Consider the following 117,124-nt stretch of genomic DNA (forward strand, 5'->3'; position numbering starts at 1 on the left):
AATTTTTAAAATTTGTGAATAAAACTCTACTTTCAACTTTTACATTCAAAGTTCACATAACACATTCTGTGTGCACATGTCCAACGCTTAGCAGCCTATACTTCGGTGGTTGTCATTTGGTTTATTTCAGTCGTATTTGTTTTTTTCGTTAAATGTATTATTTTTTGTATAAATTAGGCCGTATCAATTGCTCTACACTTTCCATGTCGAGGGCTTCTATAGATGACTATACAGTTTGGTTTTTTCTCATTGTTGAAGACCATACGGAGCCTATAATTGCTTTCATTGTCAAGGGTTGAATTCTTATAGATAGCTGTATGGTTGGCAATCACACCACATCTCCTTATTTTCCATACACAAGTGTGTTTTATTATTGTTAGTGGTTATGTCTAACAAATTTTTCAGATCCATCCTGTGCATAAATTGTTAATTTGTTCAATTCATAAAAATGAAATATTTGTCGCTGGACGATAAGGCAAAGTATTTAAGTAATTTAGCGTATTACATTTTATCTTATTTTTTATTTTGCATTTTTTAAGAACTCCATGTTATATTTATGTGTGTTTTTAATAAATCTTCGTTTCGTTTAATTTTAAGTGGTGTATACATAATTTTCCGATAGTTAGGTTCAGTTCAACAAGCTCTATTTTTTTTTTAAATCATATACTTATTTCAAATACCACCCAATTAAGGACACATGCCTTCGGGAGACAAAAAAACATTCATTCATTCATATTATCGAACAAGAGCACAGTCTATATTCAATTGTACAAATAGAAATCCCGAGTTTTGGTAGGACATTTTGAATTTCTGTCAACTAAAAATAACGTTTAGTGATAAGATTACTATTTGAAAAGGTGAAAATCAACTATATAGTATAAACAACATATCTTATCGGGGCCTTTTATAGCTGACTATGCGTTATGGGCTTTGCTCATTGTTGAAGGCCGTACGGTGCACTATAGTTGTTAATGTCTGTGTCATTTTGGTCTCTTGTGGATAGTTGCCTCATTGGCAATTATACCACATCTTCATTTTTATAACATGTATTTCAACATGGATAAATGAGTCCCCCAAAAATATGAACATGTTCTATTAAACATCGTACTATAATCCAAAGTAGGATCATTCAACCAAATTTAAACGTTTGCTCAAAAATGTAATTTGACAATTTTTTTATTTATCAAAATGAATTAACGTGATATTCATGATCAAAACAAACATTGTAAATTAAGTTATCTATTGTCTGTTAGAAACACATATTAGTTATGGTTATCCGAATTTTTTAAATTGCAAAATTGGTCCAAAACTGTATCAAAAACAAATAAAGAGCCGAATATCATACAATGTATTTGTTTTGTTATTGCGATTAAAATAATAGTGGATTTATTTCCCATTTTCAGAACTATTAAAACATGTTTAATTCCACTAAAATCGCAAATAGCATAACAGAAAAATGTGTTCTTAATTCATAATCGCATTGCAATTGTCGTACCACGACTTCATTAGACTTAAAAGATAATGTAATTATAAAATGTATTTATTCATCTCATTTCAGACTAAAGCACTTGTATTGGTCCTGGTTATTGCCATTGCAATGGTGTCAACAGTGACGGCTAGTAAAGAATGCAAGATGATCTGTAACGACGAGGTCAGAGTCTGCAAGCTGGAGTTTTGTCTAAGTCACAGCGACAAATCTTGCAAAAAGAAGTGCAACAACATTAAGAAGGACTGTATGGCGATTTGCAAATTTAACAAGAAACGTAACGTGCATGTACCATCTGAGGTTGAAGAAGATCTCGAGGAAGGAGATTTCGAAGAATAGAAAGTTCTTTTAAACTTTCATGGATACATCTTTTTCAATTATATTAAAATTTAAATAAATCATTCTGTAAATCATAGCTTGTTTTAATTGCTTTATGTTCTACCTCAGGTGTATATTACCTTAGCTGTATTTGGTCAAATATTTAGGAATTTTGGTCCTCAATGCTCTTCAACTTCGTACTTTATTTGGCCTTTTTAATTTTGTTGGATTCGAGCGTCACTGATGAGTCTTTTGTAGACGAAACGCGCGTCTAGCGTATATATAAAATTTAGTACTTGTATATGTGATGCTATAAAAAAGAAGATGTGGTATGATTGCCAACGAGACAACTATCTACAAAAGACCAAAATGACACAAACATTAACAACTATAGGTAACCGTGCGGCCTTCAACAATTAGCAAAGCCCATACCGCATAGTCAGCTATAAAAGGCCCGATAAAACAATGTAAAATAATTCAAACGAGAAAACTAACGGCCTTATTTATGTAAAAAAATGAACGAAACACAAATATGAAACACATACACAAACGACAACCACTGAATTGCAGGCTTCTGACTTGGGACAGGCACATACATAAATAATGTGGCGGGGTAAAACATGTTAGCGGCATCCCAAACAGTTTATTTGCAAAGCACATGAGAAGGCCTCAAGTTTACAGTTATGTTTGTGTTTCTCATTGTTTTTGTTATGTTTGTGTACTGTTGTTTGTCTGTTTGTCATTTTGTTTTTCGGCTTATGTGTTTGAATGGCACTTTGGTTTTCCTCGCCTCTTTAATTTTGTTTCTGCTTTGATTGTCCTTACTTCGATGTCTTGAATTTAGACGAGAACATACATATACTTATGCGTTTGTTAGAAATAAGTCAAGTGAGACAGCAATCCAACGGAAAAAAAAAGCCAAACATCGTTTACACATTCTGCCTTCAACTGAAGATACAACATACATGTATCATAACTCAAAACCAGAATTTGAGACCGAAGGATGCAAAGTCTGAGTCTGTTTGAACTTTGTGTTTGAAGTTATATTTTAAGAAGTGAGAAGACCTGAATGGATTATACATTTCTTACATATCTCCTAGGTTACGAAGTTTCTTTTAATCTGACCTTGACTTTATGGTTCATTGTTTAATTATTAGGATTTGTGTTCCGATTTGTTTCTCATTTGATATCAGGTGTTTTGTTTTTAAAATGAGTAACAACTACGCCAACTAAAGACTAAGCAACACGAACCACACTAAAAGACCTATCAAAAACTTGAGATGATCTCAGGTGCTCCTGAAGGGTTAGAAGAGCCAGTTCCACATGTGTTAGTTGTCTCGCAAAATTAGGTTAACAGGGAATATGTAAATATTGTTGGCAGATCAGAACAGTGTATATGTTCCAGACCGTATATATGAGTATTTTGACAGTACGCGAACGGTCTGGGCGTATGCGTTCTTTTTAAAAATACGCATACAGTCGGACTGATATTGAAGTTGGTCAAGTTTATTAGATACAAATGTATATAACAGATCAACATAACTTATATCTCCAATTAATATAAAAAGTTCAACAGCATTTGACATAAAAACGTAAGATTTTAACTATTTAAAAAGATCACGCTTATTTAATCTGTTAATCTCCTGTATACAAAAATGTATATAACAGATCAACATAACTTATATCTCCAATTAATATAAAAAGTTGTGTTAGTTGTCTCGCGAAATTAGGTTAACAGGGAATATGTAAATATTGTTGGCAGATCAGAACAGTGTATATGTTCCAGACCGTATATATAAGTATTTGGACCGTACGCGAACGGTCTAGACCGTATGCGTTCTTTTTAAAAATACGCATACAGTCGGACTGATATTGAAGTTGGTCAAGTTTATTAGATACAAATGTATATAACAGATCAACATAACTTATATCTCCAATTAATATAAAAAGTTCAACAGCATTTGACATAAAAACGTAAGATTTTAACTATTTAAAAAGATCACGCTTATTTAATCTGTTAATCTCCTGTATTTTGAAGGCCAGTATAATAATTCTGTGTGGGGGTACGAGAGGCAAAATATTAGGAGCTCCTAAAATTACATTCTTTAAAAACACTTGCAAAACGAAAAAGAGACAGTACCTGTGATTACAATTACATACATGTGAGTTCGTGGTCTAGTGGTTAAGACCTGTGGCTACAGTGCTGAAGGTCCCGAGTTCGATTCTCACTCGGGGTGCTAAAAATATCAGTACATTAGAAGGGTAATTTTCACCCTCTCACACACATCTCTGGTACCCAGACCGGAGTTTAAACTAGAATGGGTACGTTGAGGGCCTCGGTTGGTCAAAGTGTCCCTACTTTGACCTGGAGATCAATCTTCTGATATCTCTCTGGTTTGTCTGTTTCCACCGAGTGGCCCGGTGGTTCTCTCCGAGTACTTCGGCTTCCTCCACCACAATAACAGACTTCAAGTTCCGGAGTCCTAGCACTCCCTTTGTGTTGGTTGGGGATTGATTGTCCTTGTAAAAATGATTGTCGTATATAGTGACATATCTCCATTAATCCCGTTAGGGAGTGTACATGGATGCCACTGTACCCTCGCAGCTTTTGAGGGGTTCTTTGGATATCGGAGGCATTTACCAGTACATACATATACATACATGTCCATAACAAAATCGTATACGGACTGAACAGTATTTCCGGAAACGCAGATTCAACCTCCTGTATATACATGTATTACATCCCCCCGACAAAAGAAAAATAAAAATTTTCTCCGGGTTGAATTCGCTTTACAATATATATGCACCAACTCGTATACCATCTCAAAACACAGCATGAAAATGACAAATATCTGACGTTGCGAAATCTCAACTTTTGAAAGTAAGTAGTTAAATATATTTTTACAGATCCGAAATTGTTTCGTGATACATGTATCATTGAGTAATAAATTCAACGGAGCCCCGAACTCTTACAATATTGTGAGATCACATTTCATAAGTTGCAAGTTTCAAAAAAATATATCAACTCGTTTCAAAAAAAAATATATCAATTATCTCTCTCAGAATCAAACCCATTTACGCACACACACTCTCATAAAAATATAAAATTGCTAACAGATAAAACATATCAGAAAGATACAATTCACGGGGTTTATTTTTGAAATTATCTCGATATCACTTACATAGATTACACTCCTCATAAAAGTTCCAAAAGGACGTTAACTACAGATTTCCGTCTTTATACCATGCAAAAAAAAAACCCCATTTACGTTCACTGTCTGTCGCCGTTAAAAGGCACTACAAGAAAGAATGTAAAACACTTTAAACGAAATATACTACAGCCCCACCTATGTAAAAACAAAGAACGAAAAACAAATATAATATAAAGCACACATCCACTGACTCACTGTCTCCTAACTTGGGACATACATATATATGTTGCGGTGTCAAACAAGTTTGCGGTTGCCAAACCCTTCCCCTCAACGTGGACAGTGGTGCATGAAAAAAAGTTGAAACATCGGTAGCTAAGGCATAAAAGACGATATAAATATCAGAATTTGGTAGTTTTCACTTTCCATGAAACTTTTTTCAGAATCGTAAAGGGGAACTCTTTACAATGAATCCATACAAGTATTGGAGATTAATGGCAGCAACCATTTGATTTTCGGGGGGGGGGGGGGGGGGGGGGGGGGGGGCTATGTTTTTTTTTTTCTGGACAAACTTTTTTTTCGCCTGCGGCGTAAAACAATCTATTTTTTTCGCGACAAGTCGAAAACAATTTTTTTCTTTCAGTTTTAGCATTTCATTAAGTGGCAGCTGAGAGTGAAACAAACAATTTTTTTTTCTCAGAATCAAAAACAAATATTTTTTTTTCTCCAAAAACTGGAAACAAACTTTTTTTCCAAAAAAACCATGGCCTCCCCAGAAAATCAAAATTTTTAATGGTTGCTGCCTAAGTTTCATATCAATTTTTCACTTGAAGTTATAAAATATCTTCAATAATTTTGTGCTCCACGTTATAAGTTCCCCGATATAATAATATTTGTTCGCGCCATATACAAACCGACTAACCACCTGTCCGTTTTATCTGTTTAGTTTACATACCCGTATGTTGTAAAAGGAATTCAAATACACAACATGTGTCTAGCGAATAAATGAATTATCTTTTATCTTTATTGGTTAATTATTTCTGTAAGCTATTTTAGTTATAGTATAAATATTCAAATATAATCTATTGGTGCATTCAATTCAAATTTGCGATTTGTTTAATTCACAACACAGAAATCATGCAGGTAAGCTTTTGAATAGTTTAAATATTGATTTCACATTTTTTTATCAAGGAGTATTTCAAAACTCGAAACTGCAATACTAGATGCTTATACTAAGAGAATAATCAACAATAAAAAAGAAAAGAGAAAAGGCATAAAAATTTAGAAATACAGAAACAGGTCCATAACATTAGTGTGTTTCTTTTCACTAAAATTTGATTTGCACTATTGTGCACTCGATATATTTATTCTGTTCGAAAATCTTTCGAAACAATCTTCGTATTTTTTTTTATTACGAATCTATGTCTGTGTCTCTAGGATTTTCTAAATATTCTAAATTTTAAAACATCAAAATTGAAGTTATAAGCTGCACCTTTTCATTGTTTTCATTATGTATTCAAATATTCGGAAGCATGCCATCATATGCTGAAATTGCACACACGAAGTATTGATATTAAGAATTACGTACGATTTTTTTGTATAGCCATGATGTTAAATATTTTTTTGACATTTGGCCCTATCAATATAATTTAACTCTTAATAGGCAAAGTAATTTTTAAAATTTGTGAACAAAACTCTTCTTTCTACTTTATCATTCAAAGTTCACATAACACATTCTGTGTGCACATGTCCAACGCTCAGTAGCCTATAATTCTGTGGTTGTCATTGGTTCATTTCAGTCGTATTTGCTTTTTCGTTAACTGCATTTATTGGATAAATTATGCTGTATTAATTGATACATTTTTCATGTCGAGGATTCTATAGAAGACCAAACGGGTTTTTTCCTCATTGTTGAAGACCATACGGATAGCTATATGCAGGGTTGGCAATCACATCACATCTCCTTATTTACAAACACAAGTGTGTGTCTTTTCGATGTATAGTTTAAGTGGTTGTGTCTAACAATATTTTATAAAATTGAGAAAGGAAATGGGGAATGTGTCAAAACGGCAACAACCCGACCCTAGAGCAGACAACAGCCGAATGCCACCAATGGGTCTTCAATGTAGCCAGAAACTCCCGCACCGGTAAATGTCCTTTAGCTGGCCCCTTAAAAATATGTATAATAGTACAGTGATAATGGACGTCATACTAAACTCCGAATTATGCACAAGAAACTAAAATTAAAAAGCATACAAGACTAACAAAAGTCAGAGGCTCCTGACATTGGACAGGCGCAAAGTTGCGGCGGGGTTAAACATTTTTATGATAGCTCAACCATTCACTTATACACCTAGCCAATGTAAGAAGGTAAATGCATAACAATACGCACATTAAAATTAGCCCCAACCGTACCAGTACTTGATGATTGTTAATCGAGCGTTTATGCTATTGAGCAAATAAGATGTAGCATACTGTTACTTAATCCAAAGAAATGACTTCATAATGAGTTAAGCAATGAGCTCATTTTAATATTTTCCTTCTGTCAGTAATCATATTAAGAGTGCGTTACGTTCTTTTTTAGTATGCATAAACGCGCGTCCAAATATTTTGGGACTTTTAATCTGATGATTTGCAAAACAAAAAGAGAAATCACGCTTCATGCACGTTTAAATTTCTTTCAAATTCTGTTTAAGCGATCCATAAGTGGCATGTACATTTTTCAGAGCCATCCTGTGCATAAGTTATTAATTTGTTCAATTCATATTAATGAAAAAATTGTCGCTGGACGAGAAGGCAAAGTATTTACGTAATTTAGCATTTTATTTTTTATTGCGCATATTTCTAGAACTCTATGTTACTTTTATGTGTGATTTTAATAAACCCTCGTTTCTTTTGATTGTAAGTGGTGCATACATAATTTGTTCGATAGTTAGGTGCAGTTCAACAAGCTCTAAATGTTTTAAAAATCATATACTTATTCCAAATACCACACACTTAGGTATACTAGGCGTCGGCAGACAAAAATCATTCATTCATTCGTATTTTCAAACAAGAGCACAGTCTACATTTAATTTGTACAAATATAAACACCCGAGTTTTGGTAGGACATTTTGAATTTCTTTCAAGTAAAAAAAAGTTATTGAAAGGGGCACAGTTGTCGAATTCATGATCACCGATTTAAATCAAATTATCATATTCTATTTGAAACAAAATGTAAAACTTTCATCCAAACTATTAAACGTCTAAAATAAATAATAATCATGGCACGAGAATGACAATGCGTAGCTTCGTTTCGTGTGTATTTTATTAGTCCATGCGCCTTCTAAACAATTATCGAGGTGACCTCTAAAGTCATACAATGACCATATAAGCGATGTGAACATAAATAACTAAAAAAAGATATAAATAGATTAAGCAAAGTCGTGCTTTGGATTATTCTAGGTCTATTTAATTTCATATTATGAATAAAAAATACATGTTTATCATCGTTTTTATCTGAGTGAATAATTCATAATTAATGGGTTTTTTATAGTTAAGTTTATGTCCTCCTCAAATATGAACATGTACTATTTACATCGTACTGAAATTCAAAGTAGGACCATACAACCAAATTTAAAAGTTTTCTCAAAAATGTAATTTGACAAATTTTCGCATTTATCAAAATGAATAAATTGATCAATTTTTTTTTTAATAAAAACAAACATTGTAAATTAAGTTATATATTGACTGTCCTTTTGGTATCTTTCGTCCCTCCTTTGTCTGATAGAAACACATAAAATTCTCTCATAAACAAATAAAGATCCGAAAATCATACAATTTAAATGCGATTAAAATAATGGTGGACATATTTCTCATTTTCAGAACTCTTAGAATAAGTTTATTTATAATAATTCCAATAAAACCGCAAATAGCATAACAGAAAAAAATGTGTTCTTAATTTATAACCATATTGCAATGTTCGTACCACAACTCCATTAGACTCAAAAGATAATGTAATTATAAAATGTATTTATTCATCTCATTTCAGACTAAAGCACTGGTATTGGTCCTGGTTATTGCCATTATAATGGTGTCGACGGTGATGGGTAGTAAAGAATGTAAGATGATCTGTAACGACGAGGTCAGAGTCTGCAAGCTGGAATTTTGTCTAAGTCACAGCGACAAATCTTGCAAAAAGAAGTGCAACAACATTAAGAAGGACTGTATGGCGATTTGCAAATTTAACAAGAAACGTAACGTGCATGTACCATCTGAGGTTGAAGAAGATCTCGAGGAAGGAGATTTCGAAGAATAGAAAGTTCTTTTAAACTTTCATGGATACACCTTTTTCAATTATATTAAAATTTAAATAAATCATTCTGTAAATCGTAGCTTGTTTTCATTGCTTTATGTTCTACCTCAGGTGTATATTACCTTAGCTGTATTTGGTCAAATATTTAGGAATTTTGGTCCTCAATGCTCTTCAACTTCGTACTTTATTTGGCCTTTTTAACTTTGTTGGATTCGAGCGTCACTGATGAGTCTTTTTGTAGACGAAACGCGCGTCTAGCGTATATATAAATTTAGTACTGGTATATGTGATGCTATAAAAAAAGAAGATGTGGTATGATTGCCAATGAGACAACTATCTACAAAAGACCAAAATGACACAAACATTAACAACTATAGGAAACCGTGCGGCCTTCAACAATGAGCAAAGCCCATACCGCATAGTCAGCTATAAAAGGCCCCGATAAAACAATATAAAATAATTCAAACGAGAAAACTAACGGCCTTATTTATGTAAAAAAATGAACGAAACAAAAATATGAAACACATACACAAACGACAACCACTGAATTACAGGCTTCTGACTTGGGACAGGCACATACATAAATAATGTGGCGGGGTTAAACATGTTAGCGGCATCCCAAACAGTTTATTTGCAAAGCCTCTGAGATGGGCCCAAGTTTACAGTTTTGTTTGTGTTGCTCATTGTTTTTGTTATGTTTGTGTACTGTCGTTTGTCTGTTCGTCTTTTATATTTGTAAGCATGACTTTGTCAGGTTTTTTTTTCGGCTTATGTTTTTGAATGGCACTTTGGTTTCCCTCGCCTCTCTTTTATATTGTTTCTGCTTTGATTGTCCTTACTTCGATTTCTTGAATTTAGACGAGAATATCCATATAACTATGCGTTTGTTAGAAATAAGTCGAATGAGAAAGCAATCCAACGAAAACAATATAAAGATCGTCTATATCGGAGGGAAACATTCTGCCTTCAGCTCAATATACATGTACAGAATACATGTCATACACTATAAATCAGAATGCGAGACCAAAGGATGCAAAGTCTGAGTCGGTTTAAAATTTGTGTTTTAAGTTTCCATATTAGGTTAGAAGGGAGGCGGGGCTTATTTCATACAAGTTTAGTAGTGCTGTTAAGTCTCTTCATAAAAACAAAACGATACTTAGAAAAAATCTTAACAACAGACGTAGAAATTGATGATTCAGATTGAAATGAATTCATAAAACACTAACAAGTTGTTGTTGTTGGCATCTCGTTTTGTAGGATCAATGGATATACTTTCTTAATTCTAACAACATTGAAAATTGAATACTTGCTCATTGTGATAGATGGGTCACTGGTCTAAATTTTACACGTTACGATAGTCGGTAAGATAAATGTGTTACATAGTGTGCTAGTGATGTAATACGGTATAAATGGGGTCAGTAAATCCATATTGGGACTCGAGCTTTGCTCTTACACCATATGGAATTTACTGACCCATATATACCGTATTAGGTCACTAGCACACTATGTAACTAATATTTTATTTTAGTTGGCATATCCAAACAGTTTGCATATGTTACGATTCGTCCATTACCGTGCATCTGCTACCAGATATGTTATGCAATTTCTTGGGAAAATGACGAGAAAATATTTTCTCGTCACTTTTACCAGGAATTAAATAATCCATTTGGCAGCAAAGAACGAATTAACGAACTGACAATGTGATGGCATACCTATTAAACTCCTAAAGTGGGTGTTTAAAAACGGATCAAACCGACAACAGCGAGTAACAAGTGTCACTGACATTACAATATCACATGGCCTATTAAAAAATAATTATGTTTAATGATGGAGTTCTAATTAGATAAGTATCCATAAATGTGACTTTGATATTGTATTCGTAGGTGTGAACTCACATTATTAAATTTAGCTTTAAAGCTCGACTTACTAATTTCTTTTTATCTGTATCATTTTAAAATAATGAGATTTGATTTTATCCTATTTTCATGGTTCTTTTGAGAGAGGCGTAAACGTAGGCATACATGCATGTCTTTGTATTTAATAACAGTGGATATTTTCAAATTGATATATAAACTGCCTTCCTCCTTGTTGCCATCAAAATATCTTATATAGAGGTCAGAGGAGAGATCAATACAAGAATAGCAAAAATGAAGGTAAGATAGTTTATCACTTAAAATCTTTCATGTACGTGGTGTATACAACAATAATGGAACGCTTTCATGTAGATACATGTGGCTAAGCAAAACATCAAGACAATTAAAATAAAAAATCAGAATTACAATAGAAAGACACTTACGTGTATGTACATGTATTATAAAGTCAAGAAGGAAAACTAAGCTTTCTTTCATTTTGAAAAGTACTTTAGAAAATTCCGTTCGAAATGTCTAGAATATATATTTTCATTACATTCTTGCAATACAAGGACATCCTAACCTCGAAATCGTGGTCAAATTGAATTTAGTACAAAGAACAATCATTTACAGCGTTTTTATGAAGAATTTGATTCACAGCAACATTAAAACACAACTTGTTTGTTATCTCTTATAATCTAGTGGGACTTTGAATCATGAACGAGTTGAAATGTATATATTTGGTACACGTCCTTGACAATATTTAAATAAAACCAGCTGTGGTATGATTGCTAAAGATATGACAACTATCGACTAAAGTTCGAATACGGTGGATGTTTAAAGTAAAATCGCAAAAATACTGAACTTCGAAGAAAATTCAAATATCAAATCAAACGACAAATTCTAAAGCTCAAACACATCAAACGAATGAACAACAACTATCACATTCCTGTCTTGGTGCAGGCATTTTCTTATGTAGAAAATGATGGATTAGACCTGGTTTTATAGCAAGCAAAACCTCCCACTTGTATGACAGTCGCATCAAATTCCATTATATTCACAAGGATATTTGAACAAAACAGATATAAAAGGTAAACATGTCAAAATAGGGGTACATCAGTCAACATTGTGTTTTCATCTTAATCAATATATAAACAAACAAATACATAGCAAAGAGGCACAACAAGGCATGTAGACAAAGCACATTAGCAACAATGAAAGACAAGAATACAAAAAATTACAAAAACAATGACATAATGACGTAGTGTGTGTAAGTATAGAGCCACGTCATATGTATCAGAGTAACACAAAAATGCATATAGAAAAAAAAAACACATTATAAAAAATGAAAAACAAGAACACAAAAATTATCCTACAATGTAGAACAATAACACAATGTCAGAATGTATAAGAACAGAGCTACGTCATATCATAAAAAAAAAACATAACAAGGTATAAAGACAAAGCACATGGAAAGTTAGATGTCACCATGCCGCTTTCAACAGTGAGAGAACCCCAAACCGTATAGTTGGCTAAACAAGTTATGATATGAAAAATGTGAAACATTTCAGAGGGAACGATAACAGTTTAATTTATAACAATTTACGAAAAATAAATATGACAGTCACATGAGTCACGAACCTACTACGACTAGTTAACTACAGGCTTCCGACTTTGGACAGGGACATAAAAAGTGTGACAGAACTTAACATGTTTGTGAACGCCCAATCATCCAATGATGCAGAACAGTAGTGTAATAGCAAAACATATAAGAACAAGAAAACACAAGCGTTGTAGAGCAGACGAATGTAGACTTGTAGACTTATCATATATCAGAATGAGCAAAACACGAAGGACAAAACACAAAGTATCTGCATATATATACAATTCGGTATGTTGAAAAAAAAGCACACGTTTTAAATCATTGAACACGTTTCATTCTAAGTATAGCCATTTAATTAAGATGACCATGTTTTTATTATTTGCTACTGACGTTAAGCAACCAACAACTTATCAATACATTATTTTATTTCTTTATCATCAAAATATTCCCTAATTGTGCCTGATTACTTATGAGATTTTATCTATTTTATGATTTTAAATATCTAGCTGTGATTACAGAGATATCACACAGAAAACACCCATACAACGGACTTGATCAAAATGATATTTGTTTACTTACACAAAATATTGTGCTTGGTGTTTCTATCATTTGCCCGAGTAAATTCTGTTCTTTATTTCTAACACCAGAAAATTATAAAGAGAACCTATCTTTTTTTTTCAAACGGTTGGTGCTGTTTTTATTTTATTCCCTGCATATAAACTACGACCTTCAACAATGAGTAAAGTAAAGAAATACAACCGAGATTCCAATTATCGGTATTAACATGATTAAAAACGGTTTTATTACTCCCTAAAACGATTTTTTTTTCTACACGGCAAAGCATAGTAAAAAGGCAACAGTACTACAATGTATATTATATTTTTATTGTACTTCCAGGCAAACGGTTTTGCACTGCTAATCATAGCAACAATGATGTTCTCAGTTATATTGGCGTATGGCACTAATTGTCTGGATGTGTGCAAGGAATCTCGCTGGGAATGTGAAAGCTACTGTAAAGGATTTCTCGACAAACCATGTAGAAAACATTGTAAAGGAAATGAAGAACGCTGTGAAAATTATTGTAATGGCAAACGAAATACTGTATAATTGGTACTAAATGAAGAATGGTCAATGACAATTTCGCGATTTTAACACTCTATTTATAACAATCTTTACCTTTTTTGTTAAGTGAAAGTTAAATCACAAAAATACTGAACTTAGAGGGGTTTAAAGCGATAATCCTCTCACGTTGTTGACAGTCTCATCAAATTCCGTTATTTTTACATCGAACGCCTGTCTGGAGCCTCTGGTCTTTGTTAGTCTTGTATGTTGTTTTTTTTAAATTTCAGGTCAAATCTATGTTTTGAAGTTCAGTGTGACGTCCATTTTAACTGAACTAGTAGATAATTTTATTTCGAGGCCAGCTTAGGACCTCCTCTAGGTACGATATTTTCTCGCTGGGTTCAGGAGCCATTTATGGCCTTCGGCTGTTGTTTGCTCTTAGGTCGGGTTGTTGTCTCTTTGACATATTCTCTATTTTCTATCTCAATTTTATTCAAAATAATTGTATACGTGAATAAAAACCTCCTACATTTGTATTAGCATTTTGATTATATGTGTTTCTGTGAAAAGTTTCAAACTTCATGCAGCAGACATATTCTATTAAAGATTACACAATTTTGTACCTTTGTATCAATGTCGTAGAATTCACACAAACAAAAGACAAAATAAAAAAAATTAAATAAAGATTTCTAAACAGATATATCATGTTAAGGAGGGGTATTAGAGAAAAATATCAGTCGAGAGAATGTTAAATTTCGCGAGCCAAAAGGCGAGGGAAATTCATTCTGAAAACTGGTATTTTTGCAAATACCCATCAAGAACATGTTATATCTAATGTTCAAAAACGGATTGATGATCGTGACGTTACAAGCGTCCAGTCGGAAAGAGTAGTTTTGGCAAATACCACGACAGAGAGGCTAAAAAAAAAGGCAAATACTTTTTGCAAATACCCCGGCGGCGTCTAAAAATGAACGATATTCATTTGATAACGGTAAATCGGTGAAAAATACACTGGCTACCAACCAATCAAAACCCAGGATTCGTACATAGGGTGTAATTGATATTTAAATTTCTATATAGTTTGTTCGACTTGTGAGTTTGTATACACCTTTGTTATCGCCAGCCACTTTTTTCCATCAACCAGTAATGTCAGAAAGGTAAATATGTAAAAGGAGACCAAGGTGCAAATGGAATGTTACACCTTGAAAATTAAAATTTGAACAACGCAAGTTCACTTATTTGTTAAATAATTCCCTTTAACAGATATTGCAAAGGCAGAGTCAATGAGTTGTTAAGAGAAAAGACATAAAAAAGGTATGAACGAAAAAAAGAGATATTTTACGTTCATATTTGAAGACTCACATAAGGCTTGTTCTTGATTTAATATGACTTCTTTTAAATCTAAATGTATTGCAGTCTTAGAAAATTGGTTGTTTGAAACAGTGTTCCTTTGATTGTTTGTAATAAAAATAAGTTCGCCAAGAGATCATGTTGTTCGTCAATGTTTGACCTCAGACCTGTCTGTTGTCGCAGCAAGACAACTCATAACCTGAAAATAATTGCGAATCATTGAAAACTTTTTGAAAATGTTAATCCCAATTATTTTTAAATCGATAATTTTGTAAGATTATAAGCTGTAATGTATTTATATATCTAGATCTATATCTAGTGCTATTTTCATATTGAGTTATGAGGGCCTGGACAGGGTATTGGGAGCATGGGACGGGAGAAAGGAGAGAAGGTGTGGGAGGAACGAGAAAAGGGGCAGGAGAAAGGAGAAAAGAGTACAAAAGGAGACAAAAATGTGTATTAAAATTATTAAAATTTAGCAGGAAAACAATTATTAAATTAATGATTGAATCAAAAGATTCAAGAAAGTGGTAATAAAAAGTAAAAAAAAAATACAAAAAAACCCGACTCCACGAAATCTTAAAACAGACAGTCCTTAATTTAACTGCAAAATCAAACAAATGAATAACAACTGCACCCGGCCACGTTCACTTGTATTTTTGTCTATCTGATGAGTTAAGCCTTTTTTACCTATTTTTCATAGTTCGTTCTTATGTTGTACTGTTATACCACTGTCCCAGGTTACACAGGCAAAATTTGATCACATGAATTTCACATGAATCTCACATGAATCTCACATGATTTTCACATGAAAATTTTCACGTGAGTTTCATGTATAAGCTCGATTGAGGTGAATTTCACGTGAAATTTTTCATGTGAATTTCACGTGAATTGAGATGCACATGAATCTGATGTGAAATTTTTCGCATGAATTTCATGTGAAATTTACAACAATTTTTTTTAATATTTTTCATGATTTTAATTCAATTTGAAAATTAAGATGTTATTTGAAATACTCTTTTTTAAAAATTCATGTGAATTTCAAATGAATTTTTTTACGTGATTAATATGTGAAATTCACATGAGTTTCACATCAGATTCGCATGAAACTCACAAACACTGATTTCACCTGAATTTCACGTATAAGCTCGTTTGAGGTGAAATTCACGTGAATTTCACGTGAGATTCACATGAATTTAAATTCACGTGAAATTGATGTGAGTGAAATTTGCCTGTGTAGGGGAGGGTTGGGATATCGCAAACATGTTTAACCCCGCCACATTATGTATGTATGTGCCTGTCCCAAGTCAGGAGCTTGTAATTCAGTGGTTCTCACATACGTTTGATTATGTGTTACATATTTGTTTTTCGTAATTTTTTTTACATAAATAAGGCCGTTAGTTTTCTCGTTTGAATTATTTTACATTGTCCTATCGGGGCTTTTTATAGCTGACTATGCGGTATGAGCTTTGCTCATTGTTGAAGGCCGTACGCTGACCTATAGTTGTTAACGTTTGTGTCATTTTGGTATTTTGTGGATAGTTGTCTCATTGGCAATCATACCACATCTTCTTTTTTTTAATATGAAGACAGAAAATCCAATTTATGAGTCATAGGCAATATAAACGGTATACATTTATTAATACTGGTTCAATAGAAATAAAGGGATGTGGTAGACTAGTAGCCAATTAATGAGACGAGTTGAACTCTTAATCCAGGTTTCACAATGTGTTAAAAGTAAACAATTATTGCAGGTCAAACTGAGTACGGCATTCAGCAAGCTATCAGTTGTCATGCATAGTCTTGGACAGATGACCTGATAAGTACAATAATTAGTTAAGGTCTTACCAGCGTACATAATGTGTATTATGACAATTTACGTTTGCTAATTTTTGGGAGGGTCTACCAAATTACTTTAATCTCTTAAGACTTTGATGTCGGTAGAAGACAAACAACAGTACACAAAACAACATAGAAAACCAATACGAACCAACAAACAATTGGTTTGAACGTAGGTTTTTTGGAAGGTCGAGTAGATCCTACTACAACATGTGACACATCTGTGTTGCTTATGTAAGTAAATAAACGGTGACACGTCTAATTCGGTATGTCACTCGGGGAAAAGGGGTCGAGATTGTTGTTATTACAATTAGAACGTATTCGTCGTTAAACAATCAAAACTATTAAAGAGTTATGTCTGAGACAGATGAAACCCTTCGCAATTTAATATCTATTTGACAGATCTCAAAAATAGAACACCATATAAGGAATTTACGAAAGAGGGACAAAAGATTCCGAAGGGACAGTCAAACTCACATATCGAAAATAAACTGACAACAACATGGCCACAAATGAAAAAGACAAACAGACAAACAATAGCACACATGAAACAACATACAAAACTAAAGAATAATCAACACGAACCCCAGAAGAAGATAGTAATGCAAGCCGAGTAGAAAATACAACTTTTTTTCTGGGAGGATTATTACCAACTGTCATGATTGGTGAGCCTGAAGTAAATAATCAAACAGATATAAATAATTAAAAAGGAAGTTGGCGTTATATTCAACAACCGATTTTTTTTCTATCATTTATGATAATTTAGCAGAGATAATTACATGGGCGTTTTCTGACAACTCGTATACTACTGTGTAACATCCACGAATTCAGACTTAACTGCATAAACTACTGTTATCTTCTCAAAATGGTCGAGTGTGTCCAAGCATACAGACTGGGATCGGATTAGTGTGTCCTAGTATTATCGCTGTATTCCCAAAGGAAGGAATATCATAGGATAGTAACGAATCCGAAAATGCCAGCGATTCGAATGGTATGGTGTGCCCTAGATTTATTTCGTTCCATACTAATGTGCTTCCAAATCTATTACGACGTAAATTCAGATCACCAACCATCGGATCATTGATTATATGTGTAACATATACATAACCACGTGATTCGGAGATGTGGACGTCGATTGGGTACTCGTTTTGGGGGAAATTTCTTAATTTGGAAGCAGCGTGATAAAATGATTGCCCATTTTCATAATCTTTTTGCGAATAAATGAATTCAACACGACGTGAACCTTTCCCATTGTAAGGAACGCTGTTACTTTCATTTTTCCGACAGGTATGCATGCATCCAATGCTATCTTCTTTTCTGTTTTTTTGTATTTCTTGTTTTTTCTTTTTCTTAATTTGTCTTCTTTTTAGGAGATGACGATTCTTCTTTGCTATCCATTGTTGGTTTATTTTTGAAAACTTCCTGTTCTTTTCATTTTTAGCCTTAAAAAGGAAGGAAAAGAACTATTAAATATATATAAATAAAGTTTTTATTGGTATACTATAATGATACATTTTATATACTATCCGTTTCATATTTGACAACGGATATGTTCCAGTTATCGAAATTACCACCCCATCCCCTTTTGATCGATATTGACCGACCGAATTGGTCTTATAACCGGGTTTGAAATAATATGAAATATACGACGAGTGCACAACGTAGAGCAGTATTTGCGTACCCTTCCGAAGCACATAAAAATTCCTGTTTGGTTTAGTTCGTATTGCTGAGTTTTTAGTTTTATATGTTGGGTTTTATGTTCTGTTGTACGTCTGCTTGTTGTTTTGACATGGCGTTGTCAATTTATTTTCGACTAATGACTTTCAATGTCTCGTTGGTATCTCTTGCCTCTCTTTTACGTTAAGATACGAGACAACGTCCATATCGTTTGTGATTTTTGTTTTTACTTACAAAGTAACATTGTGGTTGTGGCAAATGTATTTGGACAGTAACTGTTCATCTTCCTGAGTCTTTTTGTTTTGCAATTGATGCGTTCTTGATATCATACACAAAACATATGTGAATGCTATTCATAAACGTGCTCAATATCAAAACAACATGTCGTATGACGACACTATATTATCAATAGATATAAGAAGATGTGGTATGAGTGCCAATGAGACTCCATCCAAGTCCTTTGTAAAAGACAAACCATTATAGGTCAACGTACGGTTTTCAACACGGAGCCTGGCTCACACCGAAAGTTAAGCTATGCAGTGCCCCTATAAATGACTAGTGTAGAACCAATCAAACGGGAAAACCAACGGTTTGATCTATACTTTTTAATGAGAAGACCTCATTTTGTGTGTCTCTTCTCTTCTTTCCACAACAAATTAATCATCATGCCTCTGTGTCCTATAGGTAGCTTGCATAGTCGCATTCGTCATCCTGCTTATATTTATTCTGTATGGGATATTTTGGCGTCCGGATACTGTTTCCGTCATTGGGCAGGATTTAAGTCAAACTAGGCTTCAGGTTGCGTTTTTCTGTATTCTTTTAATATACATGTACTATGAATAAAGTGTATTAGCTTTCTGCTATAGTTTTCAGGTTTACTATCCACGGCAGTCACAGGGTTTATTAAATAAAGCGGGTATTAATGAAATATCAATTACTGCCATGCATCATTTAGTAGACTGAGAATTGATGGTAAAAAAACAAATACACTTTATTTATAGTATTGAATGCTCATAATATACTTAATGTTTGTTCCCAATAAAATTAATATGTAACAAAAAAAAAAAGAGGGGAGGTAGAAAACAATTGTAATGTCAACAAGAACATATGACTTTTCTTTCCATTTAAATGAATTTTGATACATTTTCTGAAATTCTCAAGACGTAAAATCTTTTACAAAAATTCTTCTTATAACACTTAACATACTTTCAATCATGCTATGAATGCCCACAGTTTCGTGGGTGTGTTCTAGTCTCTATTGAGGTAGATGGGGTGTCTAAATTATAATCCATAGAATTTTTTAATACAAAATGTAGTTTATTTAATGCTTTATAAAAAATCATAATAAAAAGAATGGGTCACCGGGCATATTTTCACGCTACACGGTGTTCAACATTGACTAATTCTGGTTAGATTATGCATGGAAAACCCAATTTTCTGCAATAAAGCATCAACTATACCATATACTTATGAGATAATATACGAGAAGATGGCTTTAATGGTATGCTTTCAGTTTAGAAAAAGCAAAATGGGGTCACCAGACCCGTTTTCTTGCTTCATTATAAAATAGGTAAATTCCTAACACATTCTATAGTAAAAGTACCTTAATCTGAATTTACTAGAACATACTCGCGTAATCGCAGGCATTTAGAGCTTGAGTGAAATTATGTAAACTGTTGTAGGGAGAAGTTTTGTAAAAGTTTTTATGTCTAGAGAATTTCAGAAAACGTTTCAAAATGCATAGTTACTGGAAAATGGGACAAATTTGTTAAGATCCCTCTCTCTTTTTCCAAAGCCCGTTATGTTTTGTTTTCTGTTTAATTTCATTAAATTTAAGCGGTTCTAAAAACTATAAACATACGTATATTAAAGTGTATTTGATATTAAATTTCAATTCCAAGTACCTTCTCCACGGCAACCACTGATGTATTTTATAGAGAGTCTCTATCAACGCCAAAATTATTATCATGTCTCCGAGTGCTCTTATGAAAATTATGTGCAAGTTTGAAACCGAAGGCTTGTACAGATAAAATATTAGTCTGATGACGAAAACAATATCCAGACGCCTTTATTTTCGTTTTTCTCTTAAAATAACCCGAACTGAATAATAATAAGAAGAAATGACAAATGCGACTATGCATTGAACACAGATGCATGATGATTTTTTTATGGAAGGAAATGCTTTTATTTTGGAATGGGACCTGCATGTCGTGAGTAAAGGTTAGAAATAGAAAAGAGAAGGAAGGACCAATTGTTTATCTATAATGAAATTTAAAAGAAAAAAAATCAAGGACATTTAAACTGAAAATTTAATAAGAAAAAAAACCGACAACCCCCCCCCCCCCCCCCTCCCCCACCCCAAAAAAAAAAATAAAGAAAAATAAATATTTTTTTTCCAAAAATAGCGTTCATCTCAGTCGCTTTGGAAAGGATATTGAATCGGTTGTCAATCAAGAAACCAAGCATCTTGCATTGGAAAATCTACTTTCAGATATATTTTGTATTAATAAGAGTGATTTAATTTTACAAAGTACGATTTGACTCTCCCTAAGACAAGATTTGTATCTACGTCTGCCATTTTTTAAATGTTTTCATTTTGGAATGATACCTACTTGTCGTAAGTAAAGGTTAGAAATAAAAAAAAAAGAGAGAAGGAAGGGCCAATTGGTAATCTATAATGAAATTGCAAAGAAAAACATTATAGAACATTTAAACGCATATATTCAAAAACAAACCGACAACGCAAAATAAGCTAAAATAATACGACAAACACCGGTGTAGAAATCTGAACGTCGTGTGACGACTGTAAATGTGCATCAAGACCCCCTCGGAAGGTGGTGTTTGTGGGAAAGAGACAGGGTTGCTGTCACGAGAATTTGGAACATATTCCGCCGTATTTAAGCAACTGTCATCTAAATTTACAGTTTATGTCATTTATGTATTCCTTCGTTTGTTTGTGTATTACATATTGGGTTTTCATTTATTGTTTTGAACTCAATCAGGATAACTATTTTTCCTCGTTTGAATTGTTTTACATTGTGATTTTGCTGTATGAGTTATGCTCATTGATGAGGATATTTGTTGAATTTTACATCGTTTCGTCTCATATAGATAGTTATTTCATTGGCAATCATACCAAGTTTTCTTATATTAATATCTGATATGATTTTTTTATTCTATAAAAATATGATTCTACCATTACGATGAAAATCACAATATTGTGATATTACAATTGATTTACGCATATGTAGTATTAAAGTCTATAAAGTCATCAAAACGAAAATAAACCTGATCAGATCGGACTTGCCTTACTTAAATTCAATAACCAAATACAAAAGGTATCAATGTTGACATTACACTCTACAGTCCAAGACAGTATTCACTGACTAGGTAAAGTTCCATAAAACTTTCATGTGTATCAACTCTTCGGGTTCTATTGTTAAATTGCTCTGCAAAAGGCTGAATGTTTGAAAAGAGGTTACCTTAATTTTTAGCTGTTTTCGTCCATTCACTGAAAATTGTTTTGTGTAATATTGAAGTCCAGTACTTTTTCTCTTCGTTTTCTCTTTAGTTGATGGTACATCTTCAGATGGAGTAGCCTATGGAGAGCCAGAATTTATTTTAACATTAGTTACGTTAGTTGTCATGTATTTTTGTATTTGAATATTTTTTGTTTTTCTACTACAGTATAGGCATAAAGGTATAATAAAACGGGTACCCATATGGTAATAAAACTTATTTAAACAACCATAATATAGGTATACGGAAAGGTCTGTATCGTTGTCCAAAATTACATTGATGTGCATCTCCCTTAACTAAAATTTACTCATACAGATCCCTTTGATGATGGGTACATCGTTACTTTTCATTTGACAATAGAAATTGACATTTAAAAGTGTCCTGTACCAAGTCAGGAAGATGGCCATTGTTAAATTATTGTTCGTTTATGTGTGTGTTGTATTTTAACGTTGAGTCGTTTGTGTTTTCTCTTATTTTTGAGATAAGACGTGGCACGGTACTTGTCTATCCCAAATTCATGTATTTTGTTTTCATGTTATATTTGTTATTCTCGTGGTGTTTTGTCTGATGCTTGGTCCGTTTCTGTGTGTGTTACGTTTCGGTGTTATGTCGTTGTTCTCCTCTTATATTTAATGCGTTTCCCTCGGTTTTAGTTTGATACCCCGATTTTGTTTTTTGTTCATGGATTTATGAGTTTTGAACAGCGGTATACTACTGTTGCCTTTATTTAATGAAGTGATTTTTTACTCGAAGAAACAAACAAAAAATCTACATTCACTCAATCTCTGAAATTTTTGAAATTATAGCTCCGGTAAAAAGAGTCAAGTCAGTTGAACTGATGTATGGGTTATACGTCAATGAACCAAAATATAAACCAAGTAAATACCTCATAACGTTTTTGTAGCACCGATAATGTAGGTGTTTGTGACGTTTATTAAACCTATAATTATTCCTGTTAATTAGCTTGCATCTTGCTCCCTGATGGTATCTTCAGCCCAATAGTAATCACTTCGGTGTTGAGATGAATATCAACTATATGGTAATTTTTGTGAATTTTCCTCGGAGTTCATTATTTTTGTGAATTTTCCTCGGAGTTCATTATTTTTGGGATCTAATTTTTTTTTGTACTGGTTTTGCTTTAGAACTATTTTGATCAGAATGCCACTGATAAGTTTTATGTAAACAAAACGAGTCTTGCATATTAAATTTGAAGCATTTGATAACTATGTATACACTATGTATACACATATTGAATAATAAATCCCACCCGATAATGAATCATATATGGGAAAGAGGCATATAAGAGGGCATTATTGAATATCGCTTGTACAAAATTGGATTACTCTTCCCTTATCATAATCAAAATGTAGATGCAAAATTTGTAATCCTTCAACTTGACCGGACTTTAAAGTGTAAACAGGCATACAACTGCTGGTAGGAACACTAAGCTCTAAAATTATTAAGTGTATTCACATTTCACTATAGTATAAGAAATTTATATACATATGAAAGTTAGATAAATTTCGCCGCTTGATACTTAAAAAAAAGCTGTATCATGTTGGTTAAGTAACCGTGATAATGCACAAACATTGACAATGTGACTGGGATTTAATGGGTTAACAAAAAGAACTTTGTAACCTGCATTTTAAATCCTTTTTTGTGTAAATCAATACCTAAGTAAGTATATATGGTAAATAAAGTATTCTATTACGGGTATATACGTAAACGATTATTGTGTTTGAGTTGGTTAGATATATCTAACACATTTAAATACCCATTTCATATTTCATATTTTACTGCGCATGAAGGTAAGCATTTATATTTTGATAGGAAAACTAATATCAGAATTTTTTTTAATTTAAAATTGTATTACTTGAGACAAAACAAAATATATGTTTTATGCTTTTTAGTCATGGTATGACGGATTCAATTTATCATTCAACTGATGATAATAAAAGTGAAAGTAAAAGAAAAACTTTAACGACTTTTAAGTAACTCTGATATTGCGGATTTGGATTCATTATAAAAATGTATTACTAATACAAGATAAGGGAATCATTATCTAGTTTACAAGTACATTATCTGAAATAATGAATTAATATTTTTTCATTAACATCTGTTAATGAATAATGTTTAAAAGATATCTATTCTCTAATATACTAAGAGTTTTGAATTTTAAGATAAGTATTGATGCTGTTCGTAATGTATGATTTCAAACGAAAAATGTTGTTAGTCTCCCTCTCTCACTTCTACCTTATCCTACCTTTAGAAAAAGAATGAAACAAAACAGGTATTAATTTAAGACGTTAAAAAAAATCAAACGTATAGAAAAAGATAAAAATAATTTTACTGTCGGTAATAGTTTGTTCAAGTTTTGTGACAAAGGAGTAGCAGAAACCTCTAATTTAAAGGATCGTTTGTTGTGAACAGAATAATTTTTTTTCTGGGTTTTCGGAAATATACAGGTTGATTCATACGTATATACTTGGAACTTTTCCAAAATATTCACCTTTTCGTCAAGGACTACGTCATTATCTTTTAAAAAATAAAATATTTAAATGCGGCATGACTTTGTATAAAAATAAGTCAACATTGATAGACGATATGATTATTTATTTTGATGTGCTGAATGTTTATATATATGAATATACCTATGTATACCATGGTTACATAAGTTTTAATAATAACATAAAATAAAGTTCAATCTATTCATAAAAAATCAGTTTCATAGAAAACTATAGTAACGTACTCAATTACTGAAAACATATCACTTCAATACTTTAGTTAGTGTTATAAAGATTACATTGAGTGCAGAAACAAAACACTTCGACGTATGTACCTTTGAAAAATAAAAATAAAATAATTCGAGCACTGCGCATGTACCTTCCGATTTCTAACGAAACAAACCGAAACTAGTGTTGCCCATATCTGCTTTTTAAATATAAAAGATATCTTCCATGTTGATTGTTTTTCACATATATTGAGTAAGTATATAAAAAATATGAAAATAAAAATATCCTTCTCGGAGCTTTAAGAATTCATAATGTATTGTTCTCTTCCTTTTTATAATGATATCGAAAGAAATAAAAATACAAAACAAACATCAACACGTCACAAATTAAATTGAAAGATATAAAACATACGATGAATATCAAGCTACATATTCTCCAGTACACTAACTGATTATAGATCAACTTTTTTGACTGTTTTTTTATTGAATTATTTGTCAAAAAATGGCGACCACTTTTTATTTCTAATAATATAACTACTTTCGAAATGATCACCACAAGTTTCGTAAGGATTTTATTTCAGAAAATGTCACAATGTTTAACACATTTTGCAAATTTATATTGACTTTTGTGTTTACCACTTTTGCACACTTACCATTGCTAAGTTTGTCACAATCAGAAATTCAACGTGTATAGGCTATTTCTGGTCATCGGTTGTCATCCGAATAAGATAGTTCCTTTGTTCAAGGGGTGTATATTACTGTTCCTCTCAGAATAAATTGGTATTTATATTCACACTTATCAACTGACTGTCAATCTATTCACTTGTACCACCAAAAACTATATTAGAATTCTTTTCATATAGTTATCTAAAGAGTAACATTGGTAATGTATTACTACGCATCTTTTTCACTCAATAGATTAAATGAGATAATGATATAACAAGGAAAATGAATTAAACATGTTCAAATCAATATCTTTATTTTAGATACATTTTTTAACAAATGCAAATACTTTAAACTATTTCACATTTAAATTGTGTTTTTAAAACAGTTAGAAAATATGGATGTTGGCTAGGCGCTATACCTTCTCCTTGTAGAAAGAGAATATGAAGTCATTTATAAAGATGAGGAATTACATTTTATGATTATGAACATTTCGAAGTTTACTATAAGGCTGCTTGAATATTGTTAATCATAATATTTCCACATGATCTTACTTGAAAAAATAAAAACAGCAATGTCTTGTTCATATTAAATTTATTCATTGAAGAATCAAACTGAGTTTACGTTTTGCAAGTACGAAATTAATTGAATAATGCCTTATAAAAGGAATATAAGTGTTTTTTTAAAGAAGACATCGATATTGATGTGTTTTGATTTAATCAGTCTATCTAAAAAGTAATATCACAAAAATACTGAACTTAGAGGAAAATCAACAGGGAAAGTCCATAATCAAATGGCAAAATCAAATAAAACATTCACACATGATATGGCATGTTCAAAAATCAAGACACTTTAATACATGACGTTCTCCGTAACGTTAACCCTGGAATAAAAGTATGTATTCAGTTTTCCACACTTAACATATCCAAAATGTTTACTATCACGTATTTGAGTATGTGTTTTGAAATAAAAAAAGAAATCAAAATATGTCAACAATATTACTTCAGAAAACAGAAAATGTGAATTTGATAGCAAAGTGAACTAATTACATATCATGTCCACAATATATGCAAATGTTGGTACTTACTGTAAAGTTTATAATGCATTCGAGTAAAACTTAACATTCAAAACAGCAAATTTAATGCATCAAAAGGAATACTGAAGGTGCTTCATATTGTTAACTTTTATTTTCATGACTAACCGCTTCATGTTATTATTTTAATGCACATTGAATTATCCATATATTTAAATATGTCATTTAAAAAAGGTTTGAAAGTTTTCTGCCAGATACAACTTGAGGGTTATAATAATTTCGAACGGTTTTGTCATCTAAAAACATAAATAAAAATGGTAACAAAACAATTGAGATAATATAAGTTAAGCATGTGAAGGCCTTCATGATTTGTTTTATTTCGAACTCATAATTCATTTTCAGTTTTTATTTGTGTTTAAGCTTTAACTTTTACTTTTCTATTTGAGATCAATGATTGTTTTCAAATTATGTTAATACAGTTATATAACATGTGGTTCTGGTATAAGGTCCATCTGTGGCTTGCACATCAGCATTTGGTCATGTACTAGAGATGAATGATTGTTTACCATGCACTGTTTTTGCCATGGTAAGATGTACTGCAAATATGTTTTATTTTCTCTTCATTTCTTTTGTTTTGTTTAAACTTTAATATCAATTTTCAAAAGCTTTATCAATATAATAAAGACCTACATTTTAATAGCCTTTTACGTAAACATAAAAACTTAAATCGTTTTGCATTTCTATAGTATGACAGAACCTAATTAAGTTACATTTGGGCTTTTGATTCGGGTATTGTTATGTGTATAATTAAGTACTGCCTTACCCTCTTACTATACATAAATAGATAAATAGATGAATAATCTTTAATTCAAGAGGATGATCCAATTAGTGAAAACTAATCTTCCTGAGAGTCCTAAAAATAATAATAACATATTTATAAGTACATAGAGTGTTATAAAATTATAGTATACACAAAATACAATTGTATTTAAATAATAATGAAAAAGCATATTAATTTGCACAATTGATGAAATTTTTTTAACATTTTGTTTTAAAAGTTTAACTCATTTTTATTGCATTCGATAAACTGTTCCATATTTGGTTTTGGTTTTGGAAGATTTAATAGTTTTTTATCAGCTGAACGTAAGTTATAATTTTGATTATCAGTAAAACGAAAATTTGTTTGTAAATAGTTAGGAACCATATCATTTAATGATTTAAAAACAAGTATTTGATATAAGCATTAAAAAGATAATACGAATATGCAAAGGTAAATATTTTTTTTAATCTTTTGTAATAAATTGATTCTGTTTGATATAGTACGTGACATTTTATCTATCTGCTGTTTCCAATTTAGGTTTTTGTCTATATATAAACAAAGAAGTTTTTCACAATTTACATTTTCTATTTGTTTATTTGAAATATTGATATCTAAACTGTTTCCAGTTGAACAAAGTAAATTATTACAATCTAATGTAGAAACACCTGCATACAAATCTATTAATGAATGCTCTATATTAAATGGTAAATCATTGATATATAAAATAAATAACAGAGGGCCCAGGATATATGACTAGTTAGAAATAAGAATGAGCGTTAGTTTGGTTTGTTAAACCCACATTTGAAAAGATAGGCATACGTTAAGCAGTTCATTGTCATTGTGTAAAAAATGTTATTAAAGCAACTTCATTTTTGTTTCTTATGTTTGAAACTATAAAATTGAAAACATTAGTCTTATAATATTGTACATTCGACACATGAAATTTATCAAGTTTTGTTTTTGTCAATTTCTTCACAAAAAAATATATTTTATAAAATTTTAATGTTTGATACCTTAATTCAATTTAACACAAATCTTGACAGGTCACGTGAAATGGTGTGATCACACAGAAATCAAGTCATACATACCTTTTTCATGACATGATTTTCTTTTATATACATTACTTTTGACAAACATTAATATTACATAGTACAAAACCAGATTAAAATTGTATAACAATTGCTCTTACTGAATCAATACAAAATTCATCAGTTGAAGTAAAACCATGCAAATTCAGTATCGTAAGTCCTATATGTTAAACCACTTTGGTGGAACTCACATTTACTTTTATCATTGTAACGACTGTATTATTTAAAAAAATCATCAGATGATACCATGCAATTTTAATTTGAGTTTCCTTGAAACTTTATAATCGTGATGTGTAATTATTCAATTGTCCGTGTTCAGAGTAAGTATGAGTTCCATCAAACTAGTGTAACATAGAGGACTTTCTTTACGATATTGACATTGGTACTGTAAAAAAGCAAAAAAAATCCACAAACAACATGACGATCAGATTGTTATTTTTTATTAAGCAGGCACTTTGATTTTGTTTAGGTGTTGTCGCGGAGTCTATATGCTATTACTATTGTTATTTATCATTTTTATTTTCAAAAATATGTAACTAGCCTTCGGTCTACCTAATTTTGCTTTTCGGAATATTTCTAAATTACAAACTTATGTATCTAAGGTAACCTGTTAATGTTTCGCCTATTTGATTTTTGGTCTATGAAAAGTGATCTAAATATGTTCCACAACCAATGTTGAAAGTGTTTACATTTTATTTGGTTTTAGCTTTTAGTTTTTCGCCCAAGAAAGCAGTACCTTTTTGGTCACTATTTATGGGTTGCGTCAAATATGATTTGCAACACTAATTAGTAACTGAACAGGTTGAACAAAATACTTCTCGAGAAACAGAAGGACGACATGTTGTATCAACACTAGCCTAACAGTACTGGTTGTAAATGGAAACTTTTGTCTTAGATCGGAATAGTAAGGTGAGCTTAAATAATGATTAATACTGCGGATAAAACATTGCTGTTAAAATTTCTACACACTTAAAACAAAATCGATAAAAGAACAGAACGAACTTTGAAGAATTGAACCAGTCTATCGTTGCATGAACCAAAAAAGCAATGTAACGCATGATTTTGTGTATGAAAAGGAAATTAGATCTTTACTTGGTGTACTCGCGCATGTCAACAACGAACTGTCCAAATATTTTATTCATCACGATCATTTCAATGATACTGACACTATCCGGGTGTACACATCAAAAGAAAAATGTATAAAATACATGAGGACACAGTACTTATTATTAAGTCAAAATTAAGGATCCAATTCTAATCATATTGTTTTGACCTTATTTTCAAGATAGAAAATATTTGTATCTTCATTCACGAACATTTCAAACGACTTTTGGGTTGTTCATAATTTTACAATTATAAAACAAACAAATCGTTTTGAGTTAAGTGACAAATTATTAAAGGTATGCATCGACTTTACGGTATCAATATGTTATAATTTCATAAGTCAAAGAAAACAAGTAAACATTGCCATTTATAGATAAATGTATTGAAAATAATGCTAGTTAAACAGAAAGAGCACCTGTTTTAAAATCAATTATATATAGCTTGCTGTTCGTTGTGAGCCGAGGATCCATGTTGAACAACGTACTGCATCTTTATTGTGACGTATAATTGTTTACTTTTTACAAATTTGGACTTGCATGGAGAGTTGTCTCATTGCCACCTAAATCTTCTTAGTTCTATGAAATTATAAATCATTTCTTAAGTTGCTCATGGAAGTGCCTAATATTGATTCAGAATTATACTCTTTGTGATGTTACATTGTAAAATATCATACAGTACATGTAGTATCTGTACCTTTGTGTTTGAAGGCTGAATTGTTTGTATTGCTTTCCGGAAAATTACGAGAGGCAATGTGGACTTTTCAGGAAAATGTTTTGAACTGGAAGATGTATCTGATTAATTTTGTAAGTAAATATAACTATGTCAGTATGGTCATTTTTATTGTCAACTATTTGTTATTATTAGTCTTTTCGTGTAAATACTTTGTATCCATAGCAAACATTCGATGTTGTGTATAACACAATATGTAATAGTTAAATTCAGTGGTTGTCGTTTGTTTATGTGTTAAATGTTTGTTTGTCGTTCATTTTTTTACATAAATAAGGCCTTTAGTTTTCTCGTTTGAATTGTTTTACATTCATATCGGGGCCTTTTATAGCTGACTATGTTGAAGGCTGTACGGTGACCTATAGTTGTTAATGTTTATATCATTTTGGTCTTTTGTGGATATTTGTCTCATTGGCAATCATACCACATCTTCTTTTTAGTAGTTGTTTCGTTTATAATCATTTAACAAAGAAACAAACACAACATTACTCAAAACAAGACAGAGGCTGATTTCATAGAACATGCTCTGAATATATGTAAAATGAGAATTTTCGTATTCGCCAATCTAGCAACACCACACTTTCGTGTCTGTGTATAATTTCGGAAACGCTTTACCACCCTGAGTCCCAAAATAGAAAGACGTGTAGAACAATCTATCAAGTATCTGCCATTAAAACCCCTAAATGAAAGACGCTTGATGATATCACAGAATAGAGCCTATAACAATTGTCATGACGAACATGTGCATACAATGTACAATAATATAAACTGACTGTTATAAAATGAACATTTAATGGTAGAAAATAAGAATATATAAGCTAAAGGATCACTTATTATTCTCTGTGACCTTTTGGTTGTCTTAATTTTATGTCCCTCGTTTTCAATGCTTTATAAGTTTGTACGTATCCTAAATGTATACTATATGTGTCGATTTTTATTTGCAAACTGGTTAAACGAATGTGCTTTTCTATTTGCAAACACTTTTATGTTAATATTATGTATCCAATTATCTAAAGGTATTATCTACCTTTGAAGACGAATTTTGTTTTCCATTGTACCATGCTGCTAAACCAGTGGTTTTAACTCTCGCAAAGCTTAAACAAATATTTTTCAAATGTGTTTTTTTTTAATTCAAAGGTTACAGAAGAAATCTATGTCATGAAACCATTTTGTTTCAAGCTATTGTTAGGAACAGACAGAGAAAATCTAAATCATAATAAGTTGCAATAATGTTTTCGGGTCAAACAATGGAGAGGAACAGCGGAAAGTTCAATGAAATAGACACAAAGCAGATGAGAAAGCATTCATAATAAGTTGCAATGATGTTTTCGGTTCAAACAATGGAGAGGAACAGCGGAAAGTTCAATGAAATAGACACAAAGCAGATGAGAAATCATAAGACAGAATGTTTAAGACATAGCTAGTGTAAACATCAAGGTAGGAAAAGAAATAGTTCAATAGCTTAAGTTTGTAAGTTAGTTACTCTAGATCAAACAATACAGAATTTTGTTTTTCTTTTATAACATACGTCATGTTGTAGTTTAAAATATGTAGCAAGTCTTGCAAACTATGTTGTTGGAAGGAATATATCAGTACTTTTCCAGGTCCACTCTTTTTCTTATGTTTATGCTTTGTGTCGATCTGAATGATTTGACAGTTTGTTCAAATGTTGTACTGAAACACCACTGTTTTAGATTAGGGAATGATTGGTATCCAACCAACGGTTTTGTAATTCGAAGTATTATTGTTGATTTGTTTCCATAAAGACAAGGTGTTATAATAAAGTTTGCACATTTGTTATGCAGAAAGGATACATATTTAACAAAAAGAAGGCGTAAACTGTTTTTTTTAAGCAACAAAATTATGGCCAGGATATAGGGTTTTGTTTAACAAGTACGCCTCTAAGCTTATTCACAAACAAGTTTTGTTGGTAAGAGTTGTGCAAATTTTAATATTTAGTAATTTTTATAAAACACTACCAAATCAATAAATCCAGAAACATAGTTTGTGTTTGAGGTCAGCTTCGTCTAAATCAATTCATCTAAAAAAAAAAAGCAGATTAACACAACATATTATTAATTAAATAGACATTGGTTGATCAGTGTCGGACTACTTTAGATTAGCATGTACAATAAAAATACAAAGTGTATTGTGAAGAAGAAGACAAGTATTACTATGTCACATATGACATAAATTTCTTTTCGTTATAAGGCTTAACGAATACCGTTATGCGTAGTATTTGCACGGGTGGATTCACCCGTGCATACCTAAGCGGGAATTAAATCATTCGACGGTTTGCATTCAATCAGTCTACACGTTTAATTCAATTGCTGTTAAGGTCTGTTTGACTTTTTCTGCTTCATGTCTGACGAGGAAATCCAAAGTACTCATGAGCGTGCACCTGCAAGAAGTCATCATAGGAGTGAAGATGACAACCTTACTAGCAACCCTACAGCTGATGCTTTCTCGTTGTTTTCCACTGGAAATTGGTCGTCTAACTGTCCCGAAATAAGCGGTCTTACAACACCAGCAGTTGCAAATGAGGTATTATCTTTGATTGACTTTAATTTATGTTTAGACACATATGAGTATGACAATGAGTTAGTACAAGTTTATAATGTAAAAGCTCAATTATAGTATAGCATAATTTTTTGGAAAGAAACACTTTTATTGGCCGAGTTCAGTTTAAAAAAAAATAGTTTTGCATTATACTTGAATCTGGCTATTTTTTGAAAATTACTGATGCACCTACTTCAATCTGTTTTTTTTTTTTTTGTGTATTTTACGGGAGTCGCTAAGGAAGAAAGCACCCCCCTTTTGTTGTTAATCCTTTATCGGTGTTGATTCTTGACAACAGACACGTGCTTCAATACGAAATGTTATTTAAAATTAAATACGAGGTTGTAAAAGAGTCCAAAACGTATGCAGAAAATTAAAAATTTTGCATTTAAGTTTTATTCAAGATATCATCGGGGTACCTTCATATAGATAAGCTTGTTGAATCACAAAAGTTTCTTGTGTTTTCATGGAAAAATGACACTAAAGTTAAATATAACACTTCAGCTTTGTATTTTGTGCTGAGCTCAGCTTGTTCCATTTTCACTAATATGGTACTCCCTCTTGTAAAATATTGGCATAGTAAAGGATTCAATATAATTGTATATCTAGATTATGAACTTGGATTTGAAAATACTGAAACATTTATGTTAAAAGTGTCAAAAGAAGTATTGTCTGATTTATATTGTCAGCTTTTTTTTGGCCAAATTATGGAAAAAGGGTGTGAAAGCCATACAAAAGTAAAGACTAGATTGGTTTTGTGTGGGATTTACATAGGGGTACTTTAAGTGTACCCGAACAGAAAATGTACGAATATTTTGAATAGTATTGTTTTAGCACTTATAAATCTTTGTAATACGACTGCAAGGAAAGTTGCAGCGGATATTGGTAAACTCATTGCATTATCACCCGCATAAGGTAAATTATGTATAATGTTGACAAGACACTTTCATCATTTAGTAAATGATCGATCCTCTTGGGACTCAGGAGTTAAGTTAGATCTCGTGTCTCACTAAAATCTCAAGGTCAACTTTGCGAGAATTTAAGGCAGTGATTTTGATTTGGAAAGCTTTCGGATAATTTTAAAAATAAATTTTAAACTACTCACTGATTAAAAAACGTAGCTAAATTATCTGAAGTTGGCAGTATGAAACTGGATTTGCCCAATCTAGCTATTGAGATTTGTTATTTTTGTATAGAAAATTCGATGTGTTTAAAAATTGAGTGGATACCAAGAATTTTGAATACTACCGTGGATCAGTAAGACAATTTTTGATTTTGACGATTGGTCGTTGTCCGACAGAATTTTCCATTATTTTAATAAAATATTGGGACATTTTAGATTAGATCGGTTTGCTAAAAGTGACAATGCTTAAGTCCCAAGATATAATTCAAAGTTTAGTTTTTTTTATCCTTTAACAAAAGGTATATTTTTATAATTGATGCATTCACGTTTGACTGGTCAATCGATAATAATTTGCTCTTGTCACATGTATCGTTAATAGCTTACACTGTAAAACATATTCAATTATTAGTATATGTAAAGCTAACGGTACATTTGGGTATCCTTTACATGAAATCGACAGTTTTCTGGCCGATACTGGAGTCTGTTGACACCGGCAAGTTTGTTGGTTTAGTGCTAGACTTTGTTGAGTATGAAACCCTTTCTAATTTTTTCAAAGTGATTGTATTAAAACTTGTTGGTAAAGTAAATAAATGAATTTTAAGAAAAAAAAAAAAAAAAAAATCTTTATGCGGACCTTGCCGCTTTTTAATTTTTGATATTGTAACTGTAGATTATACAGTGTACATGTGTGTAATATGCGGACCTGGTCGTGGTGTTCTGTCCTTGAAGGATAGGATTTTGCATTTTTTTTCATTTCTTGTATTGGAACTTGATGCTAAAATTAATGAATGAATTTTGAGTAAAAATATCTTTGTGCGGACCTTGCCGCTTTTTTGTTTTTTGATGTTGTAACTGTAGATTGTACAGTGTACATTTGTTTTATATGCGGACCTGGCCGCTTGTATCACGGACCTGGCCGTGATTTTCTCTCCTTGAAGGATAGGATATTGCATATCTTTCCATGTCTTGTTTTGGAACTTGATGCTAAAATGAATGAATGAATTTTGAGTAAAAATTTCTATATTCGGACCTTGATACTTTTTTGTTTTTTGATATTGTAACTGTAGATTGTACAGTGTACATGTGTTAAAAATGCGGATCTGGCCGCTTGTATCACGGACCTGGCCGTGATTTTCTGTCCTTGAAGGATAGGATATTGCATATCTTTTCATGTCTTGTATTGAAACTTGATGCAAAGATGAATGAATCAATTTTGAGTAAAAATTTCTTTATGTGGACCTTGCCGCTTTATGTTTTTTGGTGTTGTAACTGTAGATTGTACAATGTACATGTGTTTTATATGCGGACCTGGCCGTGATTCTCTGTACTTGATGGATAGGCGAAACCCATACAAAAGAAAGAATTTAACTTTCTATTTAACCTGTATCATGATAATTCTAACCTGTTCAATTGTATGTTACTTTGTATGTTATAATTGGCGTATGCTTGATTTTTTAGACACAAAGAACTCTCGCTTATAATAATGAGTGATATCAGTTTTCATAAAACACACGTTGACACTATATTTCATAATAGCAAGACCGATATTTATTGACAAGGTAGTATAGTTATATCATCTTCATCTTATACTAGAGCCAGATAAGCTTTAAGCGCAATAGGCAGTTAGACAAAAACAATTTAGTTTGTATAGTTTACGAAGAGGAGGCGCTTCTGTTTCTTATACCTTGGCACTCTTTCGACTTTTGTCTCGACTGGATGCTGCAAACCTACATCCCATAGTATATTTGTGTTTTGTGTAATTAAGCCTTGTATAGAAAAGAAATGCTTTATGTTCGGTTGAACCCGTGAAAAAGAACATAAATAAATTTCTTTTCGTTATAAGGCTTAACGAATACCGTTATGCGTAGTAATTTGCCCGGGTGGATTCACCCGTGCATACCTAAGCGGGAATTAAATCATTCGACGGTTTGCATTCAATCAGTCTACACGTTTAATTCAATTGCTGTTAAGGTCTGTTTGACTTTTATTTAAAAAAAAAAGGACTGGTACTGTCTTTTACACGTATATTAAGATTATTATTATAGAATTGTACAATTAAAAAGATGCACATGTATACGTCTGTCCAAAGTTGCAGTATTTAATAATTTTTCTCTTTTCTTTCATTTACATGTAGTTGTGAATTGCTTCTAATTTTTGTAATTATATTTTGTAGATTGTTCAGGCTGTTGATCATACTTCTAGTGAAGATAATGTGATAAGGACTGTCTTTTGGCGTAATACCTGCCATTCTTAATTTTGTTTTTTCACATGTAATTATGTTCCGAATGAAATTATTAAAAGACTGGATGCTGCAAACCTACATCCCATAGTATATTTGTGTTTTGTGTTATTAAGCCTTGTATAGAAAAGAAATGCTTTATGTTCGGTTGAACCCGTGAAAAAGAACATAAATATAAATTTATACATATTTCCCTTATTTAACAAACATACAATTCTCTGATATTTAACCCTGATGACATTAAATTGCAAATCTTTTTTTTTGCCTAGAAAAAATAAGTATATGTCATGCGGTAGTCTGCAAGAATTATTGGGATATCAACACAGGTTTTTCTGTATTTTTAGTTGACTGAATATGTAAAGATGAAACTTCATAATGTGGTTTGTATTTTCATGTATTTCTCCGTCTAAACTTTCCACCTACATACTAATCGATTACACCATTCATGATAGAATATAACTATGCTCACTGAGTTGTAACTTTTAATTTTTGAAGAAAACACGAAATAATACCCAAAACGTAAACAACTCAAACATTTCCACATCGCACGCTACGCTTTTCCGCATTGCATAAATAACAAAGAATGTCCATGCACTTCAATTTTCCATATTTCTACTATTTTCGTCATTTTTCCCTTTTTCTACATAAGAAAAGACCTGTATCATGTTAAGAATGTGACAGTCGTTTTCCTTACGTTCTATGTGTTTGAGCTTTTGATTTTGCCATTTGTTTAGGAACTGTTTTAAATTTCCGTTGGAGTACAGTTTTCTGATTGTATTTTCTAATACTCATTTTCTTAATTTACACTTCCAAATACACCACAACCTTTTTTTCAAAAAGTTGCACTTATAGTTGGATGTTTGGTTTAAAACATCATTTCTGATATTGACCCTTACATCCAATACCTATATACTTACTGTCTACAGTGTTTGCATTGTTTACAAATGTCACAAATGTTAGACTTCTGTAGAACACCAGATTGGTAAAACGTCGTAAACTGGAGCTCTAGATATAAAAATGATGAATCCACATTACTTGAATAAATATTTAACAAGAATACAGATAACGTTGTGATGTAGCTCATATATATGACTTTGTAGACAAATAAATAATGATAACGCAAATATTGAAAGTATCTCTTTACATGCTTTAATCATACCTTGATGTTTCATTCACAAAACTGCTTGTCACACAAACTATTGTCTCGTTTGAATGAAAAGTTTGCATGAAAAAATGCTTATTGTCTAGTGAAAAAGAAAAGTCTGCATTCATGACGTTCAGAGATTAGAAACCTAGTCCACCAACATGATACGAACTAAAAATGTCAACGTTCTAAATGTTCACTAGATGACACAAAAACAAGTCTACTGTAAACATGGTAAATAATTGAAAATTTGGAAAATTTAAAAGTTATTTTCTTGGTGTAAATTATTCTAGAATGTTGATACAAATTTAACTTTGTATACACAGTGAATATTATTCAAAGTAACAATACACTAGATTAACATGCATCAATCAGTTTTTTTTCGGTCAAAAGTTAAAAAAAAAAAAAAGTGCGAGAGAAAAATACCAAAATTCTTTAAAGTTTATTAACCGGATAAGTGATGAACTTGCATTGACATGCCAACCTTTCTGCATCGGCTATAATGTCTCCTCTCATTACTGAAGAGCATATTGATATAATGTTAAAAGTTGAATGATTTATCAGTGTGTTTACGTACCAGGTTTATAGTAGTCGTAAACTCTGACCACAGATGGTTTCGTTTTTGCTACTAATCCTGTACGAACGGCTTTCATTTTGATACAGACTGGATAACCTGATATCTATAAAACAAGGTTATAATGCAATGAATATGTACGTTCTGTTTAATAGTTCGTAAATGGTGGAAACACAGTACTAGTTTTATCTCTTCATAACTTGATATCTATAAAACAAGGCTATAATGCAATGCATATGTATGTTTTGTTAAATAGTTCGTAAACGGTGGAAACACAGTTCTAGTTTTATCTCAGGTCTGGGAGTAACATGAGAACAAATAATAACGAATCATTTATAACATAAGATCTTTTTAAAAATAGTATTTTGGATTGCATTGCAACTACATGTATTTGTTTCATAAAGCGAGTTGAGGGCGCAAACACAATTTGCATTACAATTCGCCTTCTCATGAAAACTATATATGATTGACAGGTCGAATGCATATTATCTAAATGACTGCACTGAATCCCATGCAATGGAGCAATTAACACTTAATAACTCATTAGCTCGCATTGCCAAAAGAAGATTTAAATTATCGAGTAATACTGAGGAAAAAAATGATACAGGCATGTACATATATTAAGAATTAAACTTTAAAAAAAGGTTTTAAAAATACTGTATTGAATTTCGAATACAATTTTGCACAAGCAATCTTAATGAAAACATATGCTTTCTGATTGAAACTTCTCCTTTGGAACATACATGTTTTAGATCTATACTATTAAAAATATTATCGCATGCTTTCTTACTCACTCTCGACGAAAGTTAACTCTTCAAAGGAAATGTCTTTTTGTCATAGTGACAAAAGAGCATAATCCTGATTATTTGTTACCTAAGTGTGCTTCAAATCTCGTATCTATTTTACAAAAGGAGTATGATATTCAACATGGCATTTTAAATTGCACATTTCTAATTAAATGTTCTAATGGTCTTAGAGGATGTCAATCACAGTTTCATTACATGAAAATCCTTATAATTCATCTCGATTGCTTTTCCAACAAGATAACGCACTCAACTTTAAACTGCTCACATCCATCCTTATTTTAACGATTTAAGGTGGTATGGGTGTCTTCCTCCATCTTGGATCGTAAAAAACAGAGAACCAAAGGTCCAGACTTTCCATCAAGTTAGCAAAATTTGATGCAGGTATGCAGATATTAAATGTGTATTTTCATTTATGAGAACCAATTTATAAGAATATAACTTATAAATATTAATATGTTTGCAATTTTATTAATTATTTTTGGTTGTTTTTAGTTTTTTTTAAATTGCATTTTAAGGGGAGTGCATTTTCTGAAGGATTCTACATGGAATTTTCCTATTTTGTATTTTAGCCGGAAAAAACTTACGGTGACCCTATCTTTTCTTATGATATTCTCAAAGCAGTGTCTGAAAGCTATCTTTTCCTGAAGTATTTAACAATTCTATCATTTTGTTTAGTTTCTAATCACAAAATGGTGTTTTTTCCTGTATAATCTATACAAAATGTGTCATTTTGTCCCGTCCTGTAGCTTGAGAAAATGCATGGTGACCTATCATTTTTATTATATTTTTCAATAGATACTACGTTTTGGCAAAGTATGAACAAATTCTATCATTTTTATTTTAGACTCCCATACCACCTTAAAGTAGTGAAACTATAAATTACCTCATCAAAATAGAGTATAAGTTTCCTATTTTCCACTTCAATCTTCTTAAGGGTTGGAACATGAGTAATTTTATCAGGCTTTGCTTGAAATCCAGTCGGAATTCCAATTTCTAAAATAGCCATTCCACTTTTCCCTCGCCTTAGCCATCTGTGAAACATATAATAAAATTCACTGCTTGATGACATAATTACAGATGACCATGAGGTTTTTATTTTGAGTTGCTGTCTCATTAAGGTTAAAGTATACTCTTATATATTCTTTATGTTTTCATTTTAAGATATAAATTTAAAATATTTGAACTGAAATGCAGGTGTGATCCAATATTATCGACATAAAGAAATGCCTCAAACAAGTCAGGAACATGTCAGTTGTTTTCCAATCGTTTGATATGGTTAAGCTTTTGATAATGCCATTTGATAAGGGACTTCCGAGCTTTTGAGTTCAATATGTTTGTTACTTTTTATATGTGTTTTTGGTTTCGTTTTTTAATATTGTTGATTTTGTTTTCTGCGTGTGTTTTTATTTCAACTTATTGTATGAACTATCATTGCTTTGCCATGTCTAGTACGCTTGGTAATATCTTCACTGCTTATACAGAGGATTTAAGGTTATTTGAATATGTTGTGTAATAGTGCTTTTGTTTTAATGCTAGTTATTTTGGCTTATGGATTCGAACAAAAGCTTAATATCGTTATTTTTATTAATTTAATGAATTAAAACAGATTTTTTTAAAGTTGTCCTTTAATAAAACTTGAAAACAATACTATATAACGTCATTCGTTCGAAGCATTTTTTCTAGATTAGCCTTAAACACGAACGCTCAAAGCCAATATATTGAAAGCTAAGGATGTGTTAATTAAAGCCGGAACATTTAAATGTGTACTTGTCGGATAATTATGCACTTGAATGCATGGTTTTACAGTCGGTAAAGAATGGCATTGTTTTTGATTAATTATAAGCAATATTATATTTCATTTAGCATGTTACTATGTCATATTCATGGCAATGCAGATGTTTGTTAATGTACCAAGTAAAGTAAACATTTGAAGTGTGTGCTTGTTTGTTTATTAATGTAACCTTGATACTAAACTTTATCATTTTATTCTATTGCAAACAAAAATAAAATAAAAATTATGGTTACATATGTAGATATTATATAGTTATCAAAAGAACCAAGATTATAATTTAGTACGCCATGTATTAACGTGTTGTTATATTTATACTTTTCTTTAAGTGGTTTAATAAAGAACTGTAATTTCTATTTGAAAACCAATGTTTTTCAAACGATTTATTTGTGTCTATACACATACTTTATATGGTTACATTTTTAGATATTAGCATGTTATTATATCTTTTTAGGCTTTAAGTGGTTTTAGAAAAAACTGTATATTCTATTTATAAGCCAAAGTTTTCTTTTAAACGCATTATTTATATCTATATACATACTTTACACACGTATTTGTTTCCAACACGACAAAAGTTTCCTGGTCAATGTTTACAGATACGTGAAACGCCTGAGTACCATGACTTTGTTCAATGTTGTAAAGAACAGCTACCTGGATATACCAATATACATGTTAGACAGTTTAAACACATGTTAGTGATACACGTATATACATTGTAACCTGCATTATCCGACACGTAAGTTTTCCAACAGTTTCTATCTATGTTTGTTACAGCGGTATCTAAACTACACGATTTTAATATTATTTTGTACACAACTATCAGGTCACACAATACAAAATAGTCCATTATAGATAAATATCATAATTACAATAGCATAACAGCAAAAAAACTGAGTTTTCCGACACTGCCTGGATATACCAATATACATGTTAGACAGTTTAAACACATGTTAGTGATACACGTATATACATTGTAACCTGCATTATCCGACACGTAAGTTTTCCAACAGTTTCTATCTATGTTTGTTTCAGCGGTATCTAAACTACACGATTTTAATATTATTTTGTACACAACTATCAGGTCACACAATACAAAATAGTCTATTATAGATAAATATCATAATTACAATAGCATAACAGCAAAAAAACTGAGTTTTCCGACACTGCTTAATCCGATATTTTGTCTGGTCTCCGAGTGTGTTTGGTTAGATTGAACACTGTAAATTGACATCGACATAACAGATCAGACATGTAATTAGGATTTGTTTTAGTTTTATATCTATCAAACTATTCATTGATAAGAATTCAAGAATCAAATCAATTTCAGTACAATATTTTAAGGAGTATAACTATAATAAATATTACCTCTGCAAGAGCAGTTCCCTCTCCTGTGGCCTCAATCAGTACATTTTGTGGATATGGCTTTGGTAACTAAAGAAATAAAACCACAGTGACTTAACATAATATGTGCTGTAAATATCTACTCAAGAGAAAACAATAATCTATTAAACATTTTAATTATACATAATTGAGTTGTTGTCTGGCGTATGTACAAAATTTAATCCTGGTATCTATGATGACTTTATTTGACAAGTTTCCAGTTTCCATTCTCAATTTTATTTTAAAACGGATCGATTGCTTCTGTAAACAATTTGGTTTGTGTGGTATTTTCAAACTCCTTTTTAAAAGGACATGTTATTGTTGTCTGCTAATATTTACAAAAGTCTTCCTAATTTATTTCGTGGAATTTAATTTTTCAGAGTTTATTCAAATAACCTGTCAATTTTGCATTTAAGTGCTGCGATACAAAACTTATCCTAATTGTGAAGTTTTCCAGCCAGCCGAAAACATCATTGCATTGAAAGTTAAAATATGACTGTCTGAAGCGTACATGTGTGATTGAAAAAAGTAAAATCATAAAAATACTGAGCTCCTAGGAAAATTCAAACCGGAAAGTCCCTAATCAAATGGCAAAATTAACATTATCAAAAGCTCAAACACATGAAATGAAAGTCTTATTTTTGACTTAGAGCAGGCATTTCCTTATGTACAAAATGGTGGCTTGAACCTGGATTGATAGCTATCTGAACCTTTCACTTGTATTACATCAAATTGCATTATATTGACAAAGAGATTAAATATTAACTTCAAGTAGGAATAGAGAAACTGCTTACCTCAATAGTCTGCAAAACGAGAGCATTTGCAGAATCAACCGTAAATTGTTTGGAAAATTTTCCAGCTTCAATTGAAATTAACATGTCTCTATGCTGCGAACCAAACAATCCAAACTCAGTAATGGCCTCTAATGCAACTACTGTATCCTGAAATGATAGAAACAAAGCACACGACAGGTAATACTGAAAATGAAATTTAGACTGGAAATGGGGTATGTGTCAAAGAGACAACATCACGACTAAAGGTCAAAATTGGGTCTTCAAAACAGTTAGACATTATCACACACATAGATTATCTTCTAAATAAAAATGTGTATTAGTTAACCATTTTATTTTTTTAAATTCAAAACGCAAATGCAACGAGGCAAGAAAAATAATTGTTTTTTAACTAAGCGTGTCATTGTTAATTTAACACTGACATAGCTTATCATACTTAGACTTTTATGCTCATTATATTTCTAGAACAGAAAAAAGCTTGTCCAAATATGTGATTTTTAGAGAAAAAAAAATAATGGTATTCCATATCCCCTCTGTGGCTCAAATGCCTTGCAATTAATAAAATATAATTATTTTGTATCTTCTCAAACTGTTTCGAACAAATACCTGTGATGATGCAAATCCACCATTCGAATTTCTTTGTGTTATTATCCATTTCATAACATGATAACCATCTAAAGGTAAATTACGTCCTTTATATGCAAGAAGAGCATACGCTGATGTTTCAATATCAATCGAAGTTGACTGCATGTAAGATGATGACCATGCATTCCCGTTTGATGATGATGAAGAGGCGTAGGTCCAATATTTCATATCATCTACATGAGAATAAATTACTATAATATGTTTTCAAGTGATAAAGATAATAACACAATGTCGAATGCTGTGTCCTGGGTGTTTTTTGACATTTCTACCTGTTGATCTGGGTTTTTTTTGTTCACACATCCTTCTCAATATAATTGAATTGTATACGACAAATTATAGCTTAAATAGCTATAAAATCAGCTTCAATCCACCGTTTTCTACGTAATAAAATGCCTGTACAAAGTCAGGAATATAAAGGTTGTTATTCCTTCGTTTGATGTGTTTGATCCTTTGATTTTGACATTTGCTTAGGGACTTTCCCTTTTGAATATTCCTCGGAGTTCAGTATTTTTTGTGATTTTACATTTTATTTTCCGAAAATAGCAAACAATTAACAAAGTAAGTATTTAATTTTCATGAGTCAATATAAACTTGTCTTTCCCGACAAAATTTAAAAATAAAGACGTCGTAATTGCAACTTATACTTTGTTGATGAGGTAAAAAGGGTAAAATTACATGAACAAAACCAAATAATATCATTATTGATAATTTGATAATGTTTCTGATGTTTAAAATAGAAAAGACAAGCAGTATATGAATATTAAACCATTTTAAATGTCAAGTTTATAACATAAACGAATTGATTTCGATTCATACATGTGTATGGATAAAATATGTGATGTCTAGTTAGGTACATGTGTTTTAAAATAGCGACCCTTTGATAAGAAGTTTGGTTTAGATAGACAAACGTCAAAAATTTCATGTCTTTTAACCTCTTACAACGGCATGTGTTTAAAAAGACCAACGTAATAAACTTCATGTATTCTTACCTCTTAAAACGACATGTGTTCCAAGAAATCGACGTAATGAGCTTCATGTGTTCTTTTACCTTTTACAACGACATGTGTTCCAAGAGACAAATCTAATGAATATCATGTCTTCTTACCTCGTACAACAGCTTGTTTTCCAAGAGACAAACGTAATTATTATATATTTTCTTACCTCTGACAAAAGCATGTGTTCCAAGAGACAAACGTTATGAACCTTATGTCTGCTTTCCTCTTACAACAGCATGTGTTCCAAGAGACAAACGTAATGAATCTCATGTCTTCTTACCTCTTACAACAGCATTTGTTCCAAGAGACAAACGTAATGAATCTCATGTCTTCTTACCTCTTACAACAGCATTTGTTCCAAGAGACAAACGTAATGAATCTCATGTCTTTTTACCTCTTATAACAGCATGTGTTCCAAGCTTGTTAAATACTGCATCAAAAAATGAACTGTTCCGAGACAAACGTAATGAATATCATGTCTTCTTACCTCTTTCAACAGCATTTGTTCCAAGAGTCAAACGTAATGAATATCATGTCTTCTTACCTCTTACAACAATATGTGTTCCCAGATACAAACGTAATGAATCTCATGTCTTCTTACCTCTTACAACAGCATTTGTTCCAAGAGACAAACGTATTGAATCTCATGTCTTCTTACCTCTTACAACAGCATTTGTTCCAAGAGACAAACGTAATGAATCTCATGTCTTCTTACCACTTACAACAGCATTTGTTCCAAGAGACAAACATGATGCATTTCGAGTCTTCTTACCTCTTACAACAGCATGTGTTCCAAGCGTTTTGAAGACTGCATCAAAAGATGAACTGTTCCGTATGGCCAAAGCATAACTAGTAATGGATAGGCAGTAGATGTCGTTTACTGTATATATATTAGTTTCCAGATAATGTTGAGCCTTCGTAACAGCATCAGTAATTGAATGTGTCATCTTATGATACAATGTATAAAAAAGGTAAAATGTTAACAAGTATTAAAGATTTCCAATAAGATGACATAACCCTACATACAAAAACATATATGAACATATCTAGGAATTGCAATTAAGCATTATATTTCTTCACCCATATATCTATTTCTCAAAGGGTGATTTTTTTAACTTCTCAAACGAAATTGAGCGCAAAAATTAAAAGAATGAAATCCTAAGCAAGACTATATTTCTTTTTTTTCTATTTATGAGTTATTCGGTTAACTCAGATATTAAAACGATCGGGAATGTTAAAGGTGTTATATATTTCAAAATTCTTGTATCGGAGGTGGAACTTGAGATATCGTATGCAATTAGTTCATATTAATATTTCATCTTTATAAGGATTTCATCTACAAGTAAAAATATAAGATTACACTTTCCGAAATTTAATCAGTTAATTTTGATTTTACTTTTGTGTGTATTATCTTAATGCATGAGCTCGAGGAAGTGTCTGTACACATGTATGCGTTTAATGTCATTGTTCACAAAGTGCATTTGTAAAATGGTTGACTTATGCAATTTATACGGACATTCATCGAATATGTTATTGCATTATTGACTAGCTTATGATACCAGGGTAATATTATATTTTCTGGAATGTGTGTCCGTCCAATTTTAGAATAAAACCTTTAAGATTATATACCAAATTAGAGTTTGCTCCGGATATAATGGTTTACTTGATGTGATAATATTTAGGGGACGATGTGTTAAGTCAATTCATTTGTGTTTTAAATATTTTGAATAAACTTCTATATGCGAATGTTTATCTTGTATATTCGTTGTCAATTTTATTGACAAAATTTTATTGACAAGGCTTCGTGCGCCCTTTGTTTCTAGCAATAATTTTCAGATCACGCTACTGTGCTGAGAAAGGAATTATCAGTTTGAAAGATTCTTAAAATGGCATTCACATGATTACTTCATATGAGAAAAAGTGGCTCAAGTAAAACATTAAATATAATACATTTTTGTTTTTATTTGAATGTGAATGAAGAAATATCAATGTACATTCACCATAACATGAGAACTTTTATCACATTTTTTTTTATGGTAAGGCTATAAAGCATAAATGTGCAACAAATACATGCTGTGTGTTCATGAATGACAATTACTACTCCCTTTGGTTCCAAGGGGCCGGGTTTTTTTAATCGTTTTTTTGTCTCTCTGACACATTCCCCGTTTTCATTCTCTATTTTACTTTTATATTAATTGACTATAATTACGAAAATGATTTCTGTTTAGTTTCATTTGCGCAGACAACTTAAAAACAAATAATATTCACCATAGCTACTTATTTTTCAACCATTATCAATAGTCAATAGCTATGCAATAATATTTACCCACAGAAGTGTACATTATATGACGAGGTTTAGCTATAAAATAAGATTAAATCCATCCTTTTTTACATAGGAAATGCCTGTACTAAGTCAGGTTTATGACAGTTGTTATCCAATCGTTTGGTGTGTTAGACGTTTTGATCTTCCAGTTTGTTTACGGACTTTCTGTTAAGGAATTTCCTCAGGGTTCGATATTATTTGTATGGTAATTTTTACGTAAAATTATATAGTTTTGAATATTACAGATCTTCTGATAGGCTATCTTTTCATAGACATTCATTTGCCTACTGAAACTGACACTAACATCTTTTTTATGATTAACTCATTAAAAGGAGAATTTAAAATTAAATCATAAGGAATTTGCTTGTCATAATTTTTTAAATGTAGTGCATACTTTTAGATAACCTACTACGAAGACAAAAACTTTCAGTAATCCCTTAAAGGATGTATTTTCATTGGTATTTTTTCTCGCTACAAAGTATCTTCCATTTTATCAAGAAACATTCACTCCTTTTTTTTTGCAACGTCTACAGCTATAATCCACATCGATACATGTTATAGTACTGTTTGATGTATCAGCTAGGTACACACTTGAATAATACTTTAACCATTCCGTAATATGGTGTCTCGAATAACTTACCCCTTGCAAATAAAAATTTTCCTGTAGAGCAATTAACACAAATGCAGTCAAACTTATTTTATTTGCTGTTTTGTCCTATAAAAGAAAATAGTAATAAGAAAACAAAAAAAAAGCAAATTGTAGATACAACGCTTACAATACCATATTAATAACAAAAAAATCTAACACGAGTTTCATAAGTGAATCTCGAATCAAAAATGTTAAATACGGATTTTAAGAGCGAGGAGGAACACCGATCCTTTATATACATTAAAAATTTTAACGTCATGTATGGAAAATAAGATTAATTTCGCAATTGAAATTAATATTACACGAATTTGAACTCTTATCAAATTGTATATAATGAATTATAGAAGTCTTCGTTGCTTGTTTTTGTTTGTTTGTCATTGCAAATGAGCTTGAAGTGAATGGTTAGTCTGGTCTTTTGTACAGTTAAATTACTTGAAATTATTTACGTGTATATTCAGAATACTTTTGTGAACACAATATGTATACAAAAGAGATGAGTGCATCTTTCACTGCAATTTAGAACTTTCTTTAAAGGGTGTTTTGCATACTAATAAGAAAGCTGATTACTAGTTACTGCAGTTATTTTGTTTAATCATGAAAAGGGACTTATCCGTTAAGAAAGTGTAATGAAAACAATTACCTGCATATAGTATGTATACATTGAGCCTGGAAATGACCCATCTGGTAACTGATGTGATATGATCCATTTGACGGATTTGGTAATTACATTATCATCAATAAAAATATGCGTCTTTGCTTTTTGAAAAGTCTTAATGACATAAGCTGATAACCTATAACAGACAGTGAAACACATAGATTTGGATGCGACTGAATTTGATGGTGATACCTATAAACTTAATATTTTTGGAATTTTAATAAAAAGCCTTTATCGTTCAAAAAAAATATATGAAAACGTTTTCTAAGTACAAAAAAAGGAACCAGATAACAAATTAGAAAAAACAACTTAAAATTTTGTTTCATAGTTATTTTGAATTGTTATACCTTTTCATTCTAGTTCCTGTATTTGACAATAAAAATAACGTACCACATATTTCCGTGACTGTCAGAATTACCAAATGCACTAAAAGACCCGTCTGTACGTTGGTATCTTAATTCGTTTTGGTATCCTTCATCATAAAAAGAAAGATTAAGATTCATTGATTATTTAACTTTTTCCCATTTTGTAAAATTCGTTCTAAAATGTATGTTTTGACTCTTGATATATGTTTAGATTGAATGAAATCATGGAAATGTTCACGAATACCTATCTTTTGAAGTTTTTGAGGAGTTATTGTATTACAACCCATATACGATTAAGAGAGTAACAATATACATTTATATAAAGTATGCATTTTTGAATTTAATTTCATAGTATAATTCTTTTTATTTATATAATTTAATTTAATATTAGTAAATGATATTTGCTACTCGATTTTAAAATAACAAGTGTTTTAAAATAATGTTATACATTATTGGTATTTACATAACGGAATGAAACAAAATTATGAGTCCGAATGTTTGTTTTAGAAGTATAAGCAATTGGCACCTTTTTTCATTCAAAAACTAGACAAAACTACAAGTATTTTTATAAGATGTTCAATCATGGCTTTTATGATGTATATCTTATAAAATGGTGAAAAGAAATTTATATATAATTAGCGGTAAGAGTGAAAAATCATTCGATGACATTACATGGAAAAAACCAAAGGATTCCGAATATTTAGCAAAAAAATCAAAAACAAAGAGGAGTGAACATTCGTACGCGTATGTAATTCGCACAGCATGTTAAGATTTACGCTGGATTAATATGACGAAGAGCATTTTTGTTTGGAGAATGAAGAATGCTGTTGAAATTTTCCTGCTTAATATCACGTGATACTATCGACATTTACATGAATTAAGTACCCAATGCGGCTGTTGGTGAAGTTTTAATTCCCCGATGGTTCCACCAGCCGATTAATCAGCACTTCAGTGCTGATATGAACTATTATTGATGTGGTCATTATAAATAATTTGTTCACAAACTTGGAAATTTATGAAATACTAAGGCCTTTTACTTCAGAAAAAGATTACCATAAATTTATTTGGCAAAACATTAAGGAATCTTTGGTCCTAAATGTTCTTCATTTCTTCTTTATTTGGCCTTTTTAATCCCTTTTTTATTCGAGTGTAACTGAGGTCTTTTGTAGACTGAACTCGCGTTTAGAGTAAAAACAAAAAAAATAAGTTATTTTGAATTATCTTGATTGATAATTAAATTTAAAAGGTGTTGACATGAATGTTATCCTGGGCATTGCAAAACAATATGGGTTTAAGACTAACAATATTGATATATTTCGTAATGATTTTTAAAATTGATTTAAAACAAAAGAATTTTAACTGCCAGATCTTTCAAATTTCTTATTGTCAACTCAAGTTTTATAGTTATCATCTAATATTTGATCAGATTTAGTTTGTAACCCAGATTGGTTTTTTTTCCGATCAATTTATGAATTTCGAAAAGCCGTATACTGCTGTTATCTTATTTTGTTCTTGCATAGGAACTATTCTACTTTTTATACAACTAAAAGAAGGACGAAAGATACCAGAGGGACAGTCAAACTCATAAATCGAAAATAAACTGACAATGTCATGGCTGAAAATGAAAAACAACAAACAGACAAATAATAGTACAATTTAAACACCAAAGAAAATTAAAGAATAAGCAACACGAACCCCACCAACTAGGGGTGATCGCAGGTGCTCTGGAAGGGTAAGCAGATCCTGCTTCCAAGACTTCCCATTCTTTCTAAATATATTCTATTATTCTTACATGTACTATAATATCTCAGTTCTTGTTTCAGAATGCTACAAACCTTTTTCCATATACACGGTCAATTTTTCCTTCATTTCTTGAGAAAAGTGATTCGATTTTTTCAAATAGTTCGCCACATAAACGTCAGGAGCAAGTTTGACTATTGTTTGCTCACCACAACCCGTTGGTAACCGAATCAATCGATCCAAATTGTGTAAAGTAGGTACAACAAAATCCCCTTAATAAATAAAAAAAAAGCATTTTAATGCATGTATCGGAAGCTTTTTTGGATTAACCCTAATTTTCATATGCGGATCCAGGGGGCTTTGGCAGGAAAAAATTGGTTGATTCATGAATATAAGGAATCACTGAAGCATGGCTGGGGCGACCTCCATTAGGTAGGTCAGCGCCCAAAACCCCACCCCCTTTATAAAAAGTTTTGGATCCGCCACTAATGATTGCTTGATTGATTGTTGGTTTCTTTACGCCGGATTAGCCCGCCACTAATGATAAATATAGTAAAAAAATAAACAGTCTTTAAATACTTTTCTACATTATTTTAAATATGTTGAGTAATGATTGTGATTGAAAATCAATAATCATAAAATAATATGAGCTAACTGTAAATAGAGAGTAACTTTTACTTTCTTTTTAAACTGTTTTTTAAGGAAATGTGCCATGTTGCTTATTCATTACCTGAATAACGACTTCACCGATACTTATATTATGGAAGCGATCTCTTGACTTATACCCTAAATAGTGCTGTAATTTATACAATACACGAAATACACCAAACAATTCAGTTTTTGTCTCCATTTTTGTGTGATGAAGTACAAAAATGTGCACATTTAATTTTAAAGCCGTTTAATATTAATTTGTCTTTTCATCTGTTTTTGCAAGGAGTAGTGGCGTTTTTCATTGATTAATGAGTTTTAGTTCCCTCTTTCAAATTTTAGTTACTTTTTCATTTTATATTATATATGTGTATAAATCTCACACAATGTTCGTACCCATAATTGATAGCCGAATTCTTTGTGAACCGTCCACAACAGACAATGGCATTGGAACAGAAACATTTCTTTGCACAGGGTGGCTATGATTTAATTGTAATATTACTGGTGTATTATATTCTTGTAAAACTCCTTCAGGCTGTAAGTATTCAAACAAAACAAAACGTATGAACAGGTAGTGTACTGTATTATTTCACGATAGATAATAATATTGTAACATGGCTCATCATCATAATAAATATGCTTTCGATACTATAACTAATAATTGGAATGATCGACATAATGTTGAGTTAAATGAATATTCTATTTCGAATACACCTGCACAGCACAAAGCCTTCAACCCATCGACTTTTTATAGAACCACAATGTTGTGCCCCTATTTTTGAAATGTTTACCTATACTGTGTGTTTGTTTTGTTCACACATAGTTGTCAATATAATGAAATTTTATGCAACAGTCAAACAAAGGCGAGGCAGCTAGATATAAAACCAAGTTTAAGCCATCTTTAATTACATAAGAAAAAAATGTCTATACCAAGGCAAGATTTTAGCAGTTGTTTCCATTCGTTTGGTATGTTTCAGCTTATGATGTTGCCATTTGATTACGGACTTTCCATGAACATTTGTCTATTTTTTTTTGTTATTACCAAATTCCTAAAGTATTCGTACTATACTTGTTTATCATATATATATACCGGTGATGTTTACTATGTTTACAAATATTGTAATGCCTCCAGTAACTTTAAAATATGAAAACTTCAAATGACATTGTTGTTTATATATAGGTTGAACGTTTTATTGATGGACAGTATATTAGACATTTCATATCTTCAACAATCTTTTATTAATATAACTTATTCGCTGAAAACAACAAAACCAGTGTCTAATCAAAAAATTAAAACGTACCTCGACAAGAAGTTCTCGACGAATTCCATCTGAGGCCCCTGAAGACTGCGCTGTAACTTCTATATAAATTGGTCCTAATGACCGTGGTATGATAGGGAAGTAAACTGATGCTGATTCTCCTGCCAACACCTACACGAGAACACCACATTGATAATGAATTGCACAATAAGCATATTCAGAAATAAATAAATTAAATTGAGAATGGAAAGGGGAATGTGTGAACAACCCGACAAAAGAACAGAAAATAGTCTAATGCCACTAATGGGACTTCAACATGGTGAAAAATTCCTGCAACTGGCGATGGGATTCAGCTGATCCCTTAAAAAACGCATAACTGTAATAGTATAGCAAAATTGATGTTACACAAAATTAAGAAAAAATGTAAATGAATCAAAGTAAAACAAAATAAATAAAATTATGCAGTTTACAGTTTATTTGTGTTCAGGTTGGGGTAAATATGCAATAAACGTAATGTACTGCATACTTAATGTATTGCATACAACAACAAAAACGGGGGTAATTTTTGGAAGGTTGGAATTCACAACAGCATAGAATAATAAACAACAGCAAAACGCACAGTAAAGTCCGATTCCGGTGTAAGATAAGGTTACAGAAGACACTAGCAAAATGACAATGATGCATATTGTTATTTTAACATAGGAATATAAGCTACTACCGACATGCCAGCTACAATATGATCATGTCTATGTCATATAAAATTTATTCAAAAATCAAATTCGTAAGGATAAGATATCTTAAGAGTATATACCGTTTAATTTCAATAACTGAGTACATAACTTATTTCCAACGCATAGACCCTATGAGTAGATGTTGTGAATAAATATTTATACTAAAATTGCCATCTTTAATAATTTCATAATAGTAACGTAGCTATATCATATATCCTTCACAATAAGTTTTTATGAACGCTTCCGTAGCCTTTGATGACATGAGATGACATGCATGTGTTTTGTATAGAATACTACAATTAAAGATGTAAGGATTATAGACCTAAACGTAAAAGATTTCTGCACGTTGATGATATTGGTTAGATATGTTGCTTATAACATAACCTTAATCCTGTTCCCTTTTTTCATGAATGTGACCGACCGAATTAAACTATTTACCGGGTGTGTAAAAACATGACCAACACAACAGGTACCACATGTGGAACATGATTACACTTCCAGAGCAGAGTTTTAGTGGGCTCAGAGATGCTCATTCATTAGTTTTATTTTTTGTCTTGGGTAATATTATTTGTTTTGTTTTTTCTTTATCTTTTTTAGCCTTATCTTTGTCTGTTTATTTTCGATCTATGAATTTGAATATCGCTCTGGAATCTTACGCCCCTCTTTTGATTTATATTAACGAATTAATTATCAACATAAAAAAATTTGCATACGAATGTATTTTCTGAGTGAGTTTTTGAGGACATCATCTGCTGCGTTCCATTTACTGTTCTTACAACATTTTGGAAGTCGTCATTCTTCTTCAGAACAATCAAAACCTAAAATATGAAAATTGCATGAATTTTACGAGTGTTTTTTTTATTCTTTTAAAATTTCATAGCTTAACTTGTATCTATCGCCACAAAATATTTGATGGTGATTGGAGACTTTCGAAAGTTATGTTCAATTTAGTAAACAATAACTCGAATCCCTTTTTTAGTGTATCTTCAATAAGATGCAATAGAGAACACAGATATTTCATCCCACCATACATTCTAAATTAAAGAACCTTAGTGAGCACGCTCACATTCCCAACGTCTCCACATTGTCATAAGAGAATTTACATAAGTGTAAGAAACAAAAATTGTATAAGAAAAATTAATTTCCTGCCAATATGCACATCTAAATAGTATGTCCTTATTATCTACAAAATGTCATGAAATTATGTTGTGTGGTTTCAGAGGAGTTGAGATGACAAACTGTTGAAGAAGTACATTGAAGCAAATAAGTTCAAAGGGGTGTAACTCCTAAAAAAATGAATGGTAATGTCCTGTCGATATGCATATCTACATAGTATGTCCTTATTATCTACAAAGTTTCATGAAACTCTGTTGTGTGGTTTGAGACATTTAAGATGACAAACTGTTGAAGTAGTGCCTAAGAGCAAATAAGTTCAAAGAGGTGTAACTCCTAGAAAATAAATGTATTTTCCTGTCAATATGCACACCTACATAGTATGTCCTTATTCTCTTAAAAGGTTTCGTGAAATTCTGTTGTGTGGTTTGAGAGGAGTTGCGATGACAAACTGTTGCAGTAGTACATTGAACCAAATAAGTTCAAAGGGGCGTAACTCCTAGACAAATTTGAATTGTAATTTCCCATCGATATGCACAACTACATAGTATGTCCTTATTATCTGAAAAGGTTTCGTGAAATTCTGTTGTGTGGTTTGAGAGGTTACGATGACAAACTGTTGCAGTACTTCATTAAAGTGAATAAGTTCAAAGGGGCGCAACTCCTAGAAAAACAATTGAATCATAATTTCCTATCGATATACACAACTACATAAACTACATAGTATGTCCTTATTATCTGAAAAGGTTTCGTGAAATTCTGTTGTGTGGTTTGAGAGGAGTTGCGGTGACAAACTGTTGCAGTAGTACATTAAAGTAAATAAGTTCAAAGGGGCGTAACTCCTAGAAAAAAAATAGCATCGCAAATTCCCGTCGATATACACAACTACATAGTATGTACTTATTATCTGAAAAGGTTTCGTGAAATTCTGTTGTGTGGTTTTAGAGGAGTTGCGATGACAAACTGTTGCAGTAGTACATTAAAGTAAATACGTTCAAAGGGGCGTAACTCCTAGAAAAAAATTGAATCGCAATTTCCCGTCGATTTGCACTTCTACATATACATAGTATGTCCTTCTTATCTGAAAAGGTTTCGTGAAATTCTGTTGTGTGGTTTGAGACGAGTGTCGATGACAAGAAACGGGACAGACGAACTGAAGGACGGACGGACGGGTCATAAACATTATACCCTCCGCAACCCGTTGCGTGGGGTATAATAACTATAGGAATATATATATTGTTCCAATGAGACAATTCTCCATCCAAGTAATTTATAAAAGTAAAACATTATAGGCCAAGGTACGACCTTCAACACAGAGCCTTGGCTTAAACAGGACACAAAATGATAAAGGGTCCCACAAATTACTGGTGTAAAACCATTCAAACGGAAAAACCCAACAGTCTAAATTAATAAAAACGAGAAACGAGAAACACGTTTTAACTACATAAATAGACGACAACTACTTAACATAAGATTAAGCACATAATCGTCACCAATTGAGAAATGTAGTTAAAAAGTATATTTAGATCTAATATATATCATCAACATTTAATGTTAATTGTTTTATTTTAACTGATCGAGATTTTAATTTATGTTCATCATTATGTGTAACTAATATTGTGAAAAACAAACAATAATATGCTAATAGAACGCATAGATTAAACGTCACTTTTATGGTTCTTATCAAAAATTCAAATTCCATATATAATCCTTACCGACATATTCGTATTCTGGTAGTTAAACAGATTTACTTGCAAGACGACTTCTTCCCCTCTGATAACAGAATACGGCAAATTGAGACTGATAAAAAAGTCTTTGAATCCCACAATCTAAAATATGAAATAACTTGATGAGTAGAGACTGGGGGAAAATATTTCCACAGTAATAACATGAACATGAAGTGTAAACAGGCAAACAACAAAATGAAACGGAAGTGGTACAAGGGAAAGAAAAGAGGGACGAAAGATACCAAAGGGACAGTCAAACTCATAAATCGAAAATAAACTGACAACGCCATGGAAAAAATGAAAAAGACAAACATACAAACAATAGTACACATGACACAACATAGAAAACTTAAGAATAAACAACACGAACCCCACGCAAAACGTGGATAGATGTGAAGAAAGTAGAAGAAATAGATAATAATATAGCATAAAAAGAAGAAAAAATATAATAAATTAACATTAAATATAGAGACCTCTAATTAACATGATAAACACGATCAGCATCTGCAATTCCTTTGATGACTACAGCTACAACACACATTGTATGTTAATCTAGTGATACATGTTGATGGAAGATGAAAGATTTTAAGTTACTAATTACCGAATAATAGACAATTGGGGGAATTTCTCATTTCAAACATTATAGTGTTATCAGATTTATAATCCAGTAACGCTTCGTGTAATCTAATCCTGACATATACATCATATCGAATTTCAATCGAAAATTAAGTTTACATAGAACAATGACAACAATCATGATGGGTCGACCACTCATAGTGTCACGTACAAATGACGTGTGACACAGACATGAAGTGTATAGTGGGAAATATGAAATCATATTTTTCGTCTAAATATTTACTTATTTAACTGACAATGACTACATGCATGTGTTGGTAAATATAAACGCAAAAATCAGATTGACAAAAAAAGTTTAATTCTAGAAATTGGTGGCTCCTCAGAGGTGTACATCCTAAATGTTTTGCAATATCATTTGTAAGAATGTAATTCGGAAAGAGCAATCACGATATTCATGGAATTTTGAAACCAATCGTAATGATAATGCTACGAATGGACGGAACCCTGCATGTCTGTCGAGAATTGATGCAGATGTACAAATGTATCAACTATCATTCTGTTTCACACTGTTTTGACATAATCTTTTTTAAGGACTCAAATAATATGTAAGTACTTGAACAAACAGCCTTAACTAGGAAAACATTAAACAATAGTAAGTTCCAAAATAATAGATTATTGTTATCAATATGAATTAAATTCAATGCAAGACATAGCTGTCAAATTTCTTTGTCATGAAGTTTGTCTCTTCCGAGAGATGTCTCATTGACAATCATATTTCATATTTTTGTATTATTTAGATTGATATAAACTTTGATTTTTTATTGCAAATATACGTCAAAAATGTTTAAAACGTTTTTGTTCAAAAGGGATACAAATACTATCTTAAAAAAAGATATCCGACGTATTTAAATTTGAGTATATGTTTAAAACTATCATTTCGACAATCTTTAGAAGCACAATGATTTAATTATGCATGACCTCTTGTCTTTCTGTTTACATTCACCAAAACCCCGTGGAAATCGCACATGCGTAGGTGCGTTCTAAAAGTCACGCACGTTCGTACAACAAAGTTTACATTAAAAATTATGTTGTCCCGAATAAAAAGTTGTCATGGATGCAAAAAATAGCTTTTGGAGAAACAATTGTTTTAATAAAAATATAAATCTTTGTTAGATCTAGTTCAAATATTTATAGTTTTTCACTTGCTTTCCATCACGATATTATTAACGAGACTCTTTTTCAGACACAAACAAATAACCCACCATGACAGCATTTTGTCCAATCACAGAAAGGATTTTCGACCATGCGTATTCTGTTGCCATAGTTAAGCGTCCATAAGTTCAAAGGGCACAAACCGAAATTATACCGAATACGTCGGAAAATTTTTATCACTATGACAAAGATGTGGTTACTCATGAAAATAAAATGTAACATAATACCTTTGCAGCAGAGGTACTTAAGCTGAACCCTGTCATTTTGTTTACTACAAAGGCACTGGCCACCCATGCAGTTATAGTATCAGGCAGGACAGCTGTGATATTAAGGTGACCATCAATTCTGAAATAGACACTAACCTGATGTTAAGTGTTTGGTTTTATGTATGGTTCATACGTGTTTTTCTTTTTTTTTTTTATATAGATATATACTCATCATAGATACAAGGATTAAATTTTGTATATACGCCAGACGTGCGTTTCGTCTACAAAAAACTCATCAGTGACGCTCAAATCCAAACAAGTTAAATAGGCCAAATAAAGTACCAACATTCCTAAAAGTTATACCAAATACAGCTTAGGTCATCCATGCCTAAAGTAGAAAAGCCTCAGTTTTTCAAAAATTAAAAATTTTGTAAACAGTTAATTTATTAATATAACCATATCAATGATAATTGATGTCAGCACAAAAAGTGCTGACTACTGGGCTGGTGAGTAGTAAGTCTGTTGGTTTTCCTGTGTATAAGTACTGTGCACAGATTTTATTATACATTTAGTGCTTTACCATCTACACGTTTGGTCTCAATCTTATTTAATCATACTTTTGTTTTTAGAATTACCCAGTTAAGTGAGATGACCATATCCATGTTTCCGGAAATCTTTTCCGCGTTCTTTTAACAGGTTTATAAAATGGATGAGTGTGCCCTGTGAACGATCCACCAGTCGACGTTCCAGTACCTGCTCCAGTCATCGTTTCAGTACCTGTCGCACCTGTCAATATCCCTGACCCCGATCCTGTCTCTGACCAAGTCGGTGGACCTGAAAATAAATCAGTCACATAACAGTTTACAAACATAACAATAATTTAAAGCGATTTTCAATAGAAAACAAAAAAAATGTAACACAGGCATAACGTGAAAAAGTTCACGATTCAAAATATTACTGTTTAAACTCGGGGGCTCATTTACACATCTATCATATCATTTTGATATAGAATAACAGTAAGTAGTATATGCTATTTAGAAAGAAGCTAATTTAGGAATATTGACTGTTTTAACAAAATATGTGATATGATGCATTAGTATAATAAGTGTGTATCGAATGGTATGTGATCAACAATATGACAATGATTTATGTACAAAACATACAGCAGGGCCTGAGTGTCCATTTTGTCTAATCAGTTCTATACTGAGGTAATGAGTTCGAACACTGCTCGTGCAGGTGTAGATGCACTTCACTCCAATCTTAATTGATTATTGTTAGTTTTCCTATCAAAGGTCGGTATAGTTTTCGCCATGCAATCTGGTTTCCTTTCCCAATTAAAACTGGCCGCCACGAAAAAGCCCAAAAAGTGGAGTTTAGATACCAACAATCAACCAATATAACCAGTTTTATTTGCTAATTGAAAATTAAGCGGAATAAAATAATTTAAGACAGCAGAGAAGATAATTCTGTTCAATTGGTTATTACTAACCGACTTAAATAAAAGAGTGAGCTATTATTACTGTAAATGTATAATGTCGCTAGTCTGGTCAAAGGGTCAGAGTGTCCTTCTTAATTAAACGATAAATTGTTGAAATTAGATAACTTGTTTTCACGTGCAGAGAAATTTCTTTTATGTCCAATGCATGACCGGATATCATCTTTCTTATTGGTCAATGGCATTGCGGGTCAGCACGAGTTCACGTGTAAGTGCATTGTGGTCACTTCCTTTTATCATCAGTATTTGATGTGTTAACTTGTGATTCTTATCAAACAATTTGTTCAAAATTATATGTGGATTAATTTTGGACTGGAGTGATTTCATTGTAGCTATTTCCGGTAAAATCGAACTATACTTTTATATTCTATGCTTACATTTTGAACAAACGTAGAGTTATTTTTTTTAACCATCCTTTCATTCGGATAAAACTCACTGTTTAGATTTATGCCAGCAGTTGGTCAAATTCATTTTTTTTGTCAAAGAGATATTGGGTCAATTTGATTTTCCTGTGGGTGGCGACACTATGCGTTTGCGATCAAAATGTAAGTATTTACCATTTATCTGATGATTAACCTGATTGTAATTTTACAAGTTACTGTATCCTTTACAGCATCATAATATTTGCAGAACGTATATCCGCCTTATGTATGTGAAAGATACATCATGAGTTACGAAAATTATTTCTATAGTCTCATATCAATTCGGATCACATCAAAAATAACTGAGAGTTAAAAAAGGTTTACAGTAAATACTTATTTACTAATTTTAATTTGAAAATGTTTACCCCATGGAATTCACCCCGTCATATTATGTATGTATGTGCCTTTCCCAAGTTAGGAGCCTGTAGTTCAGTGGTTGTCGTTTGCTTATGTGTTACATTTAAGTTTTTTGTTCATTTATTTTTTATTTTTTATTTTTTTTATGTAAATAAGGCCGTTAGTTTTCTTGTTTGAATTGTTTTACATGGTAATTTTGGGGTCTTTAATAGCTGACTATGCAATATAAGCTTTGCTCATTGTTAAAGGCCGTGCGATGACCTATAGTCGTTAATTTCCATGTCATTTTGGTCTCTTGTGGTGAACTGTCTCATTGGCATCATACCACATCTTCTTTTTTTTTATATTTATATATTTTCGATTGAAAAATGTCAAGTGTAGTTTGGGAATCCTTTGCTCATGATCCCTTACAGAAATAGTCAGATATAAAACTTCGTATTTAGAAGGATGCAGGGCTTTGTAAAAATATACTTTAGTTTTGTTTGAATTTTTAAAAATTAAAAATATAGTTTCGGTTAATCCCAGTACTTATTGTCTGTACTAAAATAAAAAAGGATTCTAGATTTAAATGTCTGTATGTAAGAAGAAATATGAATTGTGAATCATACTTACATTGTAACTGCGATTCTATTGTAATTTAATTGCTGTGATACTGGTCGGAATAAGATTTACACCTTTAATCATTTTGACCAGTAAAAGATAATTTTAGAGTAATATCTTGGTATATGAAAATAGGAACTTTTAATATTTTTGCTAAATGTGGAAACGTTTTACATAATATAATTGTATTCACGTCGCCAGAGTCCTCGGGTGGGGGATCCACTCTTTTAGCCTTAGAGTGGATTTCACATCCACTCTTTCAGCCAAAGAGTGGATTTGTGGCAGGTTTTTCTCCCCACCTTTGCTATACTTTGTCATTTATTCAATTGACATGATATTAGTTGATGTAATTTCGTAGTAATTATGTATTATTATTTCATATTAAATATGAATTTTTATGTCAAATGTTTTATTTGCAAAATGTATTTTTTGCTTTATGATTTTGAATAAATGACCTTTTTTCGTCAGTTTAGTTTTTATATCATATAGCAAATCAAGCTCAGACTCTGGCTTGTGTATACGTAGTATGTTTATGGTATCTAGCTGTCTGTCTTAAAACCAGTTTTATTTGCAAAATGAAAATTAAGCGGAATAAAATAATTTAAGACAGCAGAGAAGATAATTCTGTTTAATTGGTTATTACTAATCGACTTAAATAAAAGAGTGAGCTATTAATACTGTAAATGTATAATGTCTCTAGTCTGGTCAAATGGTCAGAGTGTCCTACTTAATTAAACGATAAATTGTTGAAATTAGATAACTTGTTTTCACGTGCAGAGAAATTTCTTTTATGTCCAATGCATGACCGGATATCATCTTTCTTATTGGTCAATGGCATTGCGGGTCAGCACGTGTTCACGTGTAAGTGCATTGTGGTCACTTCCTTTTATCATCAGCATTTGATGTGTTAACTTGTGATTCTTATCAAACAATTTGTTCAAAATTCCCACCCACATCCCGCCCTTTATTTTATCTTTTGAAGTAGATATGTATATATATTTATTTATGGGGCAGGTTTTTCTCCCCACCTTTGCTATTCTTTGTCATTTATTCAATTGACATGATATTAGTTGATGTAATTTCGTAGTAATTATGTATTATTATTTCATATTAAATATGAATTTTTATATCAAATGTTTTATTTGCAAAATTTATTTTTTGCATTTTATGATTTTGAATAAATGACCTTTTTTCGTCAGTTTAGTTTTTATATCATATAGCAAATCAAGCTCAGACTCTGGCTTGTGTATACGTAGTATGTTTATGGTATCTAGCTGTCTGTCTTAAAATAAATTGTATACGTTTTAAAAGATTTTTTTTGTATTCAAAGATAAGAGATTACTTATTATACCAATAAAGAAAAGAAATTCATTTTAACGTGATGACGTGCTTCTTATTTTTATTACATTGGTTGAAATTCAATAAAATGTTTATGATGCTGTTTATGTTCAAATAATTACATTTGATGTATGTTTCATTATAATACTTTATTTTGATTGGCTAACTGCACATCACGTGTTATTCTGTAAGCAATTGAATCAAGCAATAAATCTTTTCATTCATGATAACAAGTGGTCCCACAATAAAGTGCACTGGTGAATAAAATCGAAAATTATAAATTCGTATTTTCATGATCATAGCCAAAACATGTAATTATAAGTATTGAATGCTTCTTTTTGTAACTTTATAGGGTTGTAAAAGCGTTGACCGTGCGCACATTTTTAGTATGAAGCGCTTCCGCGCTTCATACAAAATGTACTTCGGTCAACGCTTTTACACCACAATATATTTACAAAAAGAAGCATTCAATTCTTAAATAAAACCATAATTTAGCATGGAACGATATAATTAAATGTTGCCTCTATAACGGCATACATCATTGTTTCTTTTCAAGAAGATGCTTCAAAACGAAATAAGACAGAGAAGAAAGCGTGAAAGAAAAAATAGTTATCAAAGAAATAAAAAAAAAAAAAAATAATAATACATTTTGCGATTACGCTACACCGATTATTCACTCATGCGTTAGAATCTGTGTATAATACAAATTGCGATTGCACAAATGCGATTACTATTGAATCACGCGCTACGGAGATTTTTAAATCTGTCTATTTTCGTGTCTTAATCGTGTTGAATATTGTTTCAATTTTTTTGACTTGAAGCATTTTATTATATGGATGATTTAGCTAGCTATAAACCAGGCTCACTTCACTATTTTCTTCCTAAGAAAGAGCCTGTACCAAGGTTTAATCTGCGAAACCATAAAACTATATACATGTACTGTGACCCCTGAACATCGGACTTTTTTTTATAAATAAATAAGTCATCATTGAAACCCGGATAGAAATTTTGATTTGCGCCAGACGTGCGTTTATGATGAACGATTAGATAGAAATGTGAAATAAGCACTAAACAAACATAATTTAATAATACCACAGCTATGAAATATTTTTAGCAATTTTCCTCTTCTAGCTATTACTTACCGCATAAGTTACAAAATACTGGACAATTGTCCAATGACCACCCGGAGTACATGCCAGTGCATATACGATCTCCATACTCTTTACAATTCGGTCGTTTATCACGACAAAAAGGGTCTGGAATAACAAATTTGGCTTGTGTTTATGTTCTTTATTGCATTGTGTTGTGATTCCATACAAATAGTTTAAAATGATTATTATTTTTTTTAAATGACTAGGTCTGGACTTCAAATTACGACACCTGCTCAGTCTGATGAAAATTGACGTCCTGGCCAGGCAAAACGCTTCTTTGACGACATTTAGTTCGGATAGTGTTAAGTAGTTGTAAGATTCTGAGGTTTATATTCTTTAGACTATTGTTTATCTTATCGTTTTTGACATAGTTTTGTCGGTATATCTTCGAGTTGTTATGTTTGATTGTCTTTCTATTATCTTTTACAAAATGTTTTTAAAGATGGATTTTTCATTTCATTAGTTTTGACTTACTCTCGAGTTAAAATCAAACAAAATGAAAGTATTATCTAGATTGCAGATGAGCCGTTCTATTTTATTATTAGAGATCTTTGTTTACTATGACTAGATTAATTGTCAATTTTCGACTATGACATGTATATGCCCCCTGAATGGAGTCAACAAAATCTTGATAATTTTTTGTATAATTAAAAAAAGAATTTGTGATATGATTGCAAATGAGACAACCCTTCTAAATCAAATGTTGATAGACCAATATGACACTGACATTAACAGGTATACATTAGGTCACTGTATAATTTAGGTTTATTTATTTTTTTGCATTTGTTTGTTTCAGACTTTAGTTTGACGTCAATTTTGCTAAAATAGAATGCATTATTAAGGTAGGCAGCTGAAGCGCGCATCTTGGTGCGTTTATTTCTCTCGCGTAATTAAAAATCGTTTACTAGCTTTGGACTGTTTTAGGCTATTTGGTAGTGGATTTGTCCTCGTATCACCCGTTTTTATTCCCTATTGTACATTTTTCAAAGGGAAGTGATGTTGGCAGTGAAAAGTAGATTTTAGTTACATGTTTAATTGCTCAAAACCTTGAACATATCACTTTTATATCCTGGTAACAGAAGAAGATAAAAAAAACTACTATTTAAAAAAGGTGTAGAAAAAGCTATTTAAACTACTACCGTATAGCATTATTCTCAGAGAAGAGACGAGAGATACAAAAGGGAGATTCAAACTCAATTAAAAGAAAACTATCAACTCCGGGGAAAAAAGACACACAGATGAGAACAGTATACAAAACACACAATAAAAAACTAAAGACTTAGCAACACGGACCCCATCAAAAACGTATGATGTTATCAGCTACACCGCAAGGTGCAGCATGCTCTGCTTAACATGTGTCAACGTATTAAATACGACATTATGAAAAAGCTTAAACAAAAATCGAAATTTGGGTCATCAATGTTGTTTAACGTCATTCACTAATTGGCAATTTTAAATTTGCTTCAGTGAGCACCACACTTGTTATGTTCTTTCTTCATAAACAGAAAAAAATATTGACGTTATACCTTAAACAATTAATAATAACTAATTCTTTAATATAAATATCTAAAAAGATTCAAATCGTGACCAAATAACACGCATATTCGAGGGTTTATCCGTTGTTCAGTTACTCGTTGATTTTTTTTCTACATTTGAATATTTGTATATTTGAGTTATTCATTAATGTCCTTATACTCACTGCATTTAAGGGAGGATTTTTTGTTATTTACATCATCTGTCATGATGTTGAACGATGAGCCCTTCGAAAGAGAGAAACATTTTCTAAAATTCTAAAAACATGATATGATAAAAAGCTTTCCGAGTTAATCCGTATACAAGATTTGACTGATCAATAACAGTTACAGTAAACAAATCATACAATGTATTTATTTTTAAGATTTACCATGATAATGAATGTCAATATTAAAGGCTATGGATACATCCAAACAATTCTCTGAGTACAGACACACCTTTACTATTTTGATCTGAGCATCACTGATGACACTTATGTAGACGGAACTATAATCCTGGGGTGGTGTTCTCGAAAGTATCCTTAGATTCGTCCTAAGACACATCTTAGACCAATTTTAGGATGGACTTAGGATCAACTTAGGACACTTTTAAGTTGTGTCTCGAAGCTATATCAGACGAATCTTATGTTGGACGTCCTAAACATATCCTAAGTCGAAATTTTAAATCGGTAAGTAATTTTTTGATAAAACCTTTATTAATGACTAAATTATTTAATATAATAGTTTACAAATTTTATAATAACATGTACAGAATTAAATGCATAACTACCAATGTAATTATATCAAAAAGGATTGTTATTTAAACTGAAAAAACAATTTGTTTTGAAATGAGAATTAAATTTGTAGTGTAATCGTATCGTGAAACACGAAGTTCAAAGTTTAAAATCATGCACAATTTCTTTATATACGAGTTAAAAACCGATTTCAAGTCCATTTTCACGTTAAATAATGAGCAAAAAACGATATCCAAACGTTATTTCACTAGGATGAAGATAGGATGCTCTTAAGACACCTTATTGGGTGTCCTAAAGTAAGGACGAAATATGAGATATATCATAAGTTAAGAGCACTTCGAGAACACGACTCAGGACAAATACTTGTCATAAGATAGACTTAGGACACGTCCAAATCCTAAGATAGCTTCGAGAACACCACCCCTGGTTCCTTTGAAAATCATTTTCGACAAACGGTCGGACGTCTTTATGTTAGAATTGTTGACCTCAATAGTTCCTTCTATTTGTTTTTGACAATGAGACTTATGCAGCAATGAGTTTGCACAGGTTGATTAGAATCTTTCTATCCTTCCTGATAATCTAAGTATATTGTTATTGGTTTGTGTGGTTGAATTGTTAGTGTATCTTTGAAGTGTTTTGACCACTAATGAATGATGTCTTGACCACTAATGAATGATTTGTAAGGAAGAAATTATCTTCGACTTTTAATTTTTCATTGAAAGATACGCTCTCTATCTCACTGACGCATACAATCTGTTTAGTTGTCTTTTTTTGTCTGTCCTGTATATTCAGTTAGTCTACAAAATTTCACTAACTATATATTTTTGTCAACTTTTAACCAGAGCAAACCCTGCAGAGAAAAAGTAATAAGAATACTAAAATATCTTAGATTTAAGAACTATCGGTCGAATACATATCATAAATACCTACCAACAACACGCACGCATAATTAATATTGTCAAACCTCTTATCAATTAAGTGCAGATTACTTATAACCTAGAAGAAAACATGGAATAGTTATATTACACGTTACTACCGGGTAAAATAATGCATTATAATTGAAGACAGATATTCGTTGAACAAAACAACAACATAAATACAAAAAGACAAAAATGAAAAGATAAATAGTAATCAAAATTCATATGTTTGGTGTTGAGCGTTCCTGATTAACATAGATACCTAATTGCAAACATTTCTTAATTATTGACAAAAAAGTATGGAATAAATAATAAAAACAGTTCGTATACATCGTTTATTAAAATCCATCGAGGAAAAAATATTAATTTGAACAATCTATTATTTAAGACCTTTTTTCTGCTAAATATAAAACGTCAAATGGAAAACGGTAGGGAGGCAGGGTAAATTTCAATACACGGTTAGAAGTGGAGTTACGAACTTGGCACTATTTGATTATTTAGATGTATTGAAAGTTCTGTTTAAGATTGTTATAATAAGGTCGATCTGCTTTTTCTTTGTGCATGCCAATGGAAGCAGGTTCTTATAATTGAACACTTGAACACTTGAACACTTAAATATAAAATTTAGGAGATGAAGTATGGTTGCAAATAAGACAACTCTGATCTAAATTCAACAAATTAAGATAGTTAGAAAGAGTTATTCGTTATATAGTGTTCTAGTGTTCTAGCAATAGCTACGGGGTCAGTAAATTCCATATGGGGTTCGAGCTTCGCTCTCATCCTTTATGAAAATTAGCATCGCTCTCACCCAAAATGGAATTTACTGACCCCGTATATATCGTATTAGGTCCTTAACACCCTATATAACTAATAATAAGGTAGTTAGGCTGTCCAATGCTATGTACAGGTTTATCTTTTATATAGGGTTGTTAGATAAGCCGTTCGTATGCGATAAAGCGGTATACGGATCAGTTTGAGAAAAGTATTTTTTAAATAATTTGGAATAAAAATGTTTCTTTTCTTTTTTCTTTTTCTACCTGTTCATTATACATGTAATGGTACCTTTTCTTTTCTTTTCTTTATTGATATATGATGAAGCAGAAAAGGTCAAGATTCATACTTTTTTATATTTATTTCATAGTGAATAGTATGACTGTCGGACATTTTGATATTTTAAAGGACAGATAAGTCGTGCTCATAAATGTGTTATGATATTTGTATCTTTAATTCATTAACTTACTTGTTCTTCTGTGATGTCATTACCTTTACGAAGGTATGAAGAACTTTCGTCAGCAACGAGCATGTATATATGGGAGCTAGGGTCTGCAGCAACATTTATTGTCACATTATCTCCTGGTTTGGCCTTTGATTGGTTAAATCGTACAGAGACCTGGCAAATGTTTATGTTTTTTAACGATATATACCATCAATTTATACATGGTTGTCGATAGTTAAACTGATGTTGATTCAGAAACAGATTACCTGAGCTGCATTTGGCAAAATGTTTAGGAAATTTTTGATCCTCTTTTAACTTCAAACTTTATTGGTTAGCCTTTTGACATTTTGTTATTCGAGCGATATTCGTGAGTATTTGGTTGAAAAAATGCGTGTTTGGTGCAAATATTAAATTTAAATCCTGATATTTGTGTTGAGTTTATTTGTCATGTCAGACGTGATTACAAACGTACGTACAGGTAACTTGACTTGAGAACATACAGTATAATATTATAAAAAGTTAGGGCTATTCTGTAAACTGTATAATTTAACTGAGTCAGATGCTACTACTAATGGCTTTATTTCGAATGCTTAATATGAAGGTTCAATGTTTATATTTGTACTTGGAAAAAAAAGGAATACAAATCAAACAACGATGTTTTGGTCAGGATTTTTTATTTGTATACAAAAGCATTTTTTGTTTTGTATGGTAAGTTATGAAAATTTTAATCACACCATTTCAAAAGTTTTAGATGCACACATTTAACCCAGGAATATGACAATTCTTATTCTTTTTAAATAGTTATGATACCCATTGACAAATATCAATTGAAATAGTCTGGTACTGTTTTTCTTAAATGTAGGTTACCTGTTTTTCAAAAATACCATCAACAAGTATCAATTCATGATCTGTAACGATTTCACCATCTTGACGGACAAAGTAAGCCATTGCAGTACACTCGGGACCCATGTTTTTGGACATAGGTACACTGAAGTTGATTTTTTTCTGTTGCATACCGTTGATTATCTTGAAATATATGATAGTTCCATGCGCTAAAAGCTGCCAATAAAAAAATTAGTTGCGACAAAAATAAGATGTAAAAAAGTGTTTCTAATATAATAAATATAATACGTTTTGTATCTTACATATTAACGGGATGCTAATCCAACCCTAACCTGGGATAGTGGTATAACAGTACAACATAAGAACGAAAGATAAAAATCAGTTGGAAAAGTCTTAACTCATCTTAAGGATACAAATCAAAACAAATATGACAAACTCAGAGTGGAAGGTACCCATTGCTTGTACATCCAACCAACAAAAAGACACACAGAAATACAGATCTTAGAGTACTAGCGGTCTACTGACAGCTATATCGAAGCTATCTCATGTACATTTCTGAAACCATTTTAAAAAAGTCATACAATATCTAATTCAAACATATTACTCCAATACATGTTTGGAATACTATGTTTGAATTAACCTAAACGTATTATAATTTACACCTTACCTGAATAACAACTGATGATAAAGGTCTATTTGACTGAATGCTGAATTCTGCTTTATCACCTGTCTAAAATATAATCTATTTATGTATCATGTATTGTTATATTATTTGAGATGTCGATAGATATATACTTTTCAAGCTGGTGTTATACATGGTATATTTAAAAACCATTTAAAAGGTGAAACAGGTTAAATACCGAACTCCAAGGAAAATACACAGCAGAAAGTCTTGGATATAATGACATAATTTAAAGCTCAAAAACATAAAAAAAAAATTAAACTGTGTTGTATGAAGTATGAATAATTCATCTTGAGTTTTACCAAAAAAAATTTAACTAAAAACAACACTGCCACTTAACCTGGAATTTCCTATCGAAATTATAATACTTTTTTTTGTAGTTATCATGAAACTGTGAAACTGTGAATCCACTCAATCGTGTAACATGTGTAATTTATACTAAGATCAATTTGATCTTGTTATTTCCGTTTTACGGAGATAAATGTCTATGGTTTTAATTGTATATGTGTTAATCGTTCCTGATGAAGGTAAACTCATAATAGCACCAAATATACCAAAGGGATATGTAAACCTATAAGTCAAAGACAAACTGACAAAAAGTTACCAAATTCTGTTCCACATGTGACATCAGTCTTGTTACTCCTTAAACATACATTACGAAGAAGATATTGGATATACATTACGAAAAAACTACTTTACTAAAACGATGTCTTAAGGAGGCTCGGGTGTCTTCCTCCATCTTGGATTTTGAATAAGCAAATTTTTTTGGTCTATATATTTGGTGAAATGTGCAAATTTTGAGAGTTGAATGTAATTTTGTACATGACTTTTGATACGAATATATAAAGTTGTGTGTTTGAATAATTGTAAAAACGCATTGTTTCTGTTTCATTAGTTTTTTCAAAATTTGCCAAATAAGGGGAGATAACTCCAATAAAGAAGTTTTTACAATAGAAAGTGTTATGAATTTACCTATATCAATATGTAGCAAGAAAGCAAGTTCGGTGACCCCATTTTTTCTTTTGCTTATTTGAAAGCATGTTATAAGAGCAATATTTTCACATTTTATCTTAAAGTTCTAATAGAACGTTATCTTTTTTATCACACAAAATTTGATTTTCCATGAATAACCTATACAAAATCTGACACTTTTGAGCAACCTGTAGCGTGTTGTGTTAACTACTTTTGTGGAGGTTTCTTTGTTCTTTCTTTTCACTATTATTCTAGCATCAAATATCTAAACAAAACAGCTTACAATTTAGTATTTTTATGACTTTAAAAAAAAAAGAATATGTGCTATGATTGCCAACAAGACAACTCTCCATAAGCATGATACGAGACCAAATGACACAGAATTGACCATTATAGATCCGCGTACGACCTTCAACAATGAGCAAAGCCAACACCGCAAAATCATTCATAAAGGTTTGATAAATAAAAATGTTAAACAATTCAAACGAGAAAACTAACGGCCTAATTTATGTGGTTTACTTACAATAATTTGTTTAGATTGTACACTCAGTTGAATAAAACTGTTACTTGGTGAGTGATATCTTTTAATCTCCATATGTTCCGCCGTATTGTCGACGGAAATCTGAAGTTATTAGTAAATTAGCTCTTAGTTGGTACTTATCCCATCTGATTGGATATGAATTATATTTTTAAATGATATAATAAAATAAAATAAAAATGCATTACATCATATAAATCTTGAGAGAAGATATTCAACATAAATCATTAAAGAACGGATACAGAAATGACGGACCCAATCAAGACCGTCATATGTGATAAGGGGTTGTAAACAAATTATATCTTTATTTTGAAGGTCAATATTGTATTTGCTTGTGTATTGCAGGCAAACAACTGACGCATGAAACAATAAGATTATATAACTTAGGTGTTCAGCATGTCCAGTACAAGCATTGGTATTTTTAGTTCGTTGGTCACTATACAGTGAAGTGAGAAAATAAAACAAATCAACATGTTCTTTAACGTAATGATTTATACCATCAATGTTTAAAATTTTAATTTTAATTGCTGAAATAGTTATCCAGTTAGAATTTCCAATGTACTAGTATTTATGTTACATATTTTAAGGTTTCGATACTTATGCATCTTCAGATTTCAAATATTTGGCTTTGAGTGTTCCTGATAAAGGTAAATTCAGAAAACGCTTCAGACACAAGAAAGTATTACACGTGTTGTTTTTCAATTTTTAAGAGTTTATCCGATAGATAAAAGAGGGACGAAAGATACCAAAGGGACAGTCAAACTCATACATCTGAAACAAACTGACAACGCCATGGCTAAAAATGAAAAAGACAAACAGAAAAACAATAGTACACATGACACATCATAGAAAACTAAACAATAAACAACACGAACCCCACCAAAAACTAGGGGTGATCTCAGGTGCTCCGGAAGGGTAATCAGATCCTGCTCCACATGTGGCACCCGTCGTGTTGCTAATGTGATTACAAATCCGGTAAATATTCTAATTCGGTAGGTCACATTCATGAAAGGGAAGGGGATTGTAGTTTGGACGTAAGGAACATGACCGATATCATTTGTGAAACAGTTATTCCATAACGGTAAACCAACTCGTGATGGCGTCCGTAAAATTTACGAAGGGATGATTTCAACTTCACCATTTGGAACTCTTGGTTTAATAGCTTCCTTGTAAGCAGCAACCCTCTATCAAGAAAATCATGATAGGAAATGCAAGCACGGGAATATCGTATCAATTGGGAGATATATACCCCGTATGCAGGTGCTGCTGGAATTTTGCTACTTAGAAATGAAAAGTTCACAATTGGAAGGCTGAAATCATAGATAAGAGAGTTTATCTAGAGCCTAACAAACAATAGTGATAATAATAATATAATCATAAATTCTTTATTTAAAGATGGTAAACTCAGTTGATTACAATAAACTAATCTTCCCTGAGGCCCTCAAACATTCTAAAATAGTGAACATTGATCTTGTGACCAGGTAATGTAAACCACAATTTTTATCGATTATATGATTAATTGGAAGCTACATCTACATTTTTGATCCTCTAAACTACTGTGGTTATTAATAGTTGGATACCAACTTTCTTGAATTTCATATGCAGACTTTAACAAAATAGCTCAATGTAATGTCTTCGAAAGGTTTCATCATTGCATTAAATATGGTAGCTTCGAAAATAAATTATTCAACAGTAATCATGGTAATATTCGTTTGATATCAACTTTCATTGGATTTGTGTGTAGATTTTAGCAAAACCACGCACTCAAATATCTCAGAAAGTTTTCTTCGTTTTATAAAAATAAATGATTCCCCAATAGATTAACAATCGACATAAACATATATTAAACCTATCATTTGACCTATATTATATCATAATTTAATTTTGGATGTAGCACGTCTTCTGATTGGCTGACGTTCTTTTGTTATGAGCTCACAGACATAATTTAGTCATGTGGCCGTGACGTCATCAACGGTTTTTTTTCATGGTTTTCTACGGTTTTAAGAATTAAATTAAAGGAAATGACTGTAATATTGTTTCTGTCTATTTGAAACAACATAAAAAAATTGGTTCACCCTGTTAAATAACCCGCTACGTGCGTTATTCAGTGTGCATGCACCAATTTTTTTTTATGCTATTTCTTCATAGACAGAAAAATAGTACAGTCATTCCTTAAATAAATTTAAAAACCCTACTTTAAAAAATACCTTTATTTGGATTTTAGTAGCATTATCTGGTATATCAATTAATTCTGATATGATTCCTGCTGTTGATACATTCAATTGAATGTCACTTAATTTGTAGCTGCGTTCGGTAGGACCGTAGTAGTATTGAGGTGTAGGCGATAGAATCGGTTCTTCGGAGATTACTGTGATTTGTAAAATGCCTTGTGCATAAGATGTGATAGGCGAGCCATCAATGTCTGTAAGTTGAGCCTGAAATTAAAACATAAGGGACTGACACTTAATTTAGTTGTGTAGACCGTGTTGTGAGCTCACTGTTAACTTTTCAATCTGCAACTTAGTGTAACAGTAAATAATTAAAAAAAACGATAATCGTTTAAAATTGTGAATAATCCATTGGCATAATTCACTAACATGTTAACATTTATTTATTAAGTTAAAGAGAAAGGAAAAATGAACTACAAAGGATAGAAAAATGTTAAAATGAATTCTTTACAATAATTGATTAAGTTTGAATGCAATTTCATTAAATAATTGATTCATTTAAAAAATATAAAACAAACAACTATGACCCCTTAACAATTTCACAATGTACGATTCAAAAAAGATTGAATGACCATACATTTGAACATACTCATTCAAAGAAAAGAAAATAAAGTGAAAAACTTTGAAAAGCATAATGAAACATAGAAAGAATATTTAGTTATATGGAAATGTAAGGTTAACAAACTGTTCATGCCGATTTATAAATAAACAAAATATATATCAAAGATACCAAGTATATGTAATCTATATATATATGCTATGACTGTATAATGGGTGTCCTATCATAATGTTCTTGATTAACCATTTAAAATTGATAGATAAATACTTACGTGTACTTTATATGGAAGACCTGGTTTAAATGTAGTTTTTGTAGTTGGTAGGAAAAGTATTTTTTTGGCCTGGTCACTAAATGTAACTTCTTTTGAACCGGATAAAGTAATATCAGTCAAAGTCTCAGTCACATTAGCATTAACAAGCATGTAAAGTCCAGTTGATATCCATAAACGGGCTCTTAAAGTTGCCATTGGTATAACAAACCTCGCCTTTCCATCCGACTAAAATAAATGTAAATATCATATGATATATGATAAATAAATTTTAGTCTTAAACGGAAGTTTTGATTTTAGCATAATCTGAAAAGTCCGAACAAGAATGTAGTCTGTCATTTTCCGTTTTTCAGTCAACTTTGAGCATTAATAAAATCATTTCGCTTGCAATCAATGCAGTAGTTTGCTAAAGTAGCTCTTCATACAATTCAGTAAGTTGCTGTTAACAACTATGCTACAGTCTGAACACAGACTGGATAAATTAACAGCAAAATTCCGAATTTACCATAGAGATTAACTCAGGAAAGAATTTTTTTGGACCAAATGACCTGTTCTAATGAATATTGCTTTTATTGGTTTCTTAAACACCATTTTAAACTGTTCTTTTCAAATTAACTATTTCCATATACATCATAAACAAAAAATCGTACCCATGGAACCGTTAAAACCTTTCCTGTTTTAAACAATGAAAAAGGAAATAAATTAAGACAAAAGCTAATCAGTAATGAGTCTTTATACGTATATTTAATCTTGTATTTTTTTTATAGAATAAAAGTAGTGAAATTAATTTGATTTCCAAAGAGACAAATATCCATGGACTTTAATTTGTAATATTTGTCTGTGTTGAGAGGAGTAGTTAAAATTAAAAGAATAACAAGGATAATACTGCTTACTCATGATTAAAAAAAAATATTAAACATACTTCCATTGTTATATTATGTAATCTAATAACTGCTATATATCCTTGATAGTTCCATGAGTTGTAGGCATAATGTAGGTTAGCTTCTATCTCGACATTACCGCTTACTGGTTTCCCATAACTGTATCTGGAAAAAAATTATACAAGACAATTACAACGAACGTAAGTAATAAGGTTTGTAAAATGGTTGCTAATGTGCATGTTTTCATTTTTCATATATCTGATTCTTAGAAAATAAAATAAATCAGTATTGCATCCTCTATGATATGATGCAAGAAATAAAATAGTTACTCCCGGTTGTATGATTTTACACATGTCATTTGAGGTCCTTTTTAGCTTGCTGTTTGATATGAGCCAAGGCTCCGTGATGAATGGCGCACTTTGACCTATAACGTATAAAAAAGAAGATGTGGTATGATTGCCAATGAGACAACTGTCCACAAGAGACCAAAATGACACAGATGGCTTACTTTTACAAATTGTGACTTGGATTGGGAGTTGTCTCATTGGCTGTCATACCACATCTTCTCTATATCTATAATATATGAGCACTGAAATAAGACATATACTTAAAAAAAGTAATACAGATTTATTAATTTTTGATAACGATGCATAATACGTTAATTGTTATTTTATCAACGATTAAAATTACATGTTCCATACTTTGCCTCGACAATTCCCTGAACCTGAGAAGCATTAGTTAAGATGTAGGAAGGAAGATGGACTGTCACTTCAAATTTTGGTAAAACTACAAAAATAACAAAATTCAGTTGTAATAGAAGGCTCAATTTTAACAAAATACTGCACGTACACTTAATAAAGCATCTTCAACACAATGAGTGCCTATTTGTGCAGCATCATCTACTTACCCTTCCGGAGCATCTGATATAACTCCATTATGTTTGCCTAAGATCGGGTCATGTGTTGTTCAGTATTATGTTGTATGTGGTTCTTTATAGACGTTTTTTTCTGTTTTATTACGTCATGTTTTTGTACGTTTTAACTTCGACACATTGGTTTGTTCAATAGGTCTAAGAATAGGGCTCGTGCTGTTCAGTCTTTGTTTTGTGTGGTTTATTTATTGACGTTTTTCTGTTGCATATATATATATATTTTGTCATGTTTTGTACGTTCTAACTTCGACATATTTTTTTTTATTGTCCAATAAATATCTTTTTTTCTTTATATTGTGTTGTTATTACAGTAATATTCGTTTGATACAACAGCCACCAAGTCAAAAATATTATCAGTTTTCTGCTTGTACTGTTAGGTGAATCAATTAGTGTATTACTTGTTAAAACATTTCTCATGAAACTGCAAGATAAATGTTACGAACAAATCACGATTTTACATGAATAAATAGATTGTTGGCCTTTAAGTGCAGCTTCAAAACAATATGGAGTTTGATTGTGTAGTCTCGCATCATCGTCATAACTTATTTTGTAGATATCTGTCATTTTAGCGAATTGTTTTTAACATTGCCATAAAAGCCGCAGGTTCGGCTACCCACCATATTTTCTTACAATGTCCTGTACTAAGTCAGAATATGGCAGTTGTTATCAAATAGTTCGTTTCTTTGTATTTTGGCGTTTGTTTTTGTTGCATTTCAGTGTTCCTCGTATAGTTGATGTGCTTCCCTCGGTTTTAGTTTTTTTTAACCCGGATTTGTTTTTTCTCAATCGATGTATGACTTTTGAACACCGGTATACTATTGTTGCTTTTATTAATTAGAAATCATACCACATCGTTTGTTCTTATCAGATACTTTCTTACCGTATTGATCAACTGTAACTGTCCTGTTTGAAGATACTCCCTATAAATTATTAAGAAAATGATACGTTTAAAAATGTGAAATGACTACCATAAAATTATTCAGAATTGAAGTAGTAGCAATGTTTTAACATATTAATCTTATATAGATATAGGAAGATGTGGTGTGAGTGCCAATGAGACAACTATCCATCCAAATAACAATTTAAAAAAGTATGCTTATGTCTTTTAAGTACAAAGCATGTACGTAAATATATAACACCTCAATACAATTCCATAATTGCAATTTGAAACTGTAAAATAATTTAGAATTGCAGAAGCCTCAATGTATAAATGTATTATTTTTATATCATTTAAGTACAAAACATGTACCTTTATGTTAATATATAACACATTATCATTAAAACATACGTGCGATGTGGCCTTTATTGTCCAGTCACCGAGTACAGGATTGTCTGTCATCACCATGGAACCTGAATAAACTCCACTGTCATGGCTGACAAGTCGCCACTGTTTTATCAAATTTCCTTTAGGATCCTGAACAATTATTTTAAAGTCTATGATTATTGATATCTAAAATACGTGAATCACTATCGAGAAGATTTGTTACTTGGCGCCTATAATGGTATACTTTAAGATAACATTATTGCTCAGTATTGAAATCCGCACAGTAACTGATGATTGTCAAATAATTTTTTTGTAATTTGTTGAACGATCAATTATTTCAATGTATTTTGATGTTAACAGTAATTTATATTCTAAGATTCATGAACTTATTGATAAATGGCTTGTTCAGTGGAATCATTTATTGTTTTCGATATTTTTTTCGTTCATGCAAAATAACTTGTGTTTTTTTGGGATATTGTTTTCATGGCTTCGCCTAAGTCTGCATATATGCCAATGGAAAATTTGCACTTAGATGACTATTTAAATTCGTGGTCAATATTTACCCACGAAATCCACGAAAACTGGCGTCAACTAATGAATCCACCGCATATGTTCCTTTTGTAGTAGCAACAATATAAGATTTCGTTTTTCGGTAATGATATCAACGACGTAATATGATATTTGTACTTGCACAATACGAAAGGTTCAATCGGTGCATCAAAAACTGATTATCATCTAGATCACATTAGATTAATGGCCAAATTTTAATGTCCCATTTGTGTTGTTCTTCAGTTTTGTTGACACTCGTTTAACTTTTGTGTAAACTGTGTGCTTTTGTAAGTTCCTTCTTTTCAAGACAAACTATTGTGCAAATGTTCTTAAATGGTTATCAAAAGTACCAGGATTATAATTTTATACACCAGACGCGCGTTTCGTCTTCATAAGACTCATCAGTTACGCTCAGATCAAAATAGTTAAAAAGCCAAACAAATACAAAGTTGAAGAGCATTGAGGACCCAAAATTCCCAAAAGTTGTGCCAAATACGGCTGAGGTAATCTACTCATACCATGTTTTAGATATATGATGACCGTTCCCCGTAAGCCTATTTTTGAGATATTAGCCATTGAAATAATGGCAGGCATATGTTCTGTCTTGACTTTTCATAGCTTTATCATTGACAAATTTAAGTTCTCAAAAACTATTAATAAATAATAAAAATTTTAAGGCATTCAAATGGATAAAACCAGAGGATTCCGAAAATCTGACAAAAATTTCAAAACATGACAAGCAAACATCCTCAAACGAGTGCAACGGAATTATGAAGAAATATATTTTTCATATAATTTGCACAAGCAGATGAACTTCGTTATTTGTGGTATTCAGTTGCCCACCTTTCTTTCTATGAAAGATAAAGTACAATTCAACAAAGATGACAACATGACTGGTAGAGTTTTATCTTAAAAAACTTACATGCATGTAGATATCAAAAGGACCATAATACATCTTCAGGTCTGTGTATAAGGCAAATACTCGAAAGTTAACTGTAATGGAATTACGAATTATACACGTAACATTTGATCGCTAGAACTACTAGTTAATCAACGAAGCATATTTTTCTTTAAATTTCCTATACCACATAAATAAAGCAGTTGTGATATAAAATCCGTTTCTATGTATATTGGCGTTTGTTTTTGTAGCAAATCAGTGTTTCTGTTGTTCTATTGTTTTTCTCTTATAGTTGATGTGTTTCTCTCGGTTTTGTGACCCGGATTTATTTGAGCTCATTCGACTTATGACTATTGAACAGTGTTAAACTACTGCCTTTATTTAAACAATATAAATTAAACAGTATACCTACATTCTCTGATTTGTTATTTATAAGAATGGGATGCATATACAGGGACAAAAGCGGGATTGACAAGAGATTATTAATGTAACTTATGTTTTCCACCAAAAAAAGTATATTGTGTTTACATAGTTTTTGTCTTTATGTTTGTTATAGACATCGGCATTGATGGATCACTTATGATGAAAATTCGACATTTCGCCCGTTCAGAATCTAAAGGACTATGGGTAATCTCATTGTTCATATACCAAAATGAAAAACACGTTACGTCATTGGTTGAATTTCCATTGTTTAGAACGTTTTAAACCAATCACAACGTTTTGGTGTACGCTTTGGAAAATATTAACCCAGAATGCATAAGATTCTGAAACAGCGAATCAACTGTGTCATTATCAGTAAATATAATTGCGTTTGTGTAGTTTAGCAAATAAACTGTATCTGTATACATTCGTAAAACGTATTTCGACAATAATTGGCCGATTACATGATAAAAAAGACTGAACATGATTAATTCATGTATTGTTCATTCGTTTTAGAGCTATTCAGATCAAATTGTCTACTAGCGACCCAAGCTATAACTTATCTATACTTGACTTTTACACTAGCCCTAGACCTAAAATTTAACTATAATCTTTACCAATCCATAACCCTAAACTGTTCCCTTATACTTTAATCGAAACCAAACCTTTAGGTACAGGGTCCCATAAAGTAAATGAATTACCATTATATGTACGTACTTGTTTGTCCTGCTTTGTATATTCCCTTATCAGTTTGGATGAACAAGGATACAGTTCTAGCACGGTATGATATATATGTCTCTTCCGTGAAAGACAAGCCTCCAGTTCCTGTTATAATAAGCTTACAAGCTAGTTCCAAAGAATCCGGTACCTAGAATGAGATCATACAATAATTATTATATGATTTGCATATTAGGGAAAACATTGATATGATTGGTCGAGAGGACTTCCAGTAGTTCATCTTGACGTTGGTTATTTTTCGATAGACGACGTTGACCGAACTTCTTTCGTAATCAATGTAAACAAGATGGCGGCGATAATAACAACGACGTTAACACAGTTGTTTGAATGATTATAACATGTATAAGAGTGTTTGCAGTTTACTTGTTATCAGATAGCAAATTTCATTGAGCACATATTTTTAAAAAAATATATTCATGCGGCAGGCCTATTCATTGACATATATATATTCAATTTACCAAGAGCGATAGACAAAATTCATAGGGGGTTGCATTTATACCGATGTTACAACGGGTTGGCCCTTTATGCTAAATATTTTACCATGAACGATAGTATAGAGGGCAAACCCGTGGTAAAATCAGTATAAATTCAAGCCCCCATGAATTATTTCTACACTTATACGACTTATAACTACTACATTGACGTAAAAGAATGTAGAAAGCTGAATCAATGACAAGAGAAATGTTTAAACTTTTCACAGTAACGTATAAAGATAGGTTTGAATGAATTAATATGAAAATGTTACTTAGATGTAAAAATATTGGCTTATAAATCATTTAAAAATTGAAAACACCACGTTAAATAATGTCTTGCTTCCGACGCGCTTTTCTAGATTTACCTTCATCAGGAACGCTCATAGCCAAACAATTGAAATCCGAGGATCGTTTGTTTACGTTTCCTTGTTGTGATGATTTTCAGTTTCGAAATCGTGCATTTCACGTAACATGTTGCTTCCGTCATCGTTCAATGACGTCGTAGCTCATTCATTCATGAAAAGCATAAGGTATGTGAATGTGATCGGAACAGCCTAGATGATATATTCATATTTTACCATGGATGTGTACTCAAATCGTTTGAAGAACGTCATATTAGAATTGTTAGATGATAAAACTCATTAGTATTACAACAGTAGACTGTTGCATTCAATACCCATAAGCTACCTACTTGAACATTTGTTCGAGAAATGAACATTCAAAAGTAATTTTAATGTGATGTATATACAGTCAAACCTGATTAAACCGGACCCTGAATAAACCGGTTTCCTGTCCATTCCGGCCGAAAATGAAAGTCCCATATTTTTCCATTCAAATTCTTTGTTAAAATACCCTTTGTAAACCGGACCCTGTGTATTCCGAATTCCGGTCTAATTATGAGGTCCCAATACTCTTAATTACATTAATAGTACCTGTCAAAAGCGTATCGCTATCAGAGTAATTGTTCTTATTTTTTTCCTTTTCGGACCTCTTTAGACATGTTAGAATTCACTGGGAAATGAATCTCTGAAAGTAACTCCCCTTTTGTATTACATGTGAAGCATACACTTGTACTTTAAAATTTCACCAGCTCATTAGAGCCTGATTTACATACTCTGACACAGATGCTTACTTGTTATACATGTTATATCAATCGGTAATTTAAGTATTAATATGAACCATTTTTAATTGATTCGTGAATTTAGTGCTCTTACGATTATACTCGATACGATAAATAGTCTAATTCGGTAGGTCACATTCATGAAAAGAAAAGGAGATTGTAGTTACGACGTAAGAAACATATCCGATATTATCTGTGAGACGGTTATTCCATAAGGACCAACCAACTATTCTATTTTAGAAAGAAAATTTAAATCTGTCCTACTTTTTTTAAGAAAGGGAAATTTTTGGTGTCAAAACAACTGTCGTATTCCTAGGCCTGATTAAGTACAAGCATTTCCTAAGATATAAAACGGTGGTTTAAACCTGACACATTACATATTGAGCTTATGATGATCGAGTGCCACTGATGAATCCTGTGTAACCAAATTATCAGTCAGGTATCTTTAGTGATTTTTGGAATAATTTCAATCTTTACACAAAATTATCTTTTTTTTTATTACTGTTAAAAAGTTTCAATTCAAAATAGTAAAATTATCAGTCATTTCATAGAAAATTCCAAAGTTTTAGTCAAAGCTACTAATATCATTATCCAAACATGTGGTTTTGACGTTTTGTGTCAGTCGGGGTTTTTCTGAAGTTTTCTTAACTTTCAAATTTTAATATGAGCTTCATGAAATGGATCTATGATAATTGTTATCGTTGAAATGATCGTAAATTGTATCTTACATGTAGAATTAATTGGTTCGTAGACTCTGAAAAACATGAATCCTGATGTTAAAGCAGAAATATTATATTAATTGAGTCTTCCAGCAATTAATATGTATTTTATTGCATTTTCCTATCTGTTTGTAACATAATAAAATCAGCAACATTGTAATAACGATATAAAAAAAATTAAACAAATATCTGAAAAGTACCATACAGTCCACAAATTACTTACATCAAGTGGATATTGGGAGAGTCAGGCAAGTATTTAGAATCGACAAACAATAATTATAAGAATTTTATGACTAAATTAGTTAGTATATAACACCTGTTACACTTCCAGCTGTTAAACATAAGTCTAGAATGTTTCCTGATTTCAATATATCATTTTTAAATGTTTTAGTTTTGTTTATGATATTTCAATGAAAAGTAGTTTGAGAATCAAACAAATATCAATGTGTATTGGCGTTAAAAAAAATGTCGTAGCAGTTCAGTGTGTATGTTGTTCCGTTGCTTTCCAGTTAAAGTTAATGTGTTCCCCTCGGTTTCGGTTTATGACCGGATTTGTGAACTATTGAATAGTGGTATACTACTGTCTTTTTTTTATTTAATGAGATCCATAATATTTACAAATACAATGCTAAAAAACAATATTAATTTGTTTGAATGAATTCAAAACATGTGGTCAAAATGTTTATCTATAATTTATAGGGAATTTCATTGGTATTTCGAAATTCTGAGTAAAAATGAAATCAATTACCTCTTTTAAATGTTCCTGATGTCTGACTAATAAATGAACTATTTATAGTGGTGACCAATTTAGCTTTAACAGTGACATCACTGGAGGCATTCAATATAGTCACGCTGATATCAAAGTTTACTCCAGGTTGAATTTGTTTTGGTGCTAGGATAAGGTATGAGCTTAGAATACAAACAGAAGTAAATTAATCAATCAAAATCTAGAACATTAGTTGGAAAATTATATAATTATTTGACATCTGCCTGGCAGATTAGATCACATCTAGTTAATTGATTATTTTTCTATGATTGTTTTTCTATTGTTACATCTTACAATATTGTTCTCTACTGTTTATCATGTGTCACAATTAAAAATATGTTTGTGTAGAAAATAAACTCGTCATAGTTACCAGGACTAAATTTTGTATTTTCGCCAGACGTGCGTTTCGTCTACAAAAGACTCATCAGTGACGTTAAAATCCAAAAAAGTTAAAAAAGCCAAATAAAGTACAAAGATAACATGTAACTACTGCTTTGCAAATTAAGAATTCCTTCATTTAATGAAATATATAAGTAGATATAGGAAAATGTGGTGTGAGTGCCAATGAGACAACTCTCCATCCAAATAACAATTTAAAAAGTAAACCATTATATGTTAAAGTACGGCCTTCAACACGGAGCCTTGGCTCACACCGAACAACAAGCTATAAAGGGCCCCAAAATTACTAGTGTAAAACCATTCAAACGGGAAAACCAACGGTCTAATCTATATAAACAAAACGAGAAACGAGAAACACGTATATATTACATAAACAAACGACAACTACTGTACATCAGATTCCTGACTTAGGACAGGTGCAAACATTTGCAGCGGAATTAAACGTTTTAATGGATCCAAACCTTCTCCCTTTTTCTGAAACAATAGCATAACATCACAACATAGAAAAACATACGATAAAATATCCATTGGCAGACTTGAATCAATCAAAAAACGTATGATTACACAATGAACGAATAAAGTTGATCTGCAATATCTGAATACAAATGCACAGTTAATTAAATATAAGAGACAAACATTCATGACCAAAAAGCTTACAAACAAATTCAAACACACTGAGAAATATTTAACCAATCAATGTTCGCTTTAGAAAAAAACACGTTTTTTTTATAATCTTGAAGTTTATACAAATGTTGTAAGAATAAGTGAAAAATTGAAGATATTACAAATAATCAAAGCTGGTGTACAGACAAGATCCATATAAATAAAAAATTACAAAAAAGCATTATCAACAGTATCAACAGGTCGAATTAACAAGAAAATACGATTTGAGAGTACTCGCAGTTACTGACAGCTAGTTAAAAGCCAAAACCAATTAATAGTAAAAAATCATGCATCAGAGACTAAAATCGACTAAAACACATCACAGGAATTTAGTATTTTAACGTCATTAATAGTCAAAGAAGAAGACTATGAGCTTGAAGTTTTTTGTCTCTGTTACGTCATAGTCTGTCAAATTTCAAGAGACGTATTTGTAGTTTCAAAGGTTCTACATCTTGTATTCCCTATTTGATCTCATTTTTTTGGAATCACATTGAAAACTGTTAACTTCATCGTTTTGTTCATTATCTTTATAATGTAATATACCAATATATTCTGTTTACCAGTACTGGACTGTATTTTACTTCTTTTTCAATAACAAGAATGGTCTATTGTTATTGTAAAAAGTAAAATCACAAAAAAACTGAACTAAGAGAAAAATTCGAAACGGAAGGTCCCTTATCAAATGCCAAAATAAAAGTCAAAATCTAAAACACATCAAACGAATGGATAACAACTATCATATTCCTGACTTGGTACAGGTATGTTCTTACGTAGAAAATGGTGGATTGAACCTGGTTTTAAAGCTAGCTAAACCTCTGACTTTTATGACAGTCGCATTAATTACATTATATTGACAATTATGCGTAACCAAAAGAAACAGACATAATGGTAGACATGTGAAAAATACAACAGTCAACATTGACATTCATTCATGCAATGTAATAGAAAATAAAGGATATGGGCTATCCATGCATGACACAAAATCAGTATATGCACAGAAAAAACAAAAGCACTTAAAATACCGGTTTGAGCATAATGTGTTTGTTTACCATAAAACAGTTTTTATTCCCAATCTTATTAATATTGTCGATGATATTACAATACAGTGTGACAATTGATATTAAGCAACCACAAGTCATTAAATGTGTGCTGTTTGACGTTAAGCATGCATCACTCATGAAAGGTGTTAAGCTTGTCGTTAAATAGCCATCAATCGTGAATCGATATGCGCTTGACGCAAAGCTCCCATCAACTATGCGTTTGTTTAAGTAACTTTCAAATATGAGCTATGTACCGCTTGACGTAAAATATTCAACAATCATTATCTGTCAGAAATATTTTCCAATTGGTTAATAATATCATTATCATGGACCATACGAATAATTTTTTTTTTTTTTTTTTAGGAAACAAAAAACATTTTGAATGTTTTACAAATGAAAAAGAAGCTTTTGAAAAATAATATCGGAAGGATTTTGAAACCATTTTAGACCCTAAAATTACAAAAACACTCACCTTTTAGCATGTCCAATTGATAACAACGTTGCTATGGTAACTATAAGAAGCATTCCCGATTCCTTGAAAAGAGTTCTCATATAGAATTACTGAAAAAGATTGCATTCAGTTCCTTATGGATAATTCTATTTAACACATAAATAACAAGGTGAAAAGAACTGAGAAATCTAAATAACCTCGGATAACATCTACATTTCATGAACATTTGCGCAAGTTAGTAAACCATAATTTGTTATTAAACGTGTATACATGAACATAAAAACAAAATAGATAAAGTAATATTCAAAAATAAATAAACAGTGTATTTCCGGTAATGATTAAATAAAACCATTATGACTTCTCAGTTCACGATCTCACTGTATAAACGCTATATAAAGGCAGTATTGTTCGCTTAACACATGTGTATTCTAACAGGTCGAGAACACTAGATTTCGCGACATCTGAATATATTTGCATAGTAATCTCCCAAACACAAGGCCAATATGGCCTTGACAAACTGGCCAATTGATTCAAACTATAATGCATTGTGGGCTACTACGTGTTTACTACCACTTAAAGATACGTGGAATTAGTTGGAAAACTGTCGACTAATAACGTGTATGGGACTCCTATAATACATGTTTTTGTTCTGCGAATATATTTGATATAAAATATATAACATTATCTTCAATTTGCATGCTCAGAATACAGACATATTGTTTACTGGCTTCACGATACGACTTTCTTTTTCGCCTTGTAAAAGTAGTTGAACTAAGTTTTTTTTCTATTGTTATGCATTGGTATGCATTATTTTCATGGCGTGAAACAATACAATTGCATATGAAGTGACCACTGCCCAGTATGAAAAATTGTTGAGCTCTTTTAAACCTTTATATTTACATTTTAAAAAACATTTCTACGGCGAAAAAAGAACTGGCCTAAAAACACTACTGTCTGAAATGGATGTGTAAACTTTTTATTAGTACTTGAACTTAAAGTAAGAACATCATGATATTCAGCATGCTACAACCAGTCTTACGGGGACGATGAATAGCTAAACTAATTTTGTATAATTTTGTCCATCGATTAAGTCCGTCTGTTGCTAATTTTATCCCAAAATATATCTTTGAGGAATTTTATAGATCGGCTGCTGTCCTTCAAAATTTTTAATCATATAAATCCTCTAAATCATAGTGGGTGCCTTTGTATATAAAAAGATGAGGTATGAGTGTCAAATGCTATATCTTTCCACCCAAGACACAATCTATTAAAGTAAGCAATCAGAGGTTCAAACCCCAAGGGTGACTAGGGAAACGAAATATGACCACTTTGTCTTCTTTCGAACGGCAAAGTGGGGCGTCGGTTTGGCTAAGTTCGATGTCACGTACGGTATGAATGGAGACGTTAAATATGATGCCTCGTGTGAAAAGAGTGCTACGCTCTTTGCACATTGAGAACCCTTGCAACAAACCATTGAGGAGTCCGTAGGTATCCTGTTACAAGGCAAATGAAAGCTAAAGGACTGGTGATCATTGTAGAACACTTTTTGGACTTTTTTAATATGAAAAAAAACTGCACCAAATTTTAAAAAAGAGGGTAAATTTAGTCTGTTTATCAGATCTGAAGTACCTGTTTTGGTACGTCCGAAGTTCCGGGAACCAGTTCTTTCTTATATGCCATGTAAGGATTGTTGATTTTTTCAGAAGAATACACCATAAAGCGTTGCTTTGACATGCAATGATAGCCACATTATTTGAACTTAAAATGAAAGAGGTGTGCCTGGTTGAAATGGAGGAATTTAACATAGAAAGTAATGGGACCATGAATTAGTGATGTTCTACTATAGGCTTGATGCATGTTCTGAACCTGTCAATTTCTAAATATGGAAGTATTACTTAGAGTTCTACAGTAAAATTCTCATAATAAAAACCCGATCTTTTTCAAAGATGTGTATATACAATAAAGTAGATGTGATATGTTTGCCAGTGGACAACTATCCACTTAAGTTCAAACGAAATGGCAATCGTGATGCTTTCGACAATGAGAGGAACCCATATCGTAATTTCCTCGGTTTCAATTACTTTGTAATCATGAAAAAAGGTAAAAATATTAAACAGTGAAATTTTAATGACCCCAACTGATATTTGACACACTCTAAGTATTTCCCTCTTTTACGAACACAAAATTCAAGAATCCCTTATTTTTCTTAAATATATATACGAAAGTTGCTGTTACCGTTAATACCGTTAATTTTATTGCTGCCCTCATGAATATTAGCACCGGCTGTTATCAATGGCTATCTTTACACTAGTTATGGGTAATTGTGTTTTTTACTGTTGTTTCGTTGTCGTCTTGTGCACAAATATCTTAAATCTCCGTGTAATCATCAATCATATTAATGGCTACATATCGCCTAATTCAAACACTCGTTCCATCGCGTAGTGGAATCAACTATTTTTGGATTCTTATAAATTATATATATAACTTTTGGACTAGTTTAAGTCTCGGTCTATTTCTGAAATTTATTCTTACATACTTTTGATTTTTTTACCCTGTATGCTAACATTGCCTATGTAAATTTTAAAATTGTTTGTATGCACATTGAACGGCAAATTTATGTGACGTATAAAAATTTCTGACGTCAGAAACTTAAATCAGTCAATGTATTTGTAGAAAGTAGATGTTTTTTGTGTTCTGTTAAATTGTTTCTTTTAAAATTGTTATACGATGATGACTGATGTACCCATATTTTGACTATTTTATTTATTGTGTCTGTATATTTAACGCATCAATGTAAATATAACGGAATTTGATGAGGCTGTCATTAAAGTGAGAGGGTTAGAGCCATATAACCAGGTTTAATCCACCATTTTCTACATTTGAAAATGCCTGTACCAAGTCAGGAATATGACAGTTCTTGTACAATCGTTTTTGATGCGTTTTGTTATATGATTTTGCCATGTGATTATGGACTTTCCGAATTGATTTTCCTCTAAGTTCAGTATTTTTGTGATTTTACTTTTTTGATTTGCATGCAGAAATCCTAAATAATAAAGAAAAAATAAAGCAGTAGTTAAAGATTTGTTACATATAAGAAATGAAGTTTTTTATATGTTTAATTTTATGCCTTTTTGATGTAATTGTTTCAGATATTTAAGGAAAGACTGTAGTAATTTTTCTTTTTATGTAGAGATTGCATTTAACAAAAACAGAGTGCACAGTGAATAACCCTCGTAATTTTAAAGTGTGCACTACCTTATTACATGAAGCTCACCTGACCTAAAAGGTCAAGTGAGCTTTTCTCATCACTCGGCGTCTGTTGTCCGTCGTCGTCGTCTGTTAACTTTTTAAAAAATCTTCTCTTCTAAAACTACTGGGCCATATTTAATCAATCTTGGCAACAATCATCACTAGGGTATCTATGTGTCCGAAGACCCAGCCTGCCAACAAAGATGGCCCCCATGGCTAAAAATAGAACATAGGGATAAAATGCAGTTTGTGGCTTATATCTGTGAAAGGGTTATGAGCAAATCTGAGAGGTGGTAAACATGTTCATCAGATTTAGATTTATCTGTTCTAAAATTTTCAGACGAGTCGTACAACCGGTTGTTAGATTGCTGCCTCTCAATTAGTAATTGTTAAGAAATTTTTCAGTTATTATCTTAGATATTATCATAGGATATAATAATATCTTATATCTAATACTATAAGTTATGATTTTAACCTTATTTTTCAAATGCATCAGTAAATAAAAGTTAGCTGAACAGGCTCTTGAGAGCCTCTAGTTTTATGTTATTTTGAATAGACAAAAATATATGACAGTAATTCATTATTATATAATTATAATTGTCTTTACACATCGATAAATACTAAATTATTTGTCCGTTTTTGAATGTTTTAGTCTCAAAAGGAATAAAAACATGCATTGCATACAGTCTTCGACAATTCATACCATACTATTACCTGCAATCTTTCAAAAAGACACTTTTTGCGGAGCTATGAAACACTAATCACCTTGGTTCAAGGGCCATAACTCCTCTTTAATTGAGATTTAATCCGGGGTAAATCATGATCAAATGTTAAACGATGCTAAAGTTAATAGAAAAATTGGATTCATAACTGCCAATGTAACATCACACAGAAATACAAGTATGATAATCATCACATATTTACTGCTGGGGGGGGGGGGGGGGGGTATTAACTGATTTCACTTGACTGGGCGGAGTTTAGCCGGTTCGCCTATTAAAGTCCATTTATAGACAGGCGTTTTGGAATAAACTCGTCAATTATGTGTCAGTTATTCGTCCCATATCATACACAATGTACACTCAGATCATTGTTTAACCATTTGGTGACACTGTTAGGTGATTAGAAATCAATAATAATTATAACGGAATTCATCCTTATCACACACATCTTCTAAGAAACTGTGTATACGAAAATTAAAACGTAAGCTCCATCCGATCAGTTGAAATAGCATAGGTACCTTTGGTCAGTTTATACTTTTATACGAATATCACCTCTGGTATTGATCAGATGCTGTTGAAATAAATATAGGTAGAGGTAGTATGAGTGCCAAGTCCAAGCCATAATTTATTAAAGAACAACCATTATAGGTTAATGTGCGGCCTTCAACACGGAGTCTCGTCTCACACCGAACCGCAAGCTATAAAGGACCCATAAAATTACTAGTGTAAAACCATTCAAACGAGAAAAAAACAATATAATCTATTTGTAAAAAACGAAAAACGAGAAACACCGGTGAACCACATCAATAAACGATAACTATTGAACACTAGGTTCAAAGATATTAGGCTTAGAAATGATATCTATAGACGCGCATTGTATCTGCATAGAACTCATTCGGAATGATCGAACATTCTAAATTAAATCAAGTAAATAAAGGCAACTAGTTTACCGGTGTTCAAAACTCCTAAATCCATGGGATACGCATTAAATAAAGTATTAATCAAAAGACAAATGTAAACAAACAATTTCAACAAAATTAACACGCTTTAACAATTTTAAAAAGCTATAAATAGAGGATTTTTTTTAATTTTGATAAACATGCAGCAATAAATTACGTATTTTCCTCAATTCATGAACATTTGATAAATATGAGTTATTTCTGATTTTAAAAAAAGCATATTTTTTTAGAATATATAAAATACAGATATTACCGATTATTTAACAAAAAACAATTTGTGTTTATCTTTTATAACAAAAAAGTTATGTCTTTCTTTCGAAAAAGAAATTACGGCCACAAATCTGAATTTTGAGCAAATATACAAAATTTCGACCTCATTTTACTCAAAAAGTAGCACATGAAGGTATGTTTTTTATTACATATTAGATTTCATCAGGTAAAAAATAGCCTATATGCAAATTTTCACGAACTTGTAAATACAGGATCAAAACTGAATCGTATGCCCTTAAGAACCAGGGCAAACATGTGCACGGAGCATTTTTAAACCAAGTTGTTCCGTCTATGATCATCTATGTGGTTTAGATGTGTGATAGCAAGACACTATCGTGGACGTAAACTTAGTCAAACACAAATAAAATCATTTGTTAACGTTTAACGTTCATTAATATATCGATTCATGTCAAAACCGACAAATAGAGAGCTTGATTGATGCCATTCCTCGAATCTGTTTACCACTGCATATAAGGCAAATATAAAACTAGTGCCAATGAAGTTAACAAATACACTTACTGTGCTCAACTATTTCCAAATTCAATTCAATTTTCTTCAGGAAAAGTCTGTAATAATGAATAACCTCATAACAATATAGTATCATATGTGAGTGAGATGACAGGTCAGTTGAAATTCAAAATACATAGATATTACTTGGACGAGAGACGTCACGGGTGACCTGATAAGACGGATTTTCGATTAAAAAAGGAGGGACGAAAGATACCTTAGGGACTGTCAAACTCATAGCCTGAAAATAAACTGACAACTAAAAGATGAGACACTAACATACATTGACATAGGCAGAAGTTAATGTTTATATATTAGAAATAAGTAATATGGAACAGATATATATTGTAATCCAAATTATTTTCGCGGATACTTTATTTCGCGTCTCATCCTTCCCACTTCACGGTTATTTAATATCGCTTTGCATAAATTATTTGGTGTGTTTTGATAAGGAATATCCATGTTTTACATATTTGCGACGATTTCTATTCGAGGTACTTTCTACTCGCTAAAATAAGTTGCTTTTCCAGTAACCTATTCAGCAAACTAATATGATATGGCTATCGAATGTTAAAAACCTATTAATCATATTTGAAAAGACAAAGCAAGATAAAAGCTAAGGTAGAAAATGCACTCTTAACAAAGAACAAAAACCGGATATGTCGACATAGAACATGTAAAATGTATTCCTACTACGCATGCATAACAACTCAGGCGAATGTTAATTCGTCAAAGTTCACAATAGGGAACAAGACATATTCGGTAAAGTTTAAGATCAGACCAGCGTATCTTAATCATGTTGATTGTGAATTGAGACACAGATATATAGTACATACAGAAATGGTTTTATCTGAGCTTTTATAAAATACTTTACAGGGTATGATCATTATGAAATTCTGATTGACTTTAAAGGTGTAAAAAGATTAATTCACTTATTTCGTATGATTTACTATATATGTATTCCTTACCTTTTGGTTGACATTCAAACACTGATAATAATGTATACAATACTAAGACGTTATAAAAAGTTCAAATTATGAACCCGGAAAAATCCTTATCTTATGTGCATGATTTAACGCAGCTCGGCACATTAAAGAAAGTTGTTTTGAATATGGTTGGTTGTCGAATTGAACGTACATCTATTAACATTTCCTTGTCTTAACAGATATGGTTAGATTATCTAGAGAATTCTCTCAAAATAATCGAAGGTTTATGACTATAAGAGCAGAACTCATATTGCCTCACTATATACATTTTAACTTTAGTGGGATAAGTGTTTTTTTTTTAAAGTACTTTAAAAAAAAATGTTTTGAAAGAGAGCAAGGAATAACATATACGTAGTCAATAATTGAAAAAAACTTTCTATGAAATACGTCCAGTCAAGTCGGCTGTGTCGTGGTACAAAGTTATCATGAAACGTTATGCAAAAACCAACAATAATGGAAAACTGGCAAACTATTTACAAAACTTCCATTTTTTTCCCGAAACATTAATAATGCTCTATGACACAACATTTAGGAATGCTTGGTCCTCAATGTTCCTCAACTATGTAATTTAGTTTGCCTGTTTAAGGTTTTTTTTATTCGAGCGTCACTGAGGAGTTTTAATGTAGATGAAACGTTTTTTTTCTAGTTTGTTAATTTTCAATTCTCGTATCTATGATAAGTTTTTAAAAACCAGTATTTCGATGAGTTTTTTTATAACCATTGGGTCGATGTCCTTGTTTATTGTGTTTTTCATCTCGGTGTTTTTCAAGCGCTCTAGGGGACTTTCAGTTTCTGCCCCTACATTAGCATCCGTCATGTTTCTCATGACTATTTTAAAAGGAAAATAACAATAATATCGAACTTCGTGGAAAGTAAGTTACTGCTGGTGGACTGTTAGTCCCCGAGGGTATCACCAGCCCAGTAGCTAGAACTCCGGTACTGACATGAACATACGGATTTTTTGTGTTATTAAATTTGCTGTTACAAAATGTTAAAAATTATTATAAATTAAGGAATATATCTCCCTCATGCAAATCTCTGATTCCTTTCACGGATTTGGCTATACTTTTTGGAACTTTTGGATTATAGCTCTTCATCTTTTATTTAAGCTTTGGACTTTAAATAGTTTGGCCACGAACATCACTGAAGAGACATGTATTGTCGAAATGCGCATCTGGTGCAGAAAAATTGGTACCGTAAATGTTATTATATATATTTGACTGGAATATAACAAGTATCTATTATTTAAATTTTTGAAAACAGTGTTAATGAATAAATGTTTAAGTAAAATAGTTCTTCACTTTCACATTTACTTTTAGTTATTGATAGATTCCTAATACATTGAGCATTTGTACATCTATGAACGTCTTGTCATTTGAACGTACATCTTAAGTTTTAGTACATATATTTTGATATGCCAGTTAACTTAAAAAATTAAAACATTTGTGGTTTTATTTTAATATATAATTTCTTGGCAGCTTTCCGGGTCGTTAAGAAAAAGATCAGTGTTGCTAATATCTGAGTTGAATGGTATAGATCACTCAATTATGCACCAAACTTTCATTCAGAAGAAAATGTTATATATAGAAGACAATTAGTTTAAAAAGGTAAGGAGACTTTAAATGGTCAAATTGATGCATGTCCCCCTTTCAAGACAATTTTGAATAATATATTGATATAGATCCTTTTTCAAAGCAATATGTATGACTATTCTACAAAGTGACAATAGTTAATGTGTGACACTAAACCCCTTTACGGGAGGGATTGTGTTTGATTTTCATATGATGAAAACATAATCTTTCATTAAATTAATTGAGGTAGGGATCTTACCAGTAACTGCTAGTAGTCCTTTTATTATGTATATTATATTGTCATTTTGCTTAGTGTCTTTTGTTACCTATTCTGACATTGGACAGGGCTAATTCTCAACTGATTTTTTCTGTGAGTTTTGCTGTGTGTTTTATTTTCTACATTGGCTAAATATATAGTTGGAAGGTTGATATCTCACAAACATGTTTAATTCCGCCGCATTTTTTTGCCGGTCCCATGTCATGTCAAGACTCGCTTTGCATTTTAATTTTAGTTCATATATATGTTTTTAAGTTAAGTATGACTTCCATTTTCACTGAACTAGTACACCTTTTTTTGTTAAAAGGTCTGATGAAGCCCACCTCAGGGTTCGGGATTTTCTAGCCGTGTTGCAGACCAACTGGTGCCTGTCGACTGTTGTCCGCCTTTTGGGCGGGTTGTTGCCTCTTTGACACGTTCCCAATTTCTATTGATATTATCTATTTTATTGTGCTGGAATATTACTATTGTATTAAGCTCAAAATTGTATTTGTGAGAGGTATTTATGTTTAGGATTTTTATTTTGAACGAACCCTGATTCTAATGTTTGTAATATTAAGATGCAACATCTATCATTTAGATATGTTTAATTTAACCTTTTTAAATACGAATGAATAATATCTGCATTTTACGCTTAGATATGACTTGCAAACACTCTATTTACTTCCTTTTTTCCAAAATTGCTTCAATGTTGAACTACCAAAAAATTTCTCTGTAATTTCAAGAATGGTTTTATGGTGGGGGAAAATAGTTAATACCATTAACAAATAATATGCAAAGTTTCGCAGGATTGAAACACACAACTTCGTTACGAAAACACCATTCTAAGCTGTATTTTTTCCGAAAGAGACCAATACATATTTTATTAATGTGACAAGATTTATATACACAATGCCTTTTGCTCAAAATATTTTGTAACAATACACCTTTTAGTATGACTTATATGCATTGTGCCATGTTTACTCATGCTTGTTGAACGGAACAGATGAAATAGTTGGACTTTTATAATTTTGTGTTTGAAACTACATTTATATAATAAACATGCAAATTTATTTAACAGAAACAAAATAGAAAAGACATGAGACACTCATGAGCCATTTATTATCTGTTCTGTTTGTTTTTTTGTTAAATTCTCAAAGACTAGAATATGGCTGTCAGAACAAAATCTTCTCCTAGACCGATTTCTAGCTGCGTTATTCATACAATGCTTGTGTAACTATCTGAAGTTTGTATTTACCTTTTACTTTTAAAGATGACATATGCAGCTAACCACACTTGTGTTATGTAGGAAAACATTCTTAATGAGCATCTGATAAAAATAATACAAACTGAACATAGGCAAACCATAACATGGTGCCTATTTATGGCCAGCACAATTTTATAACTCGCTTTTGTCCAATGTTTCGTTTTAGCCTTGATTTCTGTATCTGTATATGTTGGAATTAGACGGAAACTTAATACCAGATCTCACAAGGTAAATTCCATCAAATTCCGTATACTATACCAGTGCATGACAGGTTCTCTTACAGATAATTGTTTGAAAACAATTTTAATAGAAGTTGTTTTTATCTTTTAAATTTTGTCTTTTTCTGTTGGTAATTGATAATGATTCAAATAATGCACATAGAAATACCTCTAGATTTCAGAGTAAGCATTTAATGGTATTTCATATTTTTTGTTAATTTTTTTCCTCTTTAAAAGTTAAACTTTTGATCGGATCTTCCAATAAATTACAAGCGTATAAATCGTTAATCATTATTGTAATAATTCGTGGAGGTCAGTTTCATTGGCGAGGGAAGCAGGAGTGGATAGCGAGCCATCGACCTATTGTAGGAAAAATTGACAATTCTAGTCAATTAAGATTGAATTCCGGGGCATCCTTCCATGAGCCTGATTCGAACTCAAAATGATAGTGTTTAATGATTTCGAACTTATAACCCAGTGTTATAAGGCTAGTGATACTGTAGTTTGTCAACTATTTATAGCCCTCGGCCATCGAGACCCTTCCATGTCTACTACATTTTAAAACAAGAAGATGTGGAATGATTGTCAATGAGAAAAGTCTCCACAAGAGACCAAATGACACAGAAATTAACAACTCTAGGTTAATGTACGGCCAATGAGTAAAACTAAACAATGAGTACAACTCATACTGCATAGTCAGCTAAAAAAGAACTAAATGACTAATGAAAGACAATTCAAGCGAGAACACGTATAACAAGATTGATATATAAACTATTGAACGACTACTTAATATAAAATAACAACAAAAGTAATAACAACTAAAATACAGGCTTCTCTCTTTTGACTGGCACACATAGAATGATGCGAAATGAAAACGTTATTGTATGATCAACCCTGTACCTAACCTGGGACAATACGACATTTAAACAATCAATTATAGCCAAGCTATAACATATCAAATAAATGTATAATAAATATAGTAATTAAGAAATGTTGTATCTACGATGTATTTATTTCTGATTGGTGACCTGATACATGGCGTAAAAAAGAAAATTATAACATTTTTCATGCGTAAAGAATTCATTTTTACTAAAGAAGTTAAATACAAAAGACCTGGAGTTTAACATTTAATTTTCTTTATTTAACACTATATATGTCATGTATGTTTAAACTTGTCTCCATTTGTAATCAATTGATCAAGCAGCATAGTTGTGTTAGAGGCCATCTTCGTCAATAGTAAATCATCTGAAAAATAACAGATCAGCATAGACCAAAAGTGTAAACAATAATTGTAATTGCTCGTATAAAATATAGGTACAGACACATAATACATTGATATGTATAACTTTTGACATAAGCTGTGTGTATAATTTGTCGACCAAACACTAATTATGGAAGGTTAAAATCAGACAGTGCAACTTGTTGTTAAATATATTGATTCATATAAACTTTTCGCTAATACAATTCATGACAAATCTATTCTAATAGAACACTACTGTGTTGAAACATTAAATAAAAGTAGAAAAACAAGAAATAATAACAAAGGCGTAAACCACTTAACAATTTCCACATCGCACGCTTCACAATTTTTCCATGAACGAATAACCATTCTCTAATGCACAACACCTTATTTCTTATTGTTCATTTCCAAATACACCACAACCGTTTTATGAGAAAGTTTCACTTTTCATTGGCTGATTGGATTGATAGATACATTTACTGATATTGAGCCTAAAATCAAATACTTTATTTACTGTAAACAAAACTTTCTTTTCTACCTCAGGACAAGATTACCTTAGTTGTATTTTGCAAAACTTTTAGGAATTTTTAATTCTCAATGCTCTGCCATATTCGTACTTTATTTTGCCTTTTTAACTTTTGTTATTTGAGTGTCATTGATGAGTCTTTTGTAGACCATTCGCGCGTGTCTTGTGCAACTTCAAAGTTTTAATCCTGATATCTATGAAGAGTTTAATAATTACTTACTGTCTACACTGTGAACACGGTTTACAAATGTCACAAATGCTAGACTTCTGGAGAATACCAGATTGATAAAACGTAGTAAACTGAAGCTCTAAATATAAAAATGATTAATCAACATAATTTGTAAATAAATGTTAAAAGAACACAAATGTGGCTTTGATATAGCTTACACATATGACTTTGTAGACAAAAATTATTGATAACGCAAATATTGAAAGTATCTCTTGTACCATGCTTTGGGTTTAGTATGACGTCCACTATCACTGAACAGTACACATTTTTGTTAAGAAGCCAGCTGAGGACACCTCCGGCTGCGGAAGACTGCACTGATGACCCACTCTATGGTGGGATTGTTGTCTCTTTGACACATTCCCAATTGCCATTCTCAATTTTTATTTGGAGTAACATTCATACAACGCTTGTAGACACAAACTAAAGTCTCGTTTTGGTGAAAGTTAAGTGGAAAATGCTTTATTTTAGTGAATACAAAAGGCCTTGATTCACTGCGTGCTGATATTGGCAAACTCGTCACACACGTAAATAGGAATCATACAATAAACTGTCAACCTACTATTTATTCACGCATTTTACAGAGAAAAGCATTTAGTCTACTTTACATTTGTCAATAATTTAAAACTTAGAAAATATAACGAATATTTCCTGGTTAGAAATATTCAAAGATTAATCCTTTATTAAAAGGCGATGAAAGTTTAACTCAGTATATACAATGATTATTATTCAAAACTACAATATACTAGATTAAAATTCATCAATCGGTCGAAATTCAACAAAAAAACAACACAAAAATACACCCAATTTCTATAAACCTTATTAAACAACGCGGCCGGATAGGTGATAAACTTGCATGGGGATGAACACCGTTTTTCATCGTCTATAATTTTCTAGTCAGAGTTAAACACCACTACTGACGAGCATATTGATATACTATTATAGATTAAATAACGTATCAGTGTGTTTACGTACCAGGTTTATAGTAGTCGTAAACTTTAACCACAGATGGTTTCGTTTTTGCTACCAATCCTGTACGAACGGCTTTCATTTTGATGCAGACTGGATAACCTGATATCTATAAAACAAGGTTATAATGTAAGAAAATGTAAGTTTTAATAAATAGTTCGAAAATAGTAAAAAAAACTAAAAAATATTATTATCTCGTCATTAATGCAGGGTGGATGTAGATTCAGAACAAATAATAATGGATCATCTAAATCATAGACCTTTTCAAACATAATATTTCGAATTGCATTGTAACTACATGCATTTGTTTCCAAAAGTGATTTGAGGGAGCAAACACAACTTGCATTACAATTCGCCTTCTCATGAAAACTATATATGATTGACAGGTCGAATGCATAATATCGAAATAACTGCACTGACTTCCTTGCAATGGAGCAATTAACATTTCATAATTCATTAGTCCGCATTGCCAAAAAAAGATTTGAATTATCGAGGAACACTCAGGAAAAAAGTAAAAATTATACATACATGTACATATATTAAGAACTAGACTTTCAAAAAAGGTAATAAATACTCTATACTAAATTTCGCATACAATTTTGCACAAGCAATCTCAATGAAAAAATATTTTTTCTAGTGAAAACTTCTCCTGAAGAATATACATGTTTTAGATCCATACTTTTAAAAATATAATTGCATGCTGTTTTACTCACTCTCGACAAAGGTTAACTCCCTAAAGGAAATGTCTTGTGTCATAGCGACAAAAGAGCTTAATTATGATTATTTGTTTTAAATTGTGCTTTAGTTCTCGTACTGATTTAACAACAGAAGTATGATATTCCACAAGACTTTTTGAATTGCACATGTCTAATTAAAACAATAAAGTGCAAATGGTCTAAGAGGATTTTAATCACAGTTTTCATTAAACAAAAATCTTCAAAATTCATCTCGATTGCTTTTCCAACAAGATAACACACTTTAATTTAATCTCGCTACATCCATCCTTATTTTAACCATTGAAAGTAGTGAAACTATAAATTACCTCATCAAAATATAGTATAAGTTTCCTATTTTCCACCTCAATCTTCTTAAGGGTTGGAATGTGAGTAATTTCATCAGGGTTTGCTTGAAACCCAGTCGGAATTCCAATTTCTAAAATAGCCATTCCACTTTTCCCTCGCCTTAGCCATCTGTTTAACATATAATCACATTGTATAGGCATAGATTACCTTAGCCGTATTTGGAACAACTTTTTTGAATTTTGGATCCTCAATGCTCTTCAACTTTGTACTTGTTTCGTTTTATAGATCTGAGCGTCACTGATGAGCTTTATGTAGACAAAACGCGCGTCTGGCGTACTAAATTACAGTCCTGGTACTTTTGATATCTATTTATTGCTTGTTGACAGAAGTACAGGTGACCATGGTTTTTTTCTTTCTTCGCTTTGCTGTCTCATTAAGGTAACGGTATACCTTTCTTTCTTTATTTTTTTATTTTTTAGATATAAATTTGAAATATTTAAACACAAATCCAGTTGTAATGTAGCTTTTTTACATAAAAAAATGCCTTTAACAAGTCAGAATATGAACGTTGTTTTCCAATATTTTAATGTGGTTGATGTGGATGACAGGAACATTCTAAGTTTTTCATCTTTTTTTTATTTCGTTTTTTAATATTGTTGATTTTGTTTTCCGAGTGTCTTTTTATAGTAACTAATTGTATGAACTGTCATCGCTTTGCCATGTTTCGATAATATCTTCTTTGTTTACAGAGGTAGTTTGAACATTTTGTGTACCAGTGCATTTGTTTAAATGCTAGTTATTTGGGTTTATGGATTCGAACAAAAGCTAAATATTGTAATGTTTATTAAACTAGTTAATCGAAACAAACTTTGTTTTATGTTATCCTTTAATACAACTTGAAAACAATACAACATAACGCCATGTGTCCAAAGTGTTTTTTATAGATTTGCCTTACATTTATTCCACGCGAACGCTGAAAGCCAAACAATTGCGAATTAAAGTCGGAACATTTAAATGTGTTCTTTTCGGACAAATATGCATTTTAATGCAAGGTTTTGCAGTTTGTAAAGACTGATAAAGTTGTTGATGAATTATTAGAAATATTATCAAGTCGTACTTAAGGCAATGTAGATGTTTGTAAATGCACCAAGTAAACTGAACATTTGAAATGTGTGCTTGTTTTTTTATTAATTTTTATTAATGTAAACTTAATTCTAAATATTATCCTTTTATTCTATTTCAAACAAAAATAAAATAAAAATTCTGGTAACATATGTAGATATTAACATGTTGTTATATGTTTACATTCTTCAAGTGGTTTAAGAAAGAACATTAATTTATATTTATAAACCAATGTTGTTCAAACGATTTAGCTATGTCTATATACAAAGGTTTTATCGATACATATTTAGATATTAGCATGTTGCTTTACCTTTTCAGGCTTTAATTGGTTTTAGAAAGCACTGTTTATACTATTTATAAACCATTTATTTTTCAAAGGAATTATTAATATTTACATACATACTTAACACACGTATTTGTCTCTAACACGACAAATGTTTCCTGATCAATGTTTACAGACACGTGAAACGCCTGGGTACCATGACTTTGTTCAATGTTGTAATGAACAGAAACCTGGATATAACAATATAAGACAGTTAAAACACATGTTAGTGATACACGTATATACAGTGTAAACTGCATTATCCGACACGTAAGTTTTCCAACATCCTTCTTTGAAAGACACAGTTTCTATCTATGATTGTTTCAGCGGTATCTAAACTGCACAATTTTAATATTATTTTGTTAACAACTAAATATACCAACATAGATAAATATCTTAATTACAATATCATAACAGCAAAAAACCTGAGTTTTCCGACACTGCTTAATCCGACATTTTGTCTGGTCCCTGAGTGTGTCTGGTTAGATTGTTCACTGTAAATTGACATCGAAATAACAGATCAGACATGTAATTAGGATTTGTTTTTAGTTTTATATCTATCAAACTATTCATTGATAAGAATTCAAGAATCAAATGCATTTTCAGTACAATATTTTAAGGAGTATAACTATAATAAATATTACCTCTGCAAGAGCAGTTCCCTCTCCCGTGGCCTCAATCAGTACATTTTGTGGATATGGCTTTGGTAACTAAAGAAATAAAACCACGGTGACTTAACATAATATGTGCTGTCAATATCTACTCAAGAGAAAACAATAATCTATTAAACATTTTAATTATACATAATTGAGTTGTTGTCTGGCGTATGTACAAAATTTAGTCCTGGTATCTATGATGACTTTATTTGACAAGTTTCCAGTTTCCATTCTCAATTTTATTTTAAAACGGATCGATTGCTTTTGTAAACAATTTGGTTTGTGTGGTATTTTCAAACTCCTTTTTAAAAGGACATGTTATTGTTGTCTGCTAATATTTACAAAATTCTTCCTAATTTATTTCGTGGAATTTAATTTTTCAGAGTTTATTCAAATAACCTGTCAATTTTGCATGTAAGTGCTGCGATACAAAACTTATCCTAATTGTGAAGTTTTCCAGCCAGCCGAAAACATCATTGCATTGAAAGTTAAAATATGACTGTCTGAAGCGTACATGTGTGATTGAAAAAAGTAAAATCATAAAAATACTGAGCTCCTAGGAAAATTCAAACCGGAAAGTCCCTAATCAAATGGCAAAATTAACATTATCAAAAGCTCAAACACATGAAATGAAAGTCTTATTTTTGACTTAGAGCAGGCATTTCCTTATGTACAAAATGGTGGCTTGAACCTGGATTGATAGCTATCTGAACCTTTCACTTGTATGACATCAAATTGCATTATATTGACAAAGAGATTAAATATTAACTTCAAGTAGGAATAGAGAAACTGCTTACCTCAATAGTCTGCAAAACGAGAGCATTTGCAGAATCAACCGTAAATTGTTTGGAAAATTTTCCAGCTGTGATTGAAATTAACATGTCTCTATGCTGCGAACCAAACAATCCAAATTCAGTAATGGCCTCTAATGCAACTACTGTATCCTGAAATGATAGAAACAAAGAACACGACAGGTAATACTGAAAATGAAATTTAGACTGGAAATGGGGTATGTGTCAAAGAGACAACATCACGACTAAAGGTCAAAATTGGGTCTTCAAAACAGTTCGACATTATCGCACACAGAGATTATCTTCTAAATAAAAATGTGTATAAGTTAACCATTTTATTTTTTTAAATTCAAAACGCAAATGCAACGAGGCAAGAACAATAATTGTTTTTTAACTAAGCGTGTCATTGTTAATTTAACACTGACATAGCTTATCATACTTAGACTTTTATGCTCATTATATTTCTAGAACAGAAAAAAAGCTTGTCCAAATATGTGTTTTTTAGAGAAAAAAAAATAATGGTATTCCATATCCCCTCAGTGGCTCAAATGCCTTGCAATTAATAAAATATAATTATTTTGTATCTTCTCAAACTATTTCGAACAAATACCTGTGATGATGCAAATCCACCATTCGAATTTCTTTGCGTTATTATCCATTTCATAACATGATACCCATCTAAAGGTAAATTACGTCCTGTATATGCAAGAAGAGCATACGCTGATGTCTCAATATCAATTGAAGTTGACTGCATGTAAGATGATGACCATGCATTCCCGTTTGATGATGATAAAGATGCGTAGGTCCAATATTTCATATCATCTACATGAGAATAATTTATTATAATATGTTTTCAAGTGATAAAGATAATAACATAATGTTGAATGCTGTGTCCCTGTTTTTTTTTACATTTTACCTGTTGATCTTTTTATTATGTTCACACATCCTTCTCAATATATTTGAATTGTATACGACAAATTATAGCTTAAATAGCTATAAAATCAGCTTCAATCCACCGTTTTCTACGTAATAAAATGCCTGTACAAAGTCAGGAATATACAGGTTGATATCCATTCGTTTGATGTGTTTGATCCTTTGATTTTGCCATTTGCTTATGGACTTTCTCTTTTGAATATTCCTCGGAGTTCAGTATTTTTTGTGATCTTACATTTAATTATCCGAAAGTAGCAAACAATTTACAGAGTTAGTGTATTAAAATATCATTCGTCAATAGAAACTTGTCTTTCCCGCCAAAATTTAAAAACAAACACGTCGTAAATGCAATTTAGAATTTGTTAATGAGGTAAAAAGGTAAAATTACATGAACAACACCAAATAATATCCTTATTGATAATTTGATAATGTGTTTGATTTTTAAAACAGAAAATGCAAGCAGTATACGATTACTAAACCATTATAAATGTCAATTTCATAATATAAACGAATTGATTTCGATTCATAAATGTGTATGGATAAAATATGTGATGTCTGGTTAGGAACATGTGTTTTAAAACAGTGACTCTTTAATTAGATGTTTTGTTTACATAGACAAACGTAATACATTTCATAGATATAGGAAGATGTGGTGTGAGTGCCAATGAGACAACTCTCCATCCAAATAACAATTTAAAAAGTAAACCATAATAGGTTAAAGTATGGCCTTCAACATGGAGCCTTCCTTTTACCTCTTACAGCGGCATGTGTTTAAAGAGACCGACGTAATAAACTTCATGTGTTCTTACCTATTACAACGGCATGCGTTCCAGGAAATAGACGTAATGAACTTCATGTGTCAATTCACCTTTAACAACGACATGTGTTCAAAGAGACAGATGTAATAAATTGTATGTCTTCTTATCTCGTACATGTCTTACAACAGCTTGTTTTCCAAGAGACAAACGTAATTATCATATGTTTTCTTACCTCTTACAAAAGCATGTGTTCAAAGAGACAAACGTTATGAAACTTATGTATTCTTTCCTCTTACAACAGCATGTGTTCCCAGACACAAACGTTATGAATCTCATGTCTTCTTACATCTTACAACATAATGTGTTCCAAGAGACAAACGTGATGGATTCCATGTCTTCTTACCTCTTACAACATAATGTGTTCCAAGAGACAAACATGATGGATTTCATGTCTTCTTACCTCTTACAACAGAATGTGTTCCAAGAGACAAACGTGATGGATTTCATGTCTTCTTACCTCTTACAACAGAATGTGTTCAAAGAGAAAAACGTAATGAATTTCATGTCTTCTTACCTGTTACAACAGCATTTGTTCCAAGAGACAAACGTAATGAATTTCATGTATGTTTACCTCTTACAACAGCATGTGTTCCAAGCTTGTTAAAGATTGCATCAAAAGATAAACTGTTCCGTATGGCCAAAGCATAACTAGTAATGGCTAAGCAGTAGATGTCGTTAACTGTATAGATATTAGTTTCCAGAAAATGTTGAGCCTTCGTAACAGCATCAGTAATTGAATGTGTCATCTATAAGATACAATGTATAAAAAAGGTAAAATGTTAACAAGTATTAAAAATTTCCAATAAGATGACATAACCCTACATACAAAAACATATATGAACGTATCTAGGGATTGCATTGAAGCATTATATTTCTTCATCCATATATCTATTTCTATTTCACAAAGGGTGATTTTGTGAACTTCTTAATCGAAATTGAGCGCAAAATATTTACAGAATGAAATCTTACGCAAGACTATATTTCTTTTTTTTCTATTTCTGAGTTATTCGGCTAACGCTAATGTTAAAAGTGTACACGATTTAAGCATATTTCAATAATATATTTCAAGATTCTTGTATCGGAGGTGGAACTTGAGAAATCTTATGCAATTAGTTCATATTAATATTTCATCTTTATAAGGATTGAATCTACAAGTAAAAATCTAACATAACTTTTATATTAATTGACTATAATAACGATAATGATTTCTGTTTAGTTTCATCTGCGCAGGCAGCTTAAAAACAAATAATATTCACCATGATAAGTGCTTTTTTTTCAACCATTATCAATAGTCAATTGCTATGCAATAGTAATTAACACAGCAGTGTTCATTATATGACGAGGTTTAGCTTGATATAAAACCAGATTTAATCCATCATTTTTTACATAAGAAAAGCCTGTACTAAGTCAAGTTTGTGGCAGTTGATATCCAATCGTTTGACGTTTTGATCTTGCCGTTGGTTTACGGACTTTCATTTAAGGACTTTCCTCTGGGTTCGATATTATTTGTATGGTACTTTTACGTAAAATTATATAGTTTTGAATAGTACAGATCTTCTGATAAGCTTTCCGTTCAAAGACATGGATTTGCCAACTGAACCTGACACTTACATCTTTTTTATGATTTACTCATTAAAAGAAAATTTAAATTTAAATCATAAGGAATTTGCTTGTCATAACTTTCGAAATGTAGTGCATACTTTTAGATAACCAACAACGAAGACACAAATCTTTTAGTAATTTCTTAAAGGAAGTATTTTCGTTGGTATTCGAGAAAAAGTACCTTTCCTATTATTAAGAAACATTCACTCCTTTTTCAGTATTATATTTTGCATCGTCTATAGCTATAATCCACATCGATACATGTTATAGTACTGGCTGATGCATTAGGTACACACTTGAATAGTACTTTAACCATTCTGCAATATGGTGTCTATAATAACCTACCCCTTGCAAATGTAAATTTTCCTGTAGAGCAATTAACACAAATGCAGTCAAACTTATTTCATTTGCTGTTTTGTCCTATAAAAGAAAATAGTTATAAGATCATATAAGAATAAACAAAAATTAATTGAATTTAAGATACAACGCTTACAAATTAATTTTAAGAAGAATCTTACATGCGTTTCATACGTGCATTTCGAATCAAAAATGTCAAATACGGATTTTAGGAGCGAGGAGGAACAGCGATCCCCTATACACATTAAACATTTTAACGTCATGTATGGAAAATAAGATTAATTTTGCAATTGAAATTAAGATTACACGAATTGGAACTATTACTAAATGGTATATAATAAATCATAGTAGTCTTTATTGCTTGTTTTTTGTTTGTTTGTCGTTGTTTTCATCTGATCTGGAAGGGAATGGTAAGTCCGGTCTTTTGTTCAGTTAAATTACCTGAAATTATTTACGTGTATATTCAGAATACTTTTGTGAAGAAAAAATGTCTACAAAAGAGATGAGTGCATCTATCACTGCAATTTAAAACTTTCTTGTTCTTTTGGAATTTTTCAGTTATCTCTTTCATTGGGCATATATTTTCATGTCTGACCTTGACACAATATTCCAAAATTTGCGAATTCAATTACCATTTACTTGGTTGATGGTTGATGGTTTCTTGGAAACTATTTGATAAAGCTCGTTGCAAAGGGAATATTATAATAGGTTTTTTTTTTTCTGAAAACTTCATCATTTGAACTTTACCCAATAAAAATTAAGACTGAATGTATACCCCATACTAACAGCCCCATGGTGCTACATGTTGAACCAGCTTTTCCTATCCTTTTGGAGCATCCGAGATGAATTTCATTGGATCTTGCTGTATCTTTGGGTTTTTTTGTGTCGATTTCCTGGACTATTGTTTGCTTTGCATCAATTTGTTGTTGTTATTGTTGCCTGTGATACAGATCTTAAAAAGGTGGGTTTTTTTCATACTAATAGGAAAAGCTGATTATATAGTTACTGCAGTTAATATAAATTTTCTTAATCATAAAAAAGGACTTTTACGTTAAGAAGGTAAATAAAAAAATCTTACCTGCATATAGTATGTATACATTGAGCCCGGAAATGAACCATCTGATAACTGATGGGATATGATCCATTTGACTGATTTGATAATAACATTATCATCAATAAAAATATGCGTCTTTGCTTTTTGAAAAGTCTTAATAACATAAGCTGATAACCTATAACAGAAAGTTAAAAACATCGAATCTGAATTTGATTTTGATTACCTATAAACTTAATATATTAAGAATTTAAATTAACAAAAAAATCTGTCGTTTAAAAATTATAAAATGAAAACATTTGTAAGTACAAAAAAGGGAACCAGATAAAAAAAATAGTAAAAAAAAACAACATTACATTTTGTTATTTATTTTGTACTTTTGGATTGTTATATCTTTTCTTACTAGTTCCTGTATTTCACAATAAACAAAAATAACATACCACATATTTCCATGACTGTCAGAATTACCAAATGCACTAAAAGACCCATCTGTACGTTGGTATCTTAATTCATTTTGGTATCCTTCATCATAAAAAGAAAGATTAAGATACATTGTTTTTAAACTTTTTCCCATTTTGCAACATATGTTCTAGCTGAAGGACGCTTCCGGGTGCAGGAAATGTTCTCGCTACATTGAAGATCTGTTGGTGACCTGCTGCTGTTGTTTTTTCTATGGTCGGGTTGTTGTCTCTTCGACACATTCCCCATTTCCATTCTCAATTTTAAAATGTATGTTTTGTCTCTTGATATATGATATGTCTAGATTGAATGAAATAATGGAAGGAAATGTTAACGGATGCTTATTTTTTGAAGTTTTTGAGTTATTGTATTACAACTCATATACAAATAAGAGAGTAACACCCAAAGACTATTATATATAGTATGCATTTTTTAATTTATCTCATTTGAGTTTGACAATATATTTCATTTTATTTATTATAATGTGATTTAATATTAGTTAATAATATTTGCTACTCTGTTTTAAAAAAAAAGTTTTTTGAAAAGATTGATATATTAATTGTTATACTGGAGGGAATTAGATAAGCAAACAAAACCGCTGGGTCGATCCAAATGCTTTTTTTTTTCGAAATATAAGCAATTGAAAGTTTTGCTGTTAATGTCCTTTCAAGATTTTTAATATTGGCACATGTTTTCATTCATAAACTAGAAATAAATAAAAGAAATTCACATCTCAAATAAAGTTGTGAAAAGAAAAATAGAGGTTAGAGTGCAAAATCTTTCGATGGCACTACCTGAAAAAAGCCAGAAGATTCCGAATATCTGGCAAAAGTTTTAAAAGAAGAGAAGCGAACATTCTGAAGCGTATGTTAAACGTAAAGCATGTTACATTTTACTCTTGCTTAAACTGACAAATAGCATTCTTGTTTGGAGAATTTAGAATTCTGTGGAAAATAGTCCTGCTGAAATTTAAATTGAGAATGGAAATGGGGAATGTGCCAAAGAGACAACAACCTGACCAAATAAAAAAAACAACAGCAGAAGGTCACCAACAGGTCTTCAATGTAGCGAGAAATTCCCGCACCCGGAGGCGTCCTTCAGCTGGCCCCTAAAAAAATATATACTAGTGCAGTGATAATGAACGCCATACTAATTTCCAATTTTACACAAGAAACTAAAATTAAAATAATACGAGACCAACAAAGGCCAGAGGCTCCTGACTTGGGACAGGCGCAAAAATGTGAGATCTCAACCCTTCCCCTATACCCCTATACCTCTAATCAATGTAGAAAAGTAAACGCATAACAATACGCACATTAAAATTCAGTTCAAGAGAAGTCCGAGTCTGATGTCAGAAGCTGTAACCAAAGAAAATAAACAAAATGACAATTATACATAAATAACAACAGACTACTAGCAGTTAACTGACATGCCAGCTCCAGACTTCAATTAAACTGACTGAAAGATTATGATTTCATCATATGAACATCAGGCACAATCCTTCCCGTTAGGGGTTTAGTATCATACCATCATAACATATATGAGAAGAACATAACCCGTGTCATGCCAACAACTGTTTTTAGAATAAATGTGTTTAGTTCCGACGCAAAGACCTTATCAGTGACTCAATATTAACGCTAAAATATGCAATCTTTAATGACTTGACAACAGTATCGTAATTATATCCCTTCTTAATAAGTCTATTTAAAGGTTTTGTAAGTTTCTGAGGTGAATACTGACACCTTTGTGCTTTATGAAGAATATTTTTATATAAAATTGGATGTGAAATACCTGAACGTATAAGAAGTCTGCATGTTGAGCTATATTTACGAATGATGTCCTTATAACGATGATAAAATTTAGTAAATGTTTTGACTAGTTTGTGATATCGAAAACCCTGGTGTAATAATTTTACATGATATTAAAGACATATACATGTGTTAAGCCACAGATGCGACTGATATGTTCATTATAAATAAATGTACTGTTAACAAAACTAAAAATTGATGAAATACTGAGGCTTTTTACCTCAGACATAGATTATCTTGGCTGAATTTTGAAAAAAATGTTTTGGATTTTTGGTCCTAAATGTTCTTTATTTCAACTTTATTTGGCCTTGTTAACCTCTTTAATGTCGAGCATTACTGATGAGTGATTTGCATATTAAACGCGCGTCTGGCGTAAATTCAGGTGTTTTAGTTATTTTAATTGGCCTGATTGATAAATAGACTTGTTAAAGACAAACATTATAGTCCGGCGGCTACAAGCATATTTCAGACGAATTGTGCACATCCTGTTACAAGCATGAAATTTGGCATAGACCTTCCTCAACTATTACTCTTTTATTTCAGATAGGGAGGCATTTGAAAAGAATGTCTCACTTCCGGTAAAATCCAAAATGGCGGACGTCATACTTAAATCAGCCCAATATCGAAGGCTAGCGTGTAAAAATGTGTTATTATCGTGCTACTATCATTATATTTGGTACAGACCTTTGTGTGTTACTACTTTGGGATAAATTAAATAGATTAGATGTCTTCAGAAACCCCACTTCCGGTTTAAATCCAATATGGCTGACATTGTACTTAAATAAGCTTATTTGTTAGGGAGGGTAACTGAAATGTGTTTTAACGTATTGCTACTATCATTACATTGTGTATGAACCTTTCTTTGGTGTTTCTGATGGATACAATGCATAAGACATATGTCTTAAAAACCCTTTCTTCCGGTAATATCCAAAATGGCGGACAGAGAAATATCAATTTTTTATTCAAATTTTCAACTTTTTTCAAAATGTAAAGAAAATGATTTTATTTTGTGCTGGTCATTAAACTTTTGGCTTAAAGTTATCCTCAAAACCACTAATTCTAGCATGTTGTAAATATTTAGATATAAAGTTGACACTTCTGGTTAAAAATATGACGTAATTTCAAAGATGAGTCCTCAATCTATTTCTTCGATGTAGAGTTTTGGATAGATTGATTAAAACAAAATAAAATCACTATAGTACTAAAAATTATTTAAAATTATTACTATTTGGCCAAGAATACATGTTTATTCACAGTCACCATGACATGCACACATCGCAGTGCACGGGATACCCGATTTTCCACATTAAAAATTACCGCGGTATCCTTTCTTACATCCACAATGTATAAGCTTTTGACAAAATGATAAGGCCTCAAAAAGAGTTTTTCAAAAGTCATCCTCTTTGTCCCCGCCTGGAGTGGGTAGCATAAGAGCCAATCCCAAGTTTGTCTCCCTAAACACCTACCGAAGTATATTGCATGATTTACATGCTGGAAAAGACTAGACCAAGTTGAGGGAATAGCCTCAAAAAGCCGCCCCTGTTGCGAAAATAGTTATTTTCTTGCTTCGTTAACCCATCTGGTAAGTTTGTGCGATCTTACAGTAAAATCCCGGTGATTTAGTCTGATTAATCATCGTTCTTTTTGTTAAAGTCACATCTTCAAATGCAATCAATGTCTCCCACATAGTCTTTTCCCTCCTTTCAAGCAAAGAGAGAACCATATCACAACAGGTAAAGACATGGATAACAATAAGTGTTTCAGATCACTCAGATCACTCATTGCCTAGTGCATTTGAAAGGCCATTGATAGATATAAATCCAAAGTCTTTTGCCCTCCCAAACACAATCCATAGTTCGTCTACCCCTATGTCACAGAATAGCGAAACAGTAGTGACAGCATCACCACTAACGACTGTTCGAATCATGACTCATTTAAGTGCGTGTTTCACTGCATCAGACACATGCACCATGATTTTTGTGTCTGCCTCTAAATGTGAACTTGGTGCTGAACTTTAAATACATTACGTGGTGGATAAGATAGAATATCCTGCCCATTTGTTGCTATAACTACCATACACATCCAAGACTTCACCCACTCGTATTTCAGTTTCAAGGTATTTATTTAGGTAAGGACATAATACCCAATCAGCATACTCAGTAGGCCGCAATCCACAATCGGAGAGCTGATTTCCAACATTTACAAAGAAATGTAATATTGTTTCTTACATCCATAAATTCTGCAAAAACACGTATTTTCTTGCCTTGTTTACCTTATCTGTTTCTTTTTCTTTTCGATCTTCCAACAAAACCACGTATCGTTTTCAATGACATTAAACATCAAATCCATATGGTGATGTTGGCTGGTCAATCATCATTCTAAATGCTATAGTCACATCTTCAAACTCCTTTAATGTCACCAACGCAGTTCCTTTTCCAGCAAACGTGTTATCTTTTAATGCCTAGTGCATTTGAAAGGTCATTGATTGATATATATCTTATACTTTTCCCCTTCCAAATGCAAACCAAAGTTTGTCTGCCCCTATGTCACGGAATAGCGAAACAGCAATGACATCAGTATCGACTGTTTGAGTCATGACTCAGTTAAGTCTATGTTTCACTGCATCAGACACATCTATCTTGATTCTAGTGTCAGTCTCTTCGTGTAAATTTGGTGCTAAACTTGAAACATCGTCAAGTGGTGGATAACACTGAACATCATGAGCATTTGTTGCTTCAACTACCTTGTACTCAAAATTGTATTGAGCAAGCTCCTGTGAATGAAAACTTAAAAGTTCTTTCTTACTGTCGTCATCTCTCAGAAAACTTTCCCAATTTTGATGATGTTTTTAATCCTGGGTTCGTCTATGTATTCCCTTTCCCCTAAATGTTGCCCTTACTTCTTTTAGCAGCTTTCAAACTACCAGTATTGTCTATGTTCACATGTTACAGTTTCAAGGTGTTTCCTAACAAGTATGATGATTGGGTATTATGTCCTAACCATAATAAAATACCTTGAGACTGTAACAAGAGTGGACGAAGTCTTTGATGAGTATGGTAGTTGTAGCAACAAATGCTCAGGATATTCTATCTTATTCATCACGTGATGTATTTAAAGTGAAGCACCATGTTCACATAAAGAGACTGACACTTAAATCATGGTGCATGTGTCTGCTGCAGTAAAACACGCACTTAAACGAGTCATGATTAACAGTCACTAATGATGCTGTCAATACTATTTCACTATTCCGTGACATAGGGGGAGACGAACTATGGATTGTATAAAATCATAATCCTGGTACTTTTGATAACTATTGTATTTGGGGAGGCAAAAATCTTTGGATAAATATCTATCAATGGCCTTTCAAATGCACTAGGCAATGAGTGATCACACACTTTTATTTCTGACCCATACCTTATGACGGGTTGTGATACTGTTACCTTTGCTTGAAAAGGAAAAAAAGACTGCGTGGGAGACATTGATGGTATTTAAAGATGTGACTTTAACATAAAGAATAATGATTGATCAGCCTTAATCACCAGGGTTGTACTGTACAAACTTATCAGATCTAACATGATTAACGAAGCAAGAAAGTTAATTGTTGCACAAAAGGGAAAACTCATTGTAAGTGAGGCTATTCCTACGACTTGTTCTAGGCTTTTCAAGCATGTAAAACGTGTAATATTCTAATGCAGGTGTTTAGTGAGACGAGCTTTGGATTGACTCTTATGCTACCTAATCTTGTCACTAATGGATTGCGAAGGGACAAAGAGGGTCCCTTTAAAAAAAAACTCATAACTTTTTCAGAAGCTTGTACATTATTGATGTAAGAAAGGATGCCGCAGTTATGTGTAAAATTGGGTCTCCCGTGCACTGCCCTGTGTGCATGTGGTGATAACTGTGAATAAGCATGTATTCCTGGCCAAAAAGAAGTCATTTAAAATATTTTTTAGTACTATAGTGATTTTATTTTGTTTAAATCAATCTATCCAAAACTCTTCATCAAATAGATTGAGGACTCATCTTTGAAATTTACGTCATATTTTTACCGGAAGTGTCAACTTTATATCTTAGCATTTACATCATGCTAGAATAAGTGGTTTTGGGGATAACTTAAAGCAAATAGTTTAATGACCAGCAAAAAATAAAATCATTTTCTTTCCATTTTGAAAAAAGTTTAAATTTTAATAAAAATTGATATTTCTCTGTCCGCCATTTTGGATACTTCCGGCAGTGAGGGTTTTTAAGACATATGTCTTACACATTGTCTCCATCAGAAGCACCAAAGAAACGTTCATACACAATGTAATTATAGTAGCAATACGTTAAAACACATTTCAATTACCCTCCCTAAAAAATAAGCCCATTTAAGTACAATGTCCGCCATATTGGATTTTAACCGGAAGTGGGGTTTCTGAAGACATCTAATCTATTTAATTTATCCAAAAGTAGTAAAACACAAAGGTCTGTACCAAATATTATGATAGTAGCATGATAATAGGACATTTTTACACGCTAGCCTTCGATATTGGGCTGATTTAAGTATGACGTCCGCCATTTTGGATTTTACCGGAAGTGAGACATTTTTTTCAAATGCCTCCCTATCTGAAATAAAAGAGTAATAGTTGAGGAAGGTCTATGCCAAATTTCATGCTTGTAACAGGATGTGCACAATTTTTCACAAAGCCGCCGGACTATTATCGTTATATGTCCTACTGATTTTTAAATTCTATTTTCATGTTAAAAATTTAAAAAAAAAACATTTTTACTGACAGTCTTTACAACTTTCTTGTTTCCAAATCAGCTTTTACAGTTTTCCTCTTATATTTGATGTGTTTTCCTCATTTTAAGTTTGTAACCCGGGTTTTGTTTTTTTTTCTCAATCGATTGATGAATTTCGAACAGCGGTATACTACTGATGTTTTTATTTATAACATATAAACTATTCTACTCCTTATACTACATGTACTACTAAAACTTCCAATACTTTCCCAAATATATTCTATTATTTTTTATAAATACTATAATATTTCAGTAATTGTTTTTTTTTTTTTTTTTGTATGCTACAAACCTTTTTCCATATACGATGTCAATTTTTCCTTCATTTCTTGAGAATATTGATTCGATTTTTTCAAATAGTTCGCCACATAAACGTCAGGAGCAAGTTTGACTATTGTTTGCTCACCACAACCCGTTGGTAACCGAATCAATCGATCCAAATTGTGTAAAGTTGGTCCAACTACATCTCCTTAATAGATAAAAAAAAATCATGGTAATGCATGTATCGGAAGCTTTATGGGGATTCACCATAGTTTTAAACTGTCATACAAAATATTCGATAAAAAAACTAATAACAAATTTATACCTGACTATGCGGTATGGGATTTGTTCATTTTCGAAGGCCGAACGATGACCTATAGTTGTTAATGACTATGTCATTTTATTCTCTTGTGGACATTTGTCTCATTGGCAATCAAACCACATCTTCTTTTTTATATTGTATTAAAATAATCATTCTTGTATTTACTTTTCTACTTTAATTTCAGTATGTGGAAATCTGGTATCTATGATGAGTTTATTTTGAATAATGTTTGTGATTGAAAATTAATATTTATAAAATAATATAAGCTTACTATATATAGAGAACAACTTTTACTTTCATTCAAAACTTATTGTTAAGGAAATCTGCATGTTGTTTTTTCATTGCTTGAATCACGACTTCACCGATATATATATATATTATGAAAGCGATCGCTTGACTTATACCTTGAATAGTGCTGTAATTTATACAGTACACTGAGTCCACCAAAAATCCGTTTGTTTGCTTGGAAATTCTTTAACAATTTTTCTCTCGATTCTTGTGCGATTAAGTACAAAAATATACACATTTAATTTTAAAGCCGTTTAATATTTATTTGACTACTCGTCTGTTTTTGAAGGGAGTAGTGGCGTCTTTCATTGATTTATGAGTTTTAGATTTAAATTTCAGTTACTTGTTTATTTTACATTAGATATATTTATAAATCTCACACAATGTACGTACCCATGATTGACACCCGAATTATTTGTGAACCGTCCACAACAGACAATGGCATTGGTACAGAAACATTTCTTTGCACAGGGTGGCTTTGATTTACTTGTAATATTACTGGTGTATTATATTCCTGTAAAACTCCTTCAGGCTGTAAGTATTTAAACAAAACTAAACGTATGCACAGGTATTGTACTTGGTATTTCACGATAGATAATAATGTTGTAACATGGCTCATTATAATACTAAGTATGCTTTCGATATTATAACCAATAATTGAAATGATCGACATAATCTATACTATTAAACTAGAAGACCTCATTTTGTGTGTCGCTTCTCTTCCTTTCACAATAAATTAGTCATCATGCCTTTGTGTTCTATAAGTACCATGTAAAGTCGCATGTGTCATCCGTTCTTATGATTATTCAGTTAGTGTTACTTTGGAATAAAAACGAAAAAAACTGCGTCCGGATATTTTTCCGTCATTGGACAAAATTTTATGTCAGGCTAGATATCCGGTTTGCGTGTTTTATGACTTTGTACATACCAAAGACTATGGATAACGTGTATTTGCTATCTGCTATTATTTTCCAGTTTACTATCCACGGCGGTCACTGAGTTTATTAGATAGAGAGGGTCTATATAATATGTCAATGACCGCCGTGGATCGATTATGTAGTAAATTGAGAGTTGATAGTAAAAAGCAAAATGCTTTATTTAAAGGAATGTAAGTATATATATATATATATATATATATGTATGTTCATAGTATACAGAAAAAAACAAAAAGAATAAAAATTGATATTTGGAAAAAATGGGGAGGGCAAAAGAATATTGTGCCCAGTCCCCAAGTCCCTTTGACTTTTGATACCTCTCCTGGAATTCTCCAGTTATAATTGTGTTTACGGTTTATAAACGCTCTGTTGTCCCGCGTTTTCGCGGGTGTGTTCTAGTGTTTTGTTAAATGAATATTCTATTACGAATAAACGTGCACAGCAAAATGACTTCAACCCATCGACTTTGTATAGTACCACAATGTTGTGCCACTATTTTTGAAATTTTTACATGTACCTATACTGTGTGTTTGTTTTGTTCACACATAGTTGTCAATATAATGGAGTTTTATGCAACCGTCATACAAAGGCGAGGTAGCTAGCTTTAAAAGCAAGTTAAAGCCATCTTTAATTACATAAACAAAATGCCTATACCAAGTCACTATTTTAACAGTTGTATCCATTCGTATGGTATATTTCAGCTTATGATGTTTCCATTTAATAACGGACTTTCCATGTTGAAGGCCGTACTTTAACCTATAATGGTTTAATTTTTAAATTGTTATTTGGATGGAGAGTTGTCTCATTGGTACTCACACCACATCTTCATATATCTATTTCCATGACTGTTTGTCTAGTTTTTTTTTGTTATTATTAAATTCCTAAAGTATTCTTTCTATACTTGTTTACTTTTTTTAAATATAAACCGGTAATGTTTAAAATTTACTATGTTTTACAAATATTGTAATGCCTCCAGTAACTTTAAAACATGGAAATTTCACATGACATTGTTGTTTATATACAGAATGAAAGTTTAATTGATGGACAGTATATTAGACATTTCATGTCTTCAACAATCTTTTATTAATATAACGTATTCGTTGACAACAACAAAACCAGTGTTAAATCATAAAATTAAAACTTACCTCGACAAGGAGTTCTCGACGAATCCCATCTGCGGCCCCTGAAGACTGAGCTGTAACTTCTATATATATTGGTCCTAATGACCGTGGTACGATAGGGAAGTAAACTGATGTAGATTCTCCTGCCAACACCTACATGAGAACACCACAACATATATATATATATACAGTGATAATGAATTGCACAATAACCATATTCAGAAATAAATAAAATAAATTGAGAATGGAAAGGGGAATGTGTCAACGACCCGACAACAGAACAGAAAATAGTCAATGCCACTAATGGGACTTCAACATGATGAGATATTCCTGGCGGTGGGCTTCTGCTGGTCCCTTAAAATGTGCATAACTGTAATACTTCAGCAAAATGGATGTCACACAAAAGTCAGAAAAATTGTAAATGAATCAAGGTAAAAAAAATAAACGAAATTATGAAGGACTTACAAAGGCCAAACGTTCCTAAATTGGAACAGTCGCAATAATGCAAAGAATCAAAACCTGTGTTTGAATTGTTTTTCATCCACTCCCTATACCTTAAGCCAATGTTGAATAAAAAAAAACACAGCAAAACGCACAGTAAAACGCAATTTTAAGAAAGTCCAATTCCGGTGTAAAATAAGGTTTCAGAAGAAACTATAAAAATGACAATGATGCGATTGTTATTTTAACAAAGGAATATAAGCTGTTACCGACATGCCATCTAAAAAAAGATAATGTCTATGTCATATAAAATTTATTCAATAATCCGATTCGTAAGGGTAAAATATT

The 117,124-nt window shown here is 31.7% G+C and overlaps 3 protein-coding genes across 5 annotated transcripts; all 3 read right to left on the reverse strand.

Annotated features, from left to right (window-relative positions):
- Positions 1-17,773: 17,773 nt before the first annotated feature.
- On the reverse strand, positions 17,774-25,593 carry LOC134718728 (uncharacterized). Of its 2 annotated transcripts, none has more exons than XR_010107425.1 (3): positions 23,621-23,700; positions 22,111-22,227; positions 17,774-18,393 (listed from the first exon to the last, which is right to left on the reverse strand). XR_010107425.1 is itself a non-coding variant. In XM_063581418.1 (3 exons), exons 1-3 carry the CDS (start codon positions 25,532-25,534, stop codon positions 17,812-17,814), a joined length of 702 nt encoding a protein of 233 aa, XP_063437488.1. In that variant the 5' UTR covers positions 25,535-25,593; the 3' UTR covers positions 17,774-17,811. The 2 variants fall into 2 exon arrangements, 1 of the variants encoding a protein (XP_063437488.1); XM_063581418.1 differs by lacking the exon at positions 23,621-23,700 and adding an exon at positions 25,532-25,593.
- A 6,652-nt stretch (positions 25,594-32,245) lies between these two features.
- LOC134718718 (CD109 antigen-like) lies at positions 32,246-91,463 on the reverse strand. 2 transcript variants are annotated; one of them, XM_063581399.1, is made up of 39 exons: positions 91,398-91,463; positions 90,442-90,488; positions 84,747-84,835; positions 82,155-82,315; positions 81,416-81,441; positions 79,074-79,224; positions 77,961-78,031; positions 76,514-76,639; positions 76,106-76,145; positions 74,996-75,080; positions 74,336-74,459; positions 73,417-73,641; positions 72,566-72,793; positions 70,344-70,442; positions 68,834-68,896; positions 68,191-68,382; positions 67,348-67,497; positions 66,121-66,186; positions 64,624-64,684; positions 62,916-63,029; positions 58,197-58,395; positions 57,583-57,700; positions 55,556-55,669; positions 53,441-53,545; positions 52,039-52,167; positions 51,134-51,272; positions 50,185-50,361; positions 48,375-48,456; positions 47,970-48,120; positions 47,321-47,395; positions 45,130-45,304; positions 43,324-43,535; positions 42,721-42,867; positions 41,912-41,977; positions 41,088-41,197; positions 39,641-39,788; positions 37,955-38,057; positions 37,151-37,238; positions 32,246-32,353 (listed from the first exon to the last, which is right to left on the reverse strand). In XM_063581399.1, the coding sequence occupies exons 3-39, from the start codon at positions 84,824-84,826 to the stop codon at positions 32,350-32,352; spliced, it is 4,404 nt and encodes a 1,467-aa protein (XP_063437469.1). In that variant the 5' UTR covers positions 84,827-84,835; positions 90,442-90,488; positions 91,398-91,463; the 3' UTR covers positions 32,246-32,349. The 2 variants fall into 2 exon arrangements, with proteins under 2 accessions (XP_063437469.1, XP_063437470.1); XM_063581400.1 differs by lacking the exon at positions 90,442-90,488 and having other exon boundaries at positions 91,398-91,419.
- A 4,383-nt stretch (positions 91,464-95,846) lies between these two features.
- On the reverse strand, positions 95,847-106,881 carry LOC134718726 (CD109 antigen-like). Its single transcript, XM_063581415.1, has 12 exons — positions 106,803-106,881; positions 106,390-106,540; positions 105,300-105,374; positions 103,924-104,098; positions 102,212-102,423; positions 101,608-101,754; positions 100,799-100,864; positions 100,236-100,345; positions 98,731-98,878; positions 97,695-97,797; positions 96,714-96,801; positions 95,847-95,972 (listed from the first exon to the last, which is right to left on the reverse strand). Exons 1-12 carry the CDS (start codon positions 106,805-106,807, stop codon positions 95,969-95,971), a joined length of 1,284 nt encoding a protein of 427 aa, XP_063437485.1. The 5' UTR covers positions 106,808-106,881; the 3' UTR covers positions 95,847-95,968.
- Between the last annotated feature and the right edge of the window lie 10,243 nt (positions 106,882-117,124).

The sequence above is a fragment of the Mytilus trossulus genome, chromosome 5 (assembly GCF_036588685.1).
Source record: "Mytilus trossulus isolate FHL-02 chromosome 5, PNRI_Mtr1.1.1.hap1, whole genome shotgun sequence".
NCBI classification, from domain to species: Eukaryota; Metazoa; Mollusca; class Bivalvia; order Mytilida; family Mytilidae; genus Mytilus; species Mytilus trossulus.

Coding starts and splice junctions, on each gene's coding strand:
- LOC134718728 (XM_063581418.1), bottom strand. Junction 18,394..22,110: donor GAAAACAGCTAAAAATTAAG/GTAACCTCTTTT, acceptor TTCCTTTTTAAG/GCTAAAAATGAAAAGAACAG.
- LOC134718718 (XM_063581399.1), bottom strand. CDS start 84,826: ATGAGAACTCTTTTCAAGGAATCGGGAATGCTTCTTATAGTTACCATA. Junction 76,640..77,960: donor CTTTTGATATCTACATGCAT/GTAAGTTTTTTA, acceptor ATAATTGTTCAG/GATCCTAAAGGAAATTTGAT. Junction 67,498..68,190: donor ATGGTATTTTTGAAAAACAG/GTAACCTACATT, acceptor AACATTTGCCAG/GTCTCTGTACGATTTAACCA.
- LOC134718726 (XM_063581415.1), bottom strand. Junction 100,346..100,798: donor AGGGAACTGCTCTTGCAGAG/GTAATATTTATT, acceptor TGTTATATCCAG/GTTTCTGTTCATTACAACAT. Junction 98,879..100,235: donor GAGACAAATACGTGTGTTAA/GTATGTATGTAA, acceptor TATGTTAAACAG/ATGGCTAAGGCGAGGGAAAA.